The following is a 107807-nucleotide window of genomic DNA, read 5'->3' as shown; positions in this document are numbered from 1 at the left end:
CAGAATGGCACAGGTCATATATACACCATTGCCTACAAACTTTGATCCTGATTAAAGTCAATTGGGCTAGAATGAAATGTCTTATACTCTTTTTCTTCATTCAGTTTGCTAATCTTTATACCCTGGGAACAGTTACTTTATTCTATTATCCATTAAAATCAGTATCAATGTGCTCGAAAGTGGCCTGTAGGACTGTAACAATGTTCGGCTACAATACCTGTGATATCTGGAGGAGGTAGCTCCAAAAATATTGGTCCCCATGTAAAGTCCTACGACAGCATATTCCGTAATATGCAAGTACTCAGGACATCAGTAGTATCTAGGAAGTATCAAAAATTCTTCTTAGTATCTAAGACCACCACAACACCAGGAACTCACAAACCCTGGACCCAATTATTGGCCATATTCTTTTAACAAATAACAAAAGCGGCAGCAGCAAACCAAATATTCAGAAGAATACATATTTGAACATTAGGTATTAGGTATTACGTCAGTTGAAGACCACCTAACTTAGTAGGTAATAGTAGTGGAATAGCTCAAAAGCATAAATAAGGGAGGTTAAAATATGCATTGGATAAGATGAGGCCAAGGACAGACTACTGGGGCCAAATGCCATGTATCTACAATTAAATCCTATATTTCAAAATAAATGGAAAGGAAGTCAACAAATCACATGGTCTCACACTTGAAATCAGAGACTTCAAAAGCTACCCAATTAAAAATTCGACATTTCATGAGAATTCTTAGCTAGCTCATCAAAACCACAAATAAATTATGCAAAAAAAAAACCTGTAAATTTTTGACTAACATTTCTACTTCATTAACTATGAGAGAATATAATTTAACTTATTAATTCCTAAGTAAACAAGTTGTTCACTCTATACATTTATAGGCACAATCCTATTATAACACAGTTGTTAAATAATTAACCTGCTTTACAGTTATTGCTCAAACGTAAAAGATTAACATGGATTTTCGTACTTTGCCTCGTTGTGACTCTTTAATATGAAGCGCGCATTGTGAGGTATTAAAACCATTAGAAAGATTAGTTCAGCAACATGGTCTAACGGTGAGGAATGGACAACATAATCCTTTAGCTGTTATAATTCTGCACAGATTGTTTAATCTCAGCACTATCTACCATTGGAGAATGTAGATACATTAAATAACATACAAATAATTCACATAAGAAACAAGCATAAAGGGCAAATATCCGACCTTTATAATATGCAAAGGGATAACTATCTTGTATCATTATATATATATATATAATGATACAAGATAGTTTTTTATTCAATTCAATTTATTCAATTCAATTATTCAATATATGGTATATATATATATATATATATATATATATATATATATATATACCATATATTGAATAATTGAATTGAATAAAAAATTCTAGAAAGGGGCTCAGGAAGTCGGACACCCTACGTGGGTACATTTTTTTTTTTTATCTATAGGTGTACCATTAGCATCTGGCCGGTCTTTACTCACAATAAAGCCACCACCTTACCTAAACAGACAGCAGGGATGCTCTAACCCTTAACTATTAAACACCTTGTCACACATTATTTCTGAATAAACTCCCTATAATTATAAAGTCCATTTCATTACTATTTGTCTGATTAGAGCTACCCACTTCTATAGCAGACAGGAAAAAAGTTCATTAAATACAATAAGCCCATACAGATCGGGAAACCAGTGGATGGTCATTAAAATGGGTGTTTGCCATTTGACAGGGTACTGAAATTTAATAAGGCACTGCATATACCCAACATATAGTCCTTAAACTACATAATACAAAGGGTAAGAAATGCCCAGACCCTATACAATGATAGGGGGATACCATATCCCCTTTATTACAGATTGCCCTTTACAATGCTCAGATGTAGAGCAATGGGGTACTAACTAGCATGCGTGGCACAAATACCAGCCTTGAGCAAAGTCGGTAAATTACTATTACTTAAAATGTGTTATTCATTTAGATTATATGGTACCAATCCACTACAAGATAAACTGACCAACTTCATCTGTGGGCATTTACTAAAGTATCTGAAGGGCCAGACTGGGGTGACTAGCCAGCGTTACTCACTTAATGAGACTCACTGAAAGACAGTTTGCACAACTTGGGTGCTTCAACTTTTTGGGGAACTTGGTCTCCCAAATTCAATCCACATTGAATTCAGCTTTGGACAACTCTTATCAGATGCAAAAAGCTCGAGGAATTCAACAAACACTCTTTGCACCCATTAAGCCCAACCAAACTATTAGTGTTAGTATACAGACTCTGTTAGTAATTTAATTTGCACACACACACACACACACACACACACATATATATATGTATATATATATATATATATATATATATATATATATATATATATATATATATACAACAATATATATTAAACATAAAAAGAGACAGACACTGCAGAGGCCTGGTATTTTAAATATATTAGTATATATCAGTATACCAGCCAACCATTTACTAAATACATTAATCTGGGTAATTACAGCGTCCCATTGTAAAGCTGGTATTTTTCTGTTAATCCAGACAGGTTAGGGTCTTTAGCCTGCTCCTCATTCAATTTATCTTTCTGGTCATTGGAGCTCAATTAGACCCTTCGCAGAGAATTCTCCTTGGTAATACCGCAAAAACAATTTGCAAATGTAAGTACACAAAGGTTTTTATATTGAAATATTTTAATGTATTTGTGAATCAACCATATGAAATGTTATGTTGTGTTTCAATATGTTTCCTTCTTTTAACGCACTCACTAGGAGAAAAGAAACAATATGGTCTGGGAGGCAATTAAAAAGGCTTGACAGTCATAGAAAGGAATGCTCAGCAACGTACGGGAAATTAAACTTGCAATATTAATATAGAGACTTTTTATTATTTAGAATAATGTTCAAGAAAGGTCATGTTAATGTGTGTTATCATCAGGTATTCTTTCTAGTAATAGGCTACGTACCTTGATTCATTCCTGTTAAAATATTAATCTCTTCCAGAAAATCCTCACTCTGCCCATGTAATAGTTATATGTCTGTGCCATAACTCATCAACACCATGTCTAATTCATCAAAAATATGTTCACAATTATGCCACTACGAGTGCTGGTTTGGTCTTATGTAATTGATCATAATTAAATAATTGAATCATCAATTCTATGCAAGGCTATAAAAAAAGAAACCCAACACACAAGTGTGAAGATTAAATTAACACATAGCTTTTATTTTAATTATTAAAAGGACAAAATGTTCTTTAACTAAACTTGACTATGCGACTGCTGTCAAAATGCTTTCATGCCTCATTATAGTGGAACATTAACAGACTGTAATCCATAGAAAACATTTATAATCTGAGCAACAGTCAAGTATACATTGTTTTAATATAAACTGCCCCTTTCTTTGTGTTTATTGTCAAATTTGTATTTTACTTTCAATCACAAACATTGAGAATTAAGTTACATAGAAAAATAGACTTGGATGGTAGATAAGATCAATTCAGCCCATCTAGTGCACCCATTATTTCTACTGTAAAGACTCAAACCTTCATTGGCCCTTGGTCCTGTGTTAGATTCAGGTTAGCTTTACGCCACTCTCATGCATGATTAAATTCCCTCGCTGTATAAAGTTCTACCACTTCTTGGCGGCTGTTCCACAATCTACTTCCCTCTCGGGAAAATAATGCTTCCATGCATTATATTGAGGCATGCCCCTTTTAGTTTTAGACTATGACTTCTTGTCTTAACATGTCTCCTGCTTTCATTCTCTTCTGTAAATTGTTAAATCCCCTTGTGTAGTTAAATCTTCCTATAATATCTCTGCTGACTCTCTCTTCTATGCTCCAAACTAAGCATACTGAGATCGCTTAGGTCCTGCAAACCATTTACCATGTAGGGCTCTGACCTCTATCTAGAATGTCTATATGAAACCAGAAGTGGAGTCTCCAGAACTGTACACAATACAATGACCAAAGATCTCTAAAATCGCAGAACCACCTCCAACTTTCTGCTACTAATGTCTCTAGCTATACAACCCAGCATCTTGCTTGCTCTTTGCGCCCAGGGCTGGCCGAAGATTTAACGCCGCCTGGGGCGAAGTTTAAAATGCCGCCCCCCCCCGCCGACGCCGGGGGGGGCGGCATTTTAAACTTCACCGACGCCCCCCCCCGGTGCTTACCTTTAAAGAGTCCTGCGGCGAGTCTCCCTGCTCTGCCACGGTGCCGGCTTGTAATGCTGAGCGCCGGAAATTGACGTCACTTCCGGCGCTCTGCATTACAAGCCGGCACCGGGACCGAACAGGGAGACTCGCCGCAGAGGAGAGAGAGAGAGGGGCGCCGAGCGGGTAAGCGAAAACTACTCGGTGCCCCTCTCTCTCCTCCGCTTCAAAAAAAAAAAAAAAAAAAGCGCTTGGGGCGGCAAAGTGCCGCCCCTTCTAAAGTGCCGCCTGGGGCAATTGCCCCAGTCTGCCCCATTATAGGGCCGACCCTGTTTGCGCCCCATACCATTCTGGCATTAAACACAACAAAATTCACACTCACGTTAATACCATACATGAGGACTGCATTTTTAATATGGGATATAAATATGGCCCATTGTTTTACTGACTACTGTGCATAACTCAAGTTCCCAGTTCCTAAAAAGCTCTAGTTAAGAACAGAGTTTGATTTATACCTTTGTAAGTAATTTGGTTAGCACATTGAGGAGGTGTCCTATCTGACATGGATCTTGTCATCAACTTTAATAAGGTTGGACATTCACTCACAAATGCATATGGAATAGTGTGGGTCATGGTCTTTAATAGTGGTTTAAAGAAATGTATTCCTGTAGAATGAACCCAACGTGGTAGCGGAGCTAACCAGCTTCCTTTGGAAAAGTCAACACCTGTCCACCTGTCCATAGTGGTACAGGTGCACCACATTACATACCATATGTTTGTGAGAACAATTAATACCTACCTGTTTAAACACTATAACTGGAAGCATTTCTTTATGACCTTTTCCTCTTGGGGAATTATATACAAAAGGCATGTTAAATGAGTAAGCTATTATATTACTGACTTTCTGTAAATGAAGCCTAGTACAAAGAAAGGCAGCATCTACAACCAGTGAGAAAGCTTTGTTTTCTTCCAAATTCTCACAGAATGCGTGCATGTTACTTTCTGTTCAGGGATAATAAGGGATTTAATGTAAGTTTCTGGATAGGATGGTCCTTTGAGGTTAAAACTCTGTTAGAAGAGATTACCTTGTTTTCATCCCTACAAAATACTAAATTGCAAAGGATTTGCTAGACGGAATCTGAAAAGACTCATGTGCTCTTTGACTAACGCTTAGCAGATGGCATCAAAGATGTCACAGAATGTATTTATATGCCAGTCATTGTCTATGAATTAACTTTATATTAACTGGTCTCGAGATGATGCCTTTTGAAAACTGCCTTGTTGACTATCATTTTGTTCTGTTGCAAAGAAATTGTCAAAAAAGGGGAGTGGACCCTCAACAAACATAGGACTTTTTGAAAAAAATATATAGGAAAACCGGAACCTAATAAGCGGGACGTTTAACCCTAATGCTAGGAGTAAAGCTAGTTAAAACTACCAAGAGGATTAATAGTATGTTCTGTTAAACTAATACATTCCTGTAAAACTCCTAAGACAGAAGCCTTTTCTTTAACCTTTAAAGCATGTTTTAAACTTTTTTCTACTATGCTACCTAAAATCCATATAATTCAAAGCCTGCTTGTAAGTACTACACAATGTTCACCATCAGCAGTGTTTCATCAGGGGAAGATGATGACTTAGCTGCTCCTACCTTGATCACAGTTTGACTCTGGTTAAGCCCTGTTAAGGGCTAGATATATATATATATATATATATATATATATATACATACATATTAACATATAGTGAGCTGCAGCATGCACCTGAATATGCCAATGTGTTATTCAGAAATAGATAAACTCAGCTAAATGCTTCAGTCTTTCACATCTACAACATGCTGCCACATGTACCTAGCAGGCGCCCGCACACTAAAGCACTGGATCAGCCTCACAAGCTGCAGTGAGTAAGGGATATGATGGCCAGATCAAATCTGGTGTTATCTCAATATACATAATAAAATTATAGTAATTGCAAAATAAATTGCAGAAAATTTTTCCCTCCTGGCAAGTGAGTGCCACTAGGTGGCACCATCACATTCCTGGTGCATAGCTGGATATTCTACAGGAGAAGGGATAGACAATAAACAAACCAAAAAGTAGAAACATTTTAAAAAAGCAACAAAATATTCTTTTTTTTAAGCTTTTTAGATCAAATGATAAGCACAAAGGATCTTTGCATCATTACCATTAAAGTGTTCTTTGTTTTGTAATTTTAAGACAAAGACAACCAGGCATGGACCCACGGGGACACCTGCAGAAGATGTCAATAATTGGTGATCAGGCTAATCTGGAAGGAAAGCACTTATATCAGTTGCCTGGCGGTATGTCTGCAGCAGGTAAGCAAGTCAGATCTCTGGATTATTGGTGCATTTTTACTTCTACGCAAATGGACCATTAAAATCCATAAAGTATGCAATATCACTTATTTACGCATGTTCTAGAACATCCGGCTCATTTAATTCTTTTATACTGGATCAGTTAGATGTATCGCTGAGCTTGACTGGTTAACTCACAAACAGCCACTTCCTCCTGTCTCACCTTCTAGCCCCTCATCTGCTGTCCATCTGTTCTTATGTCAAGCAATTTTGTTTAGTTCGTTTACAGTGATATAGGCTGATGTGACTGGTGCATCGCAAACATTGGCACTTTTATGTTGTGTGATATACCCCCAATACCTTCTCAATTGTAAATTAATTTGAGCAGGGCCCTCCTTACCTTTTCTTTCCAGAAGTCCAAATTTTTATGATTTCCTACATTTTGTGTCCTGTTTACCCATTGTACAACACTGCAGAATACTGTATGATGGCACTATAAAGATCATTAATTAATAATAATGAACCACATCATGATTATATTGCCAGTTAAGAGTCCCCAGTAACCCCACTGTAAAATACTTTTGCCCCAGTCCCTAGTAACCCCACTGTAAAATACTTTTGCCCATTGCTGTTCCCAGATACACTAAATGGACAAAAAATATTGGCACACCTGACCGTTACACCAACAGGGACATTTATGACATTGCATAGACATAGACATTTATATGTATTTGCACCCATCCACCCTTTTTGTGCTTTCACCGTGGGGTCACATAACCCCCACTGCATTCCTGCCTCCTTGTGCTGGTAAAGATTGGGCACTTGCACCACTCCTGGTGCAATAAATGTAATCTGCCAGGATAATATATATGGATCTATTGTCTTTTTTCAGAGTTACATTTGTTTAGGTGTCACACAGGTGACCTCTTTGAGCTTTTATAATAATAAACCCTTTTTCTACCACCTAGAAATCCGACAGAGACAGGAAATGATGATGAGGAATTCAATGATAACAGTAAACCCTCAGGTTGTGATGCCATCACAGCAGAGGATGCCCTTGGCACCATCACAATTTGAACCCCGACTGCTGGAAAGGTGAACTTGCAATATTTATAAGGCATTTTATAGTCTTCAATCAATTTAACCGGCCGACAGGAACACATCAGCCTTCAGTCGACATGGGACAAATTCAGACAAAAAATAGAGCACAATAAAAAAAAAAAAAAGAAAGAAAACACACAACAGTGGTTTGCAAAGTAAATACAAAAATACAGCAACAACAAAAATACAGCATCCATCACCACAGACCTATATTTGACCTTATTTTTATAGGCAAAATGTTATGTGACTAATATCCCATTAGATGTAGCAGTCTGGAAAATGAAATCTAGTCGCAACTTTTTTCATGTTTTGTATTAATGTAATGTAAACAAAAATGACAAACAATAAAACTGTACAATAATGACCAATAATGCCCCAATAATGTCATCGTGAAGCAACGGTGTGTTTTTTTTTTCTTCAGAGATTTGCTGCCAACTGATCTAATCATTCCTAATGATGCAAGGCAAGTTCACATGGCTTCACTTCCGGCACATGCAGGCCTTTTGTCTAACAGAGTATTCACAGGACCAGGTAAAACTTAACAATGCTGTATAACAGGGATGTCCATGTTTTTTCTGCAGTGGGCCACTTCATCAGAAATGTATGTGTGAGTAATTGAGATAAAATATACAGCATGACTCCTATCATTATATACAGAGCCAGATACAGATGGTTGTATAGCACAACTCCTATCATTATATAGTAATCCAGACACATGCAGTGGTACAGCTTGACTCCTATAATTGTATAGTGAGCCAGACATAGATGGTGATATAGCATACCGTATACTGAGCCAGACCTTGACGGTGGTACAGCATAACTCCCATCACTATGTACTGAGCCAGACATTGACTCATTCTGTCTCTCAATGTCTCGCTACATTCTCTGCCAACCGTTTTCGTGTCTCTGCTTTTTCTCTTTCCTCTTCTTGTTCTTCTTTTTTCATCTGTTTTTCCTCATATCTTCTTACTTCAATCCCTCCTTTGTGAACCAGGCCTCCTGTAGCACTTCTGCAAAATAGTGGAGCTTCCAGGCACACACTGTCCCTTGATTGAAGAAACATGTGTGTGTGTGGGGGGGTATACTATACTCATACTACTATTATTATTATTATTATTATTATTATTAAAAATATGTAAAAAGATGGCTGATTATAGGGTGGGGGCATCTTTTACATATTTTATTTTCTACAAATAAAATTCTACAATTTCCACCTACTTAAGGGTACAACTATCTACAAACGGAACAATTAGATTTTGCGGCAAGGAGACAGGAACTTTTACAGAAACAAAACATGTCCAGGTAAGATGTGAACCCTGAGAGAGCAAATAAAGCTTAGCGGATCTGTCATTTTCATCTTTAAACAACACAGAAACTTTTAAGAAGCCTGGCAAACAACCAGTTAGTGCCTGCTTTTGTATCACATGACAATTAGGAATTTTCTGAACTGCAAAGCATAATGTGATTAAAGAGTCATTTGTGAGCAATTACATTTAAATCATACATAGCAATATAGTTTATTAACACCATTTTAAACTGAACGAGCGCAATGACATGTTCCGCATAGCATGTTTATATATCCAGGGCTGGATAGGCATACAGGGATATTAGACATTTCCTGGAAGGCTACCTGTCCTGGTGTCCTTTCTCCAAGCTTCATTTTAATGGCCAGAGCATTGGAAATTTATGGCTGGCCATGGGAACACATAATTTAAGCTTGTAGGATGCTGTAAACTATTAAACTGCTTTAGGAGCAGGATGGGAGAAGGGAAGATGTATGCTAATTTAACCTCTTCAAAGCTGTGTGAAAAACTTGTGTGTGTATTTACCCTTTTTAAAGCTGGAGCACAACATGTCTATCATATCAAAATTAATAATTGCCACCTTTATTACATATAACAGATGAAGTGGAAGTCTATACAATAGCTGCTGTATAGTTTAAACTAGTTTAGGATTGCTGCTCCTCGCTGCAGGTGTTATAGAGACATTCAAGAGAAATGAATCACTCACCCATTCACTAAAATATACACTAGTCAAATATTGTACTTAGAGACATGCATATATTCAGGTATGTGATGTGTTCACATCTGACTAAGGTGATTCTCACAGAAAGAGAGATGAGAGGGCACACTGTGAAATGAAAATTGGATGTACTTTGGTTAAGAATGTTGTGTGTGTATTAGGCTGAGGGCGATATGTGTAATTGAGTGGTCATCAGTGCGTTTGAGCATGTGTTGGCATAGCTGAGAGTGATCAGTGCAAGTGACAAGTGAGTGTCTTATTAAGAGGTTGTGGGGAATGATGAAGGTGATGGGAACATGATGGCAGTGCAAGGTATGTATTTAGGGAGCTAAACATATAAAATCAGGCTAAGGTTCCACATCTATGTGCCATACAATAATTGCACTGTGGCATTTGGGGCTGGTTTTATTTCTGGGGGTTTGGTTTTTATTCTCAGTCCAACCCTTCTTATATCCATGGATCCACAGCCTACATTCGGTATTATGTGTCAAAGGTGAAAATTATATTTTAATTATAAAAGTCAATAGAATTGTAAAACATTGTGATAATTATTTATATTGTACTTGTATCTACTGCCAGAATGGAAATGGAAATGAACTCTATTTATCAGCCAAGAGATATTGACAAGGCACCCAGGAAGGGATTTGTGGAGCTGGAGTCGCCTTTTCTCTACCAAGGAGTAGCAAACCCATTGGCTTTCAGAGGAAGACAGATGGTACCAGAAGGTCATGTTCATTCTGATGTTTTTGTGTATCGCAATGCTTTGGAGAGCCTACAGGGCAGCACAATACTGAAACCCACCAGCCCCTACCCTCCTATGAACAACCTGCAGAGAGAGAAAGTTCGTAGACCTGGCAGAAGAGTTACCAACCAAAAGACTGCAGACACAACTATTGGTGCCTCCAAAACCCAAGCTGATATTAAGCCTTACAGCTCCCTCTTGAATGCTGAGGATGACAAAGATGATAAAAAAGATGAGGAAACAGATCCATTTGGTAAAAGTGACCAGGGAAAAGCAGGTGTGGATCATGCAGTTGACAAGAACTCTATGGAACTCCAAGGGAGCCAAGAGAAAAATAATAACAGTTATAACATTTCCAGGGAGAGGAACAGTAACTGCAATGGATCAGATAAGGAACTAAGTAACACAGGGGCAGCATTCGAACATAGATACATCTTCCAGCCTCCAGTCCATCTCTCAGCAGCTCCGTATAGTTTCAATATGGCCATCAACTCACCTATGATGTCAGGTATTAAGTATCCTTTTGCTCATATGTCATTTTGACTGAGTAGTTGAGATGTCATGGAATACATTGCTATAAGTCACTTTAATTTAGGTTGAAAAAAAGACACAAGTCCATCAAGTTCAACCTTACTGTTGATTATTACGGTATTTATTGTTTTATATAGCACCATCATATTCCACAGCACTGTACAAAAAAAATCACCTAGCCCATATTGAAATAATTTGAAAGAACAATCTCTGTGATTAGTGAATTCCACATCTTTATTGTTCTTACTGTGCATCACCTTTTCAATGGTTTCTTTTGTCATTCTATTCAACCAAATATTTGTTTGAAAGTGAGATATATGTTAAATATGTTAAGCTCCGTGTTGTTCCTTCCTGCCTCACTACAGTGTATTTCTATGTAAAACACTCAGAGACACTTAGCTTCATCCTTTTTCCTTCAGCCTTTATCCAAGAATTCATGTCCCCAATGTACATGTGTACAATAAATGCAGAGGTTCCTTCTGCCAGAGGTTCCTTCTGCCAGGAGCATTGGGTGTCTGAACTATAGAGAGTTTTTTCAAGATCATCAGATGACTCAAGGGCATTGATGAGAAGATAAATATTTCCATCATGTATGACAGACACCTAATAAAACCACTCACCTCCTGTCACTCCTCTAAATGAGGTGTGCTGGGCAAATATCTGGTCTGCCTATGAAGGAATCAATCCTGGTGAATGGTAAATATTTCCCATTATATCTGACAGTGTTACTGAACTTTTAAATGGTGTACTTTCATGTACTTATATAGAGAAGACTTTGCATTAAGTGGATCAGGGGTATGTCTTATAGTATATCCTGCTTTAACTATACATTGTGCTACAAATGTTTTGCGAATGTCTAGGTTGAAAGATATTCTCACCTGAAGCTGCCTACCAAGCTGCGTGCACACCAAATAGCATAACTTTGCAGAACACTACAAACATGCATATGGGTTATATTGTATTATTGAAATAAACATTTATTTGCATGTATTCATATTTAACTATTATTTTTGTTGCATCCAAAGAAGCTCACAATCTCTTCCTGAACAGAGATGTTTCAGCAATTCAAGATATTCAAAAATGGACTTCTCAGGATGTGTACAATTTTATTAGTAACCTGCCGGGCTGTTCAGGTTACGCTCAGGTATGTAGTTTAGATACATTGCTAATGGTTTGCTTACATGCAGGCCTGGCCTGGCCATCTGGTACACCAAGAAATGTCTGATGGGCCTTTGGCCAACAACAGAGCCACACACATTCAATCTGCTGCCCCAGTGAAAGATAGGATGCTGCAGCTTGGGGCCAGTGGCTGAATATGCCTGGCATTAAACTGCACGGGCCGCCCCAACATTGCCAGTGTAAGAGAGGCAGACTGGTGTTCTACAGCGCATTAAAAGTACCTGCAACTTTTGTCAATATTACTTCAGCCCTTCAATGGCCAAACATGACTCCTACTTTGACCTGTTGCCTTCCTGTCAATTACCATAATTCTGGACCTACTACAATATGTTTAGTTCTTATGATACATTCCATCAGACAGGGCATTTTTCATGCAGATACCACACAACACAAGACTTTGCACACATACACTATAGTGCTTGTGAGATGGCAAAAAATGTGGGTTTGCAGCAGCAGACTTGCATAAGTTGGAAAAATTCACAGCAAATTCACAGCCAACTTGCTTTCGTACTTGCAAAAAAAAATGCGTGTGAGTTAAAAACAGCAATCCATTTGCAAATTCTTTATCCGCGTCCCACCCCCCCTATAAAATTATAAAAATAGTAAAACAGACAAAAGAGGGTCCTCATGACCCACCTACGGGGAGGTGGAAACGATTGTCTACCCCATGTGGGGTGTAATTAGTTCAACCTGGGTGAGGGTATACCGTATTTGCTCGATTATAAGACGAGGTTTTTTTCAGAGCAAATGCTCTGAAAAATACCCCTCGTCTTATAATCGGGGTCGTCTTCTAATCAGACCTCAAATAGAGGTCTGATTATGAGACTAAGATCCAGATCCCCCGCACCGCTGCAGGGGACCTGGATCCTCCTGTCGTCGCCCCCCCCACACACACACTTACCGGTGCTTCCGGAGGTGAAGTTGGCAGCGGGGGTTTGTATGCGTCCGTCGCAAATACCTTCCCCGACTGTCAGAGATCAGAGTTCCCCGCACCGGTGCGGGGAACTTTGATCTCTGACAGCCGGGGAAGGTATTTGCGACGGACGCATACAAACCCCCGCTGCCAACTCCACCTCCTTCCGGCTGCCGCGGAATGAGACATCAACCCGCTGCCCCGGCAATACAGCAGGAAATTGGAAGCACCGGTAAGTGTGTGTGTGTGTGTGTGTGTGTGTGTGTGTGTAGGGCATTTCTGGAATGCCTTATACCCCTATATGCCACTCTGGCACTTAGGGGGTTAAAAGGCATATTATGGGGCAGAGTGGCATATAGGGAGGTATAAGGCATTTCAGGAGGCAGAGTGGCGTTAAGGGGGCATTTAATAGTGCACTCTGCCTCCTGAAATGCCTTATACCTCCCTATATGCCACTCTGCCCCATAATATGCCTTTTAACCCCCTAAATGCCAGAGTGGCATATAGGGGTATAAGGCATTTCTGGAGGCAGAGTGCTCTATACAATGCCTTTTAACTCCCTTAATGCCACTCTGCCTCCTGGAATGCCTTATACCTCCCTATATGCCACTCTGCCCCATAATATGCATTTTAACCCCCTAAATGCCAGAATGGGATATAGGGGTATAAGGCATTTCTGGAGGCAGAGTGGCACATAGGGGGTCAAAAGGCATACCATGGGGCACAGTGGCATATAGAGGGTTAAAAGGCATATCATGGGCCACAGTGCCATATTGGTGTGGCAAGCCTGGGGCAGATGTGCGTAACTGGGGGACAGGTTGGAAAATACAAGAAATAAAAACAAAAAAAAAATATTTTTCTCAATCATAGCTTTTATTAAAAAAAATAGTTTACATGAATTAACATTTACTGGTAAAACTTTTTTCCTTTAGGGTCGTCTTATATTCAGGCTTTTTCTTTTTTTCCTAAGTTAATATTCAGATTTTGGGGGGTCGTCTTATAATCAGGGTCGTCTTATAATCGAGCAAATACGGTATTGCCTTAAACCCCAAACCGTAGCTACCTTCACCCAACCTGTTCTTATTGGGATAGGCCTATAAAATAATTGCCCTTTGGGGGCATCCTTGCACCCAGTGATGGACAAGCCGCCCTAGGCCTGACTGAGGGCAGTGCCCCCAGCTGTGCTGAGAAAGTCCTCATGTTGTGTGTATATATACACTCCTTTGTTTATTGCCCCTCAGTTTAAGCATATCTAAGCATAACCTACAAATAGATTTGTATAAAATATTATTTGGTATGTAACAAGCAACAATATCTGTCATTAAACATTTTAATTTTTCTAAATCACACACATGAAAGAATCAATGCAAATAGTAATTTTTAAAGTATTGTTTAAAAACGTGTTCAGGATTTTTTTTACAGTAGAATCATATTTAACAGGGATAGAAAAATGTAAAGTACCAAGCTTAATTGTTTAAAGCTTGTGTTTGGTCTGCAATCCCTATGGGTTCTAGGTAATTCTGTGCTACCCGATGAAGCCCCTTTCTCATCTGAGTCGTTTGATTATTGGTGGACACCAATAACCTAGTAAATGCAATAATACAGCAGGCACAAAATCTAGAAGTGTTAGCATGTCAGGCTAAAATAATTCTGTAAACTACCTTACAAGAGACTCTGTTTAGGTAAATATTTTAATAATACTGATTTTAAATGATAGTTTGACAGCAGAAGTTCTTGTTAATTAAATCTAATATGTACTTGTCGCTTGATTTAGATATTTAAAGACCATGATATTGATGGATCAACGTTACCCTTACTCACAGAGGAACACCTCTTGGATACAATGGGCCTAAAGCTTGGACCTGCACTCAAAATCCGCTCACAGGTACTTTTTTTAGTGAATATTCTGTTAAGGAATGGCGCACACATTACTGTAGCTTTGGAGGAACATAACTACCATTAGGCTTTGACAACCTCCAGAGAGTTTAGCATGAGAGCCAGTGGCATAACTCTACAACAAGGGGCTCCATGTTTGAAATATCTTGGATTATTATTAAGGGCCACTATCAGTAATTTTGGGGCCCAGCTTTAATATATGGTCTGGACTAGAGCCCTGCGCGGGACTACTTTTTTAATCCCGCTCCCGCGGATTTTAATCCCGCTCCCGCCCGCTCCCGCAATGTGGGTGCTCTGCTCCCGCTCCCGCCACATTTGTGGCCAATCCCGCCCGCTCCCGCCACATTTGTGGCCAATCATGCCCACCTCCTTACCTGATTTCCCACGCAGTCCCGCGCGGCTGCCCTCGAGTTGTTCCCTCACGGCGTCTCTTCTCTTGCACCGCCCAGGAACAAGGCGGAGTCACAGGAAGTGACGTCACAACACGTGACTCCGTTTTGTTCCTGGGCGGAGCAAGCTAGGAAACACTGTGAGGGAGCAGCAAGAAGGCAGCCTTGCGGGACTGCGCGGGATTACCGGGACCCGCAGGTACAGTGCCTGACCGCCCGCTCCCGCCCGCAGCCCCAGCAAGACCGCCCGCGCCCGCAAGTTTTTTCATGTTAATGGCCAAAAAATGTCCTCCATACAAAGCCCACCATTTCCTCCATGTGTAGCCCCTCTTTGAAAATAAAAATCCCCCTTTGTTTCTGTTTTTTTTTAATAGAAAAGGAGCCAAATTCTTCTCCCTTTTATACAATGCTGCTCGTGCTGCAAACCCTGCACTTGAAATATTTTTTCCAGTCAAAATTAGTTATCTTTATATTCCACATTCAGATAGTGTTGATTTAGGGTTTGGCATTAGCCATAAACAATGTAAAACAATCACATTTTCAACATCCTGTTTCTCAGTTTTATTCTGTATTCTGCTTTATATCATATGTGAAGTTTTTATCCTTACTGTGCGTGTTCAGCCGGCTCATTTGGGATTCTGTGTCTCTCTTCTATTTGTGTTTTCAGTTTTTCATTTAATTTGTATTTATTTCCATACATATTTGTCAAGATTCCGATGGCTGATTATTTTGTGGTTCCACATGTTGGAAACTCCCTGTCATGGAGAAGGATTTTTTTTTCTTTTCCACACAGCCTTTGCATTTTGGTCAGGGTGAAGTGCAGAATATCCAGACTTGCTAATTATTTTTTTGCTTACTCATCAGGATATATTCATTACTCATCAGTAACTTCACTGTAATCACAGTGTTACAAGGTGTATTTAAAAAGGATATTTATCCTTGACAGCGTGACTACATCATTTATAAAGTTTCCTGCTGCTAAGGCTGGGCAAATTACTTCTGATGTCTCTCTATACTGTTTGATCATGTTTGTATCTGGGTACACTTTGGAGTTGCTATGGAAACTTCCTTTTTCACTGCCCTGGCAAAAAAATGTACTAATCCAAACACAGACACAATTTATCACCCAGTTACGTGTCACTGGCCGTACATGCCAACTACTTTAAACTAACCAGATTTTCTCATGTAACCAGGGGGAATGATGTGGTGAAAACAAGTGTTCCGTTTAAGATAATGAATTTTTCTAACATCGTATATTATTGCTATATTGGTGATTGATTATAGGATAATGTACAATAACAGACTTTGCAAAAGACCATGTTATTAAAGGAACAGAGTGCCAATCATAATGAAGAATGAAGAATGAAGAATTGCTTAATGAATTTGACCTCAACTCAAGTTGATTAGATCTTCTCCTACTCATGAACCACCCCCATAATACCATTCTGTCACTCCCATATGAGCTTGTTGGACACTACAACTTCTCAGTGTGCCCAGCTACTCCCAGGGTGGTACCAACACAGGACCCAATAGGTGTGCCGGCCACACCCAATATATGAACACATATCAGAAGAGCATCATAAAGCAAAGCTTCTATGGACCCTCTCCCGTGTTTATAGCCATCCTTTCCACATACATCCATTCACAGTAAAAATCCACCATTGCATTATGTCAGTCCTCTCCATGCCAACCATCCACCGAACAACACCAGAGACATTGGATACCTCACCATCCAATGTTCCCAGTCTTGCCATCCCATTTTAATTTAAGAAGTCTTGTGAGGAGTTTCTATTATTGCATATGAAAATGATTAAAACAGACTTCCAATTGGAATTTCATTTTTAAGCAGGGCTGTACTTATGAAAATAAATTATTGAGAGCCGCATCATGGCCTTTGGATTATCAACAAAGACCTTGTCTGTTTTGTTCTCTACAGATCTCATGCCGCTTGGGAAATATCTTTAACATTGCGAACCTCCCAGTAACAGGTCCCATGCCATCCTCTGCTCCTGTACCGCCAGACCAGACATCAGAAGTGGCGTCACCTCTTCAATGCAACAACAGCGACACAGTGCCAAGTCCCTGTTCCCATGATCAAGACATGCTAAAGGCTTCGGAAGTATTAACATCTGAAACTAAAGACAATCCATGTGATATATCTGTGGCACAAACAGATTTTCAAACGAACTATCTCAAAAGTTGATCTGATATATATATTATAAAAATAATAAAATGTTAAATAAAACACAAGCCGGGAAAAGCAGGATCGTCACCCTACTAATGCCAACCAGATAAATAGATGCTACTGGTAACTGCAGAATATGAGAGACTATACCATATCTCTAGAATTCTTCTGCAGAAAATGTTAATGAAACAGGATTCTTTATCTCTTTCTGTACCACATGCAACCCATAGCCACTGGATCATAGGTAAAATATTCTATCTTTACTGCATTCATACAAAGTGTTTTATTGAATTTGAATAAATAATGACATTCAAATACAGAGCTAAAGGTTTCAGTTTTTTGAATTCCTGGGAGAAAAGCAGCTGGCAGAAAAGGTGCTTAACCTTTAGATTGCCATTATACCCTAAAGGGGTTTATCCATTAAATGTTTGTAAATAAGTGCATCTCAACTGTACTTGGCATCCATTTGAGTCAGGTTTCAGCAAGATTACTATTCAGTAAATCCTTCCCGGGTTTCTCCATAATTTTGAGACTATGGATTCTTCAGGACCCTAGGCTGTGAGCTAGGCTGAGTGGAGGGGTGTCTGGAAGCATTCCTAAGGCTGTAAAAATGAGCAGAAGTATATTTAGAGAGCTGGACACATACATAAAACTCACATCCTTCACAAACACAGAATGTTGGGTATACATTCTACATGCTACTGGGCATTTGTCCGACTCAACTGCAAAGTACAACATTCATAGGTCCCAGGTTTTAAATGTATGTAACAGTAACTGTTAAGTATGCGTAACACACAAATATAAGTTTCATGAAACTAACTCTAAATGTATTTTAAAAATGTTATTAAGTTATTCTAAGTTAAATTGATTCCTTGTCACTCATACAATTATATCTTTTTTAATTAAATCATTAAAACCAAATAGACCCCCATAAATTCAAGGAGGCCCACTGGAAAGCAGCATGGGAGGGAAAAAGAGTAGGCTAACTAGACATAGAGAGAAAAAAACAGCTGGTAGTCAGGGGAGTGCTGCAAAAAAAAGTTTTTAGAGAAATCTGTACACTCTCTGCGGTTTGGTCTGCTCTCTTCCTCCAGCTAGTTCTCCTCCTCTGGCACTCTGGCAGCTGCTCCTTCACAGGCACAAAGTCCCTACCAGGCAAAGACACAGTTTGCTCTGCAAGAAGTTTGTACCAGCAAGCCACAACTTTATATGCTGATTCTTGGAGTTTGCCAGAGATGGAACATCTATATTTTTTCCATTGATCCTTAGTTAATGTAATATCTTGCTTCCATTCCCACAATCTAAAGTAGTATGGAATAGGATTAGCATTTTTCGTTATAAGGAGTTTATAAATGTGTGATATTTTGTGATACGAGGTGAGAAGGGGCTTGAATAAGTAATTATTCTAGGTGTAAGCTCCAATATTAAAGTAAAGGATTTCTGGAATGATTATATGAATGCCTTAAGTTATTGATAAAGGAATTGTAATTTAAAAGATAAATCAGAGGTTGGAGAGACATCTATCAGGGGTTTAATAATGCTGCGGCTCAGTATATGATGTAAACCTTAATTTAAGGGCAAACAGGAACCACAATAATCTGGCAAAGACACAGTCAAATGAAGTGGGTTTTAAAGTCAGAAAGCAGATACCTGACCAGCAGATACCTGACCAGACACAGTCTGAAGTCCAGGTGAAGTCAGTTCCCGATACCATAATTTATTTATTGGAATTGACCAGTCTATTGTTAGTTTAAAGTCACCCACACTATCCTAATACCTTCTATAAACGTAGTCAATTTGTTAAGGATAGAGGAAACAAACGCGTTTTGATTCGTGTTGGGTGCATTTATAATTGCAAGAGTAAGTATGTGCCGGCCAATAAATAAACATCATCCTTCCACATCTGCATAAGTGTAAAAGGTACAGAGTTAGCTATAAAAATGGCTACTCCTTTTGATTTAGAATCATATGAGAAAGGTCTGTTGTTGTTATATTTAGGCATTTTATTGTGTGACTCTTGAATAAAAGCAATTTTAGTTTTAAAGGACTTCAGATCAAGACAATGTTTTGCTCTCTTTTCCAATGTATATTTCAGTATAACGTCATTTGTTCTTACATATCCCATATAAGAGCATGTAGCATATATAAATATGTTCATCAACATTATAAGTAAGTGAGATCCAAAACAATGAATCAGTAAAACCTGAGAAAATGGTAAATTGTAAACACAGTACTTAAACAAAAAAAGTAAGGAAATATATATTGTATAAGTTGCAAAAGCCACAAATAGTTGGTCATATTACCAAAGGAAATGGCATGTACCTGAAACTGCCATACATCTGAAACTGGAGGGGGGAGATGTCATCGACAGGCAAGCAATATGACCTGTGTGTTAAACAAAAAGTGAACCTGGATGCAGCCCCACCGCCCACAGTTAACAAGGTAGTATATATGTATATGGAGAAAAGAAAGAAAAAAAACATTGCCCCCTCCCTGATCATTTTAATTGTCTCATAAACCCCACCACCCTTCATCTCAATTTCGCTATCCATCAACCTGTATAATTACCGTATTTGCTCGAATATAAGACGAGGTTTTTTTCAGATGCTCTGAAAAATACCCCTCATCTTATAATCAGGGTCGTCTTACAATTGGACCTCAAATAGGTCTGACTATGAGACGACTAAGATCCAGATCCCCCGCAGAGCTGCAGGGGACCTGGATCGTCCTGTTACCCCCCGCTTACCGGTGCTTCTGAGTCCCCGGTGTGTAGTTAGGGTAGCGTGTAGATGTCTACGCGATTCGCGTAGAGCTCTACGCGCTGCCCGGACTAAGCACCGGGCATCGTGTAGAGCTCTACGCGATTCGCGTACACAACTTCCGCTGCAGCCCGGAGGAGGAGGTGCGGCTAGCAGCGGGGGTTGTCTTCGTCCATCGCGCAGACCTTCCCCGGCTGACCTTCCCCAGCTGCTAGCCACACCTCCTTCCGGCTGCAGCGTAAGCAGCTACATGACAGGGGAGTCAGAAGCTCCGGTAAGTTTGGGGGGGGGCATAAGGCATTTCTGTAGGCAGAGTGCTCTGTGAAATGCCTTTTAACCCCCTTAATGCCGCTCTGCCTCCAGAAATGCCTTTTTAACCCTCTATACGCCACTCTGCCTCCTGAAATGCCTTAAACCTCCCTGTAAGGACTTACCTGCCTCTCCGGCCCCGCTCCATGGCTGCTCCCACGACGCTTCCTCAGGCGGCTTCCCGGGCAGCGAGTACCACCGCTACCCGGTCGGCGTCTTCACCGCATGGCCGACCACGCGGTAAACGGGTACCACAGACCGTGTGGTCAAAAGTTAATATTGCACGTTACATTTGTAACATGCTTTTATAACCTCGGGTGACCTCTTCATGCAGGACACACCTCCTCCTCTCCCTATTTAAACCCGGACTTCCTCTTCTGGATCACCCTTGGTTGGTGTATTTTGCTATTTGCTTGCGCATTGATTGTGACTACTGCTCCGGTTTGACTTGGCTTGTTGACCTCGTTCCTGTCTCCTGATTCGGCTCCTGATTCCTGCTCGTCTGGTATTGATTCGGCTTGTTGACCTCGTCTCTGGATTCTGATTTGGCTTATCCTGATTACCTGTCTGACCCGGTTGGTTCTCTGACTTTCTGGTTCCTGTTTGGCCTGGCTAACTCCGCCATCTGGGGTCCTACCTCACCATACCATTACAGTACCAAGGGTCACCATGGACCCCGTGGAGATTGGCCAGAAGATGTCTACCTGTGAAGCCCGTATTGAAAGTCTGCATCATCGCATGGACCAGTTTGCTCAGGCTTTGCAAACCCTCCTGGCGAGGACTGATCCAGCACGTGGTCCTCCTCCTGTGCCCGCTGCTGCACCTGTTGCTGTTCCACCGCCTGCTGACCCAGGTCTTCATACCCTCAGTTTACCTCCTCCTCCCAGATATGAAGGAGATCCTGCTACCTGTCGTGGATTCCTCAATCAGTGCTCCATTCACTTCGAGATGTCTCCCTACTTGTTTCCTTCCGACAGAGCCCGTGTGGGGTATGTCATCTCCCTACTCACTGACAGGGCTCTGGCCTGGGCAACTCCTCTTTGGGAACGCAACTCTCCAGTGGTCAACAATTATAATGACTTTGTAACCACTTTCCGTCAAGTGTTTGACAGGCCAGGTCGCGGCCATATTGCCTCGTCAAGTCTCTTCTCACTGCGTCAGGGTACACGCAGTTTATCAGACTATGCCATTGAATTCCGTACCCTGGCTGCAGAAGTGGCATGGAACAACGACGCCTTGGTTGCTGCCTTCACTAATGGCCTGTCTGACCGCCTGAAAGATGAAGTAGCAGCCCGAGACCTGCCCACGGACTTGGAAGAACTCATCGCCTACATTGGCCACATTGATCTTCGCCTCCGGGAACGCCAGGTACAGCGAGATCGCCAAAGGAGGGCTCCAGTGCGTTTTGCGCCACGTCTGGCTGCTTCTGACTCTGCTTCTCTTCCGCCTGAAGAGCCCATGCAGATCGGCTCCACACATCTCTCCGAGGAGGAGAGATCCCTCCGGCGCCAACAAGGCCTCTGTATGTACTGTGGCAAACAAGGTCATTACGTGCGCTCCTGCCCCATGAAGCCGGGAAACTACAGGGCCTAAGGAGGATTGGGGAGTCTCCTCTAGGCCTTCCTGCTGTTTTTCCCCACGACCGGACATCGCGTATGTTTGTGCCTGCTGCTCTCACTGTCCAGGAGAGAACCATTCTAGCCCCAGCCCTTATTGACTCTGGGGCCGCCGGAAACTTTATCGACCGCGACTTCTGCAGGCTCCACAACATTCCCTTGCAGGAGAAAGCCTCTCCAGTTTTTGTGGAGGCAATCGATGGGCGGCCTCTCCTACCTGCAGCGGTGACCCATGACACTACACCGCTTCGTCTCCAAATAGGGGTTCTCCATAAAGAGACTGTGGTTCTACATGTAATATCTTCTCCAGCTGCTCCCATAGTGTTGGGCTACCCTTGGCTGCAGCTACACAACCCAGACATCAATTGGTCCACCCGTGAGATCACCTCCTGGCGGTGTACCACTTGCGTTTCACCTCAACCCTGTGTATTGAAGGTTGCCTCCTTAGGTACCACCATCTTACCTCCACAATATCAGACCTTTGCTGATGTATTCGACAAAAAGGAAGCAGACTCCTTGCCCCCGCACCGTCCTTACGATTGTCCCATCGACCTGCTTCCTGGCACCGTACCCCCACGGGGTAGGATGTATCCGTTATCCCCGGCTGAAACCGAAGCTATGGAGACCTATATTCGTGAAAATCTCCTAAAAGGCTTTATCCGCCGCTCCACGTCTCCCGCCGGCGCGGGATTTTTCTTTGTTTCCAAGAAGGATGGAGGTCTACGTCCGTGCATCGACTATCGAGGTCTTAATCGAATCACCATAAAAAACACTTACCCTTTGCCACTCATCTCTGAGTTGTTTGACTGTCTCAAAGGCTCAAAAGTTTTCACGAAATTAGATCTACGGGGTGCGTACAACCTCATTCGTATCCGTCAGAACGACGAGTGGAAGACAGCTTTTAACACCCGCTCTGGTCACTACGAATATACAGTAATGCCATTCGGGCTCTGTAACGCCCCGGCTGTTTTTCAGGACTTTGTAAATGACTGTTTTCGGGATTATCTGCACCAATTCGTTGTCATCTACCTTGATGACATTCTAATCCATTCACCTGACCTGCTTTCACATCGAACTCACGTAAAGAAGGTCCTGACACGTCTTCGTGAAAACCGGTTGTACGCAAAACTAGAGAAACGTGAATTGGAAGTCAACCGTGTATCCTTCTTAGGTTATGTCATTAGCGGTACAGGGTTCAAGATGGATCCTGACAAGCTCCAGTCCATTCTGCAATGGCCTCAACCACAGGGACTTAAAGCCCTACAGAGATTTCTCGGCTTTGCCAATTATTATCGTCGATTCATCCGGGACTTTTCCAAAGTGGTAGCTCCTTTGACCGATCTCACCAAGAAGGGAGCTGACTGCCATAACTGGCCTACCGCTGCAGTCCAAGCGTTCCATACACTAAAGACCCTGTTTGTGTCCGCTCCGATCCTCATACATCCTGATGTACCTCAACCCTTCGTAATCAAAGTAGATGCTTCGGAAATCGGGGCCGGAGCGGTATTGTCCCAACGCAAAACATACGAAGGGCCTCTACACCCCTGTGGCTTCTTCTCTAAACGATTCTCTCCTGCAGAGAGGAACTATGACATAGGCAATCGTGAACTACTGGCAGTGATTCTCGCCCTTTCTGAATGGCGTCACCTTCTGGAGGGCTCCCGTATTCCTGTAACCATCCTCACGGATCACAAGAACCTCCAGTATATTGGCGATGCCAAGCGACTAACACCTCGACAAGCACGATGGTCCCTTTTCTTATCCCGCTTCAATTACATAATCTCCTCCATGGATGATTATGAGATCCGTTCCATCCTTGATTCACGCTTCTTCCGGGGTACCCTCCAATACCTTGTACACTGGAAGGGATACGGACCGGAGGAAAGAGTCTGGATGCCCGCCTCTGAAGTCCACGCTCCTCGTCTGGTTCGTCACTTTCATGTCAGGTACCCCCGGAAACCCAGTGGGGGTCCTGGTCGCCCTTTGGGCGGCTCTCGAGGGGGGGTACTGTAAGGACTTACCTGCCTCTCCGGCCCCGCTCCATGGCTGCTCCCACGACGCTTCCTCAGGCGGCTTCCCGGGCAGCGAGTACCACCGCTACCCGGTCGGCGTCTTCACCGCATGGCCGACCACTCGGTAAACGGGTACCACCGTGTGGTCAAAAGTTAATATTGCACGTTACATTTGTAACATGCTTTTATAACCTCGGGTGACCTCTTCATGCAGGACACGCCTCCTCCTCTCCCTATTTAAACCCGGACTTTCTCTTCTGGATCACCCTTGGTTGGTGTATTTTGCTATTTGCTTGCGCATTGATTGTGACTACTGCTCCGGTTTGACTTGGCTTTTTGACCTCGTTCCTGTCTCCTGATTCGGCTCCTGATTCCTGCTCGTCTGGTATTGATTCGGCTTGTTGACCTCGTCTCTGGATTCTGATTTGGCTTATCCTGATTACCTGTCTGACCCGGTTGGTTCTCTGACTTTCTGGTTCCTGTTTGGCCTGGCTAACTCCGCCATCTGGGGTCCTACCTCACCATACCATTACACTCCCTATATGCCACTCTACCCCATAATACCGTATTGGCTCGAATATAGGCCGCACTTTTTTGGCACTTTTTCGGGCTCTAGCGCCCGACGCCCGGGACATGCAGTCCCGGGCGCCGGGCAGGCAGCGGGGTTAAGATACAGATCCCCCGCAGCGGTGCAGGGGACCTGCATCCTTCTCCCCGATACGCTCAGACAGCCTCCCCTGCCAGCACTTCCCACGGGGGGGGGGTGCCGGCACGGGAGGTTATCTAAGCGTTTTACCTCTGCCCACCCCCGACTTACCGGAGCAGACTCCCGGGTGTCTTGCGGGGCCGGCGGGAGACATTTACGCAATACGCGCATGCAACTTCCGGTACCGGAAGTTGCATACGCGTATTGCGTAGATGTCCCTCGCCGGCCCCGCAAGACACCCGGGAGTCTGCTCCGGTAAGGAGGACAGCGGCAGCGGATCTCGGGGAGGGAGGACAGCGGCAGCGGATCTCGGGGAGGAAGGACAGCGGCAGCGTATCGCGGGGAGGGAGGACAGCGGCAGCGTATCGCGGGGAGGGAGGACAGCGACAGCATATCTCGGGGGGGGGGACAGAGTGGCAGCATGTTTTTTTTTGGTGCTTTTTTAAAGAAAAAAAACTTTTTCTTTAAAAAAGCACCAAACTTTTAGGGTGCGGCCTATATACGGGGGCGGCCTATATCCGAGCCAATACGGTATGCATTTTAACCCTCATATCGGGGTATAAGGCATTTCTGGAGGTAGAGTGGCACATAGGGGGTCAAAAGGCATATCATGGGGCACAGTGGCATATAGGGTTAAAAGGCATATCATAGGGCACAGTGGCATTTAGAGGGTTAAAAGGCATATCATGGGGCACAGTGGCATATAGGGAGTATAAGGCATTTCTGGGGCAGATGTGCATAACTGGGGGGGCAGGTTGGAAAATAGAAGGAAATAAAACCAAAATATTTTTCTCAATCATAGCTTTTATTAAAAAAATAGTTTATATGAATTAACATTTACTGGTAAAACTTTTTTCCTATAGGGTCGTCTTATATTCAGGCTTTTTCTTTTTTTCCTAAATTAATATTCAGATTTGGGGGGGGGTTGTCTTATAATCGAGCAGATACGGTAATTACTATAAATATAATTATACAACAACAGCGAAAATCTGGAAGCACTGAATTTGGAGGTGCCCATGTGTAACTTTCATATGCCGTCATTTTGGGGGGCTGTGGATGAACAATAGCATCATTTGAAGTGGCACTCAATATGTCAGATGTACATATGATGTAGTCCTGGGCGCCGGGCAGGCAGCAGGGTTAGGATACAGATCGGTGCAGGGGACAGGGGACCTGTATCCTACTTCCGGTGCCGGCACATCCGGAAGTTGTATATGCGTATTTTTGTTTCTTGTATATGCAGTTTTTGTTTCTTGTATGCCCTGTGCATGTGCAGAAGTTGCTCCCATTGATCAACACAGATCATGGTGTACAAGTACTTACGCCCAACTTAATCAAAAGACTAGGCTGCTTTCTCTGAGCTACACCACAACAGCTCTAGTGGTTAGCAGTCAACGTCTGGTTGAGAGACGCTGCGGGTACTGGCTACCTGTTTGTTACCCACACCTTGTACTATGCAATGTACAGCCCTAAATATGTAACATGTTACACGTATGTTATGTGGATATACGTAACATGAACTCCCTCCCTTTTCCTCCATGCTAGAAAGCAGGTTGTAAACGCAGAAAAGGTTATGGTATTTGTTAGCAGCGAAAAACTCATGCTACCCGGAGGGTAAACTCTGCATCCTCCCGCCCCTACAGCTGTTCACATCCGGGAGCGCGCGCCTTGGCGCTCGTGCTCGCCTTCGAGCTCCGCCCCTTCCACGTCACCAGACAGGCCGGGGGAAGACATGGCGGAGCGTAGGAGACACAAGAAGCGGATCCAGGTAACTGTCACCGTAGGGACTACGTGATATGTGCCTTGTCCTCTGGGAGTCAAGCTTTTCCCAGCCCGATGCTTATCTGGGGGGCTTGTGTGTATGAGGAGCTTATGGCCTCAGCAGGGGCGCCTTGGTATTTGAGTAGGGGGGTTCTGTGGCCCCTCTCTGTATACCGGAAAATGGAGGCTGAAATGCCGACATTGCATAAAGTATGAGCAGGGGCCCCAGCCTGCCTGCGTTCACTGCGCATAAAGCTACGCGTAATGGCATCACTTCACACGGCCATAATGCTGCCTGGTGGTCTCTGATACCGTGGCTGCACCCCCTCCGTAAGGTCGGTGTGTGCACCGGGGGCACGTGGTACTGTTTATATCCGGTACGTTATGTGTTCTAAGCAACGTAACCCAAACTATACATACACCGGGCTCATTGCGTCACGTATACCGTGTTAGTGTATACGGTGCATCTGTGCTCGTGTGAATACCTGATTTGATGTGTCCAACGACTTGTGTCCATGTGAAAAAGCTATAGTTATGTCCCCGGGCCTTAACCGTATGTTTGCCCCAAAGCTGTGTAGGCAGAACCTGTATGTACCCTTTTGACAGTACACCCGGGGGTTATACACATATACATGCCATGTATTAGTAATCTGTACCCGGTACTTCCATCAGTGTACTGACTGATGTGTAACATTAAGCCTGTATTACCGTATGGATATCCGGTGCAGAACACTGGGAACGATACATCTGTGTTTGTATTTGTGTACACAGGGTCCTGGGCATAGCTGTGCCGGCTCAATCTGCATTGATATAGGAAACATACATAAGTGGAGTTCCCACTGAATCCTTGTACACAGCATGTGCGCAGTATGTACATGGGGTTACTCTCTGCATTGTTAGATTGTGTGGAGACTTATTGTTCTTGTGACAATAGGTTGGTTTTCTGTGCAGGTGAGCACGTTCGTTAACTCCTTATGTTAATGTCTACTAAGACTTGTCGGTTTAGCCTGAGTCACAGATTTAAATATTCCGGTAGTCCAGAGTATTTGTGGCCGACAGACGTTTACAGGAGGTGAATATCTTTATATTTGACTCACTCTGCACTAAAGCATTCCAACATTTATGGGATACTTGGTATGAAATGCGCTGCAGAGCGACACACAACATATCTCTGGCTACTTAAATATGGATTGTAACCACACTGACATACACTCAAACATACACACCGTGCTCGGCCGCACAATGCATGCATGGTCCCGGTGATCGGATAACACCGAGGTGTATGGCTCGGGTACCCGAAACATGTTTAAAACAGGCAGCAAAGCAACATACCCTTTGCATTGTATCCATTCGGGAATCTGGTTCTTCTAGACATCAGGTCCAGTGGCACCAAATCATTTCGCTAGCCATATATCCACGCTTTACAGCCTGTATTATGTGCGCTACTGATGCTCATGTCATGCGGTGATAGTAGTGTCATCCTCCCAGATATTAATGACACTCGCTGCTCAGGGCTTCAAAGTGCAGTTCGTTTAGTTTCAGTGAGGGGGATTGATGCCGTAATTGCAAGATGCTTGCAGTTGTAACACCAATTTTAGGTCCTGTGACGTGCTTCACGAGTGGTTGGGTAGAGTCCTCTATGCAGGAGAGACCCACCAGGGATGCCATGTCATAATGAGTAATAAAGTTGACAAATTGAGATCCCCACACTGCTTTGCGGATGCCCATAATTCAGCTAGACAAGTAAATCTGTACTAAACAACTTTGACAGTGGCTGCCTCCTGAAAATATTAGTGCTTCTTGTGCAATCACACCCTAGCGGCTGGAATCGGGATAAAGCCTAGCAGCACCTTGTCATGCCGTGTCCTGCCGACCAGATATATTAATGTATCGCTTCATGAGAAGGATGGAGACGTAGCAGCTCTATCCATCCATCCATCCATCCATCCATCCATCCATCCATCCATCATGTTTGACAAGTGTTAAATCTAGAGTACTAGCTTTGTGTGCCTTTCCAATTATCTTTAATTTATTCACTAAAGGGAGTGAAGGTTGTTTTAACTCTTTCACTTTACTATGCATTATGAAGGTCCATCCCTAATGAACATCTGCTTCAGTAAGAGCATGATTGGCCCTATAGAATGTAAACCGAAAACTGAGACTTCTTCAGTAGATTATACGTTCTACAGGACCAACTCATTCCTTCGCTTTTTAAGAAAAATACCAGTGATGGCCCTTCTTATTGAATATCGGGTTGGGGAGTTGGAACCACAGCTGTCCTTTTAGTGAATAAACCCCTGTTTGTGCGCAGTCTGAAAAAAAATTCTGAAAAAAAAATATCAAGTTAGCACTCAAATTTGGCTCCTGACTTACACTAATATGTCCTCGTGCTAAGATAAGGTGATATGTCTTTTTAGATTAAAGGGACAACTGTGTCTATTTTTTGAAATAATTATTTGAGATGAAACCGTAAATCCCGTCGGTCTCCCCTTTCCGTGGTAAGCAAAAAAGGTTGCTGCTGGGGTTTAGCCCTGAACGAAAGCACCGGAGATAATATTTTGGGAGCGCGTGACACCGTGCTGCCAGTGCCTGATCTCACATATTGTAATTATCTTGCCAACTACCGGCAGTCTTGCTGGTCTGGCAGACGGGAAAACAAATCAGCAATTCCAAGCGAAATTTGGCCTCGCTGATCCCTGAGAAAAAAAAATTATCCTTTTAATTAACTGTTAAATAAACACACGTCTGTTACTTTAGTGTGAGTAACTTTTAACCGCAAATAACAATAACTGTATGGCAAGAGGGGCCACCGGCAGTCATTACTCGGCCCTTTGCCGGTGTCGGAGGCTTTTTGCTTAAAGTGGGTCAGTGGATTTGTGTATAAATCTGCAACAAGCCGATGTGCGCTGTTACCATCACACAGCCGAGGTACTAAAGTCCTATTGCAGTCACAGAAGCCAAAAATGATTTTTTTTTATTTTATTTTTTCTAATCTTTGATCCGGGAAAGCATTTGTTTGCTCGTAATTACCGTATGACAGTAGCTAGCCTGTAACAGCTGGACGGGTCTGTTGCCTGGTTATGTGATCATATAACAGGCCCAGCGGTGGTTTCATCTAATGCTATGGCTTTGGGCCAGAGAATGGGGATACATTCTGTTATTCATCATTGGATTGATCTCCTTGGGTAAACCTATCAATAATAGTGAAAAAGGATTACATTTTTTTTTTCATTTCAAAATTTTCTGTCCATCCTCCGTTTTGGTGGCTCAGCAGTAGCTGAGATGATTAAGTAGCCAGTGGGAGCAGTAGCTGCAGACACGCTGATAAACCTTATGCATTAGGCAATATAACTACAAATACCGTATTTGCTCGATTATAAGACGACCCCGATTATAAGACGACCCCCCAAAATCAAAATATTAATTTAGGAAAAAAACAAAAAGCCTGAATATAAGACGACCCTATAGGAAAAAAAGTTTTACCAGTAAATATTAATTCATGTAAATATATTTTTTAAATTTCCTTTTATTTGCCAACCTGCCCCCCCCAGTTATGCCACTCTGCCCCCAGAAATGCTTTATACCCCCCCTATTTGCCACTCTGCCCCATGATATGCCTTATACCCCTATATGCCACTCTGGCATATAGGGGGTTAAAAGGCATATCATGGGGCTGAGTGGCATATAGGGGGTTAAAATGCATTTCTGGAGGTATATATGCATATCATGGGGCTGAGTGGCATATAGGGGGTTAAAATGCATTTCTGGAGGTCCAGAAATGCATTTTAACCCCCTATATGCCACTCAGCCCCATGATATGCCTTTTAACCCAGCATGTACTGGCTGCCTTGGAGTGTGATTGCTGCTAACAGCAATCACACTCCTATCAAGCCAAGGCAGCCAGTACATGCTGGAACCTGGGGATGATAGTAGTGGGATTACAGCCTCCCTATGCCATGCTACAACCCCCACCCCCCTTACACATCCATGCTATCACACACAAACACACATTCACAAACATTTAAATACTCATTCATTCCATTAATCACACATACTTCACACATTAATCACACATACTTACCCAAAAACCCTTACCTGAACTGCAGATCTCTCACTCGAAGACTTCTGCAGGGGACCGGCTGTACCAGCAACTTCTCTGGCCCCGCCCCCAGAGGAGGGAGGGGGAGATAGAGTTCTGTGAGGAAGCTACAAGCTTCCTGTCCTCCTGCTTCTAACGGAAGAGACGCTGCTCGCGACCGGTAAGCAGCATGGCCCCAGCCATTTTTTTGGGGTCTGATTAGAAGACGACCCCGATTATAAGACGAGGGGTATTTTTCAGAGCATTTGCTCTGGAAAAAACCTCGTCTTATAATCGAGCAAATACGGTACATTGGATAAATATTTAAATGGGGCAGTAATGCACGTGTATCCAGGCATCGGTATGGCAGATGGCACCACTACATTCTCCTGTCACGGCACCGTTACACCTCACCAGTACCCGTATACTCTAGTGGCACACTTCTCTGTTAACATAACATACTATATGCACAGGTTTAATGAGCAATTTTGTTAAAGGGGTGGTTTAGTATCCCTGACGCCCCCATGATAGAGGTATGTTTATTAAAATACTCTGTGGGCGCTTTAATAATAAGCCCAGCGCATCTCTTGCACAGCTTTTACTTGAGCGGTGTGAAAGGGTAAATGCATATGGTGCATTCTGCGAAACAGACAACGTGAAAATGTAAAGGGACCACACAGCTGCCATATGCATTCAAATGCAAGTGATGGCTGGAGTGTGCCTTTACGAACAAAATCACATGCTATGCGTTCTTTAAACCCGTATCTAATACACCTTGTTCCTGTGTGGATGGACTCATTGAAAGCATGGTCTTATTTTGGGGGTTACACAAACTTATAGACATCCAAATACATAAGCTCTAGCTGCCCAGAGGAAAGGTTGTGTTACTGTGTGTTGGTTCTGATCATCCGTTGGGAGGTAACGTTTTATTTTCGTTCAGCTCAGGCCTGCCAATTAGTGGCTTCTTCAAGCCCAGTTTCAGTGGAAACGTTGGCTCCTCGTTGGCTTGAGGATCATGGCTGTTCCTGTTTTATGGCTGATGCATCTGGGGTTGTAATTATTAAGTAATGTTTCTGTAGGTAATAAATACTGAAGATATATTTTTTGTGTATATATTACTAGTAACTTTTTTGCCTTTACATCCTGGGAAGTTACCCTAAACATTTTGTCTTTTCTGAGAACAGCAGCTGTACTGGCTTTGATTTCTTCTAGATCTTGTGGTGTTAGGTTGATCATGTTGTGACATTGATGTACTGAAGCGTAACATACATAGAAACGCTGATGTATGTGTACATTGTGTATAGATATAATACTTTATTTCTAATGTTTTCTGTGTGTAATTGAGTGTAATAATAGGAAGGTGAAGTGCTTGTTGATGTCTACTCTAGTTATTGATTACACAAACGTTCGGTATCAGGTTAATTTTTACATGGTTTCAGTGTTAACCCTTGATCTTTTTTTTTTTTTTTTTTTTCTTCAAACTTTTTAAATAAAAAATGTTGTGCGGCTTAACTTGACATAAAAGCACCATATTTACCTTTTCGTCTGTCCGAGGGACATATTTAGAATTGGATACACCGTGGGTGGTTTGATGACACTAAGTGTTGCCCGCTAGGAACAAAACATCCCCTGGTTACTTTGCAGCCAGCAAAACGTACATTCTTCAGAGATTTTTTTTCTAGCTTTTTTCTATCGTTCCTATTTGCTGTCCTCCTTTGAAACCCCTTTTAGAATGAGCTGATGTGATTGTGTTCCCAAATAATATGCTCAAGTACCCAAATAATAGGCACCAATTTACAAACATATAATCATTTGTATTATTGAACTTAATTGAATGCACCAAAACTTTATAACCAAATCAGCTGTTATATTTTAAAGTTTTTTTTTGTTTGTTTTTGTTTTTGTCCAGATGCAGGTTTTGGAAAATAAATTGTAAAATGACTGAATGTTAGGACAGTTTTCTTTATTTCTCTTAAAGTTCAGGGTTTGTGTCGCTGTAGGGATTGACACATTTCAGGAATCGAGAAGCCAGGGAGAGGCGGTTCCATTATTATTATTATTGTTTTATATAGCGCTGTAGTTTCTTTTTAAAAGATGTACTCATATTGTCTTATCTTCTTGCAGGAAGTTGGTGAGCCCACCAAGGATGAGAAGGCTATTGCCAAATACCTGCGCTTTAACTGCCCATCGAAATCAACTAATATGATGGGGCATAGAGTTGATTACTTTGTGGGTAAGAACAATCCCTCACATCTTTGTCCGTTTAATTTAACCTTTTAATGGAAAGGATTCTACATTAATAAACCTTTTATAAATCTGGTCATTACTCAGCGATTCTGATCTCCCTAGCCCAGAAGAATACAAATCAAGAATTCATTTACTATGGTGCTAAGCTATGTGGCAGACTTCATGGCGTAATATTTATATATTTATAAATACCGAGCAAGCTTAACAAAGAATAAAATATTTGCGTGTCGGTTCCTTTATGAGCCAAGAAAGGATAATTCCTTAGGTTTCCCTGTTTATAAAAATAGATTTAAAAAAAATCTGCATGGGGGTACGTGGCCTTACTCTTGAATGTAGTTAGGAGCATGAGATAAGGGTATTAGTCCACAGAGATGTGCCTATAGATGACTGGGCAAGAAAAAACATATAATTGGAACACAAGCAATGTGGAAATACAGTAAACGTCCAGTAATAAAGTGACGTCAATTACTGATCTGCAGATTTGTATCACAACAGCTTAGGCTGCGATAAAACTTACATCCAATAGTCATTTTCTTAATGACCAAGATCACAAAGTCTTTTATTCTCATGCAATGTCTTTTAACCTTTAATGTTCAAAGTATAATTGTTTTACAGCTTCCAAAGCAGTGGACTGTCTTCTGGATTCGAAATGGGCAAAGGCAAGGAAAGGAGAAGAAGCCTTGTTTACTAACAGGGAGTCTGTGGTGGAGTTCTGCAATAGGTATGTTTTGTAGGAAGAAGTGAAGATTAAGTTTGAAACTGAGTGACTTAAAATATGTCATATTTGCAGTCTATGCAGTCATTATTGGAAACAAAGCATGATTCTGAGCAAAATCTGTAAACCAGTAGGAGTAGCTTTTGGGGGCAGAATTTGCTGCATCAGTTTTGAACATTTTTGTTGTCTTTTAAGTCAGCCATATAAACCGATTGTAGTTTGCATAATAGAACCTAATTTCTTTAAAAAATGGCCTTTTTATAAATATCCAACATGCATCATGTCGCAGTATGTGATTTCAAATTAAACAGACTAGGTTCATTTACCTATCACACAGACACAAACATTTCCAAATACTGTGTTATATCGGATGCCAAATATGTGGCATACAACATCATATACCTTCTTACCATGCATATATGCAGGCAATATTGTCCTAACAGTAAGGGCAGAGCTGATGGCCTTTTTGGACTCTGGGCTTAAGGTCACAGAGTACATTGCTACCTACGTTACACACTGTATTAAGATTCCAGAGGACTCTATGTACAGTAGGAAATTATGGAGCATGAACTTAAATGCAGGTTCCACAAGCCCATCCATCAGTGATGAAAATCCATCAGTTGAGTAGATAAATGTCACGTGTTCCCATAAAAAATGTATAGACTGTTAGACACCTAGGGTTTACAGCTTAGTTTAGTCATATGAATATATGTGTTTATGTGCCCACAGAACAGGTAGATGAGAAATGTGGGAGTCAAAGGAATAGTTTCTTGGAGCAGTGTAAGGGTAGGTGTATAGAAAGAATCAATGGAACAGTAATGAACGGAAGAGTTTACATTTCTTCTCAAAAACTGGTATAATGACTGCTATGTTGACCTATGTTTACACTTAACATAACTTTATGTGTAAAGGTGTAGCACGCAAACAGGAGCAATGCCTAATATCGCATTTGCAAAAATGTTTGCCCTTTAACGCCCAATGACAGCCCAGCCACGTCAGACATAAACGGTCAGGTAACGACCAATGATTAAACAAGCTTAGAAAGTGATCTATGATCACTTTCTTCACTTAAACTGTGTTGCTGTAATGCCTCGATGATTTTGCCACTCGCAAGATGGCGGCGCATCCTTTAAAAAAAAATAAAGTTGGAAAAGTTCGCTAGAGGGTCTCCAGACCCCCTTGAGAACTCTGGCTCCACTTGCAGGTTGAATACCGGTACTGCTTTTTAATCACAATGTGACTAGTAAAATATTTTAAAAATAATAAAAAAGCTTTAAAAAGTGGTAACATTTAAAAATAATTATGCATCAGAGGAACCATCCAGTTCCAGCAAAAATAAAAAAAATAAAAGTCCCAAAAAAATAAAATAAAAAAATAAAGTTAATTATTATGAGCAAGTGCTAAAATTAGCACTATCTTCCAAAAAATCTTGACACTGAAATGCTTTTACTTTAACTCTTTCCAATACCCAAGGGGTGTCTAATTTAAAAAAAAAAAAAAAAAAAAAAGAAAGAAAGAAAAAGGAATGGTTTGATGGGGTAAATTGGAGTGGCCAGGCTCAAAGATGGGGCATAAGCACAGACTGACCAAAATGGGGGGGGGGCGCACATCCCAAATGTGGAATTTAGCCCCCAAACACCAGACAAACCCATGGGTGGTATCACTGTACTTGGGAGATGTTCCTGAACACACACATTGGGGTGTTGCTTGATAGTGATGTATACCCGGAGCTATAAATTTATACCCGAAGTACAATTTGTGTGAAAAAAATTACTACCACAAACTTTGGCAAAGGCAGGTGGTAGAATATCACCCATGGAAAGGGTTAAAATACTAGCCTTTGAAATACCTTGGGGCATGGTTTGGGGTGAATTGAATTAGCCAGCTTTAAAGATGGCTCTATTGGGACACGGGGGCAGTAGGACCAGATGTAAAAGTTCCAAGTTAAAAAATGCACAATTCCTAAATGTGGCGTCTTACCTCCCAAACAAATACCAGAAATAGCACATGGGGCAGAATGACCAGATTTGGAAAAAAATTGTTTTGAAATAGCAAAACGCTACTTGTACTTATTGCCCAATAACTTGCAGAAAAAACATTGGGTATTTCTGAACTCAGGACACATAGTAGAATCTATTTAGCAGTTTTTTTCATCATATTTTATTTTTTTTATAGGAAATTAGATAATATGATCAAAAAAAGGTATCTGAACAAAAGCCCTTCTTTACCTGAAAAAAACAACAACATATACCTGGCCTATGTCTGTAGCCTTTATTTTTTGCTAGCTCTTTAATAAGCATGATGACGATAATTATTGGATGACCAAGGTTATGGCATTTAACCACAGTAATGGTTTTAACATCTAAAACAGTAACAATTTTTATCATCTAGAGTTGTCTATTTTATAATCAGTGGCTTTTCATTTAGTAAGTGATGCTTTTTATTTAGTATGCAGACCCCATGAGTTTAATGCTTCTATCAGCAGTAGATATTAAGGGGCCAGTGCACAGTGTGTGTTCATGGATTATGTGATGACTACTGTGAGAACTGTCAATACAGTCTTATTATTAAAGAGTAGTTACAAAACAGCATAAACCTAGCAAAATTCAGGTTTTCCTTTTTTTCTTGTATCTGCGCCCGATGTAGCATTAATGTAATTGATCAATTCAGCAAGAAGATTTTTGGACTGGCCCTCTGACAAGGTTGCAATTCACAGTGGTGGATCCCATAGCTATTGGGTTGGTGGAAAATACCGCTAGCTGCAATAATTAATGGGAATTGCAAGACACTGATCATCGAACCCTCTCAATGGACCTTGCAGTCCCATATTCATCCTATGGCTACACCTTTGTGAGGGCCGCTTCAAGAGATTCTTGAAAGTTTTTTATATATATACATATACATATACATATATGTGTGTGTGTGTGTGTGTATATATATATATATATATATATATATATATATATATATATATATATATATATATATATATATATATATATATATATATATATATATAAATCGTAACTTTTGTAACCTTTTTTTTAGGCTTTTGAAAAAGCAATTTTTCCACCGCGCATTAAAAGTGATAAAGATGAAACCTGAGAAAGATCTAAAGAAAGAGAAGGAGAAAGGAAAGAATGACAGTGGAAAGGAAGAGGAAAAAAAGAGCAAGAAAGATGTATCCAAGGATGAGAAAGCCAAGAAGGAGAAAGAGAAGAAAAAGGATACTGATAAAGATGAAGCTAAAAAGGTAAGAAAACCAAAATACTGGAGTAGGGCTGCAACTAACGATTATTTTAATAATCGATTAGTTGGCCGATTATTTTTTCGATTAATCGGATAAAAAAATGCAATTTTTTTAAATTTAAAATAATGTAATAAAAAACGTACAATTTACACTTTCATCTCTTTATTGCAATGGCCTCTCTCTATTCACCTTCTTATTTTACTGACATAATAATAAAAGCTACAAGAACCCAAACACGGTGTTTCTCAAACTAGGTTTTAATACAAAGTTATTAGTAAATATTAATTCATATGTTAACTATTTTTCATATTTAATAAAAACTATGAGAAAAAAAGCCTTGTTTAAATTTTTTTTATTTGCCACTCTGCCCCCATATATGCCTTATACCTCTTATATGCCAGATTCCACTGTGCCACCTGATATGCCACTGTGCCCCTGATATGCCTTATACTCCTTATATGCCAGTGATATGCAACTGAGCCCCCTGATATACCTTTTACCCCCAGATGTTTTATGACCCCCTGATATGCCTAATATCGATATGCCTTATACCCCCTATATTCCCTGAAATTCATAATACCCCCCATACACCACTATAACTCACCCATACACAACTTTGGCTCCTCCCCCTCCCATACACCACTCTGGCTCCTCCCCCTCCCACACATCACTTTGCCTCCTCCCCCTCCCATACACCACTTTGCCTCCTCCCCCCTCCCATACTTCACTCTGCCTCCTCCCATACCCCACTCTGCCTCCTCCCCCCTCCCATAAACCACTCTGGCTCCTCCCCTCTCCCATACAACTCTGGCTCCTCCCCCTCCTATACTCCACTCTGCCTCCTCCCGCTCCCATACTCCACTCTGTCTCCTCCCCCCTCCCATACTCCACTCTGCCTCCTCCCCCCCTCCCATACTCCACTCTGCCTCCTGTCAGCAACGGATCTTCACTAGACAAGGACTTTCACTGCAGCTTCATAGAAGCCACAATGTAAGTGAAGTGCAGTAACGGAGGCTGTCTGTGCGATGCAGACACTCACAGGCTGACAGAGAATCATCCTCTCTGTCAGCTGGTGGGGGTCTGCATCGCACAGACAGCCTCCGTTACTGTCAGTAAGGGAGCCGGGTAGAGAGACAGAGTGGCGTATGGGAGGGGGAGGAGCCACAGTGGTGTATGGGAGGGTGGCTCCCATACACCGTTCTGACTCCTCCCCCTCCCATACACCGCTCTGCCTCTCTACCCTGCTCCGTTACTGACAGTTCACTTACACTGCAGCTTCATAGAAGCCACAGTGTAAGTGAAGTGCAGTAACGGAGGATGATTCTCTGTCAGCCTGTGAGTGTCTGCATCGCACAGACAGCCTCCGTTACTGCACTTCACTTACACTGTGGCTTCTATGAAGCTGCAGTGAAAGTCCTTGTCAGTAACGGTGCCGGGTAGAGAGGCAGAGTGATGTATGGGAGGGGGGAGGAGGCAGATGGGAGGGGGAGAGAGACGGAAGTGAGAGACCGGCCGACAGTGAGGGGAATCCAGGTCTCCTGCAGCGTTGCGGGGGATCTAGGATTCCGGTGTTATAATCCGATCTCTGTTTGAGATCGGATTATTATAAGGAGAGGAGTTTTTCAGAGCATTTGCTCTGAAAAAAAACCTCTTTTTATAATCGATAAAAATCGATTCGATTAATCGATGATGAAATTCGTTGCCAACGATTTTCATAATCGATTATCGATATTATCGATTAGTTGTTTCAGCCCTATACTGGAGCTTTGTGAAAGGAATCACACTTACTTTTAAGACTTTTAATCTTTGCCAAAAGATTAACATCTAGATTATGAATCATGACTTGTCATTGGAGTATTCACAAAAAGTTAATTTGAACAAACACTGGCACAAAACTCTTGTTTCTGTAGTTGTTTCGCTGAAGCTGAGTTACAGTGCTCATTAAAGATAAGTTTGCAACCTTTGGGAACCTTGTAGATGCTCTCTAAATTCACAAATCACTCAGTCCTCCTTTTTGCAGGAAGAAACTCCCGGCTCACCAAAGAAAAAAGAAACCAAAAGAAAGTTTAAGTTGGAACCCCATGAGGATCAAGTTTTTCTCGATGGTAGCGAGGTACGACCATATTGGCCAGCGCGGTACTGTGTTTGTCTAAGAACCAAGAGCTGAACTGGGGTTAGCCAAATATATGGCGTTGCCCTATTTATAATGCGGTACCCAGCACCAACCCAGCCCTTCTTGTCGGCAGATGACCACACGGTTCCCTCCGAGCTGAGCAGCTTGTTGAAGCGCTCATTACAGAATCACTAATATTTGATTTGAAACTGAGTGACTTAACATATGTCATATTTGCAGTCTATGCAGTCATTATTGGAAACAAAGCATGATTCTGAGCAAAATATGTAAACCAGTACTAAAAAAGTATAACTTTGCCTCTATCTGGTTCTAACAAAAGTCCCCTTGTAATAAACATTTAGTATTGGTGTAGTTTTACTGCATATTTGGAATAACACAACCTTTGTGAAAATTTGTAAGACATTTGTTTAGTTATATCTGTAATTGTGTTTTCTTTGTGTTTTGCTTGTTCTACTTTTCATTTCTATGTTTTTAAAAATATTTCAGGTATATGTGTGGATATATGACCCAGTACATTTTAAAACGTTTGCTATGGGCCTCATCCTTGGTAAGTAAATGCAGACACATCTGTGTGTAGAAGATTGCAATGCCGATGGCAGAGGACCTTTTAGCATCATGGACTGGGGACCCGGCAATCTAATATAATCGAATCAGTGGGCTTTTCCAACATAATGGGAGTGTAAAAGTAACCTCAAGCTGCTTCTTACAGGACACACCAATATCTGCATTCAATTCTTTGCATGCATTTCAAATGCACATAGAACATCATTTGTCATTCCAGGTTACATTTCATGTGGGCAGCTAATATTTAGAGCACAAAGGGGATTGGATCAGTGGCAGATGATAAACTTTGTTTGCATATATTCGTTTTCTGTAGCTATAGGATATTTGCAGCCAGATGTTTGAATAATAATTTAGCAGTGTGACGAGTTAAGTGCCCTGCCTGCTAAACCGTCATATTGTGCACCTCAGTACTAATGGCGTTTCCCTGTTACAGTAATCGCAGTGATAGCTGCCACTCTCTTCCCGCTGTGGCCTGCTGAAATGCGTGTTGGGGTTTATTATCTAAGTGTTGGAGCCGGATGTTTTGTGGCCAGTATTCTCCTCCTTGCTGTTGGTATGTATGATTCGTAGGTAAATGTGCGTGTTAGTGTGAAGCCTGCAATGCCGTGTCATGTATTAGCCTCATGATTTCCGTTACATCGCGTTTCCCAAGTCTACACGACACTCAATACTCAGACTGTATGTAATTCTAAGTTCTACAGTTCTAATACACAAAATAAAGATTACCGTATATTCCGGCGTATAAGACGACCCCCAACTTTTACAGTCCAAATATAGAGTTTGGACTATACTCGCCGTATAAGACTACCCCTCTACCCAGCGTACAACAACCAGCCAATCACGGCAAGCGATGTACCTTACCGGTGATTTGCTGGTTGATTTGCTGACATATACATACATGCACTGCCCTTACACACACACACACACACACATATATAATATATATATCTATATATATATCTACACATATGCCTGTCCATACATACACATTTATACACTGCCCTCACCACACACCCCTGCCTTTACACACACATGTATATGTATATATATATATATATATGTGTGTATATAAGGGCTGCAACAACTAATCGATAATAATCGATAATGAAATTCGTTGCCAACGAATTTCATTATCGATTAGTTGAATCGATTATTATCGATTATAAAATGAGGGTTTTTTCAGAGCAAACGCTCTGAAAAATACCCCTCATTATATAAACCGTTTCAGTGACTCACAGCAGCAGCTCCTACTTACCAGTCCCTCCCTGTAATCACTGTGACAACTGGCCCCGTCCCTTCCTTCTCCCAGAAGGCCAGAACCACATGGCTGTGACACTCTAACTGTAAGTATAAAATTAATATTTGGGCTACTGAAAGTTAGGGAAGGTGGGGGTTAATTTAGGGGCAGTTATGCTTAATGGAGTGTTTAGGGTTAATTTAGGGGCAGCTATGGTAAATGGGGTGTTTAGGGGCAGCTATGGTAAATGGGGTGTTTAAGGGCAGCTATGGTTAATGGGATGTTTAGGTGCAGTTATGGTTAATGGGGTGTTTAGGGTTAATTTAGGGGCAGCTATGGTTAATGGGGTGTTTAGGGTTAATTTAGGAGCAGCTGTGGTTAATGGGGTGTTTGGGGTTAATTTGAGGCAGTTGTGGTTAATGGTGTGTTTAGGGTTAATTTAGGTGCTGTTGTGGTTGACAGGGTCTTTAGGGTTAATTTAGGGGATGCTGTGGTTAATGGGGTGTTTAGGGTTAATTTAGGGGCAGTTATGGTTAATGGGTTGTTTAGGGTTAATTTAGGGTAGTTGTTTTGATGGGGTATTTAGAGTTAATTTAAGGGTAGTTATGGTTAATGGGGTGTTTAGGGTTAATTTGATTAATTTAATAAAGTTAACTTAAGGTGCAGTTAGAGATAAAGGGGGCCAAACTAAGGGGAATCTAAATCCTGGGGGCCGTGAAGATTAACCCAGTATTTATTTATAAAAGTATGGTGTCAGTGTGATGCGAACGGGTCTGTGACTCTGAGGGGACTATGAGATATCGGGCATATCTGGGGAGGACAGAGTGACATATCTGGGGGTATAGGGCATATACATTATATAAGGCATATGTGGGGAGGGCAGTGTGGCATGTCTGGGGAGGACGGAGTGGTGTATCAGGGTGTATAAGGCATATCTGGGGGCAGCGTGGAATGTCTGGGAGGCAGTGTGGCAGGTCTGGGGAGGATGGAGTGGTGTATCAGGGGGTATAAGGCGTATCAGGCACAGTGGCATATGTGGGGGTGGAGTGGCATATGTGGGAGGCAGCGTGGAGTGGCATATGTGGGAGGCAGCGTGGAGTGGCATATGTGGGAGGCAGCGTGGAGTGGCATATGTGGGAGGCAGCGTGGAGTGGCATATGTGGGAGGCAGCGAGGAGTGGCATATGTGGGAGGCAGCGAGGAGTGGCATATGTGGGAGGCAGCGAGGAGTGGCATATGTGGGAGGCAGCGAGGAGTGGCATATGTGGGAGGCAGCGTGGAGTGGCATATGTGGGAGGCAGCGTGGAGTGGCATATGTGGGAGGCAGCGTGGCATATGTGGGAGGCAGCGTGGCATGTCTGGGAGGCAGCATGGCAAGCCTGGGCTCAAATGTGCATAAATTGGGGGGGCTGGTTGGGAAATAAAGACAAGAAATACATTTTATCAAAGTTTTTTTTATTCTGCTGTTTGTATTTAACATCATTTGTTTATTAAATTATTTTAAATAAATGAAAAATGTACATTCATTTTTTTTATCCGATTAATCGATTAATCGACAAAATAATCGGCCAACTAATCGATTATGAAAATAATCGTTAGTTGCAGCCCTAGTGTATATATATATATATATATATATATATATATATACACACACACACACGTATGTATATATATATACACACACACACCAGTGTGTATATATATGTGTATATATATATATATTTCTCCCCCCTTTCTCCCCATCTCTTACCTTATCTTCTGTCTTCTTTCTTCCATCCAGTTGTGGGAGCCCGAGGTCTGGCACTTCAGACCTCGGCTTCCCTGCTCTCTAATCACTAGGCGCCGGCTATTGATGCCGAGCGCCGGGACATGACATCATCCCTGCGCTCGGCATCAATAGCCGGCGCATGGTGATTAGAGAGCAGGGAAGCCGAGGTCTGAAGTGCCAGACCTCGGGAAGCCCGAGGTCTGGCACTTCAGACCTCGGCTTCCCTGCTCCCTCATCACTACGTGCCGGCAATTAAAGCCGGGCGCCGGGACATGACGGCATGCCTGCGCTCGGCCTCAATAGCGTAGTGATTAGAGAGATTGGTGGCTTCGTGGGAACCTCCGGCTTGGTAAGTACCCGGCGTATAAGACGACCCCCCACTTTTAAGAAGATTTTTTTGGGTTAAAAAGTCGTCTTATACGCTGGAATATACGGTAATATAAGAATAATACTATATATGTATAAGGAACCAACATTATATGTATACCATGCGTAAAATCATCTTAATTTCCAATTAACATGGTCTGCGTGATTATTTCTTCTTAAGTTACCTCTCAAGTTGCTGGTTTTTATTGATCCGTTTACAGAGCTTTTGTTAAGGGTGACTTTTGTTAAGTCAAGCTGAATTTTGGTAATCGTTACTTTAATGATAGATTCTAATAACTACCTAGTTCTTATGCTTGTTACTTTTTGCAGTGTGATTAACTACAGGGTCCATTGACTAAGATTTCCTTTGTATGCTTTCTTTTTTTGTAATATCTTGTGTATATTCTGCTCTTAGCAAGGTGCATTCTCTTCCTCATCATTTGGCTCTTGACTGGGGGAAGACATCATTTCTGGTTCCTGCCCAACCTGACTGCAGATGTAGGTTTCATCGACTCCTTCCGACCACTTTATACACATGAGTACAAAGGACCAAAGGCTGACCAGAAGAAAGACGAGAAGTCAGATGGCAAAAAGTCTGTGAAATCTGATAACGAGGACAAATCTGACAGCGAGAAAAAGGAAGACGAAGAAGACAGGAAAGCCGAAGCAGCGGAGGGGTCAGGAACAGAAGGCTCTGGAGCAGAGCGGCAGTCTGACACGGACAGCGATAGGAGAGAAGATGAGGGCTCGCAGCACAGCAGTGGAAATGGGAACGACTTTGAAATGATTACAAAAGAGGAACTTGAGCAGGAAACGGATGAAGGTGATTGCGAGGAGGAAGATAATGAAAACGAGGAAACAAACGAATCGACACCTTTATGTGAAAAATCGTAATTACGCAGACGCAGCAATGTGACAGTTGATGTGCAAATGAATGGATTTTTCTGTGGAGTGATCACCAAAACATAACACACTTTCTTCACTGTCTTCTCTCTTATATGCAGGATCTTTTAGGGATCATCAAATTCGTTAGGCAATTAAAAACACTCTTCAAGAAAAAGGAAAATGTGCTTTTAATGGAAGTTTGTGCAGTCTGCCCACTTGTACAGTGCAAAGTCCAAAACTAAGTGGTACATATTCATGATGCCCCCTTCCCCCACTTCTAACTTTCTGAAATTTGCCATACTCCAGTGTAGAATAACGTGATCCAGCCCTGAAATCCATGCTGTGTGGGGTTAGATTCTGGCAGTCTGACGTCTACATGATGCACACATACATTGCTGCCGGTCTGGTGCATACTATTGCAATAGGTCTCTTCATTTCAGAAAGCTTATTCGAAAGCCTCAGCAGCTCTCAGTTGTAGCAAAATAATGCAATCGGTTTATAAAATATATATTTTTAAAGAGCTCCTTTCTAGCTTCTAGATCCTGTCTTTGTGTTCCAGAATCCTTCCGACAGCAAAGTAACATTTATTGTTGGAGAAAATCCTTTACTCTCTATATTTATGATCCACAAAAGTGTTCTTTTTAATGATTTTGATGATCCCTTATAACATGTAGTCCTATATTATGTCTGTCCATTATGTGTAGTGAAAAGTAGATTTTTTTTTAATGCAATCTTTAAATATTGTTAACCCTTCCCTTCTAACAGTTAAGATGCCATCTTTAGTCAGTAGTAATACTGAAAAAGTACTGTGTATTTTTCTAGTATTGATGGTACTTTGTTCTCTGCCATGTAAGCAGTAGTTAGGAGTAATAAGAACCTGGACTTGTATTTAAGTTTAAAGCCAAGGCACTTTCAACGTAATCATTCTCATGCCTTCTCTTGATCTAACCAAATGAACAATCTTTCTGCCTGGAAAATCACCTTATGGCAGGTAGAGGATTAAAGGGTGCATTTACTCAACTTACGTTTCTAGAATAATTTGTTGAACACCGTTTTCTGTACTCATGGTCGGTCTATAGTGATGTCACAGGAGTGGATGATGACCAGTCAGATTGCTCTTGAATGCTCTGTGCTGTGTTCCCTTTTCCACCACCCTGCAGTTTAGTACATGTAGCTGTTATGTGTATAAACGAATGTCACCTTGTGGGCCAGGATAGAAGGCAAGCCGAGGGTGGTTTTAAGGGCTGACTTCAAACATTGTCATTTTGAAAAGTGACCTGGAAAAGAAGTGAGAATTTTTATGGCGTTCGTCAGAGTGTGTGCACCTTTAAAACATGTCCTGAAGTGTACTGTACAGTTTTGCAAACTGAAGGAAAAAAAACACAAAAAAAGAAAAAAAATATTGCAAACCTCCAAGGTGGATGTAATTCAATAAACTGTAATATCAATGCTTGTTGCAAATGTTTGTCAGGCATAATTGGCATATGTAAATTGACATATATATGATACTTATATGCAGGCTTGCTCCTGAATGTAGGATGTGGAGGTATGTTCTTAATGAAGCAGTTATAGATAGTCCCCCTGTACAATCCATTCACTAAGTTGACTGCTAGTGGGATGGTGTACTTAATCAACATGTCCCAAAAGAATATTACTACATCCATACGTATGCAACACTGCATGTGAAAGTGTATATTTCTAATAAAGGATTAACGATAGGGGCTGCTACTTGTGGCTTCTTATCCGTTGGTGGGCTTACAGATAATGCCGATTTATACCATTCATGTCCGCTTGAGTCCCAGATCATCTTTGTTCTGGATTTTCTGCCAGAAAGTGGATTGGGAAACTTTAAAGTTAAAAACTGCTATAAAGCCACTGGCTTCATAATTGCTAATTTAGATGATGGATGTTCAGATCTAAGTTATAAACTTAAAGTTGAAAAGGCCTGCGGGTTGTGGCCAATATATTGGTGTGTTTTAAAACAGGTGGTTTCATCCATTTAATATCAAGAAAAGAAAGCCCTTAATTCCTCGGAAAATCTTTGAGGGATAAAGATGTTTTCACAGCCTAGTTTTGTGCCAACATTCCATGTATGTAAGTATAAGTAAAACTATGCTTATTAAATATAAAGGTGACAAAATATTTCTGTCTACATGTACCGGAGTCATTTATTTTGGGGATGTACAGTGTACTGTGATTTTTGGGGGAGACGCCACTTCTAAAAGCACTTTTTTCTTTTATTCTTTATTTTGGACACACAAGATCGTGAAGAGGCAGAAAGTAAGCGCACAAATTCTCTTTTTTTAAAAAAAAAAAAAAAATTGGGTGTAAAGTAGATATTGTTTAGAAGAGACATAAGGGACTTTAGTCGTAGGCGTCTTAGAATTTCAGTGGCTATTTATTTCACCTTCATTCCAAAGAATGGTGCAGGTGGCAGAGAAAAGGCAAATATTAAAATGACTTTAAATGATTAAAAATTTACCAACCCCTTGCTTCTCTGCCAACATTTGCTATCAGATGACCTGCAGGTTTGGGTTTTGATATGGCCCTCATAAGACAAACTATTTCCATTTTAAACCACACTGATGTGCACTTTTATTGTTATTTGAAAGGAGATGAGCCTGGTCCCCAGCAGCCTGAAACAAACATTCATTTTGAACTACCCTGATAACTACTAACATTGTGCCACTAACAACAAATCTTCTAACATGGCCAGTAGGTCACTTCTGATGTCAGCAGATGTGTCCCCTTCTCCATAAAGAGCAGCATTGGGGAGCATCTGTTTGCTAGTTTTTTCAGCTGTGGATCTCTCAGGTCATTTAGACTTAGTGTTGGCCCTCTGGTTAACTCCTTTCCTATCACGTCATTGGGTTTTTCTTCAGGCAAAACCATGGCCCTGCCCTGTTATGTCCACTCTGTAAAACTGGATTTATCAGTACCCCTGGGAATATGGATTGTTGGGGGTCATTTCTTTTTTTGTGTGTGTGTGCGGTGTGTGTCAACAGAGAGCCGCCTATGTTGATACGAGTAAACAGATTTGGTATAGACCCAGTGATGGATCAGTCGGTATATACACACACAAAAAAAAAAAGAGCATCAGTAGAATACCCAGAGGATTTTCAAGCACCTGCTATGCATCATAACACAGATATAACAATCTGTAGTCCATAGTTGGAATAGGGTCATTTCTTTCTAACCCAACACCAATGATTTTCCAGATCTTTATCTGCAACGTGTTGCTTGGTTTTCATTATACTGTTTTTATGCTCTAACAAACTCTGGGAGCTCCTAGAAACATATTTATATAATGAGATCATGTGACATTTAAATTGCACACAGGTGAATTCCTTACACCTCGTTATGTGACAGAGGATGGTTCATTGCACCAAAGCTTTTTTTTGGATACGTTACAGCAGGGTTTGTTGTCATTTTTTGAAAGATATACAGATTTTTTTTTTTACCCGCATTTATATGATAGAAAATCAAGTAGGTCAGTAACAAATTTTTTAAAAAAATATGCATTGTAAAAATAAAATTTGAAAAAATGTAAGGAAGCTGAATGTCAGACGCTTTCTGTTGTAAATGTTGCACTAATACATTAAAAAAAAAAGTGTTAGCGATGACAATTACAAAAAGGAAGATACTTTGGTATCGTGTCCAGGTATGCAAGAGGAGCATTGTGCTGGAATCCCAAAGGAACAATATAGTAGGAAGTGTACAAATCCTGGGCTTTCACTGAAAATATATATACGTTTCCCTAAACAGAAGAGGATGTTGGTTTTTACTAATATGTTTATATTAATTTGTGGCATACAGTCATTTCTATTATGTTCTGCATTATTTGCAAGAATACATAATCTTCATAGACTGGTAAAACTAGTATGGTCTGACTCGGTCCTATTATATAGTCTACTTAGGAGGCCACCTACAACTGAGGACCCCATTGCCATGCTTTCTCTGGTAGAGAAGAAGAAGCCTGTCTAAGAAGAGGTGCTGCTAATGTCTCACTAGGAAGGAAGAGTTCTTTCTAGTCTATCCTGGCAGGCCTGAGCTTAATGGTAAGTGTAGTGTAATTTAAAAAGCAGATATTATGCAAGTAATTCCATGATAAAACCACAAGATGGCACACCAGAGTGTAATAATGGATTATATTTTACAAACAAAACATGTTCAATGTATACTAGAGTTGTATTTACAAATAAGGGTAAGAATAAGATCCCGTAAGGCTCTACACGGGGCAGCCTGCTTAGCCCCCTACAGCTTCATTAAAGGAAAGTAGGAAGGTGAGAAGCTACATTCCTGGTGTATAAGGGCCAGTTAGGTAGCACAGATGGCATTAAATGGGTTGGATGCGGAAAGGGAATTGGGTGGGGGAGCTTTCTCCTGCTTTGGTGAAAGAGGACATCACCCCAGGGAAACAAAGCTTCACCTGATGACTCCAGAACACTATGCCTCCAATGAGACCAAAGACATATTTCCAAGTTAAATAATAAGCCGAAAACTTCTAGAGCTCATCGTAGAGTTAGTATTGTTATTGTATAGTCATAGTTCTAAAAAATTAACAGGGAGAAATGCAAAATTGTTTATATTTGGCAACAGTAACACCAATTAAGTTGGGTCCTTTCATCAAGCTTAATATTTTCACTCAGCTAAAATAACTAAATTCTACCAAGAATAGTTTTTAAGATATTTTAATAAAAACAAATTATTTTAAGTTTAGTATTTATAATTGAGATATAGATCCAATCAGCTACTTTGCAGTTGAAATAAATAGGAAGCGGTGACAGGTAATATATTCTAGTCCCACAAGACAAGTCGTGTTATTGAACATCTGTTATGCAAGATATGTTGAAAGCTGCTGAACCATTTAAAAAGTGATTAGCACAACATACAGAACATATTATGCTCTAATGATCAGAGTACTGCATGGTGACACTTTACCCTTCAGTACCCACATGAGAAAGAAACACAAGGGGCAGAACCCACTCCCAACAATTGAATAATTCACTCCAGTACATAAGAAAGTCCATATACTCAGTCCCTGTATGAAATAGGGTTAATTCATTGCAGGGGAGAAGGAACACACCAAAAAAATCAGTTTGTAGAACAATAAAGAAAATTGATATATCTGAACCATTTGCAAGAGACAATGGAATCTTTAGTCCAACTTGATACTTTTTATTGGACTGACATAGAAGATCTAGAACTACAAAAGTTTCCAGGACCTAAAAATTTTAATCCAGAAAATTGTTGGTTTTAAAAATAAAATAAGTTTTCACCGACTTTTAGCGCTTTCACCCCCTGCACTGTCCCGCTTTATGCGTGTAGGAGGGATGGTGTATAATGAGTACGTATTTATGGTGAAGCACAGAACATCTATGTATGCATTACCAGTAATGTAATGCACGTATAGGTGCACATATACCATATAACCAGGGCCAGACTGGGTTTTACTTGATGGCTACTCCAAATAATGATAAAAAGAGGGGAAGTATATGCGTGTCTTAGATACCGGCTGGAACCTGGTTTTCAGATTCATTTGCCACTCATTTGTTTATGGGGCATACTGTCACAAACCACAAAAATAGCAATGTTTGTTTTGCATCAGCATTACTTTAAAACTGCTGAGGCGAGAAAAATGTAATTTTCCCCTGATGGCCAGGTCTTCCCCCTTTCAGCTGAGAACTAATTGGCATGGTTTCCAAGAGACATCTTTAATGTACACAACAAATACAAAAATTCATAATGCACATTTGTGTGGTAAACTAGTATGGAAGCACAAAGATACCCCTGGTGCTGAGGGGAATAGTGTTTGGCTTGAGCTATATCCTGCTTAGTTCTGTCTGCCCTTCTGTCTGTGGGGTTACCCCTTCATAACCTTAAGTGAAGTCGATACGATGAAACTGCAGCTCTTCTGACACCACTTCTGACACCACTTCTGACACCAGCCAACTGACTGACACAAATTTAGGTAGCATGGTTTTTAAAGCATACCTGGTTAGTTAAAATTATACATTTGCTGTCTAGTAAATGGTATCTTTCAGAGCCAGATATTCTCAGTGACAGAATATGCCTTTTAAAACTCAAATACAAGATTCTGCCGAATTCCAGAGAAACCACAGGCCGACCCCACGTGCGACACATCTGCCTGTAGTATTAATGTTCTAGTGAAATCAGGGATGTATGGTGCAGGCTGGCTGTACAATCAACACTTAATATTACAGTAAGCTGTCTCTCATAAATCTGTCCTACAAACAGGGCTTCTGGTATTCGCTGCTCCTACCCAACGTGCTTACCCGAGCCCTGACAATTCCAAGTTGAAAACTGAATTGTGCATGCCCCAAATAAGGCCTTTTAGCTGCTGAACACACATTAGAGCATTGTTTTGAAGTGACATATAACAGGAACTGTAAATGTATACTGTTTATGAAGTGCGAAAAGAAAACACAAAATAAATAACTAACACAAAGTTTGACAAAGGCTGGTAGTAAAATAAGTGTATGGAAAGTGTTAAAACACCAATCCACAAAAAAGACTGATCTCAGAGTCAACATCTTGAAACATCTGGAATACCCCATCTTGAAAGTTAAAAGTTAATTTTTATCATGTTACTTTTTTCTCTCTTTGTGTTATTGATACTGAGGCAGACATGGATGGTGGTACAAGATTACTCCTATCACTATATACTGAGGCAGACATTGACGGTGCTATGCTGTACCACCGTCAACTAGATTGCAAGCACAAAAGAGTAAGGCTCTCTTCTCCTTTTGTGTCGGTTTGTTATGGGATTTTTCTACTGACTGATTGTAACAGCGCTACGGAATCTGCTGGCACTACATACATTCATGTAATGTCTGGCTCAGTAAATAGTGGTGGGAGTTATGATCTACTTTAGAGCATACCTCCCATCACTACATACTGAGCCAGGCTCTTATGGTGGTACAGCATATCTCCCACCACTACATTGAACAAGACATTTACAATGGTACAGCATAACTCCCATCATTCTCACACACTAATGCTTTCTCACTCTCTCTCACTCTGAATGTCTGCCTACCTTTCCTCTGTCAATGTCACTTTTCCTCCTCATTCTTCCTCTAGGCCAGGGGTGTCCAACCTGCGGCCCTCCAGCTGCTGCAGGACTACATCTCCCATACTCCTCAGCCAGCCCCTTAGCTGCAAGAGCATTATGGGAGATGTAGTCCTACAGCAGCTGGAGGGCCGCAGATTGGACACCCCTGCACCCCCGTCTCTGAAGGGGTGCAAAACCGATGCCGTTACTTATACACTACTCGCTACAGTATACACATACGCTACTTGTCCTCCCTTCTCTTCTTACCATGTGGAGGCAAGACCCATCTGGGCGCCTCTCAGCACCAGCTTCACCGTGACCCCGCAGCCAAGCAGGAGGGCCCGGATTCCTGATGGCAGCCTGGCCAGTGCTACCCCCTTGTCTTGCAAAACCCTGCAGTGCCAGGAAGGGATTTCTAGTCATCAGGGCGACCTGGTGCCAGAGGTTTGTTGGGCTGGCTGGAAATTGACAAGATTATACCCCTTATCTGATTGTGATTGTATAGAAATACACGTGTTGTTTTCAATAAAGAGAGTTCTATTTTACAAGTGTCGACTAGTGCTTGGGGGGATTACAAAGGGTTAACCTTTGAGCAACTGAGCATCCTACAGTCCGAGTATAGGTCTCCGTCACAGAGCTATTTTTGATACCATAGGTACATGCTTATCCAAAAATTTAGTAAGAGTAATTTAGTAAAAGTCAATTTTTTATTTATTTTCTTCTCTTAATCATCACAAAATTAGTTACATTTACGAAAATACCATAAAAATACCTCAGTTATATAGAATTTCCATACTTCCCCAGCCGTTATGGGGCACATTACGGTTTCAAAACTGTATGCTGGGCTATTTTGGACAAGGAAACCAGTAAGTACCCACAAAAGTATATATTTCTTTAAAGCCGACAACCCAGAGTATCTCATCAGGAGTATTTGGACACTTTACGTGCAGCCATTTGGCCGCCAGTCACTGCCAAAGGTAGCTGTAGGAATAATCTCCTGCGTTTTTCTTCCACCTACACTTGTGTTTTGTTTAGGAGTTTTGCACAGGTTATGTGTTGTGGCAGGAAAATCCAGCCAAACTCGTTCAACTGCATCCACAGATTACAGAAATATCCACAACAAAGCAAAAGATCAGTGCACACCCAGCAAATACTATATATGTGGGATTCCATCACACTATATGGCCATGTATTGCTCAGCCTGTCACTACTTCAAAATACTCAGAGTTTGGCAAGTCCTATCTAATTTTTCACAGCTATCTTGCTTTCCATTGAGCTGAACTAACATCACTGCGATCACATGACTCCTCTGTCAACTTCTCGCAGGAAGCTCAGTTGCAAGGAGCTTCTGTGCAAAGAGAATGAGCCGACTGCAATAGGTAATCTTGTCGGTAAAGTAGGGTAAGGAACTATTAAAGACATCTTTTCTGTTCAGACAGATTTTTTTTTTCCGGTTTTAATTCACAATTTCAGAATTCCAATGGGTCAAATTGACAGTGTCTTTAAACAGTCTGGAAGATTCCAGAAATTGATGTATGACTTTTTAGGATCATCTGATCGGCCAGCGTTATAATTAGGAGTTAATTGGCACCTATGACGGTATTTATGGGCCCACCTGAAGACCCAGGGCACTCAAGCCCTCAGAGAAAGATTCTGGACTTCTACAAGTCCTCCTTAGGAGCAATTTCAAAACAACCACAGGTACCACAATCAAGCATACAAACAATTATATGCAATGCCAAAAGAGATTAGAGGCATCAGGTACCAAAGTATCTGCATCCACTATTACAAGAGTTCTACGTTGCTATGTCCTGAAAGGCTGTCACCATACGTGGGAACTTCTGAGCTCCGGCTACTTCGAGCCTTCCCTTGCGGGCCGCGGAGAGACCTCCAGGCCAGGGCGTGGAGGGGGTCTAACCCTCTGTGCACATGGAGTGCACGTGCTACCATTGATTTGAATTGGAGTGCTTTCCTGAGAGTGATTGCCTGCTTCTGTTCAGGGCGAGAATTGTTTACCCGCGGAGGAGGCTAGGAATTGCAGCTTGCAGATAAAGGAAGTGGTTGATAAAGGAAGTGGTTAAACTCACAGAGCTTGCTCATTGTAAGGGGCTTGCACTTTCTAAGTGACTTGCTTTCTTTAAGTGACCAGTTTGTGCACCACAGCAGCAGCAACAGCAGAGAAGTGGTATTATAACTATACCAACAGTGGGTTTGTATCTCAACCAGCAACAAGAAGTTTGAAGGGTTTGTGACGAAAAAAACAAAAACAAAAAACTGTGTGTTTTGTCCCCCCCATTTTCTAGAGTGTAATTAGTTAAGGGTGGGGTTTATAATCAATTAACTGTGTTGCTCTGTATAAGGCTAGGTTTCCACTTGGGTATTTGTTGCAAAAACGCCCATAATAACGCCAATTCAGCCACACAGCGTTTTATTAGTGTAAAAACGCTGCGGCCAGATGTTAGCTGTTCTTCAATAGGAAATCACACAATGCCAAATCCACTTGGCGTTTTTCAGTCCTCTTTGGCGTTTTTCTGCTTTTTTGGGCTTTGTGGCAGTTTTTCAAAATCGCAGCATCTTGACACTGGTGTTTTTTGCAAGGAAATCTTGGCGTTTTTCTCCAATAGAAGTCTATGGGAGAGAAAAACGCCATTAAAAAGCCATGTGGGTTTTGCCTTGGCGTTTTTTATGGCGTTTTTTCCACAGTTACAAAAACGGAGCAGGGCCCAGGAAGAGGAAGAGCTGCCATTTTCCCAGTACTGTAGTAAAACGTTTATCTCCTTGTACACTGTGTGCTGTCTCTGTGTAATTTATTAACAGCAAGGCACCCAGAATTGTCTTTGATGTGTCCAAGCTTATTCAACTAGTGAGTATCCCTTGCAATTTGCACCATCATTTGGGACTAATCTTCTTAGAGGAGCAGACATTCGGAATAAAGCATGCCTTACAAACCACAGAAAAGAGACAAAAGGGGTGTTTAAGTAGAACTCTACCAAGGAAATGACATCAGGAGGGGGCAGATACTTGCTATTTATCCTAATCCCTTTTAGCTGGGTGAAAATTCTACCTTGTAAAGGCTGGTAAAACTGCCTAAGGTCAAAAAAACAATTTCCACAGAAAGGCTAAAACGCCAGGAAAAACGCCAGAAAAAACGCCAAAACGCAGGAAAATGCAGTGGGCGTTTTTCATCAAGAAAATAACACAGGAAAAAATAAGTGGAAACCTAGCCTAAAGGAAGTGGTCACACTCACAGAGCTTGCTCATTGTAAGGGGCTTGCATTTTCTAAGTGACTTGCTTTCTGTAAGTGACCAGTTTGTGCACCACAGCAGTTAGAGCAACACAAGAGTGTAAGAGAAAGGAGGGTAAGTGACATAAAGCAATTGATTAAATTCTGTAAGTGCTCACGTCCCTCCCTAAAGTATGAGCAAGCTTGGAGATGTCACTCAGTGCACATCATGCCAGATGTATGCATGCTTGGAGCAGCAGTTCCTGGGTCCATATCGCTGTGCCAAGTGTGAACAATTGGTCTCTCTAGAAGCTGAGGTTGGTGCTCTGAAGAGGCACTTTGAAACACTGAGAGAGATTGACAATCTTGAGAGGAGTCTCTTGCTCACTGAGCAGAGTTTAGATGGGGCCCATAGCAATGAGGGAGGAGATCAGGCAGAAGGGAGTCAGGCACATAGCTGGGTGACAGTAAGATGTGGTTGCAGTGGGGGAGGAAAGAGGAAGAGGCAAGCCAGCCCAGAGTTTCTCCATCCCAACAAATTTGCACTTTTAATTGAGCACGTTGGGGAGGCAGACTCAGAGGTAGGCTTTCTGGAAAAAGCTGTTCTCTCTAACAGCCGGGAGAGCAGCTCATCCAATGTGTAGGGGATCCGGAAGGAAGGGAATCCCAGGCAGGTTGTGGTGGTAGGGGATTCAATAATTAGGAAAAACAGACAGGGTAATCTGTAGCTCTGATCGCAGCAACCGAATGCTTTGCTGTCTCCCAGGTGCCCGGGTTCGGCATGTTGCGGACAGAGTGGATAGATTATTGGGAGGGGCTGGCGAGGATCCAGCTGTCTTGGTGCACATTGGCACCAATGACATAGTAAGAGGAAGATGGAGTGTCCTAAAAGGTAATTTTAGGGATTTAGGGAGTAAGATTAAAAAAAGGACCTCCAAGGTAGTATTCTCGGAGATACTACCTGTGCCATGCTCTACACCAGAAAGGCAGCGGGAGATTAGGCAGCTAAATGCATGGCTGAAGTCTCGGTGTAAGAAGGAGGGCTTTGGGTTTTTAGAGCACTGGGCTGACTTTGCTTTGGGGTACGATCTCTATAGTCGTGATGGATTTCACGTAAATGCAAGAGGGTCCAATGTGCTTGGGGAGAGAATGGCTAGATGGTTGGAGGAGATTTTAAACTAGGAATGGGGGGGGGATAAATACCAGGCTAGACAGTATAGAAAGGGAAGGCGATTTACTTAGTAACCAGGTGGGTGGATCTGGGGGCTTGGTCTATACAGATAATAGGGAGAAGCATATATTTTGCCCCCCAAAGCAAGGACAGAAAGCGATTGCAGCATCGGTGTTGAATTACAAGCTAAAGGTCATGTCTACAAATGCTCGCAGTTTAAGATCCATGAACTTGTAACAGAATGTTGATATAGTGGCTGTTACTGAGACATGGTATAATGAGAAAAATTACTGGGACATATCAATACTGGGGTACTCTTTATATAGAAAAGACAGAAAGGGCAAGAAAGGGGGAGGGGTGGCCCTATATGTGAAAAATAACACAAAATCTAATTTAATACAAGTTGGTGAGGAGGACTTAGAGTCGGTTTGGGTTACATTGCAATTTGGCAAAAGTAAAGTAACTCGCGTAGGTGTGATTTATAGGCAAGTAGAAGAACTAGATAATCTACCAGTGGAGGAAATAGCTAAAATGACAGTGACATGAGTGTCATGAGTGACTTTAATCTCCCTGATGTGAACTGGAAAACGAAAGTAGCTTGTTGTACCCGGAGTGCGGATATTCTAAACTCCCTACTGGGATTATCTTTAAAACAAGTAGTTGAGGAACCAACTCGTAAGGAGGCCACATTGGATTTAGTGTTCACAAATGGAGATTTGTTAACAGTTATTTCTGTAGGTGAAAGTTTGGGATCTAGTGATCATCAGTCTGTGTGGTGTTATATACGAACAGTGACTGAGTCACACCACGCAAAAACAAAAGTTTTAGATTTTAGAAAAACTTTTCTAAAATGAGAATATGTATAGAGGAGTGATTATCAGACTGGGACAATTTAAATGGCGTTCAGGAGAAATGGGATTTTGTAAAAGCTGTATTATTAAAGATAACAGAAAATTGTATTAGGTCAGTAAGAGTAAAAAAATTAAAGAAACCGCTGTGGTACTCTGAGGTTCTACTTCAGTTGTCTAAGGTAAAGACAAATAAGTTAATGGGGCCTGATGGGATACACCCCAAGTTATTAAAAGAGCTTGGGGGTGTACTAGCAAAACCATTAACTGATATATTTAACGAATCATTGGTAACGGGAGTCGTCCCAGGGGATGGAAATTAGTGAATGTTGTGCCCATTCACAAAAAAGGCAGTAGGGAGGAGTCGGGCAACTACAGGCCAGTTAGTCTTACATCTGTAGTGGGGAAATTTATGGAAACAATGTTAAAGGAAAGGATTGTTGAACATCTGAAGTCACATGGGTTTCAAGATCAAAAACAACATGGGTTTTCCTCAGGAAGATCATGCCAAACTAATTTTATTGATTTTTTTGATTGGGTGACTAAAGTAATTGATCAACAGTGGCGGAACTACCGGGGTCGGGGGGGTCGCGACTGCGACCGGGCCCTGGAGTTCTGCCAGTCAGGGGGGGCCCAAGGGGTGCCGAGCGGTTGCTGAAAACGACGGCTCGGCAACTCTTGGGCCCCCCTGACTGACAGAAATCCAGGATGCCTCTGCTCCCCGCCGCTGCCGCCGCCGCGCTGCCCAGAGTGCAGTGTTGGGAGCGTGAGGCGTTTGTCTCGGGTGCCGGCGCTTCACGCTGAACGCCGGCATATGACGTCATACCTCCTCACGCTCTCAACACAGGAGTTGACGGTAAGTGACCTACAAAGGGGGGGTAGGGAGGGAGTGGGTAGATCGTGAGAAGGGGGGGTAAGGAGGGAGTGGGTAGATCGTGAGAAGGGGGGTAAGGAGGGAGTGGGTAGATCGTGAGATGGGGGTAAGGAGGGAGTGGGTAGATCGTGAGAAGGGGGGGTAAGGAGGGAGAGGGTAGATCATGAGAAGGGGGGGTAAGGAGGGAGTGGGCTTTTGATACTGTGCCACATAGAAGACTTATAAATAAACTGCAATCTCTGGGTTTAGATCCCAATGTTGTTGAATGGATTAGGGAGCGGCTGAGTGACAGACAACAGAGGGTTGTAGTCAATGGCGTATATTCAGGACAAGGTCTTGTTACCAGTGGGATACCTCCGCATCTGTACTAGGACCCATTCTCTTTAATATTTTTATTAGTGATATTGCAGATGGTCTTGATGGAAAGGTATTTTTATTTGCTGACGACACAAACATTTGCAACAGGGTGTTCCTGGAGGAAGAAGCCAAATGGCAAACGATCTAGATAAACTGGAAAAATGGTCAGAGCTGTGGCAATTGGCATTTAATGTGGATAAATGCAAAGTAATGCACCTGGGGCATAAAAACCCAAGGGCAGAGTATACAATATTTGATACTGTCCTAACCTCAACGTGTGAGGAAAGGGATTTAGGGGTAATTATTTCTGAGGATTTAAAGGTAGGCAGACAATGCAGTAGAGCAGCAGGTAATGCTAGCAGAATGCTTGTTTGTATAGCGAGAGGTATTAGCAGTAGAAAGAGGGAAGTGCTCATGCCGTTGTACAGATCACTGATGAGACCTCACTTGGAGTATTGTGTACAGTACTGGAGACCGTATCTCCAGAAGGATATAGATATGTTGGAGAAAGTTCAGAGAAGGGCTACTAAAATGGTTTATGGATTACAGGATAAACCTTACCTGGATCTTAACATATATAGCCTGGAAGAAAGACGTGACAAGGGAATATGATATGATTCACTGACCATTAATCTGCTTTTGTGTATTGATGGGGATCAGAGTAGGACTGGCGATGACGAGGTGGCCCTGTACTTTAAGGCCAGCAACCATCGGCTGACATAAGTGCGGCCAACATCTGGATATGCGGGACCACCTGATCTGGGCACGGCCAGCCAGCAGCCCACTGGACTTTTACCCTGTGTGCCAGACGACCAGCCCAGGCCTTATGGGTATCCAGGGGTACTGTAGACAACATTTCCACTCTTTTTCTCCCACAGAGATGAAATTTATTAAACTACAGGAGGGAGTTGGCGAAGTGACTCATACCATGACCAATGTACCAAAAATACAAGAATAAGATTAATTGTGCAAGCAAATAATGATAATTCTCTTTAACAGCAAGTTAATTAAAACACTACCTCTCAAGCTTGCCAAAGGTTCACAGTGGGAAACAAGTAACTGCATGCTGCCTTGTATGTTTAGCAGGCTAGGAATCCAACCACTAAACATTTTTTTATTTCTTATATTCCTATAAAAAGCATGTTTACTACTTAAATGGCATTCTAGTGTGTGTATATTTTTTTTAAATGAACATATGGGTCTGTTTTGTAAGGACTGTGATTGAAAGGGCAGGCCACCTCTTATAATGGTACCGTTGCTAGGTCTACTGCACCTGCATTCACACAACACACGCTTACCCTCAGGGATTTAGATGTCAATCTTCATATCGTGTTTACTAGTCTTTAGTACTTCCAGTGAATAGACCCCATCGACGGCAGATAATGAGAAGCCAACCACAGTCAGCTTCTTCTGCAACACAAGCCAAGCTGTCCAGCCCAATGGCGAGATCTACCGAAAGTAAAATGCTCAATTTAACTACATATCTTGAAAGACAAGATCACTCCTCCTGCAAGTGGTATTCAATGGGTTTGGACGGGCCATAAATCTTGTTGTTGGGACCTGTTCCAGCACATTTTGGACAGGCAGCTGCTATGAAATTGTATGAAAATTGACCAGTGCTAATTAAACAACCAAATCTATACTTTTTAAAAGGCAGTCATAGGTCATGTTGTCAGTACCTGATTACTTCTCAGGTCAATCACACTAACTGCAGCTAGACTTTAAAGATGTGGGAGTGAGAATAGCCTAGGAACGAGCAGATGGAATCATGGAACATGGGTAGAGAGTGGTGGCCTCAATGCTCTCTTGCCCAGAGATTTAAGATGGAAGCCCCAGGGAAGCATCATTTCACAATGGGGACTTTGGGTGAAACCTGGTAAGTGCCCAGCCATGCTAATGTCACAGATGGCCTGAGGTGTGATCCAAACAAATCTACATACATTAGGGGGACTTCAACACGCCTTGTAGGGAGGACCCATCATTGTGGGGTTTATCCATTAAAGAGGTGTTTCATCACATGGACCCCAGGTAGTTTCCGATCCAAGAAAAGCTTGGGTGGCCCTTTATGAAACATTTAAATCAGTGAGATCACATCACACATTAAACCATGCTTTATGTAGGGCCAACTCTTGCTGAGAAGTGTTGCCATTTATTGCCCTCTATAATGTGTAGTGAAGTGAGGGTCCTGTCAGCTCCAGCCTTAGTGATCAAACCAGTTTGTGTGATGCCACGAGAATGTCCCCCGGGCAAGTTGGTATTAGTTGTGCGCCTACACGTCCACTTTGCTGCTGGGTCCATATGGTCAGGACTTGGCCCAGCAGTACACGTCCATGAGCTTGGCACATGATCCTGTGAACGGGGGAGCCTCTTGCACAATAGTAGTGATACAGAAACTGTGGTGTGTTACAAGGATGAGTATGGGGCGGTGAAAATACATTAACGGCTTCTTTAACATTGTGTTGTAAGTCTCCTTTATCTTTAAGCAGGAATTCTGATATTATCATACAACATTTTATGATGGAAATACCCATCAATTCAGGACTCCAAAAACGTCTGTGCTGGGGAAGAAAAAATAATGAGAAGCACCCAATAATAACCACCACGAGATAGAAGCTCATGATGGTAACCCATGTTAAAGCTACGGGGAAAACCCATAAGAGGCTAAAGCCTGTCCCGCCCGGGGGAGGGGCCCTTCCTTCGGCTCAGGTGTTAATGCTGAACACTGTAGTAAGTGGCAGAAGCCCGGGAGTAAGAGCCGGCTGTACATGTCAGCAACACAGAAGGTTTGGTGGTTGTGGAGGGGTAGAGATGACGTCACACTACTATGCACAGTGTATTTACTCCTGACGTTCCATGAGTCCGTTTATAGGCTGTAAGCGGGGGCTGTAGCCGCGCACGGAGAGACCTGAAGCGGTCTGCTTTAGTAACTCGCTGCTGTTGGCGGAACTCGTTCGGAACCCGAGCTGTAGCTGCGCCCCCTCCCACCCGGGGAGGACTGGGACGGGAGGTCGCAGGGGTGCAGCGCCGGGTAGTGCGGTAAGTAGTGCACAGCGGTGCAGGCAGCTGCCCCAGACCGTGAATGGAGCGAGGCTGTGAGGGGTATTTAGGGCAGGTACCACTGCAGCTCCAGGGGGGTTATGGAGGCTGGCCGGGTGCTGCGGATACTAGTGTCAGGAAGTTCAGTAATGTGTGACGCAAGCTGGGGATCATAGGGGGAAGAGAAAGAAATAGCTCTGGGAGTTGTGGGGAGTACCCCTGTACCCCAATAAACACTGATTTATATTATACTGAGGGCAGACAGGCTCACTACTACAGCCAGTGAGACCAATCCATCGGTTGCTATGGAGACAAGATCATTAAGTTTTTGTGGGTTGTTTTTTTTGTTGATTTTGATATATATTAATATATATATATATATATATATATATATATATATATATATATATGAATTATTTTTGTTGGGTGCGGTGTGAGTCCACAACTCGTAAAGTTTATAGACCGGCTGAATGGCGATCCCTTTGAAGTGTGATTCACTTTTGCCCATGACTTATAGCATAGGACCTGAGCATATATGCATTATTCATACACAGAAGCCAGGGAAGCAAAAATAACACATTGCTTCCATGACACTGACCGTGTTTTATGTGTGTGTTAATTAGGATGACTGCCTGAGTTTAGCGTATTTACGAAACAGGGTGGCTTAGGATGCAGGCGATGGAGTAAACAGGTTAACCATCAGCCCAGCGTTAAATGTGTATGAGAAAAATAAACAAGCGATTCCTTGTAGAGTCTTAGAGGATTAACACACCTTGACCAGTGATATTGCACTTCCCTGTTCTTCTCTTGTGTAAGGTGTATACAGGTAGCCAAACGCGGCTTTCCAGCCATTGCTAATTAAGTACTTTGCGGTACCTGTTCGCTAAATCTCTTTACACTCCCTCGATGGCTTTGTTATATAGCTAATAATTCTATGCTTGCCAGGAATTGACAGATTCTCCTGGGACCCTTTGGTGACATCGCCATCTGTCGCTAACTCCTTATCCATTTACAAGACGTGTCAAAGATGGTAACCGACTTCAGCACAGAGTACATCGTAAGTAATGCCGCCTTGGAGCCTTAAAGTTCGTACTAAGGATTCTTGAATATTAAATAAAGAATCATTACTGTTGAGCCATCACTGGCCATGGAACACTCCTTAATGGTGGCACAGAGTCTGTTTCGTCTAGTTTTGTGTAGTCTGGTTGGAGCCAGGGATACGTGAAATGTCTATTCAAGGACAGCAGTGTCCGTGGCAAGGTTTGTGAAGGTCTGTAATATCGTTAAGCATCAGCAAAATGTCAGTTTCACAGTCCCTGTTATTCAAGTCATCGGGGAGAAGTTCTGCCAGGTATCTCACCTGTCAGTGGCTTCCTGGCATCCGTAAGGCGCTGGGCATCTGAACCTGCGTTCACGAGCCCCTGTGCTTTACCTGCTTGTGACTGAGCCCAGTGGGGTTTCTTGTGGTCCTATCGCTTGTGAGTTGTATAGATCCCAGGAAGATGTGCAAGAAACCAGGCCTCAAAGATCACTGACCCAGGGTATGAATGTTTGGCACGGAGACTAAAGGGATTTCATCGTTCAAAGCATCATCCAGCTACATGCATGGTCTAACAATATACCCTTTGTGTATGTAGAAATACAGTAAATATGTTAATAATTATAATAACATAAAGGTAGTGTTTTGTTCAAACAATTATTTTAACAACACTGTACCCCTCCCCCACCACCATTTTCTCCATGTAAGCAAATTCCCCAGCCTGGAGCTTTTACATGTGAATGCAAAAGATTTTGGTGTTTTGGTTTGGTTATGTTTATATAGATCATTATGCTTGTTGCCAGCTTTCGTATGTACTACTTTTGCAGATGGAATACCACCTCGTGTGGAGGTTATTTTTGCCACAAAATCTTGCAAGTATTTTATGTGAAATCATTTATATTCCTGTCCAATGTAACACAGCCATATTGTATGGTTCGGCACCAATTGAGGCATATTCACACAAGAACTGTCCTCTACCCACCATGTTCCTGGGCGTGGAAATGTGGCTTTGTGGCTCTGCTTCATACGATGGTCAGACGGTGGTGTTGCACAACTTGATGGACGTACAACGTAGAGTTTTGTTTGTTTGTTTTGTTTTTTTGTAAAATAATTCCTCTTTCTAAATATTCTTTTGATCTTCCTCAACTGTAATTCTACACCAATTGCTTCTGCAGAATTGACCGTTAATAACGTCAAATATGGATATTTTGAACTACTTGTTTTTATTTTGACCAGTATTATGGGACCCTTTTTTTGGTTACCCCCTTTTCCCCCATCAACAGGTTCAGGTATTGGCGTGTGCTCAGATATCTTCAATTTGCCCTGCAAATCCTCCCCAAAAATATATGCATGTGGGATATTTCTGTAATCTGTGGATGCAGTTGAACGAGTTTGGCTGGATTTTCCTGCCACAACACATAACCTGTGCAAAACTCCTAAACAAAACACAAGTGTAGGTGGAAGAGATTATTTCCACGGCTACCTTTTGGCAGTGACTGGTAGCCAAAAGGCTGCACATAAAGTGTCCAAATAGTCCTGATGAGATACTCTGGGTTGTCTACTTTACAGAAACATACTTTTGTGCGTATCTTTTGCTTTTTTGTTTTGAAACCGTAATGTACTCCTTATAATATGTGCCCCATAACTGCTGGGGAAGTATGGAAATTCTATATAACTTATAACATTTTAAAGGATATTTTGTCAATTTAACAAATTTTGTGATGATTCAGAGTAGGAAATGTATGACTTCTAGTATTTACTAAATCATGTTAATCATTCAATTTTGTTATCAAAAGGAACCTCCCACTCTCCTTGTAACCTAATGGAAAACTGCTTCACTATGGGCTATGAATGGGTTAAAGGTGAAACACCACCTCTGAATGAAACGTGTGATTAAACCTATATGTAGACAAATATTTACTTAGAACAACCTGTCCACACCAAAAGCCTTTCCCAGTATGCTCAGTATATTAAGTAATCTGTGTGTGTGTGTGTATGTGTATGTGTATGTATATGTATATATATATTATATCTCTAACCCTGTATGTTTTGTGAATTTGCAGGAGGAACATCTCTAGGAGTTGGCCACGATGACAAAGGACATTGTTTTCATCAGTCTGTCTGAAGAGGACATGTCGGCGTTGGATACAATGAACGGACGCGAGCTCCTAGAGGGAGACACCAGAACACAAGTTCTTGAGCCCAGCTGTATATTAATCTTGATCATATCGGGCAAGATTGTCATGAACATGTTTGTGTTCGGTGCAAGGCAAAGGAGCGTGTGTTCCAGCTTCCTGGGATATTTTTGCATATCGCTGGCACTTGTAGACTTCTTACTCTTGGTGATGATCTCCGGCATTCACTATTTCCAGGATTTTGCACTATGGGGTGTTAGGTTTACAAACTACCACATATGTCTGCTGACGCAGATCGTGTCCCATGTTTATGGGATTTTACATTATCCCGTTGTTGTGTCTGCTGCATTGGATTATTATTTGACTATTTTGAGGTCTGTAAAACTTCCAAGGATCTGCTCTGGCCTCCTCTATCCTGCTCTCGTCCTGCTGTTATGGATGGCAGCCTCTTTCTATGTTCTTAATTCCCCCGTTGGTTACTCCAAACTGGATGCTGGGATAACAACGTACCAATGCACGTTCTACATCAGCAAACAGAGTTTTTACTTATCGGCTGCTGTAGTAAGCACCGTTTTCTTGGTCCTTTTATTCTGCTGTTTTGAAGTTGTTACCTTTGTAAAATCTTTGAAAATAAGCACATACATCCAAAAAACTGTGATCCTCTTTTCATACGGAACTGAGTGGCCCATCCGAGGGACTAAACGACTAATGACTGTTATCCTTTTTTCATTTTTGGGCACCTGGGCACCGTTGGTTATCCTGCAAATGATTATACTAATACTGTGTTCACACATCCCGGGATACATGGACATGAACATCCCTTGGCTGTTCTTTTTGAATAGCTTTCTCCTGGGGATTTTCTATGGGATTAAGTATCCCGACCTACTACTGACAGAGAAGATTATTCTCATGGATCCATTTATTAACTGGAAATATTCTTTTCTAGCTTTTATCGACATTGGACAAAGCAATGGAGATGGTTCCGTCACCGAGCCGTCGCCTAAATGTCTGCTAGTTTAGGACACGTGTTAAAATGAAAAGGCTAGAAAACGGCTAACGTGTCACATCTGTGTCTGATCTTTAAGCGCAGACGTTCTAAACTTTACACTTGATTCTGGCAGATAGTGAAACTAGCAATAGTCAAAGATTTGCCTTGCCTTTCATATGTTTGTTTTCTCTTTATTATATTGTACATGTTTAAAGCGTATCAATAAAACTGCCCGATGGCTTACAGTATGTGACTTTTAACCTGTGATTTATTTTACAATACTTTTTTTTTTTTTTTTTTTTTTACATAGTAGAGGTCTCTGTTTTGTAGCCTTGCCCTTTAACACGCATAACTATATGTATGATACTGTCAAATCACTAAGCATTCTATAACTTTTCAGGTTCAATGCTCTTTGCTTCTGGTGGAGAGGATACCGCATCGTGCTTCCACTGAAGGTAGAGAGGGTACCGCAGCATGCTTCATCTGAAGGTAGAGAGGGTACCACAGCATGCTTCTACTGAAGGTGGAGAGGGTACCGCAGCATGCTTCCACTGAAGGTAGAGAGGGTACCGCAGCATGCTTCTTGCACATGCTCAGTAAAATCCCCATTTTAGTCAACTGGAGCTGAGCTGCAACTGAGCTCAGCAGGAGGAGTAGCAGCCAATCACATGGATGCTATCTGAACACAAGCATACTTGTGAGTGGCTACTGCTTCACTGACTTGTGGTGGTACACATGGGCATGGACAGCTGATGGGGGTGCCAAGCTCCTGAAAAAGCACTTTTTGTTTTTCCTCACTAATACGGTCCATGGTTAAATTTTTCTAGAACCAGCCATGGGCTTGGGCTATAAAAGGCATTTTTTTTCTTTTTTTGCTTGTGTATTGTCACTGCGTATATTCTCGTGTACATACTAGAAATGCTACAGCGAAACCAGGCCCCTGAAAAATCAGGTTTTTGTTGGGGATGTCTACATGCTGTGTGTTGTTCCTGCCTGTCTAACTTGTGCTTTTCTATAAGGGTGCTGTGCTTTAGCTCTTATGCAAATACCTGTCTTTGGTCATTATGGATAATATCTTGATTTCTAAGAATGAAAAAGCAGAAGTGACTCAAAGCCAGCACTCTATTTTCCATTACCTGGAAATGCCTTCCCTATGTGTGCTGAAATTCGTAAAAAAAAAAATACATCGGTAATGTTTTATTCCTTTTTCTGCTTACGCTATCGAGCAAACTCCCTCTTAAGTAGATAAACCACTCTGTCTTGCAGAACTCATGCGCATGTAAACCATTCGTTTAGAACAAAATAATATACAATGAATCTAATGTTAATAAACATACAAAACCACATTAGTGTAATGTTTTTTTTTATTCATAAATCACTGCATACATGAGCTAACATTTCAGTGTATATGGCTACTAACAAGTGTTTGATTAACACAAGTTCAGGAAATAAAGGTACAATCACAGCGCTAAGCAGCAGAATGAATACAAGGTGCTAGTATTGCAGTTACTGAAGGTGCTGTTCCACCTACTCTACTTAACCTGAAACTTTCATAACTAAATGGAACGTTAGAAAAGCCATGCTTACAGTCCATGATTTGTACCGGTGTGGAAATACAGCAAAAATAATTGTGCCTAATTCATAATATCTCAGGGAAAGCTTGTCATGTGACATCACTATCTAGGAGAACGTGTGTACAACGAAAAGTGAAATCATAGGATATGCCTCTATCCAAGCTAGTTATGTTATATACTACTTGTTATGTCCTGTTTACCCATGTACAGCGCTGGAGAATATGATGGTGCTACATTAAATAAAAATATTTTATATATTAAAATACTGTTAAAGTTTATTTGCTTAACATGCTAGAGAGTTTGGTTATTGTTTTGTGTACGTGGAACAACACCATTAAAGTGTAAAACATGGAGATTTGGCTACACATGTCCATGCAATACATAAGAAAATTCTACTGAAACGGTTTTGGATATTGTAAAGTGCATGCGGAAATGTATTCTTTAACTGAAATTAACACACTCAAACATCAAAAAAAGTACATTTGTAATTCAGCTGGAAAGCTAGGAGCCCCTAGTTTCATGCCATCACATATACTTTGAGTGGGCAAAAGGCATCCTGAAGGATGGTCTTCGTCATGTTTTTCCTTCCATTAATACAGACTGCCCCCAAGCTGAGTGATATCTTACTAAAAGGAATTCCAAAAAACACTTTTTTTTACGCCAAAGTTCCCATTTTGTGAAGGTTTTCTTGCAAATATAAACTGTAGCGGCCTACTGAGGAGAGCGCTCCAAATGACACTAAAGATGTCGCTGGCAGAAGGCCAGTCACCACTTGGTCAGTGTCGTAACTCCAGCTGCCATAATAAACTAGTATATCATACCAAACACTGGCTGTTGACCTTCGAAGATATGTACAATTTAAAACATACTTTTAAATATCTTGCAGGTAACATTTTTTATACACATACAGTTAGCTTTCTGACTCTTTTGTTTGTGTACTTTTTCAGTGATCTAAAAGAGAAGCAGACTAGTCGTTCCACATGAGATAAACAAAGCCTGTTTACTCAAAAAGTGCATGGGCGACGTTAAGAAGATTAGCAAGTATGATTGGGGAATGCAGTAAACATGTTCTGCTGGATGGTGCTGGCTGTGGACTGCTATTCCAAAGCAGGGCTTCTACAACAGTTTGTGACCAAGAACAGGGTCAGACTGGCAAAGGGTGGATGGCTCTGGCACTTTTAGACCAGTGGCCTCCTGACGAGATAAGTGTGACCGGCCGCCGGATACATGCGGCCACCCACTACATTTCTATGGCCACACGTTACGTGAGTCCGTGGCCCACTAGGGAAGGTATAAGACCCTATGAACAACTGCCCTGCTGTGCCAACATGCCTCACAAGACTAGAGTCTTGACCGGTGAATTATGCGTTCATGTAGACTTGCTAATTTTTTTCTGAAATAAACGTCTATAAGTAAAATATAATAGAATTCTTCTTCATATGTTATATACACATTGCCTTTACTTAAACATATTACTATCCTTTTATTTTTCGTAAAAACAAATTTACCTTCAAAATACATTCATAAAGATCAGCAGGTGCAAGCCATAGAAAACGGAGAATGTTCAGTGCTCAGCTAGCATACATGTGATAATTGTTTAAATAGTAGTGTTACAGCACACGTGCACAAAGCACACTTTGCCCTTTGAGTGCGGGAAGTTGGGACGCATTTTTCCCCTGTGGGACAGCAGGCCAGTTTTTGTAGCTTTGCTGCACTTATGGTGGGCTTATAGACAACGTACACTAGATATTGTGCGTCCCATCATATCATTGAACAATGCAAAGAAAACACAAAGGTAATTTTTCCTCTATTGTTTCCCCATAGGTTCTAAGCTAAATATTACAAGTCATAGAAGCGGAATACATTTTCTTAAAAAATCCCAATCCTTTTAGCAAAAGTGAGCAATATTTGTGGTTGCACATACAGAGTGAGTAGATTGCCATCAAGTGTTCCGTTTTTCATAGGATCAGTGATCAGTAAAATCAGTGGAGGTACGCAGAGATGGGTGGTCCCACCACAGACCTAGTCCTCCTGTCCCTGGACCCTTCCCCACCTTCAGGCCCATGCCTCCTAACCATCATCCACATCCCCAACACAGTTGTTCCGATTTGGACACCTGGAAACTTGTGAAGTATGGATTCCACATTGTATCTTATGTAAGTACACGTAGTACTGTTCTGTCAGTGTCAGGAGGAGATTGGAAATAATTATTTCCTAGGACTTAATGGTAAGCAGACAATGCAATAAAGTGTCAGGAAAAACAAGCAGGGTGATACAAAGCGATACATATATAGATCCTTTAGTTTCTAGAACTGTACACAATATTCTAGGTGAGGTCTGACCAGAGATCTGTAAAACGGCAGAACCACTCCTCTCTTCCTGCTATTAATGCCTCTCGCTATACTGGTAAGCATGCTTTGCACCTTGGACCCCTCCATGCACTATTTTTGTATGCAGTAGCTCCAGCCTTCTAGGCTAGGTGTGCGGTGTATGTGGAGAAATCGTTATCACAGCAGCCTAAGAGGCTGGAGCTTCCTTGCGAAGCACTCTTTCTATATATTTTTAACCACGATTGCACAGAGCATGTTTGTTTTGTTTGTTTGTTTGTTTTTTTTCGTTTTTGTGCCAGTTTTTATTGCACTATGAGCATACCTGGGAACTCTCTGGGTTTGACCCGGAGATTGCGGGGTGAAGCACCGCTTCTCCTGTTCGAGACCCAAATTCTCTGGGTCTTGGGAGCGGGGTCATGACATGCCCTGCTCCCCGCCCATTTTCCCTCAAAATGGAGGTGTTTCCTGCAGAAGTCAGGGGGACCGCCCACTGATGCCAGGGGGACCACCCACCGAGGTCATGGGACCGCCCGCTGACGTCAGTGGGCAGTCCTGGTCGCGTCCTGCAAGGGAAGGCTCCGGGTAGCCGGAGCTCAGAAGTTCCTAGGTATGGCTATGAGTACTGCGACACAAAACAGAGTATTGGATATGACATAGGACACCCAAGAAGCCAAGGTGGAGCCAGGCCCCCGAAAACACCCCGCTTTTCTGGTGAGGTGGGGAGATAGGTGGCTCTTTTGAGCGCCCCTCCTCTATTGAAAATCCAGTGGTCTCTACCCCTTGCAGGGAGAGACCAAAAAGATCTGGCCCTCTTGCAGGCCTTTTGGCCACGGAGGAAAGGGGGCACATCTCTATATGGAGTGAAACTTCAAAGAAAATAAGGGGACCTGGTGTCCTCCGTGGCCTTCTGGCATGATTTGGCACTAGTCACTATTTTGTCTTTTCACAGTGGAGCCACTGACCTCAGGGCTTCAATAGAAAAAATAAATTGCCCAATTTGCCAGATGGCCTGTCCAGGTCTGTTATCCTGGAGAAATTACATGATCATCAAACCATCATTTGTATCATCAGGTGATGCCCCTGGTTTTCTTTTTCTATTAGGTTTTTTGTACATATACACAAACCACGTGGTATTCATATGGGAAAAAAAAACTATTTAAATGCTAAACTAAACAGAAACAAATAACACAAACAACAAGTTTTTGAAACACTACTGCAGACATCTCCGGACCAGGGATGGTCAACAGGTTTCTCTGTTGTGTCACTACAACAACCATGAAAACCACAAGCCTGATCGTTCATCTACTATAAAATAGTATTCATTAACATTTTACATTGTGGCATTAGATTACATTCTGATGCAGCTTATCTGCCACGGTACTTAGCAATGCTCAGGTAATGACCTTGGTAAGTTCCAGTTTCTTCACATATAGTAGAGTAAAAGACTCATCAACATGGAGCAAAGTCCCTCAAAACCACTACAAGTAGCACAAACAGAGTCTTATATCAGGGGAAATTGGCAGACTAGATAGGGCTGAATGGTTCATATCGGCCATCAAATGAAATGTTTCTCAACGTGAGAAAACAGTAATGAAATCATTTCATATTTTTTAAACACAATTGTTCTGCCACAACACAATATGATTAGCTGATTTTTTCCAAACTATTTTTTTGCTCAAATAATACTGCCTTAAAGATTACCTTTAATATGTAGTGAATGCACATGGTTGCATATTTACATCCATAGCTAGAAACAACAGGGCCCTGGTGCAAAAAGTTGCCCAGGGTCCCCCCAACTTCAACAGCTATTCTGTGCCATGATTGCCACACACTCCATCTCACCCCACTTGCACAATTACACATCTATGCTCATAAACACACACAAGTACACATCCATCCATACATATATACATATAACCCACCTACCGCCCCCGCAGCTTTCCCTCTGGCTGCTTGCGCACACTGTGCGGGCAGCCTCGTTTTCACCGCGAGGTCACGTGACCCCAATACGCTCCTGTCTCCCCTTGGCGGTTCACAATAGTTTAGAAAGGGCCCTTCCGACCTGGATCAGAAGGGCCCTTTTTAAACAATTTTACGCTGGTACGAGGAGACCGGAATAAGGGGTCGCACCGGGCCCCTTAGAGGCACTATTGCTGTAGTTATGCCAGTGTTTACATTAACAGGCTTCAGTACCCAAGCCTGCCCACTCCTCTATACATTATGAGGGGCGACTCCAGTGAGCCCAACTAACTCTCTATAATGTATAGATAATGTGGGTAGATTTCTCCTTATCAGCTCAGTTATACATCATCATACACCCCCAACTTTACAGGTGCCCAAAATGGGAAAGGGAAAGTGGGGGCAAGTCCTGTTAGTGGGGGAGACAGGGAAGATAAGAAGCTCTCACCAAGCAGGCGATGCACCCCACTGCCCACAAAAACAGGACTGTGTGGCAACTACCCAAGACCGAGTTCAGTACCTCCAAACTGATTGTCCCATGAAAACCTGGACTGTTGGAAGGTATGAATTATCAGCCCAGAAGCTCACGGGGCTTGGTCCTTCTTAGTGGACAGTTTTATCAGAAATCGTTCTCGTCCGCAAACCTGCAGCATAGTCAATAGTATATGACTTTGTACAACCATGTCCAAAAATGGCTGCCATGTTTATCAGGACACATGTAATTTTTACCCATTAATGACCCAGCACAGGTAGAGTGCTGCCCTGCAGTATGTGGGATGTATAAACACATGGAAGGGAAAGCAATTACTTAATGAAGCCATTGTTTCCCTTCTCACACCGTGAGGCTTTCCCAGCACAGTGCTACTGATTCAGTAAACTTCTTCTTTTGATTCTCACCAAGGTGGGAGAGAAACGATATCACTGGGTATCTATGAACTTTTGGCAATATAAGCAATATATCAGCGGTGTAACAGACCCCCTACCCCTAAACGCAACAAACCGATGCAATGATAAAGTGACCAGAGTGGAAAGATCTGACAGCAGATGACGAAGCCATAACAGCACACATAGTCCCACCACCGATATGCATACCTCTTCTTGGGGCTCGTCTTGTCTCCCTACCCAAGAAACAATCCTTTCCTGCCCCTGAGGGCCAGCCATAGGACGTACCCAGTATGCTGATATGTATTTCAATTGAGCAAAACTATAAAGCAGTGGAATGTAAATTACCAATAAGCTGCTTACCTGTGATCTCTTACTTTTAACACTATATGTCATAACCGAGACCGCTACGGTTCTGTTAAAATGACATGGATAGGATGAATCTTTTTGTTTTTGCCAAATTATGCCCAGTCATCTGACCCACTCTTTGATAAACGTATTCCGCTTCACTGGAGACTAAACACCCAAGATCACTGAAGCTGATGAATATGAAATAGCTTTAAACAGCGATGGGTACAAAGTTACAAAACTACGGACTCCTAATGTAACTTACTTGGAAACGACATTACTTATTTATGGTCAGTTTTGTTGTCTACACCTTCACTACCGACTACGTCTCTTTCAGCGAGTTAATCTGGGCGCAGATCTTCAAGGCAGGCCCTAATTTAATATTCATGGTGCTCATAAGATGGTCTTCTTTCAGTAAGAGAAGAGCCTGTCCATCAATCTCCTGTATTCTGAACTCCTCTGCAATATCATGACACCCTACAAAGAAACAAGGAAATTGTTATAGTAATAATAAAAAAAATCTCAAGGCCATAATTAGTGACATACTGAGTTTTTCTCCTACACCTCTGAATCCACGACCAAGAACCATCTTTACTAAAACTTAGATACTTTTTCTTGTAGTTACCTTCTGTCAATCTAATATTTTAGCCCTGTTTACGGTGCACTATAAGGCTCTCTTTCTTGGCTGTCAGATCTATATATCTTTTTTTTTTTTTTTTTTTTTTTTTTTTTACATTTATTTATTTTTTTTGGCATGGGAAGGACCTTAGCATGATCGTTTTACTCTCCTCTGCCCCCTGACTAAATGGGCAAGAAGTAGCAGACAGGCCTGCTGGATTTTTTTTTAATTATTATTATTTTTTAATAGTTTGTGTTAATAATTGGCAGCCCTAGTTTGCCTTTAAAATAAGGAGCGACAGTCAATCTATCTGTGGCCATCTTTGGAACGTAGGCTATATTGTGAGTGGGTTCAGTTTTATGGCATATAGATAGCTTACTCCAAGTTGATGCTAATTGGGTGTCACTTTACTCTTTATCATCTTTTGCATACATAAAAAGAATTAGTGCAAACTGGCAACAGCCATTGGCTGGGTGAACTTCACTTTGGCCATTAGCTTGGTTCTGCTCCAGACATTCTCCCGGACCTTCCATGCCTGATCTCAGTCCCTCTCTAGACCCACGCTCCTCCATGCTGGAGCATTTTTGGAAGCCTCTGTAGTCTGTTTCCCCCTTGAATACAGAGTCTGTGCAGGGTATTTCAGGGCTGTCTCGCGCCCCACACATTAGTAAGCGAGCATTGTGAATATTATATCATATCCTTCACTAGTAAAGAGGTCAAACGGACAACACCTGCTTCAGCTCGATTTTCTCTGCTTTGCTGCCTTCTTCTCCACCACACCTTTTTTGCAAATCTTTTGTGGTTTTGGGAGTGGGGGCGTATGAAGTGAAAGAAAACCAGAATTTCCAGCTTTAGTGATTTTATCTGATAGTTTCTTTTTCAAAAACTCCCTTAAGCTTCTCACGTCTCTTTACAAACTGTTTTTCCTTTTTACTTTATTTCCGTCTCAGACATGGTGTGTGTGTCGGTCACTGGCAGAATGTGGAGACAAAAACACCACATATGGATGCCAGGTGGATTACATGTATAAACGTATTTCTTCTGTCACAGAATTCAATGCACATGCTAGGTTCTGTGATAGTTTATATGGCATAGTGGGCACGTGTTAACAGCTCACCCAGAGGCCTGGCATGGAAACTAAAATCTACCCATTTTAATAGAAATTTGCCAGCACTCTTTGTGATAAGTGTATATATGGAAGTGTATACTTTACCTAGAGCAGACCACCTTTGTGGTCAACAGACATACCTTAATATCCATTATGCATGGTTTATTGCTAGCTTCATTAACACACTACTAATATAACATTGGGTCACATGGCATACTGTCTTTGATTCTGAATCCAAGGAATGCTTTTCATTGTGTAACGATGATGTCCTGGCACCTGGAGAACACTCAAGAGCAGACACAGGTGGTACTGCTTACGGCAAGTGAAGATGGAAAGTGTTTCACACATAAGAAATGCCTTCCAATTACCCCCTAGGAACCAGTCTTCCATGTTCTCAGGGTTTATTTGGTGAAGGGACTGGTGGACACTGACATGCTAAATTTATATTATGACACACCTGGCAAAGAACGTATGAAAGCCCAAACATCTTCAACTGTCCATAGGGATGGCTCGGTTTCTGCGTCTGGTGGCAGCTCAGTGTCGGGTGGTGCGTTTCTTGTCTGAAGGAGACGTAATTCATGTTCTCTCTCACTCTGACGTCGAAGGCGGGTGGTCATAGCGACAGGGACAGAATCTTCTTGGGCATCTGCCATAACTTCATCTGTATGTGAATATGCTGTTGGTAGCTGTGATAAACAAGGTTCAGCTTATTAGTAAAGAGACAGATGTTCTGGAATAATGGGGTTCTTTCCTTCTTACGCACCTGTCTAAGGTAGTGTTCTCTGACTAACCCTCCGGTGCTACTAGGACGTCTCCCACGGCGCCCGAGATTCCCTTCCATCTTTCTACTCCACCTACTACTTTTATCGGTCTTGAAGAGTCCAGATCTTTTTGTGCCATTTACATTGTACCTGGGTAGAAATATGCAAGGATTTTTATTCTGTTTCTTCAAACGCGAGTATTTATCATATGCAATGACATATATGCATTCAATTTACACTATACATATTTTCCAACAATAGTGAAGACAATAAGCCAATGCTTCTACCATTCAAAATGAATACTGTACGTTACTTTAGATCTATGAGGGCGACATTTTATATTTGCTGAAGATTACATTTGGTCAGAAAGCATTGGCTGTGGTCCGATACTCTTAAAGTAATTATGTGATAGACGCATGCATGCACATTCACAAGCCACTTCTACAATACACCATCTGCACTCAGGTGTCACAGTAACCTACACCGTTACAACAAACCAGCTGTGCTGGGGTGCCCAAATAACCTACACCGTTACAACAAACCAGCTGTGCTGGGGTGCCCAGATAACCTACACCGTTACAACAAACCAGCTGTGCTGGGGTACCCAAATAACCTACACCGTTACAACAAACCAGCTGTGCTGGGGTGCCCAAATAACCTACACCGTTACAACAAACCAGCTGTGCTGGGGTACCCAAATAACCTACACCGTTACAACAAACCAGCTGTGCTGGGGTACCCAAATGACCTACACCATTACAATAAACCAGCTGTGCTGGGGTACCCAGATAACCTACACCTTTGCAATAAGCCAGCTGTGCTGGGGTACCCAGATAACCTACACCTATCAACAAACCAGCTGTGCTGGGGTACCCAAATAACCTACACCGTTACAACAAACCAGCTGTGCTGGGGTGCCCAAATAACCTACACCGTTACAACAAACCAGCTGTGCTGGGGTACCCAAATAACCTACACCGTTACAACAAACCAGCTGTGCTGGGGTGCCCAAATAACCTACACCGTTACAACAAACCAGCTGTGCTGGGGTACCCAGATAACCTACACCGTTGCAATAAGCCAGCTGTGCTGGGGTACCCAGATAACCTACACCTATCAACAAACCAGCTGTGCTGGGGTACCCAAATAACCTACACCGTTACAACAAACCAGCTGTGCTGGGGTGCCCAAATAACCTACACCGTTACAACAAACCAGCTGTGCTGGGGTACCCAAATAACCTACACCGTTACAACAAACCAGCTGTGCTGGGGAACCCAAATGACCTACACCATTACAATAAACCAGCTTTGCTGGGGTACCCAGATAACCTACACCGTTACAACAAACCAGCTGTGCTCAAGTAATTCAGGTAGTAAAAAAACAAACTTGTCTTTCACGTGGGCCTGTCACCCAAAAGACCACATCAGGTAACTGTATCTGTTCTGTTAAAATATACACTTTTGTTTGTTTGTTTGAGGTGATCTTTAAAAGATATTTAGCCCTGCTTACCTGGCAATGTACACCCCACATGGACTTTGTAAGTGAAACGGACGCACACATTTAATTACGTAGACAGATAGCATCTTGTGCAGGTTATTAATATCAAATCTAAGGAACCACCCAGTTCAGAGGTTATCTTCCATTCTTCTCCCTACGGTTATTATTCAATTAATATTACTATTTATTTTGGTGTGTTGACAGTGTGCTAGAACACCACCCAGCTTTCTGGAAATTATTTTTCAATCTATACTCAGCTGCTTTCCAAGAACATTGCATTTCAATTTTAGGTGTAGAAGACAAAACCAACGACTACAAAAGGAAAAACAGAAAAGAAAAAACCCTCAAACCATACCGCACTCACTTTGCATGGACAGTATTTCAATAGTGTTCCCAGGAGATGGCTGTCTCTGTGTTAACAAACCATGCTGAGATTTTCCATGAAGCCCCACCTGTCCGCGTTCAAAGTAAATAACGCTGCTAATTACCCTGCTGTTTTGAGTATGAGAAAAGGTTTCAATTATCCTTTAAATCCCCGTACTGCCGGTTTCTATGCATGCATAATAGCCATAGCCAAGCAACTTCTGCGGGGATGAACTGTGGCCAGCGTGCCCATGACAATAATCTCGAGTGCGGAACAGCAAGAGCCCACATAATGTGTCCTCGCGAAGGTTACTTTTATATTTGTACACCTGCTATTTTAACACATCAATTGCTGACGGGATGTGCCACGTGATGCAAAACCTGGCTAGTGTTCCTATGTTATTCTATGCGGCCTATGTACAAATTTGTGTAACATTTCTCTGTACGGCACAGCAGTGGCAGAATCTACATGGTTATGCATGAAACAGCGGCGGTTATGTATAAAAACGATCCTGCTGCAATGTCTCAAGAGTGATTTCCTCACCGCTGTAACCGACGAGGTTGCGATACAAGCAATTTCATAAACTTTGCATCTACACGTTGCCCTGATTGTTTTACATATATATTTTTTTTCCATTCATGTTACCTCTTTGCACATGTCTGAGAACAGAATCTTTTTGATCTCAAGAACTTGTTGGGATATCCAGTCTTCCCACAAAATTCACATTCCAAGAGCTCTCCATCCGGCTCATCCACACCTTCTGTAAACAAAGAAAAATGTCTTAGAACCAGGACAGATTTATATATATTATATAACATACCGTAATAGCATACTAACCATCATTTAGTAAGACGTAGTTTAGCTTATGATAATTTGTAGATATCTAGTGCAACTAAAGAGAAAACACTTCAAAAAAGTCATTGTTGCACACAAATATGGTCCTATCACCACAATATCGGTGGAAATCGATCAACGGGGGGGGGACTTGTTGCAATGCTGATAAACACATTTGCAAATGATCACTTTTCATACATAATCCCAAATATCTTAATTTACTTTCTTGAATTTCCTAAATTTTGAGGTATTGGATGTCAACTGCAGGTAGTTAGTGACATTTGCAGTCCTCAGTCCTTGTAATGGTAAGAAAGGTATCATGGCTCATGCGCTTTTACAAATATGTAACATCTGAATGTTTAAGAAAATTGAGAATCGCTTAAATACAAAACAAGAATTCAGCAGATTGCTCAGAATCCCAATTACTACCCTAAAAGAAACTATTTCCTAATAGAAACCCTAATAGAAACCAAATCCCATTAACTACTAAAATGAGGTACGTGTCAATAAAGGCAATGTAAAACATGGACCACAGGTTAATAAGCAAAAAGGTTTCATAAATCTCGATCCACCAAATAAACCCCCAATCCAGGGATGTGATATATTTAATCAATGTAGTACACAATACTTCAAATGTCACAGTTACCTTGAACCTCACCATATTTATTAAATAAACATTAACAGCATTCATCAAACCTAGAGCCCTTTGTGACATTACAATTAATCATGTTACTATATAGAAACACTGGTGCTTGATCACTGAATTAAGGGTATGTTGGTATTACACAATATTTGTGATTCATTTTGTTAAAACGTTGTCCTATTTTTTCCATGGAATTACATGCTAACCCACGCTTTCTAATGCCAACGGTGGTCTCTTGTTCTCCAAGCTGTTTTTATCAGTATTAAAGCATTAAAACCATGCGTAGTTTTCCTGCCATCAAACAGTGGCAACTGCATCAGTCAGTAGAATAAATAAATGAAATAAAATAGTAATAAATCATAAATCAGTATGTTTGCACCTCTGGCACCTGGTCAGTGACCAGATTGGACTCATCCAGTGGACTGACACACATGATACTCGGAAAAGTGCTCATACCTGTCCTAAGGCAACATACCGGTAATTCAGAAGGGCAATGCCGCTTTTAACCTTATCATTGTTGTTATAGATATTTCTGATTGTGGTTCTTGGTAAAGTGTTCTATAACACCATCCATCTTCACAGGCAGTCATCACTTACGGTCAACACTGAACACACGGCCTCACGGTGTCCTACCTTTGCCAAGAAATGTATTCAGTGTCTCTGTATTTTTAGTTTCATCGGTTCCATGTACGTTGTTCAGATAGCAGTTTTTATTGTATTTGTAGAAGAAAGTAAACGTGATTATAGCCCAGCGCCTATAGCCAACACCAGCAGCACTCAGTATCATTGTACTTGTGTTGCCACCTTGGTACATAGAGCTCATACAATAATCCTGTTACACACATCTCCATCTTTGTTGATAGGTCTCTTATGGAAATTTCATTTAGCAGGGGTTCCATAATACGTACGCACTGGAATATGAGCTAGACTGAAACAATAATACATACGTATATCAATTTGTTAGATGAATATTATTTTAAAAGGCGGTGTCCACGGGTTATGATACAGCAAAAGATTGTACTGAAAGCACCCATTTTCTTAGGGATATCATTACCTGCCTGCACCTCACCTGCTAAATTCCACCGTATGATCTTCAGAGTAGTTCTTTGTTCCTGGGTCTGGATTTTGGGACTTCTGTTTGGGGGTACACCAGTAAGACTGGGGTTAGGGAAGGTTTCGGATTAAACTGAGGAAAAAACACTGCCCCAAACATCCATAAGATAACTTAAATAGAACGAATTGTCTGGGAATACAGGCAAGCTTTCATATGAATCTGTATGCAGTGAACTAAAAAGTGCAAAACAAAATATTTGTTTTGCTTTATATGTACAATTTAGAAACATGTTAATAAAAGTTGTGGGGCAGCTCCAGGAAGATAGTTTAAAAGAGGCTGAAATTATGAAATGGCTTCAAAAAATGTTGAGCTTTAAAAGGATAACCACAAACAGAAACTTATCTTCGTAAGAATATTCAGAACTCTCTCCAAATTGTGGAAATTACTTGTTGGTCCTTCTACTGTCACAGAATCAGGTTTGAAACTACAAAACCTCTTGGCTATTTGTGGAGGTATAGCATTGCCATCAATATGTACTAACCCTCAGTGGTCAGGTCTTCCATGTCTGTGTCTGTAGTATTATCAGGAAGCTTAGCCATGCTTTGATTTTCAGGTTCCATGTCGGCGATGTTCATGATGTTCTCATCTGGAGGGGTTTGTCCTTTACAAGTCTCTTCCACCAATAGAGAAGATCGACTTACCTATAGGGCAAACACGGTTTCAGAACAGCATGCAGATGACACATCCAGTAATGGGGAGAAGTTGTAAGAATTCTAGTCCAAAACACATATAAAAGCTCAAAACTGTAGTTGGAATTGCACAACAGTACGTAAAATTTCTTATGGACTGAATTAAACCCCTAACCGTTTAGGTTTTCCCCCAAAGCAAGGAACATACTGCTTTAATTAACCTGTAGGCGGTGAATTCTTTAAGTTATTCATAATATTTAAAAGCATGCGTACAAAAGATACATGAGATCCCAACTAAGGACAGCAGACAAGTTTCTGCTGACAGCGACCCATTGGCTATTGGTAATACTGATGGATTATCATATTGACGTAATGATATTCTAGGATCAAGATTAAAAGAGCTCTGAGAGTTTGGAAAACTTTTATACAATCCCCCCATATGGAAAAAAATTATACATAGAATACTTAATCCATCTGACATAAGCAAATTTATAGGAAAGAAATAACTTAAATCAGTATAGATCAAATCCAGGTAATAACAACCTAAAAAAGGCACATTTGAAGCACATCATGTATTGATGTCTGTAGGGTACTTACAGGAAACGGTTCTATGCCCTCCTGAATTACAAAACCCTCTATAACGTGGGTCAGGACCTGTGGCCGCACTATGGCCTGGGGAAGTTTGTTGTCTAGGACTGGAATGCTGTTGGGTTTTAAAGCACTATTGGTTCTTGTTGTAGCAGCCGGCAGCAGCAGTGGAGGGGCTGGGATGGAGGCATGGGAAGAGTCAGACGGAGACTTGATTACTGAGGCGCTCGCAGAAGATGCCAAGCTGGGCAGCCCTGTAGGGTTAAAAGAACAAAACTCTACACATCACCTTTAATTTATTCTCTTACTGTAGCTGTTGTCTCATGCAGATCTACTGAAAGCAAGAAAGGCTAGTACAATGGGGTTGAGAAACACAATGCACTTCTATTCATTTTGACTTTGATACCAATGTGGTAATTTTTCTTATATTTTCTTATTTAAAACAGCCACATTGTTAAAGCTGAAAGAGCCAAAATGTATTATTATTTATATATTCTGAAAAGTGTGCAATATTTATAAAAGTATTCATTGAGGTAAATTAACAACAAATTAGCCTGTTTTCAGTACATCTGATAAAAAACATACATACTTTTACTTCAAATATGTTGAACTGGCATTTAACGGTTTAAAAATAATCGTAGTACACACAGTATATATACGTACATACATACATACACGATATGACCAAAAGTCTGTTGACCCCTGACCGTTGCACCAATTTGAACGTCTTGAAAATCCCACTCGTCTGAGAAGGCTTTCCACAATGTTTTAGCATGTGTATAGGAATTTGTGCCCATTTGTGAGGTCAGGCACTGATGTTGGACGAGAAGGCCTGGGTTGCAATCTCTGTTCCAGTCAATCCCAAAGTTGTTCAATGGGGTTGAGGTCAGGGCTCTGTGCAGGCCATTTCAGTTCCTCCACATCAAACTCATCCAACCATGTCTTTATGGACCTTGCTTTGTGGACAGAGACACATTAACGCTGGAACAGGATAGGGCCTTCCCCAAACTGTTGCCACAAAGTTGGAAACATACAATTGTCTAAAATGTCTTTGTACGTTGTAGCATTAACATTACCCATCAATGGAACTATGGGGCCAAGCCTAGCCCTGAAAAATTGCCCCAGACCATTATCCTTCTTCCAACAAATTTTACAGCAGGCACTTTGTCACTTTGCATTCTGGTTCTCCTGGCATCCGCCAACTCCACCGCCATCCATCTGACTTCCAGCTCAGTGCCACTTCATGATTAAGCTGTTGTTACTCCTAGACTTCCACATCACAATAATGGCACTTATAAAGCATTGGGGCAGATCTAGCAGGGCAGAACGTTCAGACCCATTCTACTGTCAATGTTTGATGGCTCCCTATGTGTTTGATTTTATACATCTGTTAGCAATGTGTGTGGCTGAAATACCTAAACTCAGTAATGAGGAGGTCCACATACTTCTGGTCATATAGTGTATATCCCGTCTCTTAGCTGGATCACTAAGTCTTTACAAGACATTCCTGTAGTTTTGCGTCTCTCAAGCATCAGCTGTAAGAGCCAATGAAACAATGTATTAACCTGTACCTTTATTTTCAGGTTAAATGAAAAACGCATTCGATTTTTTTTAATTTAAAAGAGCCAGTTACGCCTTAATATTTCCAGAACCATAGAAGCAAATCGAGTTCTGGTGTACTAAACTGGCATGCAGATGAAAGGAACGGCCTTGAGCGGTTGATGTGTCTCCTGATAATAACTCTTATGTACTCCAGATCACCAAGGAATTTGGTGTGTGTGTGTGCATTACAATGACTGAATTCCATGTAAAGCTGGTTTTACTGGTCCAGCGCACTTTTGCTGTGGTGTGTAATTGCAAGTTTTATATGTTCTGAATAAAACTTGATTTCTACCTTGCAAAATGTGATCGACTGGAACCTCTTCTCCACTTCCAACAGGAAGGGCTGGTGGAGACATTGTTGGCGGAGTGGGGGTATGTGTAACAACACGGACACACTCTTGCTGGACCACCGGCAATTCGTCCGAGCACACATTCTCTACCTGGTAAACCTAAAAGCAAAAAGATCCCATACAAAAAAGTTAGCGATAACCTATTTGAAAAATACTTATTTCCAAACATATATCGTATTCTTTGTTTGTACATACACACTGTAGATCAACTTAAAATACACATTCACTGTCTCGAATAAAACTAAAGTCATGTAAAAATTGTTAATTATGGCATAAAACTGTTACATGTCCAAATATGTACAAAACTGTTTTATTTCTATTTTTTAATTTTCATCTTTATTAATAAGTCAATCTAAAATATTTTACATGATTAAATTTAATGTTCCCCTCTGACGCCCTGCTCAATTCAAGTACAGTAAGTGCATGGTCAGCTCCCTCAGTATAAAGCCATTATATGCAAGGAGATAAGAATGATATGCAAATATTTTATATATATATATATATATATATATATATATATATATATATATACATACACACACACATAATGTATCCACAGCATTACAGCTGCTGTAGGAATCTGCCGATTGGAAATTTAACACACCTAATGCAGGACTATAAGTAGAAAAGAATATTGTTAAATGTTATGGAAATACTTAGCAGCCCCTCTGTAGTATAATGTTAATGCAATAAAATAAATATACTTATTGTACTGGTGTAACTTCTGCCATTAATTTGTGTTATCTGAACGGTCATCATATCTAACAACTGATATCTATATGAGAGTCAAAATACACAGAAAAGGTTACCATTAAAAAAATATAGCACACAGAAACTCATGGCAGATAAGAACCATTCAGCCCATCTTGTCTGCCTGTTTTTCTCTAATGTAAGACTCAGACCTTGGTCTTGTCTTGTATTTAAGATATCTTTATGCCTATCCCATGCATGTTTAAATTCCCTCTACCACTGATATGAGGATGTTCCACTTATCTACCTCCCTCTTTTGTTTACCCTATGAGCACTCAGACCTCACATAACGCCCGTCTCCTGTACGTCTCCCGTATTTAAATTGTTCTATCACATCCCTTCTCTCTCCTTTTTCTTCCAGGCTGTACTGATAAGTTTTATTCTACAAACCATTTACCATTTAAGTAGATGGAGATGGGGTACAGAACCGTACACAATACTCTAGGTGAGGTCTGAGCAGAGATCGTTAAAGTGGCAGAATACGTCTTAAGCTTTGTATTTTAAAGATGCGTTTTAGTATATACATATAGTTGGAGTCTAATAAAATGTTGTGCTCTCCCTATCGTGTTCTTCTGTTAGTTGTCAGCAGATGGCCGTGCATCAGTTACTTACCACCGGTGCTTCTGCTTGTGCAGGTTCTATGTGTAGGTTTACTGCAACAGTTTGGGGTGGAGGAAGAGCCTGGAATGGCAGCTGAACCAAGGCTTCTGCTGCAGGAAGCTCTTCTTCAGAAAGCAACGCATTCTGCATCAAAACTTGACCAGGTGTTAACATTTCGGGTTGTACTGCTATGGCTTGCATGGACTGCAGGGGCAATGGTTGCAGCTGGGCAGGAGGGGACGTTGGTAGTTGTGCAGAGGAAGCTGTTGGTGGAGGCTGTTGGAGTGCCAATGGCTGAGATCGTGTCACTGGTGACATTATCTGCTGCCCAGGTGACACCATATCTTGCTGATGTAAAGGTTCACGGTGAGGTCCTGGTGACAGGGCAGGTGTAATGTGTGTTGGAAGAGCTAGCTGTGGTGCTGAATGTAATGTGTTCTGAGAATGCTCTCTTGAAGGAAGGGTTGACTGCACCAGTAGAGGTGGCTGAGACTGTATGAGGGCCTGTGGATGAAAAATGATCGAAGGAGACTGACACAGGTTTTGATTTGGTGGTGGAGATACCACCACAGATTGCTGAGCCGACTGAGACAGAGTGGGGGATGGAGGTGGTGGGGTTTGAACTGGGGTACAGTGGTGTGAATGAGCGCTGCTGTGGATGGGCATACTGGCGATTGGTATGCAGTGCTGACCACAATGGGGCTCTGTATTGGGATTATGCAGGGTAATCGTTTGGATTTGATGCCTGTGTTGAATCTGCTGCTGCTGCTGTAATATCATGTGATGATGGGGCAGTTTGGAAGTGTCGGGATGGAGTGGTATTGCTGGATATTTGCCCAGAGAGTGTGGATGAATTGGAGAATATGACACTGTAAGAAAGAATGACAACATTTACCAACAAATCTCTCTTTTCTACAATGCATATGTATTATCAGCATTAACCCAGAGTTTAGTCTGAATAATTATATGCATCATGATGGAGGAGCAGGTCAGTGAGTGCATATAAGTGTTCAGAAAAATATGAGCTGTATTTTAATGCACTTAGCCAGGCTTGGCTCTAGGGTATCTAGTGGCTTAATCAAGCCATGTCAGTGCGGCCCCACTCCTGCATGCACTTGCTTGCGAACATTGGGGAACAACCTGGTGACCTTGACTACAAGCAGCCAGCAAGGTCGGTAGGGTGGTCCTGGTGCTAATCAAAACCACCAACGAGATCAAGCAGCTTCACTATATGCATTATTGGAGACTTTTCCCTGCATATGTACATGTTCAGATACAGGGGCGGGCTGGGCCGGGGGCAGGGGGGGCAATTGCCCCCCAGGCCGCCCGAAATATAATCTAAACGGCCGCTGATGCCGCCGGCCGGCGCTACTTTAATACGTTTTTTTTAAAATGTAATATGGCAAGCCGGATCGGCTATTAAATGAAAAAAAAATAGTATTAAAGCAGCGCCGGCCGGCGGCATCAGCACCCAGCAGCCGTATGCGATGGCCGCCAAGTGATGGGAGCAGCGTGAGGGGTGAAAGCTCCGCCCCCTCGCATTCACCCCTCACGCTGCTCCCATCACTATGCGGCCATCAGATTGTTGGAAATCGAATCTAAACAGCCGATGGGTGCTGATCCCGCCAGCCGGCGCTACTTTAATACTTTATTTATTTATTTTTAATATGGCAAGCCGATCCGGCATATTAAATAAAAAAAAAAGGATTAAAGTAGCTCCGGCCGGTGGTGTCAGACACTTGCTGGTGTCTGTATTAGCAGGGTAGAAGGAGCCCAGAATGCAGGACTACTGGTGGTAACAGGAACAGTCCAGAGTAGTAGAGACAGGGCACGATAACAAAATCAGGTAGAGGCAATACGCCAAACAACGGAATCAGGTCACAGGCAATGGTCAGGTCCAGGCAGCAATCAATAGCAAAATCAGGTCACAGGCAAGGGTCAGGTCCAGGCAGCAATCAATAGCGAAATCAGGTCACAGGCAAGGGTCAGGTAACAGGTCAATCAGGATACAATAGGTTGAGGAGCACAGTACTGGGAACGCTGTGTAGGGCACAGAGCGTCTCAGAATATCTGAGCGCCGACATAAGGGAGCTTGAGGGTTTTATGGAGATCCTAGACGTGGCGTCTGACGTCACGTCTAGATCTCCACCCACTGTTCCGCCCCCAACCACCTCTTCCCTGTGAGACGGCAATAGAAGTGCCACCCCTCCAGGGGAAGCCTCCAAACTTACTCCTCCCCCTCCCTCCTGCATACTGCTAGCAGGAGGAGAGGAACTTAGGGCGGCATGCTGGAGCGCCGCCCCCTTCATGGGGACCTGTATCGCGGACGCGGGGAGTGAAGAACACCCCGCCCGAGCCGGCGACAGGGACAGAAACCCTGTCGCGAGCAGACGCGGTCTGCCACGGGAGGTAAGTCCCGGACCTCGAGCGGCACGTACTGTGCGCCGGACGGTACGTGCCTTACAGAGCCCCCCTCCCAGACGACCCCTCCGGGGGCGATCAGATTTGGGGCGATCAGGGTGATTACGGTAAAAAGCGCGGAGTTTGGGAGGAGCATGGATATTACTTATAGGTTCCCAAGAACGATCCGTTGCCCCATAGCCCTTCCAATGTATGAGATATTCCAAACAGCCATTCTTTACTCGGGAATCGAGGATGTGCTGAACCTCGTATTCGTCCACTCCTGCAATCTCTACCGGAGGCGGAGGAGGAGGATCTAACGAGGGCCTCCAAGGTTTCACAAGGGAAATGTGGAAAACAGGATGGATACGGTATTTATTGGGTAGCTGGAGACGGACCGCAGCAGAACCAACCATCTCAAGGACGGGAAAGGGACCAATGAAACGAGGACCGAGTTTCTTCGATGGACAGGATAGACGAAGATGTGTAGTGGAGAGCCATACTTTATCTCCTTTTTGGTAGCATGGGGTTGGAGAACGGAGACGATCGGCATAGGTCTTGTATGTCTCTTGGGCTTTAAGGATGTTGGTTCGTGTGGTATTGAAGGACCGGATGAGCTGTTGAAGTCTGGTTGCAGCCTCAGGCACTGAATCGGAAGTAGGGGCGGCTGGCAAGGAAACAGGGTGATACCCAAAATTGGCGAAAAATGGAGAACAGCCAATAGTCCTTTGGGTTTGATTATTATAGGCGTACTCCGCTGTAGGCAACAATTGGACCCAGTCATCTTGTAGATAGGTTATATAGCAACGAAAGTATTGTTCGAGTATTTGGTTAACTCGTTCAGTTTGCCCGTTGCTCTGCGGGTGAAAGGAGGAGGAATAGTTGGGCTGTATTTGTAGTCCTTTACAGAAGGCACGCCAGAAGCGAGAGGTGAACTGTGTTCCACGGTCAGTTGCGATTGAGCGGGGCAAGCCATGAAGACGAAAGATCTCTTTGAGGAATAAGGTGGCTGTTTCAGAGGAATTGGGTAGACCCTTGGCTGGTAAGAAGTGGGCCATCTTAGTGAATCGATCCACCACTACCAAGATGGTTGTATATCCATGTGAATCAGGTAAGTCTACAATAAAATCCATTGAAATATCAGTCCATGGTCGTTCAGGTACTGGTAGAGGTTGAAGGAGTCCAGCAGGTCGTTGGTGTGAAGTCTTGGAGGTGGCACACACTTGGCAAACTGAAACATAGGCGATGATTTCTTTATGCATAGCCGGCCACCAAAAGAGACGTTGGATTAACTCCATCGTCTTACGTGAACCTCCATGTCCTGCAGCCAAAGTAGAGTGGTGAAGACGGATTACCTCCTGGCGTACAGGAGGAGGCACAAAAATTTTGTCGCGGAAGTAAAGCAACCCCTCTTTGCGAGTACAGAAACGAGGGGCAGTAAATTTCTTGGAGGTGCTATGATAACGAAGTCTCTCCCACATAGACGGAAAGGATGCTAAAAAATGACCCTTGTGTAAGATGGTTTCGTCAGTGTCTGGTGTATTCTCCGATCCCTCGTTTGTATGGGATAGGGCATCCGCTTTGCCATTCTTAGATCCTGGACGATAGGTGATGTTGAGATGAAATCGACTAAAGAACAGAGCCCAACGAGCCTGGCGAGGTTTTAGTCGTTTAGCTGTGCGGAGATACTCCAAATTACGATGATCGGTGTATACCAATACAGGATGGGTGGCACCCTCCAAATGATGTCGCCATTCTTCAAGGGCAGATTTTAGGGCAAGTAATTCACGGTCGCCGACATCGTAATTCCTCTCAGGAGGAGTCAGTCTCTTAGAGAAAAAGGCAACTGGGTGTACAATGTTCTGAGGGCCACTTCTTTGAGAAAGTATAGCTCCTATCGCAGAATCGGAAGCGTCTACTTCCAAAATATAGGGTCTGGAGGGATCAGGAAAGGCAAGGTGAAGAGACGCAAGGTGAAGAGACGCTTGAGACGACCAAAGGCATCCTGAGCGGGAGAAGTCCAGACGAATCTACCCTCCTTTTTGGTCAAAAGTGTAAGGGGTTGTATTACTTTAGAGAAATCACGGATGAATTTCCGATAGAAATTAGCGAATCCTATAAAACGTTGGACTTCTTTCTTGTTGGTAGGACAAGACCAGGAAGTGATGGCCAGAACCTTTTCAGAGTGACCGGCTGGGACAGGAAACCATTCACCGAAATCCTGGCAGTTGGATTATAGTATAGCGATTCTATCCAACCTCTGAACGTCGGGCCCAGTCCTATTTGGCGTAGCACCGCAAAGAGGTAAGGCCAGGCCACCCTGTCAAAGGCCTTCTCAGCGTCTGTAGAAACTAGGGCCATGGACACATGAGACTTATGTGCATGAGACAACACATCTAGCACCTGTATCGTGTTATCCCGTGCCTCCTGACCCGGGACAAACCCCACCTGATCTAAGTGGACAAGAGATGGGACATAAGGCTTGAGGCGAGTGGCCAAAATCTTGGCCAGCAATTTAACATCGGTGTTAAGAAGCGATATAGGGCGATAATTATCACATTGGTCACCATCCTTACCGGGTTTCGGAATCACAGCTATATGAGCCATATTAGTATGTGGGTCCAAATGGTCCCCTTTAACGAGGCCATTAAATAACGTAACCAAGTGTGGTCCTAAGATATGAAGGAATTTCACAAAGTATGGCTTTGTGAGCCCATCCGGGCCAGGACACTTCCCATTAGGTAAAGAGAGAATAGTCTCCCGTACCTCGTCCAACGTAATAGGCGACTCCAACAAAGCAGAGTCCGCCACCTTCAAACGCGTGCCCAAATGCTTATCCAGGTATGACTGCAAGTCAAGGCTAGATGACAGAGAGGATCCCGAGTCAGGAGGCAGGTTATACAGAGTGCTATAGTACTGGTGGAAGCAAGCCGCTATCTTAGGAGTAGAAAAGTGAACGTTACCTTCCCGATCCCGTATCTTGGGGACAAAGGCGGCCGCCCGTTTGGCACGCAAGGCCCTAGCCAAGAGCTTACCAGCCTTGTCACCAAATTCGTAAAAGCAGCTACGGGTCAACAGAAACTGTCTCTTAGCTCGAGCATTAGTAAGGGCAGCTAATCTGTCCCGCAGGACAGAGAGTTGTGTTAAAACATGTGGGGCCAGGGTAAGTTTATGTGACCTTTCCAAGTCTGCTATTTGTGCCGTCAGGAGCAGAATCTCGCCCAAGGCCAACTTCTTAAGGTTAGCACCCATTTTAATCAGGTGCCCCCTGATCACCGCCTTATGAGCTTCCCAAACCGTGGAAAAGGGAACATGAGGCGAGATGTTTTCTGCAAAATATTGTGTGAGTTCTTTACCCAGAATCTGAACGTTAGCGGGTGTGGACAGGAGGGAGTCATTAAGCCTCCAGGCCCAAGCCCTAGGAGGGAGATTGGCAAGGGACAATGTAACATGAACAGGGGAATGGTCACTAAGTATCGAGGTTCCTATGCTAGAAGTAGAGAGCATTGGTAAATGAAAATGGGAAAGAAAAAATGAGTCGATTCTAGTGTATCTAGTGTGCATGGGAGAAAAATAAGTAAAATCCTTTGTAGTCTGGTGTTGTGTTCTCCAAGCGTCAGCTAATTGTAAATTATGAAGGTGGCGCTTAACTTTAGCGATACGGGAATAGGGATGGCCAGAACCTTTTTGTCATCCATTTGAACCCCTTGGGGGGTTACCAGGAAACCGAGGAACTCCACCGTGTCTGTTTCGAATGCACATTTTTCCAATTTAGCATAAAGATTGTTTTCGCGCAACCGGATGAGAACCTTGTGTACATGTTCTCTATGCTCTTTCAGGGTCTCAGAGTATATTAATATGTCGTCTAAATATATCACAACGAAGACATCTAGATAGTCCCGGAATACATTATTCAGGAAATGTTGAAATGTTGCTGGGGCGTTGCATAAACCAAACGGCATCACGGTGTACTCAAAATGTCCGTACCGTGTCCGAAAGGCAGTCTTCCACTCGTCTCCCTTTCTTATCCGTACCAAATTGTAGGCCCCACACAGGTCAAGCTTGGTATAAATATGGGCAGAGCTAAGACGATCCAAAAGTTCGGGTATTAATGGAAAAGGATAGTGTTTTTTTATTGTAATATCGTTAAGAGCGCGATAATCAATACAAGGGCGCAAACCCCCATCTTTCTTTCCCACAAAGAACATCCCTGCACCGGCTGGAGAAGTTGATGGTCTTATAAATCCTTTATTAAGAGCATCATCAATATAGTCTTTCAGAATTCTGAGTTCAGGACCCGAGAGAGGATAAATGCGTCCATACGGAATAGGTGCACCAGGGAGCAAGTCAATAGGACAGTCGTAACTGCGATGAGGCGGGAGCTTGTCTGCACCTTTTTTTTCAAAAACATCGGCAAACGTGTGGTAAGCGGTAGGAATACTCGGCTTATCTTATTGACAGGTTGTGACTCTAGAGGAAGCAACTGTCCATGTGGAGAAGCAGGTCGACACAAACAAGTAGTTCTGCAATGGATGGAGGAGAAGGAGAGTGTTCCCTTCTCCCAATTTATACAGGGGTTAAGTAGTCTTAACCAAGGTAAACCGAGGATAACAGGAAACATGGGGGATTGGACTAAATCAAATTGAAGAAGTTCGTGATGGCGGGTTCCAAGGAGAAGATCAAGGTGAGTGGTTTCTTGGGTAACTGGACCAGAGGCCAGAGGGTTACCATCGACCAGGTGAATAAGAAGAGCTCTGGACTTGGTGAGACTAGGTATCCGATGCGCAGAAGCAAATGCAGAATCCATGAAGTTTCCGCTAGCACCGGAGTCCACCATGGCCGACGTGGTGACGGAGCCTTCAGTCCACTGTAGAATGAGACAGACGGATAAGTGAGGAGCAGAACGAAACATAGTGGGTCTCTCTGAGGTGTGCATCGTAAACAGCTTACCTCCGTTCTTAGAAGGTCTCACTGGGCACTCGTGGAGCATATGGCCTGCCTTGCCGCAGTAAAGGCAGAGATTCAATGTCCTTCTTCTAGAATGCTCCACAGCAGAGAGTGGTCCCCGAAAGATGCCTATTTGCATAGGTTCCTCTGTGGGGGGTGAGAAGGACTGAGGGGATCGGACAACAGCTGGAGCTGGAGCAGGAGCTGGAGCAGGAGGCTGGTAGAGCCGACGCCTTGGAGGGCTGGATCCCAAGGTACGTTCAAGTCTGCGTTCCCGCAAGCGACGATCTATCTGGATAACCAAGTCCACAAGTACCTCCAGGGAGGTAGGAATGCCAACACGTGCCAGTTCATCTTTCAGAGGAACTGATCGAGGAGGGCAACCTCATTCCACATGGATTCAACAGTAGCTTGACGGAAGTCCGTAACATATTCTTCCACTGGTCGCCTACCTTGCCTGAGGTGGCGCAGTGTGTTCTGGGCAGTAGCTGCTCTTAGGGGATCGTCATAGATCTTGGTTAACGCTGACTGGAATGTGGACCAGGATTCAAGGACCGAGGCATTAGTACGAAGGTGATGGGCCCACTGCTGAGGTTCACCTGCTAGTAGTGTAATAACTGTGTGTACTTTCGCACGGTCCGAGGCAAAGGTGCGAGGCTTGAGTGTAAACATCACTTGGCAGGCAGTAAGAAAAGTCCGGAATTGGGACCTCTCCCCGGAAAACTTGTCAGGCATCGCGATATGAGGTTCGGGATCCATAGCCCCTGCCTGAGCAAAAAGCACTGGACGGATCCAGGGCCGATGGTGCAGAGCGTCCGGATCGAAGTTCCTGTAGCTGATACCGGAGATCAGCCACTTCAGCCTGGAGTTCCCCCACAGTGCGATTAAGGGAGGTTAATTGGTGGGCCATAGATGTGACGGCCTCTGTTAGCCCTGCGGACTCCATGTATGGCTCAGATATTATGTCAGACACTTGCTGGTGTCTGTATTAGCAGGGTAGAAGGAGCCCAGAATGCAGGACTACTGGTGGTAACAGGAACAGTCCAGAGTAGTAGAGACAGGGCACGATAACAAAATCAGGTAGAGGCAATACGCCAAACAACAGAATCAGGTCACAGGCAATGGTCAGGTCCAGGCAGCAATCAATAGCAAAATCAGGTCACAGGCAAGGGTCAGGTCCAGGCAGCAATCAATAGCGAAATCAGGTCACAGGCAAGGGTCAGGTAACAGGTCAATCAGGATACAATAGGTTGAGGAGCACAGTACTGGGAACGCTGTGTAGGGCACAGAGCGTCTCAGAATATCTGAGCGCCGACATAAGGGAGCTTGATGGTTTTATGGAGATCCTAGACGTGGCGTCTGACGTCACGTCTAGATCTCCACCCACTGTTCTGCCCCCAACCACCTCTTCCCTGTGAGACGGCAATAGAAGTGCCGCCCCTCCAGGGGAAGCCTCCAAACTTACTCCTCCCCCTCCCTCCTGCATACTGCTAGCAGGAGGGGAGGAACTTAGGGCGGCATGCTGGAGCGCCGCCCCCTTCATGGGGACCTGTATCGCGTCGCTGGCGTGATCCCCGGCTCCCCGCGAGGATGCGGGGAGTGAAGAACACCCCGCCCGAGCCGGCGACAGGGACAGAAACCCTGCCGCGAGCAGACGCGGTCTGCCACGGGAGGTAAGTCCCGGACCTCGAGCGGCACGTACTGTGCGCCGGACGGTACGTGCCTTACAGGTGGCATCAGCACCCAGCGGCCGTTTAGGTAAGTTTTCCAGCAGTCTGAAAGGTGAGGGGTGAAAGGTGAGTGCGAGGGGGCGGAGCCACTTCACGTGACTTGCCCCCCAGGCCTTAGGCTGCCAGCCCTCCCCTGTTCAGATATAAAAACATTATAGACTTGAAACATGCCTGGTGTTATGAGCTGATGCAAGCCTGCACGGGTTACAGCTGTGCAGCGAGACTCTGGAGCCGGGCTCTCTCCTTTCCGAGTATTCTCAGAACTCAAGTCTGAGTGGATGGCTTTGGAACTGGTTATGGTGGTTTTGTGACATATAGCGAGGGGCTGGTCAGGGTTGCTGATTTTTGGTGGGCTGCCTTGTGAACAGGACATCTCAATCATCGGTTGGTTTCTTAGTGTCAAATTTTGAACCTATGCAAAGAAAGAAGCATTATTTTTAAATGTTATATCAACCAAATTTCTTTCAGTGTGTGCATTTACCATGGTATGAATTGTCAAATATTCCCCTGTATTCCATATGCTCAGATCTTTCAAGACAACGCTAAATGTACATTTTTCTTCTTGTCTCCAACACACAAAAGCGACCGAACAGGTACAAACACAATGAAAGAGATGCTGTGCCATACTTAGAAAAATAAAATCTAAGTAAAAATCAAAATGTGGAGGAGTTAACATGGCAACCCACAGGCTGTCTGTGCTGGCTTGCTCTACTTGCTTTAAAATTGCTCTTTACAGTAATTTGTATCTGTCGTATTCGGTTTCAGTGACACAGTTACATAATGCGTTAGCAGCCTGTTCTCCTAAATCACAGGTAAGCCTCATTCTCCAATGAACCTCTGCAGGAGATATACTGTTACATATTTCTAGCCCCTTACCGAGTCTCAGATTTAGACCACCACGGGTCATCATTATTGGTCATAGCATCATTTGTAAGCCCCTCATTATGGGCCTGGACCACGTTTACAAAGACCACCATCCATACCTGGCTCTCAAAGCCCCCCTTGAATCTCAGCACCAATTCAGTTATCATGGGGCAAGTCCCTGCAAAATGCTTTGCCCTGCCCTGAGACTACCAAACAATCTGTCTTAAGTGAACAATATATATATATATATATATATAATACATTTTTAAAAAAGACATTACCAAGTGATTTTAATTATTTAATGTAAATATCAAACGCCCCAGTAAGGCAGTGAAATGAGATGTTATATAGCAATAGTAACTAGCAGGGTGAGGAGCAACTAAGGTACCTTCGGTCAGCAAACAAAGGCTTAAATTCAAAATGCCTTATACGTAAGCGACGGACAAATACACATTGCTCTGTCACTGGGAATTTCTTTTGCAAATCAACTCTCCTGTTATCAGCTAGAAGGCATGTGCTGGGGAAATTATGGTTAATGACTGTTTAACTTTGCTGATATTTTATTTTGTTCCCTTACAAAAAATTACTGCACTTTTTCTGAAGTAATAATGCAGTTTTTGGACGTGAAAAAACTTTTAGTGCAGTATTACTGCACATTTACTGCAGTTTTACTGCATTTGTACTTCACTGTACTGCAGTATTACTGCACATTTACTGCACTTTTTTTTTATATTGCAAACCTACAGTTGTGCAGTAATACTGCAGTAAAAGTGCAGTATTGCAGTTTTTTCATGTCCAAAAAAACTGCAGTATTACTTCAGAAAAACTGCAGTAATTTTTTCGTATGGGTTTATTACAATGCAGCCACTGATCATTCCACTGGTGCCCAGAAATGGTCTACCACTTTCAAATGAAGCAGCTCTGGCTTTAGGAATAGAAACATGTGTGAGATTGGCATAAAGCTATCCTGAATCTATGACAAGTTATTGCAGTCTTCGGAGACTCATTACATAATTATATTATAATAATAATAATAATAATATAGACCCCTTTGTGTCCCTTACTGTATGCCAGTTATAAACAATACTGTTAGCCACTTGGCTTCAATGGAGGCAATTTACTTCCAGGGACAAAAATAAACAGCTAGTGCTCCCAACATAAAGGGGAAGTCCTGTGGATTTGCTTTTAAAAAAATATTATTATAATTATTAATAATTTGTATATTTGATCTTCTCACCTGCGTTGCTGTGGACTGACAGGAAGATGAAGTCGAAGAAGAAGAAATAACGGGAATATCAGACTGGACTGCGGCTACAGTGGCTGTAGGTGTAAATATTAACTGCAATAAAAACAGGATATTGGATTAAAATAAACCCTCTTACATAAGCATCAAACAAGTAGTAGGGAATTGTTTAAAAACATGCATCTATGTTTTGCCCTTTTTCTTAAGATACAGACTAAATGCCCAATGTGCTGACAACGGAAACAATATCTCAATACCAAATTAAGACCCTCAGGGTTCCCTAGGCATGCACACATGGCACAGAGCGGCTACTGCTATGCAGCCAGCGGTGGTCTGTTGGCAGGTTTTGCACTATTAATGCACCATCGGCCATAGGGCTTGTGGCCTCTGGACATATGCCTAGTGTGTCTAATAGGTATTCCAACATCTCCCTGGACTTCTCTGCATCACAAACCAAATAGTTCTATCGTTCTTTACTTCTTCCCATACACAGAGGTGTTACTCTGCATTAGAACGTGTAAAGCAATGAGCATTTTAAGGAGCATTTACGCAATTGCTGTTTTCCTTTTATAGGTTTTCAGCATCGATCTGTTCTGGATTAGATAGCATGTGACGTCCAATACTGCTATCTAACTACATCATATTAATATTATAATGTCAGGAAAAAACATCAAAAGCATAATTGAAATGTAAAGGGTTCAAATGCAAATTAAATCTAAACCTATTGTGTTATTGTAGGGTCAATTTGATTGCACTCCTTGAATATAAGTTGGTATAAATGTTTGCTGTGAATAAAATGCTACAATCGTAATAAAATCAGTTGGAGATATATAGATATATATATATATATATATAATATGCACACACACACAAATGTACATTATTGCATCATAAGTGATTATTTGTCTTTTCCCAGCTGTATTTAACCTTACAGCAGGTACAACTTGGTGGTTCCAGGCTTCTATTCTGTTCAAGAATGCACTCATATTGCCTTATTACCTTTACATTATAAATAGAGAAAACACTTAGCAATACAATACAAGGAAAGGAGAAATGTTATTTTCCAAATCAACTAGCAAACAATATATTTTACAAAAAAAAAAAAAGATACTGCCTCTGCTTAGAAAAAAAAGCTTACAATTTAATAGAATTAGAAATGATACAGATGAATCATGGTGTATGAAGTCGGCCTAGGTTGATCTAGTAACTTATTAAATAGGAGATTTGGTGAAATGAGAAGGTTTATGTAGAGGTGCCCATAGGACACATGGTATGAATATCACAAGTGAAAAGGAAGGGGATATTCAATTTCAAATGCTCTGAAATCCATTGGACTTTGAATGTAGATATTGAAGAACAATTCCTGGACAATGACACATATTTTAAATACCGTACTTACCATCTGAGCTCTCAGATACATCTGAGCCTGGCTCGCACTTAGGGTGGGAGAGGTGCTTCCCAATAACATAGTCTTCTGGGTGATAGTGCTACTGGTGGTGCTCGACGTCTGGGAACGACTCATAATTTGAGGTGGTGGAGGAGATGTGGAGAGGTTCAGCTAAAGAAAAGAAAACATAAATAAATAAAGGCTATCTTGTTTATCCCTGCATGCAAAGAAATGCATTTTTGTTACCCTCGCCTGTCTTTGTAAAATGGATTACCCTCGTCATCAGTGCAAGGATTCAAGGGATCTATGAGATCTCACAGCATCGTCAGGCTTACAAGCAATACAACAATAATGAAAAGCCCCTGGTAAGACTATGTTGCAAATGTATATGGTGTGCTCAAGTCTTTGACTACGCTATCAACTTTCTTCTATTAAAGGAAAGATACGAACAATTGTGAAAACACTATGTGCCATGGTTCACTATTACTTTCACAGGTTTCTGAGGGACGTACTTAAAGCACTCTGTGTTCTAAGCAATCCATATTGGGATTCCTCTGCTACAATAACCATACAGCATGTTGGGGCACTGACATACTTCCCGGATTTTACTGATCTCAGGGGAGCAATCTATCTATTAGATGCTCCCAGCATATGTAAATACACAAAAAGCAGCAAGAAAGGGAAAGTAAGATAAACAAGACATTAAAGAGATTTTTTTTTTACATTCTAGGTAGAGCATTCTTTCACTACAGTATGCGATTTCTCATACTGAAGATCATCCCATATCATTAGTTCATTTTCTTCAAGAATGCAGCCAGTTTGTTTCCTTACACAATAGTGTTACAGCCTCATTGATTGCAGAAATAAGTTTTTTTAAACGTATGGTATAAACCCCAAATAAACAATATTATCACATTATTGTCAAAATACAGAGCACAGAGATAAGGGTGATGGGGATATGAGCAATGTTGTAGTACTTACAGACGGCTGGGAAACGTTGGACTGCTGCGTAATAGTAACAGGAGACGCAGAGCGTCTCTCTCCAGATACGCTTGCCTGAAATAAAAAAAAATTAAAAATGCCCTATAAATTCTAGACATCGAAACAAACAACTTCCTACAAAAGTTCTTCAAAGCAGAAAATCAGAATGTATGCATGTTAAGTGTGACCTGAGGAATGCTGAGCAAGATATAATAATTAAGAAAACAAATCTCTACATTGAGAGAAAAATTTCGAAACAGAGTTACTATTCTTTATGAAATGAAGGCATTTAAGAATCCAATTAACAGAAACAAATGCCCACAAAGGGCCCCGGCAGGCTCATATAGGACTCGTTAGGTGGCTCCATGGTAGTAGTGACATATGCTATATGGTGTTAGCGTGTATTTGTGCATACGATGTAAGCATGTGCGTATGAGCATATGATGGGAGTAAGAGTGTATAGTTTTAGCGAGAGTATGTCAGTTTATGGTGTCAGGGATGAGACTAGGGTTAGTGACCCTGGGAAAGGAAAAAATAGTGTAAGTGTATTGTATTACAATGTGTTAGTATGTGGTGTCAGAGTGAGTTCTCTCCAACAAATACTTCACCCAAATGCCACTAACCCTAACTCATCCCTGTGCCCACCTCTTATAGGAGTATACTGAATCTCATTTTCCATATGAGGATATAGATGCTTTATCTACAGAAAATATACTGCTAAGTCAACATTACACATTTTGGAACATACCTCCTATAAATTAATAGATATAAAAAACACTGTAAAAATAAAGCTTCATTTAGTAAGGCTGCATGAGAGCTTTTTTATAGCCAGAAGAAAATAAAAGCTCGGGTTATTGACTTTTATCACATCCAGATCTCTAGAAAATCCTGACAGCAAAAACTAATAATAGACTATTTTTATTGTGTGCATTCCGTCTGCCTCAATATTATCTCTGCTGCACAGAAGCCAAGAAGCATGAGCATGTTCATATCCAGAGGTCAAACAAAAGTCGATAAACATATTTCCTGCACAATCTCTAAAAGCCTGTCAACCCATTCACCAAGGGTTTCATAAATTAGTGCCGGGCAGTTAGTGATCATAAATCAGCAAGATCCCCAACCTGCATGGGGGAGATCCAAAGAACTTAACTATTTGTCAATAGCTGTATTGCTCAGGTTGATGAATTTCCATCCTATGCCATGCTCTGGCAGTGTTTAAAGTAGCAGAAGACATAGGTCCGTAATTGTTGGTATTCACTGGTATGCTACCATGTTAGTTTGATTTTGTACAGAAGCAACATAAAGTTGCACTTAGTCGAGGTGTTCCTAACCCACTCGAGTAGTACCAACCTGCTGAACGGAGGCCAGGCTCTGGAGCTGAGTGCTGCTTAGGTGCTGTTGTTGTAGAGCGGCCGTCTGAAGCATAAGATGTTGTTGTTGAGCTGCGTACATCTGCTGCAGGTACTGCGCTGCCGAACTCGGTGGCCGGTTTAACGTCTGCTGGATAACCTACAGCATGTCACGTGTTAAGTTTCTCATTTTTTAACGCTATGGTTAAAAAAAACTATCAAATTACACATTTTTCCGTGTCGTGAACACCTAAAGCTAAAACCTCTGTTAAAAAAGGCAATATATAACAAAATACATATTTTGAAATAGAATGTCTCCATAACCAGCACTAAAAATACTTTTGAATGTATCCATAAACTACATGCACCATTATCAGCCATACAAAAGTGTATTTGTATAACATATTGCAGAATTATAGCAAGCTGGAGAATAGGTAGACATTTAAACACTTAAATGTTTAATTTCCTGTTATTTATCAGTTTGGAAGCTACATGTTCATTCAGATCAGGGTTACGTCACATTTTAGACCCTAAGCCAGGGGCGTCCAACATGCGGCCCGCGGGCCAAATGCGGCCCGCGAGACCTCGAGGTGCGGCCCGCGTAAGATCGGCAGCCAGGGCAACCGATCTTACGCGAGCCGCACCTCAAGCCCTGCTACTTACTTGTGGGAGGGTTTTCTGGACTGCACACAGAGGAAGCGGAGTTCACGTGACATCCTACTTCCTCTGTGCTTTAGCAGAGAAGGCAGAGGGAGGCCGCGCCCCCTGCTGTAGTCTGTAAGCGGCATCGAGGAGCTGCCTTGCAGGTAAGGAGGTGGGGAGGGTGTTTGAATGAGTGTGTGTGATTGAGGGAATGAATCTGTGAATGAATGATTATATGAATAAATGAGTGTGTGTGCGTGATAGCATGGATGTGTAAGTGCTGGAACCTAGGCATGATGGGACTGTGATTGCTGTTAGCAATCACACTCCTATCATGCCAAGTCAGCCAGTACATGCTGAAACCTGGCCAGCTGCCCCCCTTGTGTATTGATGCTCCCAGCACTTACAGCCACCCTGTACCAGCATGTACTGGCTGACTTGGCATGATAGGAGTGTGATTGCTAACAGCAATCACAGTCCCATAATGCCTAGGTTCCAGTATTTACTGGATGGATGTGTAAGTGCTGGAACCTAGGCATGATGGGACTGTGACTACTGTTAGCAATCACACTCCTATCATGCCAAGTCAGCCAGTACATGCTGAAACCTAGCTAGCTGCCCCCCTTGTGTAGTGATGCTGCCAGCAGTATGGGGTCTGCACATCACTTACAGCCACCCTGTACCAGCATGTACTGGCTGACTTGGCATGATAGGAGTGTGATTGCTAACAGCAATCACAGCGAGCACAGTCCCATCATGCCTAGGTACCAGCATTTACTGGTTGCCTGGGTTGCCAGCATTTACTGGTTGCCAAGTCATATTGCTAATTTTGTCCAATTGTGTGTTACCTACTTTTATTAAAAATGTGAGTTTTTCTTATTATTTTTAAAGGTGGGGGCCATTTTCGGTTTTGGCTAAGTGAACCCTGAATGTTTTGGTCCAGAATTTTCATTTTAGTTCATCCCTAGAATAAATCTAGGGAATCCTGAATTTGTAGTCGCAAAACTTTCTAGGCCCAGAAATCAGTGAGAGGAAGAGTAAAGGTTTTGTGTTATTTACTTTATTTTAATCTGCATATTTTATTAAAGGCCATATTTTTTGTCACAGTGAAAAATGAGTGCGGCCCGCGCACATATACAATTCTGATGAAGTGGCCCACTGCAGAAAAAACTTGGACACCCCTGCCCTAAGCGCTTAAATTCACAAGCAGTTTACTAGCATGAAAAGTAACTAATTGGCACTCTCTAGTGGAGATATACTGAACACACATCGTGTTGGAGAACACAATTTCACGAAGCTACAAAAATTTAGGAAAAAAGCAGCCCTTTTGAGTAACCTGCTGATCTTATTTCTTGTTTTTCCTACGCAGAAGAAAATTCCTTCCAAAATTTCGATACGCTCAAGTTATGCGTGGATCGACCTCACCTGCATTACATATAATAGGTCTCCTGGGATCAGTTAAAAGCCTGCTAGGCTTAAAGCAAACAGACATACCTGAACAGCATGGCGGTCTGAGCTGCTGTACATGGATACTGGCGCTGTGGAAGTGCTCGTTGTGGCAGGTGCAGCGCATGTCGTTCCAACCTGTTCATTCTCCATGGCTCCACAGTGTTCTTCAGAGCCTTGTGAAAAAGCAAAACAACAACAACACGTCAGAAGGATCATCTACACAAAACTACCAGGGTTTTTTTGCATACCTGAAGTACAGGTGCTATTTTTTGCCATATGTTGGATTAACCATTATTCCCGCTTTTTTGCGAATAGTGAACCCATGTGAATTATATAATGTTAAGGAGAGATATGGTATCAAAAGAAAGCTCTATCCACATGTTCAGTCGAACAATAAGTATTTACAGTGGTGTCTACAGCAATTATATTTAGGGGGCACATGGGGGAAAGACAAAAGTAGGGGGCAATTATAAAAGGCAGACACATATATTTGCAAAACATTTATAAATTAGCAACCTCTGTGAAGTGGACAACCAAGTTTTCTGCTTTAGACATCACATTTTAACTATATTACATGTACATATGGACTTGCCCCAGCACCCACAGGATTTACCCAGGATCCAGATTGCACCCACGGGATTTACCCCAGCACCCAGATTACACAGAGACAGGATTTGCCAAGATTACACCTGCAGTGATCTCTTCTTAGTCAGGGCTCCTCTCTGTCTGGCTCACGTGTGCCCTCACATATAAACATCCTAGTTGATATTTGCCCGTGCATCCAAATACATCCCTTTCAAAACACACACCTTTCTCATTATTGCTTTCCTTTCTGCTCATCTCTCCCTTTTCATTTCTCTCCTTACCATTTATCTCTCCTCTTCTCTATTTCTCTCTATATCTCCAATTTCTCTTTATCACTCTTTGTTATCTTTCTCCACTATTTCTCTTTACCTCATTCTTTTCCCTATCTCTCCCCTTTCTGTTTATCTCCTATTTCTCTTTTTTCTTCCAACATCTTCCCTTTCTCTTTTTATCTCTTCCACTCCCTTTGATCTACCTCGTTCTTATTATCGCTCCCATTTCTCTTCATCCATCCTTCCTTCTCTTTATCTCTCCCTATTAACGTCTCTTCCAATTTTCTTTATCTCTCCCTATTCTCCATCGCTTCCCTTTCTTTTTTATCTCTCATTGTTCTTTTTCTCTCCTCCTCTCAACTTACCTCACCATTGTTCCCTATCTCTCTCCCCTTCTACCTCTCCTTTTCCAAATCTCTCCCTTTCCTTGCCACCCCCTTCTTACTATCCCTATCTTGTCCCTTGCTCTCCATCCTCACTAGCTCTCCTCTTTCTCTCCACCTTAAGTTTGTGGTGCGAACGCGAGGTCTGTTCATACTCATCCTCACTGCTCTGTCTTGGTGCACGGAGTTTCAGTGCTAAGCGTCAGGATATGATGTCATATCCCAGCAATCAACATTAATAGATGTCACACTTCGTGAGGAGGCAGGTAGGCAGATGTCTGTATAAATAGATCTCATACTCCTTTCACTTAGGGCGGGTTAGAGGGAGTTCTATGAGCTTCCGAACCCACCCTGCCCTGGGCAGGGGGGCATGAGGTTATGTAGGAGTCTATGGCCTCCTCTACCCCCCAGCAATACCACTGGTAATTAAGAACTAGAGAAAATTAGAAACAAAAAATGCCCGTAAACCTCAAGGAGCTGAAGGTATGTTGTTAAGAATAGTGGGCCAAAATTCCTCCACAACGATGCGAGAGACTGATAAAGTCATTACTTCTTGTTATTGCTGCTAAAGATGATTCTACAAGCTATTGAATCGTAAGGTGTACTTAGATTTTCACACATGGCTTTTCCATTTTGGCTTTATTTTTGTTGAATAAATCATGACACTGTGTAATATGTTGTGGTTCATCAGAGGTTGTACTTATCTAATTTCTAGACGATTGTTATTTTGTCCTGATATGTAAAGCCATAGCAGTCAAAGAGGGCGTATTTTTTTTTTTCACGCAACTGTATTTTTATACATTTTTATACATATATATATATATATAACATTGTATTCTTTAACAATGAATGCCATGTACTATTTTGTAATGTATTAAAAAGGCTACCTGAGTGTTAATCTCCTCCCCCTTGATGATTTAGAAAAGAATAAGCAAGTGATGAGTTATTTTAATCACTTATATATTTTTCTATATTTCTGAAATGTTAATAGTCATTGTGCACTGTACACACAAATAGGAATTCTACGGCTCTCCCGTATGTATCATCCATGGATATGCAAATGTATTCTTCTCTGTGAAATTAAACTAATCCTTGAAAAAACTTTAAAAAAGGCAAGTTTTCACTTTGTATAAAAACATCCAACAAAGGGGGTAGTTGCCAGCGCTATACGGAATAGCGCAACCAAAGCAACCTTCGGAGAGATGATATAACTGAAAATACTCTCACCATATTGTAACCCGTTATGCAGACCAGTGGGTCCCAACCCGGCCCTCAAGGTACACCAAGAGTGCAATATGTAGTAATTAGCACATCAGAGTACCTATCATACAACATTTGTTTTGTTATTATTGGTGACATATTTACAAACAGGAGATATATCTGAGATTTGCCAGTTTTCTACAATATAAGCCTATGTGAAAATTTAACAACAATCTGGGGAAAAGAAACTAATGTATCAGATATGCAGGATTGTTTGCAATCAAAGCAATTTTACTGTATGAAATACTGTCAATCGGTGAATGTTGCCCTTCGAGCTGCTGCAGCCCATGCTGGATACACAAAATATCAAATGCAATACATCTATAATTAAAGGGCCAGTTTAATGCCCCGATAAGCAATTCCAAAGAATAACACACAATAAAGTATGTTAAATCAGCTCCCTGCCTCCTCTTTGATTGAAATCAATTCCGCTGAATCCCCCCCCACGCGTTTCCAAGGAGTGCACCATGTAAATTTAAAGGGACCTCTCAGCCATCACATGCATCAAAGTACATACAGCAGCTGGAGTCTCCCTGTATCCTTAGATTTTTATAAAAGAACGACGCCGATATTCCAAAGTAAGTGTATATGTTCTCTTATAGCGAGTGACACTTGGAAGGCTACACCAGTTTTGCAGTTTTTGGAGCATTAGATGTAAATGATGTCCTAAAAGGTTTTGCAGGAAGTACCAGGAGGTTTGTTTTCTTTTAATTTGTTCACCTAAACGTATTTTACCAAAGCAATGGGCTGATGAGGACGTGAAGAGGCAGGAGAATATACAAATAAGGGGCTACGATTCTGGGGATGTACCCAACGCCATCCTACAGCAAGCGGGAATACGACAATGATGTGTGGTTCATAAATAGAATTTGGTGGCACAAAATATTATTTTTCCATAGCCTCCCTGCTATATCTCTTTGTAGGTATTTTGCATGCTGTCAGTTAACTATTTCTAATAAGCAAAAAAAATGTATTTTGTAACTATTTCTAAATTCTGCAGTTATATACAGCAGTGTACATCTCCTATACCATCAGTGTACATAAACCAATGCGTTTAGTAAGCTATACCCCTATAACCAAGCATGTCTCCCATATACATACACTTATACCACCTATAAATAATTTCTCTGTATACCCCGGGGGGAGGTCTTCACTATAGAGATTATAATAAGCTCGCCGCCCATTGGCTCCAGCGCAGAACACACATTAACACGTGTATTGATCCATGTAATTGTTCGGCTGCTTGCAGCGTCACGGCGTGCAGGTGAGCCTCATATAACACAACGTATGAGCCCGGCACCTGCTCCAATGCATGCCCGTCATGCGCTTCCCAAAACATCACCGCTACAGACCCCTGATCACTCGCTCTCTCCCCCCTATCGCTACGCCAGTGCCCTCCCCGTCATGTTTCTGCGCTCCTCCCGAGCCAAGCACATCTCTATCGCGCTACCCCTCCCCACCCCCGCCCACTAACATCTCAAGGTCCCTCGCACCGCTGGCTCACTCTCTCACTCACTTACTTAGTCACTGGGCTTCCGCCATTTTCCGTACCCGTCACTAGGTGACGCTGCGCATGCGCCGTGAGGCCGTGTGACTGTCAGCTGGTGAGGGCATTTAACCCCGCTGGGCTGCCACGTCTCTGCGGGTACAGACGAGTCGCTGTATTACCGGCGCCCCTGCTCAGCGACAATGGCGCTTTATTACAAATCACCCTGTTTCATATAATTATCGTATCGCTTATTAAATATACCGTTGTCCCGTGACTCATTGATGTACCAGGTGAAATGAAATCTGGATGCTTTTATTATTTGATTATTATTATTATAGAGATTGGTTTACCTTATGGGTTAATGGACCTATTGTACAGCGCACCTGCTGTTTCTGTAAATCAGATTGTTACACCCGTTGTACAGCGCTGAGGAATATGATGGTGCTATATAAGACAATAGATAAAAATAATGCCATATAAATCCATAAATGCTAATAATCTGTCAAATGAAATACGTTATATTGCAGATAACAGAGACTGTGTAAAAATGATGTCAAAGTTACATAACAATTACTTTGCTTCATATGATTTTGTTTGGGGTAGGTAAGCCAGCTGCAGTGAGGCGATGTATGTGTGAGGTGAGCCTGGCCATCTGTAACACAACGTGTGGCCTTACGAGCATTCCTACGGATCCCAATGAGGGCCAAAGTCTTGACAGAGAGATGGCATCTGGGTTATTTCACTTCCTTCACAAGCTGAGGCTAATACCAGCTCACCCAGCTATACATATTATGTCAGAAATAGGGGACACTCCAGCCATCATATGCACTTTAATGAATATTATATCTGAGGTCCCTTTAAATTTCTCTGGTGCGTGCGGAATCCACTCCAAGTTTGCTTGTCGTCGTCCTCCTATTTTAAATGCATGTGATATATTTTAAATGCATGTGATATATTTTAAATGCATGTGATATAGTTACTGCTAGTCAGTTCCAGTGATGGCTCGGCAAATGTGTGAAAGGTGGCAAGAACTGACAAGCCATGGAGAAGGAGGGGAGCTGCCAGGGCCTCCATCAGAGGGTACAACCCTTAGAACTCTAAGGGGCCCAGCTGTCCTAAAAAAGATAAGGATGCAAAACATTCACCAATTATAGGAAGCTTGAGGAGAAGCCCACACCAGCAGAGATGTCACGGGAAACTAGATGCCGTCTGCACGCTGGTACCGTATCTTGCAGACCCGAGCATCACACATGGCAGCAAGGAGGTAGAAAAAGCTGCAGATATTTTCTGCCATCTTTATTTCCAAATAGCTTGCCTGTGCCATTTTTGGCCTGGAAGAGCTTGCCTGTGCTTTCTTTGACCCAAACAGCTTGTGTTGTCTGTGCCAGCTTTGCCTCCAAACAGATTTTCTGGGCCATCTTTGCCTCCAAACAGCTTGCCTGTGCCATCTTTGTCCCCAAACAGCTTGTCAGTGTACACAAACAGCTTGCCTGTGCAATATTTGCCCCCAAAACAGCCTCCCTGTGCCATCTTTGCCACCAAAAATAAGTTGAGTAAAAGAAAAAAATCCTTGTATTGTGTTTGTGTGTGTGGAGTCATCTGGGGTAAGTGCTATATATTGTTTCTTGTTGATTTTTTTTATATGCATTATAACGTACTTATAAAGTACTTTAATATGCATTCCTCTGTCAGTCGCTGTCAATGGCATTAAACTGTATTTAACTGCAAACAACTCCCTTGATCTAGATATGTTGTGTATGCAGGTTGTATTCAGCTTAGGGATACACTCAGAAAATTCCATGTTAATTATGAAATGTGTCCAATATGTAACCATTTAAAGCTAATGTCCAACCCTAGGATACTGCTAAATTCTTTGACACGCAAAATGCCAAAATCACTTTTTTTTACCCACTGCTAACCTATTACTATGAAATTCTACGTCAATCATCTTTTATTCCTCATCATTCATTCTTGAATATAAGCAAAGCAGAAATTAGAATGCAAACCATTTGGCAATTAATTATTATTTTCATTAAGTGACAACACACTATGTTGTAATTACAGTTCAAGAGACTAAAATAAACAGTGATTTTAGCAGCCGTGATTATGTCATCTTAGAGGGGACAGGCACCCGATATTGTTAACCCCTTCAGGATTTTTTGTTTTCATTTTCCCCATATGTTTGTTAAACCACGATTTCCTTTTTTCATATTTGACGAACCTGCACAAATGATAAAAAAATAATAAAATTATTTAAAAAATCCTTATACTGAAACAGAATTTTTTTTTTGCGATTTTGCTTAACATTTCTTCTATACTGTAGGTGCAAAGATGGCAGAGGCAGGTTGGGGCAAAGATGGCACATGCTGGCTGTTTGGGGGCAAATTTGGCACAGGCAGTCTGTTTAGGGGCAAGGATTGCATAGGGGGCTGTTCGGGAGCAAATATGGCACTGGGAGGCTTTCTATTCTAAGGATCTGCTTGATTATTGTCCCTCGTTACCTTATTTTTCACTTATTTTTCCATTTTTTGACTGGATGGGTGGAAGGGAAGGGACAGAACCTCTGCCACCAATCTAAGCTGCCAACAAGTGAACTTTTAAACTAAATATTTCCAAAACAATGACATTGATTAATCAAGGTACCCAAGCTGTAGATGGCTGCCATGAATGAATGTAGTTCTACTAAAAGCTTTAACTATATGCATATGTTTTAATTTATATGGCATTAACAGATAACTTTAGGGGAGGTACAATATGTGAAATTGTATATGATGTACAGTAGTCATATAGACAGTATGATCAAGTTAAAATTAATTTTAAAAAAAATTACCGACACGCTGTATTAGACCAAATATAACAGATTAATAAAAACTGTTCTTTCTTGCCACTAGTGCCCGATCACCCAAAGTTTTCACAGTGTCTCTTCCAAAAAAATGGGGAACAAAAAGATTTTGGCAAACCAGTGATGCTAATATCTCAAAGAGCTCTCAAGCCATAATTCACTTGGAAAAATGCAAAAACAAAATAGGAAAATATTAAAATGAATCACCAAAATAAAAAATATATATATTCTTTTTTAAAGGTGTTCATTAACCCATGATAACTAAAGAATTAGTAAATTAGTAAAAAAAAAACAAGTTTTTTTTTAAAAAACTACCCCAAGCCTCTTAAGCCAATAGTATTAATAAATATGTAACATATGTATCCATGTAAAGCATGACTCTAATCAGGATTTTGCTGAACATAAATTGTGTCATTATTCAGCTGTGGCACTTACAGTATAGAAGAAGTTTTAAGAAAAATTGCAAACCTTTTTTTTATTTTAGTTTACTAACACTAGCAATTATTATGTTTTATGTATTTCTATGATTCTAAAAGAAGGCTCTACTGAACAAAATGATGTAAAATTTGTGTGGGTTCATCATTTATTGGTAAAGAGGAATCATGGTTTAACAAACATATGGTAAAAATTACAAAAACAAACAAATGGTCCTTGGGTCATAAAAACTTCAGGGCCTGAAGGAGTTAAATAAGCAATGGCAAGGTGAGCTCCTTCAGCCATAAAAACTACAAATCCCAGAATGCCCTTGTACCAGCTCACCTCCTGGTGACATAAGCACTTAGGAATGTGGAGACTATCACATGTGAGATGGGAACCTGGGGGAGAGGAGGA

General features: G+C 42.0%; 4 protein-coding genes across 6 annotated transcripts; 3 read left to right on the top strand and 1 right to left on the bottom strand.

The window, feature by feature from the left end:
* Positions 1–6395: 6395 nt before the first annotated feature.
* On the top strand, positions 6396–17466 carry SAMD7 (sterile alpha motif domain containing 7). Its single transcript, XM_053460942.1, has 8 exons — positions 6396–6511; positions 7459–7585; positions 8013–8122; positions 8815–8893; positions 10193–10863; positions 11912–12030; positions 14753–14863; positions 17200–17466. The coding sequence occupies exons 1-8, from the start codon at positions 6409–6411 to the stop codon at positions 17464–17466; spliced, it is 1587 nt and encodes a 528-aa protein (XP_053316917.1). The 5' UTR covers positions 6396–6408.
* A 9045-nt stretch (positions 17467–26511) lies between these two features.
* Positions 26512–44874, top strand: SEC62 (SEC62 homolog, preprotein translocation factor). Its single transcript, XM_053458504.1, has 8 exons — positions 26512–26618; positions 32814–32922; positions 33552–33657; positions 36700–36904; positions 38922–39014; positions 39522–39582; positions 40033–40152; positions 43385–44874. The coding sequence occupies exons 1-8, from the start codon at positions 26583–26585 to the stop codon at positions 43861–43863; spliced, it is 1209 nt and encodes a 402-aa protein (XP_053314479.1). The 5' UTR covers positions 26512–26582; the 3' UTR covers positions 43864–44874.
* Positions 44875–60395: 15521 nt separating this feature from the next.
* GPR160 (G protein-coupled receptor 160) lies at positions 60396–64846 on the top strand. 3 transcript variants are annotated; one of them, XM_053459364.1, is made up of 3 exons: positions 60396–60436; positions 61392–61493; positions 63539–64846. In XM_053459364.1, exon 3 carries the CDS (start codon positions 63566–63568, stop codon positions 64628–64630), a length of 1065 nt encoding a protein of 354 aa, XP_053315339.1. In that variant the 5' UTR covers positions 60396–60436; positions 61392–61493; positions 63539–63565; the 3' UTR covers positions 64631–64846. The 3 variants fall into 3 exon arrangements, with proteins under 3 accessions (XP_053315339.1, XP_053315338.1, XP_053315336.1); XM_053459363.1 differs by having other exon boundaries at positions 61382–61493; XM_053459361.1 differs by lacking the exon at positions 60396–60436 and having other exon boundaries at positions 61115–61493.
* A 6794-nt stretch (positions 64847–71640) lies between these two features.
* PHC3 (polyhomeotic homolog 3) lies at positions 71641–104199 on the bottom strand. The gene is made up of 15 exons (XM_053460841.1): positions 104166–104199; positions 100191–100318; positions 98056–98214; positions 96706–96780; positions 95737–95895; positions 94332–94433; positions 92402–92642; positions 83166–84022; positions 81746–81902; positions 79861–80105; positions 79116–79275; positions 76689–76803; positions 74182–74329; positions 73876–74104; positions 71641–72168 (listed from the first exon to the last, which is right to left on the bottom strand). The coding sequence occupies exons 2-15, from the start codon at positions 100293–100295 to the stop codon at positions 72014–72016; spliced, it is 2907 nt and encodes a 968-aa protein (XP_053316816.1). The 5' UTR covers positions 100296–100318; positions 104166–104199; the 3' UTR covers positions 71641–72013.
* Between the last annotated feature and the right edge of the window lie 3608 nt (positions 104200–107807).

Source organism: Spea bombifrons, chromosome 3, assembly GCF_027358695.1.
Source record: "Spea bombifrons isolate aSpeBom1 chromosome 3, aSpeBom1.2.pri, whole genome shotgun sequence".
Lineage (NCBI taxonomy): Eukaryota > Metazoa > Chordata > Amphibia > Anura > Pelobatidae > Spea > Spea bombifrons.
The sequence above is the reverse complement of the archived record's forward strand: the minus strand, read 5'-3'. Positions and strand labels throughout refer to the sequence as shown.

Bases quoted from the DNA above. Each gene is read 5' to 3' on its own strand.
- SAMD7 (XM_053460942.1), top strand. From the start codon at position 6,409: ATGGACCCACGGGGACACCTGCAGAAGATGTCAATAATTGGTGATCAG. The intron at 7,586-8,012 runs GTGAACTTGCAA...TTTTTTCTTCAG, and splicing joins GAACCCCGACTGCTGGAAAG to AGATTTGCTGCCAACTGATC. The intron at 8,123-8,814 runs GTAAAACTTAAC...CACCTACTTAAG, and splicing joins CAGAGTATTCACAGGACCAG to GGTACAACTATCTACAAACG.
- SEC62 (XM_053458504.1), top strand. From the start codon at position 26,583: ATGGCGGAGCGTAGGAGACACAAGAAGCGGATCCAG. The intron at 39,015-39,521 runs GTACGACCATAT...AAAATATTTCAG, and splicing joins TTTTTCTCGATGGTAGCGAG to GTATATGTGTGGATATATGA. The intron at 40,153-43,384 runs GTATGTATGATT...TTCTGCTCTTAG, and splicing joins TATTCTCCTCCTTGCTGTTG to CAAGGTGCATTCTCTTCCTC.
- GPR160 (XM_053459364.1), top strand. From the start codon at position 63,566: ATGACAAAGGACATTGTTTTCATCAGTCTGTCTGAAGAGGACATGTCG.
- PHC3 (XM_053460841.1), bottom strand. From the start codon at position 100,295: ATGGAGAATGAACAGGTTGGAACGACATGCGCTGCACCTGCCACAACG. The intron at 98,215-100,190 runs GTATGTCTGTTT...GACATGCTGTAG, and splicing joins CAGACCGCCATGCTGTTCAG to GTTATCCAGCAGACGTTAAA. The intron at 81,903-83,165 runs GTAAGTAACTGA...TTTTGCTTTTAG, and splicing joins CACAAGCAGAAGCACCGGTG to GTTTACCAGGTAGAGAATGT.